Below are 144,179 nucleotides of genomic sequence, written 5' to 3' on the forward strand. Positions count from 1 at the left end.
AATGAGGAAATTGAGGCTAGAGGCAGTAAGTGGTTTGCCCAAGGTTTCCTAACTAGTAAGTGTTGGAGCCAGGCTCTGAATGCAGCCTCTCTGATTCCAACACCCAGGCTCTCAATCACCTCATTAGGAAATTACCACTATTATTTTTTTGATAATAAATGGGAGCTTTTATAATGAATTGCTCTTTGGCATCCAGTTTTCTTTTTTTTTTTTAATTTAAATTCAATTAGCCAACACATAGTACATTAGTTTCAGATGTAAAGTTCAATAATTCATCAGTTACCTATAACACCCAGTACTCATCACATCACCTGCCCTCTTTAATGTCCATCACCCAATTATCTCCCCTCCAGGAACCCTGTTTGTTTCCTATAGTTAAGAGTCTCTCATGGTGGGCGCCTGGGTGGCTCAGATGGTTAAACGTCTGCCTTCGGCTCAGGTCATGATCCCAGGGTCCTGGGATCGAGTCCCGCATCGGGCTCCCTGCTCAGCGGGGAGCCTGCTTCTCCCTCTGCCTCTCTCTCTCTCTCTCTGTCTCTCATGAATAAATAAATAAAATAAAATCTTTAAAAAAAAAAAAGTCTCTCATGGTTTTTCTCCCTCTCTGATGACTTCCCATTCAGTTTTCCCTCCCTTCCCCTAGGATCCTCTGTGCTGTTTCTTATATTCCACATATGGCATCCAGTTTTCATCAAGAAACACAGAATGGAAAAGAATCTGCAAAGAAAAAGGCCCAGCAGATGCCTCCTATATATACACAATACAAAACTGAGGAAGAGTCTGTCGTTGCAAAAGGAGTGCACATGATTGGGCAAATATCATTTATAACACATTGTGTTAGGACCATTTGTAGCTCATAGTTCTTATGAAGTGTCTTTCTCTTCACAAGTCAACACTACAAATACTCTTCCAAGCCCCAGTGTATGAAATCGAAGTCAAAACAGATGTCCAGATAAATATTTTAAAGGAGCCCAAGAAGGAAATCGACTAAGGTGACTACCCTAGGTCTTTATTGCTACGCGACTGAGGTTAGTTCCCCTGAGTCAGTCTCTCAATAATGATTTCTATAACTTTTTTTTTTTTTTCCTCCTGGCTCTGAGGTTCTTTCTCTTTTCCAGGAGTCTTCCCTGGGGTCAACTGGGGATCTCCACACATCTAAAATTAAGGGGCTGATGATGGGCATGTAAGAACCAGGAGAAAGACAACTTAGGGAAGAAAATGAAGTGAGAAAGAAATGCTAGGGTCGAAACGGACAAAAAAAGAAAAAAAAAAAAACCCAATCTGGTTCGGCAAGAATATGTATATGTAATCCAAGCCAACTGTTTCTTGCTTCTCCTCATCCACTCCAGGAACTGCGTCCCAGGATAACTAGGCAACGACGTTGCCGTGGTAACTTGTGAAGGTCAGAGGGCACCAACGCTTCTAGGGCGGGGGCAGCCCTTCGGAGCGCGGAGCTTGCCTGGTGGGAGCAGTGAGGGAGAGTCAGACTCTCGCGAGAGCTGCGTGCAGTTGCTGGCAAGCGTCCTCGCGTTTGCTCTCAGGGAGGGATTAGGCTGTCCGGGGGCGGGGCCCGGGAGCGCCTCCGATGGCGGCTAAGCAAGGGATCTCCGCCTCCGCTCTGCGGGTGCTGGAAGAAGCCTTGGGAATGGACTTGACGGCTGCTGGGGACACCGCAGAGGCGGTGGCCGCCGAGGGCGCTTACTACCTGGAGCGTATCCTTACGTGTAGCCGCGGCCTCCAGGCGCTCCCCTTGGTAACGGGTTTGGGGGCGAGGGCGCGGGCTTCCCATCTGGGGCGCCCTACGCGGTTTGTGGCCTCCCAGCCGGCAAGACGCCTGTTGGACCTCAAGGTGGCGTCTCCGTCGCCGTGTTCCCCTGATAGCTACCCGCTGAAAAGACTTTGCCTTTTAGGAGTGTTAGGCTGCTGTGTTCCTGTTGGAAGAACCTTTGGGAATCTCGTACTTAGTAACCACTCTGCAAACTTTGGGTGGAAGTTTTATGTTAAGGTGGTACAACAAATTGATTAAACCCTCCTTTCGCTTATAAGCTCCCAGCCTTCAGAATACCGTGGGAATCAATTCAGGAAAGTAGGAGACAGGGAAAGACCTCTCTGCCTTTGGGCTTCACCGAGCTGAACCTCAGAGTATTCAGCCTGTGATTCTGTAGATGCTTCAGTTGTCCAGTGCTTAAATGATTTGTTTTGTAAGCATCAACTTTCTAGGTAGTTCCATTTTTGGCTATTTAATAATTAACAAGTATTACATTTTTATTTTAAAGCCACTAAATGATGACCTGGTGAGCTGAAAGGCTCAGAGATGTTAGGAAGAAATCAGACAGTGATGAACAATTATCCATGGAAATATGAGAAAAATGGAATAGCAATATGTGAATAATTAGATTCACTATTTCTTGGTAGGGCTTTTGAGCTCACCCCCTCTAGGCATTTACACTTAATTGTACTGGAGAGATCGGAGAGTTCATGAGAAAAAGATACCTACTTTTTTCAGGCTGGTAGGAGAGAGACGATTATATGTTTTATTCTTAAAGATATCAAGGAAACTCTAAAATCTACCTTATTTTTTGTCCAACTATGAATTCCCCAGTTTTAAGTCAAGACTTCAGAGATCTAACAGTGATTCATTTTGTGGGCTTTGGCAAGCTTTCACCTGTCCTGACTCAGGCTCTGTACATATCAGTGCTTCAGGGAGCTTTGAAGAACTTAGTTGGAAAGATCAAAGAAAATATGTAGTATTTTATTCAATGCAAACATTTTTATAGGAATATAAGTTTGAGTAGTTCAAAATCAATTTAAATGAACTCTGTGGCTGCCTTAGTGTCTTAGATGAGGCTTTATACTCTTCATAGCTCTAAATAGCTGCCTTTTCCAGTAATATTCCTTTTTAAAATCAGATATGAGTCAACAGTTCTTTCAGAACTTACTTACATCAAGTATAAAGTTATCTAGTGTCCCTGGTAGTGAATAGTAACCACACATCTTATTTTTGTCTACATTAAGATGATTCCTGTAACATATAGATTAATTGTTAATATGAGACAAACACACTGAGTTAACTTTTTTGCAAGTTGTGGGACTTCAATATAGCACAGCTTTTAGGTTTACTTAATTTTCAGGGAGATTGCTGAGTCACAACTGCTGATACATAGCAGTTTGCACAAAACCTGTCTTACAAAGAATTTTCAAAATAATCACATTTGTAAATATAAGCAACTCTAACTTCTTAGGATTTTATTATCCAATTTCTGAATTATCTGACCCCTTTGCCTTTCTTCCATCTTTCTTTAGTTGGCTAATATTTTGAGTTTCAACCAAAGGGTAGTCAAGGGATAGCAAAACTACATATTTTGCCAATTTTCCTGCATTCAGTATTTAGGTAAGAGGTTTAGTCATGAGAGAGGCTTTAACTCTTAGTTAAAATGAAGTTTGAGGATTACTTTAGAATACCAATTATCCCTGTATCCCTGGGCTCTCTTAACATGCATAATTAAGAGTTGACTGTATAATGTTATTTGACATTGTTTCTTAAGGCAATTATGATAGTTGCTGAAGTGAGACTTTCTTGAGTTTAAAGTCTTTAGCTCTCAGGTAATTTAATTGAGCTATCGCAGTGGATAAATAAAAGTTATAATATGCACAAATGAATCAGAAATCTGATGTTCTCTACTTTGCACATATACTTAATCACTTCTAATCTACTGCGTTTGGTCTTGGGCTTCCCTTATTTATGACTGAACAGATGCTCTGTAGAACACTAGACAGCAAGATATCAATATTAAGTCTTTGAAAGAGGTTGACTCTTAATTCTGCAGGAAGTCACCCTTTTCTTTGCTGTTAAACATTTGAACATAAGGAACATGTACAGACTAATAGGACCCAAACCAGAAACAGCCAGGATCCACCATGAGGGGGATGGCTTCATTAGTAAAGGCCCATTATGAATTTAGAAAATGTGTTCAGGAAAAAGAATTCTTAACCCTGCAACATCCCTTCTTTGTAACCTACTATCTGTAAAGGTAGGAGTTATCTGTTTCTCTTCTGAAGCAGTTCAGGATACCTTTGCTTTTATGTTTTAAACTTCCAGGAGGCAAGATACAAACACACATGCAGGTAGTTCCTTTCTTAGCTATCTCCAGAGCCTTTAAGAAATATATTTACAGAGTATATGAGTTCTCTGGAGAACTCTTCATTAGAAAGATATTTGCAACATTGTAAAATATAAGACTAGGTTTTAACTATGTGTTTGTAAAGGGTCAAGTGTTTGTAAAGGTTGGTTGTCTTTTGTGAATGATTTCTGTATTAGAAATCAGTACTACTTGGGTAGGGTTTTCAGTTGCAGTAGGAACTACAGTTAATGTGTGGCTGTGGACATTTGGGAATGCTCAGTCTAACTGGGAGATGCAGGCTGGAATGAACTGTACTAAGAAAGCTAATTCTTAATTGATTTGGTTGCTATTTGTCGAAAGACTTGTTCAAGGAAGAATAATAGACTACATGGACTCTAGGAAAGTGGACCCCCCCAAAGTATTGTTTTTATTATATACCTCCTTTTACACTGATTCTCTGTTCACCTAACTAGATTTTGATTATTTTATCTTTCAAGGCATTCCAACATTAAGAATTTGGCTAATTAGATCATGGACATAAGTTTGCTGGCCAATGAAAAGGCCTCCTTTGGCCCCAACAGCAATTCCTGAGGGTTGAGTGAGTTTAAGCCAGTCCTTTGAAGCTAATCAACTCTGGATGCAGTCCCAAAGTCAATTGTTTATGAAAATGCAAAATTAAAGATTCCACTAGTCCCTTGAAATATGGTGATCATACTTAGATAGCCCATGTAATAAGATGCATGCTTGTTTTCTTAAAATGACATCCTAGATAATCTTTCATTGCAATAGTAGTGTTCACTAATCACTTTGTTTAATTAAAATTGAATTTTTGTCGGGCACCTGGGTGGCTCAGTCAGTTGAGCGTCTGCCTTTGGCTTGGGTCATGATCTTGGGGTCCTGGGATCGAGCCCCTCGTCGGGCTCTCCACTCAGTGGGGAGCCTGCTTCCCCCTCTCTCCCTGCCTCTCTGCCTGCTTGTGATCTCTCTCTCTGTCAAATAAATAAATAAAATCTTTAAAAAATTGAATTTTTGTCATTTAAAATTCTATTTATTATTTTTAACATTTAGTGATTTTTTCCCCCCATGTTATATTACTTCTCTGGAATGTTTATAGTATCACGTGAGAAGATATTTTTAAAAGCCTTAATAATCATTATGTACTCAGGTCATCTATTTCTTATTATCATTGGAAAAATGAATTTGCCCCTGGTGCTTAGTTGCAGCCTACATATATTCAAATAAAAGGATAGACAGTCTGAATGTAGAATCTAGACCAAAAAACATGTTACTAAACCCGGAGTGCTGAATTTTACCTGCATGAAAGAAAAAATTGTATTTTGTTGTGTGTCCTCTAGTCTAGGCAAACTTTAATGTGCATATGAATCAAAGAATATGGATGTTTAAAAGAAGACTCTAATTCAGTAAGTCCCAGTCAGGGCTGAGACTCTGCATTGCTAACAAGCTCCCAGGTGCTGCAGGTGCTGCTGGTCTAAGGAATATAGTTGAAATAACAAGACTGTAGGCAAGTTTCTTAACTACTAGCCTTTATATTTTCAGATAAGAGGTATAATATGTAGAGCTCATATCTTTGGATCTCCTGGCTTAGAAGTTGGAAGAACTCAAACCACCACCCACTATGAGAACAATGAGACTTGAAACTTGAAAAAACTTGAAAAAACCTTTGAAAAAAGGTTATTTTCCAGCTTCTGAGGCTGAAGATGGCAGTGGTGTCTGGGGCAGGAGTAGTCAATAAATTTCCACTCTTGCCGAGTCTGTTGAATTGATAGTAACTCTCTGGTATGTGGTGTTAATAAAAGTTCTGAAACCTCCTGAAGACTTAGTAGGAAAGACTGCAGAAAACAGATGATGGGGGAAGTGGAAGCAAGTGTGCCAGTTATTTGCCATCTCTGGTATATATTATTCAGTTAACTTCCATTATTGAAACTGGCATTCCTAAGAAAGGGAACCCTGACTGTGATGTTTGCTATTTACAGTACTTTTATTTCAATTTAGTAATTGTAAAATGTTGATTATGGAGGATCCAGGCTAGATTTTAGATCGCCTCTGTGTGTATCGGCTCTGAAGTGATGGCAAGATTAGAGAGCGATTTCTGTCTATAGTAGCTTTGGGAAATCATGTAAAATATAATTAGCTATATGTTTCACTCCAGTTCTTTATAAAGATGCTGCTGCTGGCAGTGATCACTACCTCCAGTGTAGCAGTGGAAGAGACCAGTGTGTGAGGAACTTTGTATGGTGCTCACATCTGAAAATTGCTCATAGCTTCCTGTCTCTGGTCCATTTGCAGAATCTTGTTTGTGACCCCGATGTATCAACTGTGACCTCAAGCTCGGCTCCGTTACGCCAGCTGAAATGCTTCTCTGAGGCTTCTTGCAGTTGTGTCTTCTGTGGTGCTGTGATAGATTTAGGGTTTCCTGGCAGTTTCAGTGTGGATGTATATTGGCCTATTTTCTGATAGGATCTACAAGGTCAGGAAATGGTACAAATTCTGCTAGTGCAGAAACTACCAATTAGTTCACCCATGGTGACCAAGTGCCAGGGAACGGATTCATTGTATGCAAAATCACAATCCTACTAAATTTCTTCCGGAGCAAGTGGAGATGTGGAGTGAGACCCTTGGTCTGAGTGTAGGCTCTGACTCAGGGATAAGGAAGCTGGCCTAGAAGCGGGTGCTGCTATGGGCTGTGGCTGCAGGTCAGGCAGAAAGGGGCATCACAGACTGTACCCTGGGCAAGGGCAGACTAGAAAACCAGGCACAATTTTAAATGTCAAGTTAACCTCAAACAGGCTGAAAGGCAGTAACTATATCTGAAGGGAATAGAAAGGATGGAAAAAATGAATTTTGGAAATGGAGTTCAACAATGTTCTTTGAAGGAATAGTAGGCAGATAATAAGAAGGGAGTTTTATAAGGGCTCAGAATCAGGTTGGCATTAGCAAACTGATTTTAAGCCAGAATTCTGGCTTATTCTGCAATGGAAAAAAATCACTTTGCCTGAGAACTGGGACCAGCTTAATTGTATGGACGTTTCCTGGAGAATAGGATCACCTAAGAGATTCGATTACACATGAGAAAGTTGTCCAGTAAAAGTAGAATGACAGTGCAAACAATGAATCATGGAACACTACATCAAAAACTAATGATGTAATGTATGGTCATTAACATAACATAATAAAAAAAAGTGAAAAAAAAAAAGAGAGTGAAGGGTTTTTATCATTCAAGCAATTCTTGGTCAATTGCTTATTCTTGTGCTGGCAACACTGCTTTAGAGCAGTGCTTTCCAACCTTTTTTACGCATGGTGTTCATCAGATCTTGCTTCACTCAGTCTTTCTGGCTGTCCCAAGGGCCAAGGGAATCAATATCTGTATACTCCACAGTGTTATCTTTATGAGAACTGAAGAGTGTAATTTCTCTCAGGCTTCAGAACCAGAAATTGGTGTACATCTGCTGAGAAACTCATCTGTTTTCATTGGATGGAGACTGAATTGGTATCTGATTACATTCCCCTCTTTACCCTGACTGCTGGGAAGCTTTGGGTCAAACCTGTGGCTTATGTTTGACAAAGTTCATGAGACTTTATGGCATGTACTGCAGCTTTACCTTTGTCGTATTTCTCTTCTTTTTCTTTCTCTTTTAATTTTCATATTTACTTATTTTTATATTTTGTACTATATGTGTATTTGTAAACTGCCGTACAGTCGTTTGGGGATTCACCTGTGCATTTGTCCATGTGTTGTTAGCCAGCTAAGCCAGATAGACGGATGCATGCAAACATACTTGCAACAGTCCATTTATTTCTTCAGTAACACTGCAGCATCACACTTCAAGTCAGTTGCTCCTGGGAAGATTTTCTGTACAAATCATTTTTGTGGATACTGAAAATACCAATCAAGGAAAATAGTGGTTCCTATTTTGGATGTTTGTCCTCTTCCTGACCTTTTGTCTCATTAATCTATTGCCCTTGGCTGATTTTATCTTTGGGTCTGTAGCCCTGTAGCTCTTTTATACCTCTCCCTCCTTTAGGGTCTTCAAATTGAGCTATGGAAATGATTTGATTTAGCTGTTGGTAATATAACACTTGAGAGTTTGGAAAATAAGTGAGGGTTCATTGCCTAGGATTTTGGTAGAATTGCACATTCTTTTTGTGTCACTGTAGAACAGTGTAGAAACTGTAGAAATATGATATTGTAGAAAATTCCTAATCTTTTTATTCCAGAAACTTGTCTTTGTCACTAACAGGTATATGATTTTTGGTAAATTTCTTAATGTCCCTCTTTCATTTTCTTTCTTTTTTTTTTAGATTTAGAAATGACTGTATCTGTGTTATTCAGTCTCACAGATTGTTGTGAGAATAAATATGATAGTGATCCATATGACAATACTTTTTAAGCTTTATAAAATGATATTTTTTCCTTCTTTTTGATTTTGGGGAAACAGAATATATTATTAGGGTTTGAAGCTGTTGCCTCAAGTATTTTCTGGGTAGCAGTGTGGCAAGTTTGATATTTGCAAAGCTTTGAGGACAAATCACTTTTTTCTTCTATATATTGCCATGTTTAACAACCTATGCTTTGATGTTTCTTCCTCACGTTAATCTTATCAGTTGGCTTATTTACAATTTTAAAGTCTATCCAAATGATTTTAGTATATTTACTTCTTGCAAAATTTATTATGGTATGAGCAGTGATGAAGGATGGCATTGCTTTTCTGGAGACTTAAAGACAAGTGATTTCTTACAAAATCAAGTTTTAGTAACTGTCATGCAGAAGAGGGCATTCCTTTCCGTAAAAAAAGAGACCAATTTCCTGTGGCTAAACCTCAGGAAATTTCATCTAATTAAGTGAAATGTATCAGAAAAATATATATTTAGAAAGGAGGAAGATTTAGAATGTATTTTATTAATCCATTCATCTTAATGCATGGGGGAACTGGGCCATGAGAGACTTAATGAGACTTCTCCATAGGTACTCATCTCTTTCTAGAAAAGGAAAATAATAACAAATACTTGCATAGCATTAACTATAAGCCAGGCACCATTCTAAATGATTTACTTACGTTAACTCTTCTAATACTCCTGAAACCCCTTAAGGTATTATGATAGCCAGCTTTCAAAATGATGCCCGGTGATCTCCACATCCTGGTCCTCATGCTCCGGTATAGTTCCCTGATGTATTGAAGAGGGTTGACTTACGTAACCAATAGGATAGTGAATAAATGATGATGTGTGACTTGGTCATAAAAGATATTGTGGCTTCCACTTTGTTTTCTTGTATTTCTTATTCTGGGGGTAGCTAGCCACTATATCTTGAGAATGCTTAAGAGGCTTATAGAGAAACCCACATGGGAAGGAATTGAAACCTTCAGCCAACAATGTTAGAGCCATCTTTGAAATGGATCCTGTTCCCTCAGTTGGGCCTTCAGAAGACTGCAGCCTTGGCTGCCATCTTGACTGAGGCCTCAAGAGAGACCCCAGATCAAAATACACAAGCCAAGTCGCTACTGAATTCTTGACCATGGATACCATGAGATAATGGATGCTTATTGTTAAGCCTTAAGTTTTGGGGAGTTGGTTATGCGACAGGAATAAAAAGTACAGATTTTGGTACCTGAAAAGTGGGATTCTAACATAAGAAATACTTTAAAGTATTGGAGTGGTTCTGGAACTGAATAAAGGACAGATGTTGGTGAAAGCTAAAATACCTTGAACAGACTATTAGTGGAAGCCTCATGGTCTTTAAGCAGACTGCTGGCAAGGAATTGAAGGAGAGTGAGGTGAGGCCAGTGCTATTGGAAAGTGTTCCATAGCAGTAAGTAAGTAATGTAGGTAGTTACTCAGTCCTGGTACCCAGTATGGGTAAGCTCAAAGTTATAGGATCAGCTGCAGGTATGCAACTTTTTATTTCTGGAGTAGTTTAATCTACCACAGTAGTTTTTAATTAGTTATTTAATTAGTTATTTTAATTAGCTGTTTAATTAGTTAAATTAGTTATTTTTTTGAGCTTAAATTAGTTTTCACCATATTTTGGGGAGATATACTCTTGTTTGACAGTGTCAGGTTCCTAAGGATTGGTCATAACTGAACTAGGCTTAAATGTCTCCTCAAGTGGATAAAGCAAACAGTGAAGACTTACAGCTTATGATGGAGCTGAGTAACAAGACTGCCTAACCTATCTTTTAGAGGTTTAGAACTGTGTGCAAGATAATTGGCAAATACTTCAAGTGTTTACATAGTTAAAGAAAACGAACATGGAATAACGAGAGGTTTAGGTATAGCGTCGTGAAACCTAACTTCTAGGGTTGATTCCCAACTATGTTACGTCCTAGCTGTGTGACCTTGTGCCTGTGAGTCCTGATCTACAAAATGGAGATGGTAATAGCTTGTAGGTAGGATGAAGATGAAATGAGTTGATTCATCATGTAAAGCCCTTAAGGACAGTGCCTGGCTTTTATTAAATACTTTGTAAGTAATATCAGTTCATACTACAAATTGCATAAGTTGTTATATAAGCTTTTAGTTAGCTCTTGGAAGAGGATTTCTCATAACCAGCAGCAAGATGAAAACTAGGCTGATCTCATCTTTGATTTTCATAACCATTACTGTATGTTAAAGTATTTAATTTCATACATTTTGAACTTGGCATAGTCACGTGTGTACATTAGGAAAAAAATGTAAACCTACCAGCCAACAAAATAATGTTATTGGTGTGTGTTGTGATTTCTTTCAAAATTAAATGCTATCTTGAAGTTTTCATTTGTAATTAAAGTAACTTGTAATTTTTGAAAGTCTTACAGCAGTGCTGTTAGAATTTTTTATTAGAGTCATTTCCATTGGTATTTTAATGCTTATTTCTTGGTAATTTATGAACTACTGAATTATGATTACTGTATAGTTTACATTTGCTTAAAAATTAGGCTTCCTTTCCCGAGAACAAAATTTAATTTTAAAATTGAAGTATATAATAAAAAAGTAGAGATTAAAGTAACTTTTATTATGAAAACATTGAAATATGTTTTTTGCTTATATTTAAATACTGGTGTGCTTTTGAAAAATTCATTGTACTTTAAATAAAGAAGTCAGAGTGCACTGGGCATGACTCAGGAGCTCTGGGAAATTAACTTAGTTTGAGATAGATTTAAAAAATTTACTGCCATAGTTTTCCTGTCCATCATTTTTCTTATCTCTTTCTAATTTATGTTATCTTATTATACCATGTACATTTTTGTAAGCCTTAGAATCGAATTGGAAATCATTAGATAGTAAATAGACATATGGGAAGGTAGTTTTTCATGGGTTTGGGTTATGTAGAACAATAATTTAAAATAATAATGAAAAATATTTTGTTTTAAAGTATCTATATTTGTAGGTTGTATGGGGAAGAGAAATTTTAAAAACAGTTTAAATTACATTTACCAACTTGGTAAGATAAATGGATCTGATACTGAATTTTAAACATCAAATCAATTTTAAATAAATCATTTTTTCCATATATCTTGAGATTGACACTTGACAAGATTTCAGAGGTCACCATAACTGAAGCATCTGAAGATGATTATGAATATGAAGAGGTAATTTTTTCATTTTAGGTATTTAGTCTGTAAATGCACTAGTCGTTCTTATGAAACATTCCTTTTATTTTATTTTTTGTTTTCCTTAAGAGATGCTAGTTTTTCAACTGAATTACCTAATATCAGCTATTTAAGAGTGAAATGTGAAAGTTCTATTTGAAAGTTTGGATTGGTTAAGGCATCTGGCTCTTTTGGTTTTCCTGTTAGTTGTGCTTCAAAGTTAGCTCCTTCTCCCTTGCTTTGTAGATCCTTACTATAGACTGTCATCTCTGTCCAGCAGGCATTCCCTAATATCCATTTTGCTCTTGGATGGGTTTCCTAGAGTCCCACTACTGGCTGCAACTCAGATCCCATGCTTCCTTTCAGCTTAACTATAATTCTGTGTAGTGTAGTTCCTGTCTTAAATCTTCCCTTTAATTCATTGTTCAGATGGGACCTATCATTACTTCCAAGACTTGGTGCATAGAGTCGCTCCTAGATGACAGACATAGTAAGTACAACTGTGGAAGCAAGCCAGGAAGTTTGTGGCCTGGGCAAGTAAAAGACAGAACAAACAGTAGATAAACTTTTTATTAGTAGTAGTAAAATAGAGATAATATGAATATGTGTCACATGAAATTACTGAAGGGTTCAGATAAAAGGCATAGAACTGATCAGCACATAAGAAGCAAATGCTAAGTGTTAACTATCATTAATGTCATAATTAGTCAGTTGCATTCTTCCAAGAGCCTAACATCTAGGCAGTGAGTTTTATTTTATTTATTTTTTTAATAAACTAGAGATTGGCAGTTGCTAGTATTTATGAAAAAGAAGTGGCCTTACATTTTTTCTCAGCAGAGTTGTTAGACTACCTTTGTCTTTATATGTAAAAGCGAATACCCATAAGCTGATCTCGAGTTTATCAGAGGTGACATTGAGTGATATTTACAAGGAAGTCAGAAAGCCTCCTGCTTGTTAGTGATTCATTTGTCACAGAACTTCAGAATGACATGGTGTCTTACATAAGGTGTAATTTTTGGTCCATTGTTTTGTGAGAAAAATTATTTCTGAAATGAAGTAAGGTGTTTTATATTCCTGCTTGCTCTTCCTGTCCTTTTTCTCTTTGATTTAGATATCAGATGACAATTTTAGCATTCCAGAAGGTGAAGAAGATCTAGCAAAAGCAATTCAGATGGTCCAGGAACAGGCTACAGATATTCAGATTTTGGTGAGAATTGAACACAACCTATTGTTTGTGTAGTTTGAACACAATCTATAGTTTAGCAGTGAGACTTAAGTTTTACATACTAAATGCTGTCCTGTCACTTGTTATGCCTTTTTCTCTTCTGTGTCTTTATCATTACACCTTCACTTTATTTATTTAAAAAATTTTTTTTTTATTTTATTATGTTATGTTAATCACCATACATCATTAGTTTTTGATGTAGTGTTCCATGATTCATTGTTGGCGTATAACACCCAGTGCTCCATTCAATACGTGCCCTCTTTAATACCCATCACCAGGCTAACCCATCCTCCCACCCCCCTCCCCTCTAGAACCCTCAGTTTGTTACCCCAAAGATACAAATGTAGTGATCCGAAGGGGTACGTGCCCCTTCACTTTAAGTAAGTAGTCATATTTATTCTTTTTTGGATTGTCATTTTCTACATCATGGTTACTCTTACATAACTTCACAACAAATGACACCTTCCTTCAGAACTCTGCCTATTTAATCTCACTGGATATTAAACCAAGGATTTTTAACACTAATGTACAGAATTTGTTATTGGATACAGATACTAAAATGTGTTTTGTAACACATTAAATAAAAAGAAAAAAAAAAGTACAGTCTCTCTGTCCTCCTTTTCCTCCTGTATTCCCAATTCCTTCAACTATCATCCATCTCATTCTAAATATCATATTCAAATTTATTGACCAAAAATGCCAAGGTAGCATTTATTATTGTGTAATGAATATTTACTTCCAGCCATATTATATCCTTATCAAGCAATTATATATAATCTTCTACCATAATTCAGACTTGAAGGCGGGGATGCTGTATTCTGCTACCCTGGCATCTTCCATGTTTGATATAGGGTCCTGCGCATAATCAACATTGTTATATAATCTTTTAAGATGACCTTAGGAGGGACGCCTGGGTGGCTCAGTCGGTTAAGCGACTGCCTTCGGCTCAGGTCGTGATCCCAGGGTCCTGGGATCGAGTCCCACATCGGGCTCCCTGCTCAGTGGGGAGCCTGCTTCTTCCTTTGCCTGCCTCTCTCTCTCTCTCTCCGCCCCACTCTCTGACAAATAAATAAATAAAAATCTTTAAAATTAAATGACCTTAGGGAAGCTATTCCAAATTATCCTGCTTGAGGGTTAAAATTTATTTTAAAACCCTAGTCATTTGTCAGGAAATTTCGGTAGCCTCCCAAATTTGCTTCATCTGATCATTGTTTTGAATGTTGTAGCAGCTACTAGTAATTAAGATCAGCATTAAATTATGTATAGCACTTTTGAAAAGAACTTTTTAGGGCAAAAGAGATTCTTTCCTTACTGCATTTCTATGTAACTATTACCAGGTATGTAACATTTACCTGGTCTGTAACCATTACCATGTTAAGAAGGGGAAGGAGGAAAGAAAGTCTGCTGTTGAGTTTCTATATATGAAAATAGATCTGTCTGTCTAAACGATCAGCAGTTAGATTGGTAAGTTCTTGCCAATGAGAAGAAAATGGATGCACTCTGGAAACAATGATGCTTTGATATTTTTAAGTGTCTACCCATTATTTGACTTATTTTATACATTGACTTATGGTAGTTTTATGGCTGTTCTAATTTCATATCTCACTTGCTGAAATATCTCCACTTTCCTAGTTCAGGGGTCTGCAAACTTGTTCTCTGGGGTCATATAGTAAATATTTTAGATTTTGAAGACCGTAAGATGTCTGTTTCAACTCACTTCTCTCATGTAGTATGAAAGTAGCCGTAGACAATATGTAAGCAAATGGGCATGGCTGTGTTGTAATAAACTTTATTTACACAGTTAGCTGACCCCTGATATAGCTGATAGACTTACTTCCATTATGAAATGGTAGATAAGCCACTCCATAGCATAGAAGAAAGCACATAATTCTTCTGTATCATAGTGTTTCTAAAGCTCAAGGCACCAAAATTCATTATATTTCTTTTTATAATGATAATAATTGAAAGAATTTAAAGGTCCATACTTTTTTTTTCTTTTTTTTCATGTGTTCTATGCTATTGAAAGGACAAGCTGACCTTATTGTTCTTTAGATAATCTATTCTTGTTCAATCTAATATTGTTCTTTAGATAATCTTTAGATAATCTTGCATCAGGATCTTTGAATTTGCTGATGCTATAACTGAAACATGATTCTTTCTGTAGATTTATGCTCAGATTCCACTTTATCAGTGAAATCTTCCTTCATTACCCTATATATATAGCAGCCCAGCTCCACACACATATCTGCCCTACATTTGGCTCTCTCTCCCTTCAATCCTCTGCTTTTTTTCTCCCAGGCACTTAGTACCATCTGCCATATTGTATATTTTTAATTTAGTTATTCATTTTCTTTCTCCATCTACTTGACTATTAGATATGAAGACTGAGTCTTATCTAGTGTATAAATTCATTACTGCTTTATCCCTAGTGATTAAAATAGTCCCTGGAACATAACACTCAACAAAAATAGATGAAAAAATGAACAAGTGAATGAATAAATGAACAGCTTATTTGTACCAGTAATCAAAGCTTAGTGATGATTTTATATTTTCAAAATAAATAATTGCACATTTAAATTTCAGGAACAGAAAACAGTCTTTCCTTCAAAGCAACCAACACCTGAAGTGATAGAAGACTTTCTCTGCAATTTCCTAATCAAAATGGGAATGACCAGAACTCTCGATTGCTTTCAGTCTGAATGGTAAACAATTATTTGGATAAATAGTTACCTAGGAATGCTAACATGTACACTTTTAACTGTCTTAAAGGACTTGAAGTTGCTCAGCTTATACAAAATGGATGAAATGGATGGAAGCCTTTCCCATCCCTATCACTGGAACTACCACACACACACACACACACTCTCTCTCTCTCACATAATTAAGATATCAATGTAAAAGAAGTTTTTGTTAAAAATTCTTCCTAAATATTCAAATTTGAGTGATTTTCAAAAGTCAAGAAAATGGAATATCTCGCAGGATTATATAATACAAAGCTGTTTTATGAAATGTTTTTCTAATATATTCTGCATAATTATTAAGGGTAATATTTCCTGCATTAAGACATCCTACCAAGATTACTACTTCATTTGTTTTACTTCTAGTGTAATGGCCTGCCTTTCCCTACTCACACAACTGATTGATTCTTTTTCTATAAATATTTCTTCATTTAGAAATAAGCAGAATTGGGGTGCCTGGGTGGCTCAGTGGTTAAGCGTCTGCCTTCAGCTCAGGTCATGATCCCAGGGTTCTGGGATCGAGCCCCGCATCGGGCTCCCTGCTCAGTGGGAAGCCTGCTTCTCCCTCTCCCACTCCCCCTGCTTGTGTTCCCTCTCTCGCTGTCTCTCTCTCTGTCAAATAAATAAATAAAATCTTAAAAAAAAAAAAAAAGAAATAAGCAGAATTATATTTTCAAATGATGCCTAAACACAGATTTTCTTGTTATAATTGAAAATTTTAATAACTTATTGGTTATGAAAATCAGCAGGCATGCTGTCTTTATTCCTTTACAATGGTAGTAATGTCACCAGGCATGTTTTCAGAGGCCCAACATTCTTTAATGAAATATTATTAAGTAATTGGATATAAAAATATGTTTGAGCCATTTTAAATTTAAGCCATTCCATATCATTGGGAAGGGAATACTATGATACAGAAAGATGTTTGTAGTGTTTTGGGACTAAATCCTAATTTTAAATATAAGGAGCAATTTGTAATTTCTACTAATCCGACTGTGATGTAATTTTTATTTGCTGCTTTTTTTGGTTCTCATCTACCGAGACCATGTACATAGAAGAAATCAGTTTTATTACTTTAAATTGCATATCTAAAGTTAATAAATTTAATGAAGAGAACCATTTTTCATTAATACAGTTTAGGAAAAAGAACAAGTTTGATGGTAGTAAAATAATAGTGTTCCTATTAAATTTGGAAATTGCGTGAATGATTTTTATAAAAATGTCCCAAGAAATAACTACAAATGTATTAGAAAATACATTTTTGTAAAAGTAGGTAGATGATTAATTTACATTACTAATGAAATGAAAAATTAATGTGGCTCAGTTCCTTTTTTCTCCTAAGTAGGTGTGTTAGGACTAGTACTCACATGTTTGTCCAGCCCAAAGTGTGAAATGATCATCCCATCGAGAAATCTGGAACCAAGTATACTCTTAACAATTAAGTGCTTGTTGTATCATGTTATCCTTTTAGATTTAGCAGTTTGAATTGAGATGAAATTTCAGGAAACTACAATGGTATTAGGACTTATGGAACCCCTATATAAGCATGCCACTTATTATATTACAATAATTTTAAAGTAAAATTCATCTATCTCTTTATTACATGGGTTTGGTAATACTGTGGTTCAAATAATTGTATCCTTATCCCTAGCTGCCAGCTTGTTATAAACTTACAAACTGTTTCTAATAAGATTACACAGTATTGAATATTTTTATTTCACATGAAACATTTTTTACTTTGATCCAAAAGCTTTGCTTATTCTGCATAGTAGGACAGTAGGAATATCAAATATATTTTTTATCATTTTTTATTATGGAGAAGAACATTTATAGTATTCATTGCTACGAATTCATTTAATCTTACAAAAGTTGACAAATAAGTTTTCCCCATTGTTAATTTATAAAACAAAAACCTCAAAGTAACCAAAAAACCTGGGCAGTAAAATTGGACTTGTTGTCTTTCAATCTTCAAACTGTAATTGCAGTAAATTCTTTAAATCTAAGGTCAGCAAACAAGTCTGGCCTGCCTCTGTTTTATAAATAAAATTTTGTTGGCACGTAGCTATAATCTTTCTTTTAGGTATTGTCTGTGCTGCTTTCATGCTATAACAGCAAAGTTAGTCAGTCACAGTGGAGACCATATAGCCCAGAAAGCTTTTTTTTTCAAATTCTAAACTATTTTCTGTCCATTTCCAAAAAAAAAAAAAAAAGAAAGAAAAAGATTTTGTGTGTGTGTGTGAATGTAGTAGGAATTTTTTCTATTAACTATAAAAAAGTCTGCACTGTGGGTTAACAGTAGCTAGTGGAATTTTGTCTTTGTTGGTGAAGCATTTTCCCTAACTGTCCCTGAAAACATGGAGGAAAAATTCTCATTTGATATTTGTTATTATCTAGGAGATTGTTTTTCTGTCTTTTATATCCTATGCCTTGGGTGCCATCAGGAAGGAAAAATAACCCTTACTCTTATGATGCTATTGATGTGTTTACTGAAATTCTCTCATGCTATTTGTCATTTGTGACAGTGGGCCCTAAACTCTTTTGGTATATAAACAAATATTATGAAAGCCTTTGTACTGTCTCCCTGAAATATGTGTATTTTCTGTTCCTATATAATTCTAAGTAGTTTATGGACCTTATGGTAAATATGAATACCATTAATGTAATTTTATTGGCAGTAATTTTATTGGCAGGTCTGTTGGTAGTAAATTTTATTTCCTGTTCCTAATAGTTATGTAACAATCTTTTTCCCATTTGAACACTTTTCAGTCTTATTCTAAGTGTGAGTGAATAAAGAGGAAGAAATAAAAAGGCCAGGATATTTCTTTAACACACACACACATGAAACAAAACCAAAAAATCTTATGTAGAAAATGCTGGTTTTACTGAGAAATGTATTAATGTATTTCTGGAGTTTGTAAATTGATTCCTAATTATCTAATAGTATTAGAATAGTTTTAGTGAGTTTGAAGTCATCTTTGATATTTTTACATAGATTACAGAAATTTTTCTTGATAAATTATTTTTGAATATCCTCAGATATATGTGATATAGTATGTGATATGTTGTATTATGCTTGATTTGTATTTATTTTACCACATATTAGTTTATTTACATAGCATTTAATTTAGAGAGGGACTACATATCACTTTTTTTCTTATCAAAATAATTTCTTTAGTGATTTTTTTCTTAAATAAAGCAAGTTGCTGAAAACCAATTTTATGGTCAGAAGAACTTTATGGTCTAATACTTTAATCAATCCTTACATCTTCTCTTCTGAGATAAGTATAAATCACGTTCTAAATATGAATATAATAGTGAATTTATGATTAAATGTTTATTTGTTTTATAAATTGTGGCAAATATTACTTAATATTGATTCTATTTTCTTAACTTTTTGGATATTTACAGAGCTTGTCTTGCTGTGTTTTTTTAAATATCAGATAAGATATATAACACACAACCATATGAATATTAACGTGTAATATATTAATAAAATTAAGATTTATAATATGAAAATGCTGATAATTAAACATTTTTAAAGAAATGTTTAGCTCATCTATAGCAAACTCTGTAGGGATTTCTTTGTTAATAACTTCTTTACTGAAATGTTTTTCTATGTTTGTATTATTTTTTATGTAGTTTTATTGCTATATATAATATATACATATCATTAAAATTATAATTATTTACAAATCTGTAAATGATTTTCTGATGTTCCTTCTTAATTCACTGAGAAAATGGAAGTTCTGTGACTCCTGCCTCCCTCTCTACTAACCTGCCACCTCTGTTCTCCGGCCTCCTGCTCCTCACGTGTCACAGAGCCTGAGCCATGCATGCGGTTATCTAAGGCCAACCCTCCGGTTGTCTACTGGAGCCCAGCTCCTCTTACCTACTCAAGGACATTGCTTCGGCAATTGTCCCCTCTCTCTCTTTTTCTGCACTCTAAGCTTTTTCTCTCTCTGCTGCATCATTCCCATAAGCATACAGATGTACAATATTTCATATATTTTAAAAAAAGGCAGAAGACAAAACACCCTGAATGCCACATCCTCTTTTAAGTTCATCTTAGGTTTCCTAGGCTCCACTTTATCATGTCACCTTGAAAGAGTATGTTGTCACTTCCTTATGTCCTACTCTTATACCTACTCTGATGGCATTATCATCTCCATGACTCTACTAAAAGTTTTTTCAGTGCTGCACATTGCCAAATTCAGCGACTGATCCTTAGTACTCCTGTTCATCCTGTATGCAGCATTTATCACTGTTGTTCATTTCTTCCTTTTCGGAACACTTTATTTACTTGGTTCTTGAGCCACAGTGCTCTCATATTCACTGATGACTTCACTATCCCCTCTCATTCTCAGTCTCTATTTGGTAGTATTTCCTTATCTTCCCAGTCTTGAAACAGTCTAGGAACTTCACTTCTCTCTTCACTTCACTTCCTAGATGGCCTTGTCCAGTCTTCCCCAATTTGAATTCCAAGTCCTGACCTTTTCCCTGATCTCTGGACATGTATACCCAGTATTCATCTTCACTTGATTACCTGGTAGATATATTGCATTGAACAAATCCTTAATTTCTCCAACCACCCAATTCCTACTGCATTCATTCCCATCTTTGTAAATGGCTGGCTGTTCTACCAGAAACCTTGGAGTCATCTTTGACCTCTTTTATTAACCAACTCTTGGCAGATGATTCGTAAGAAAATCTTCATTGGCTCCACCTTTACAGCAAGTCCAAAAGGTACCTATTTCTCATAATCTCTGCTGCTACCAACTTTGTTCATGCCACCATTCTCTCTCTTTTGGACTGCTGCAACAGCCTCCAAACTAGTCTCTTTGATTCTACTCTTGCTCCTCTAGAGTCAGTTTCTTCAAGTAGATGCCAGACTAATCTTTTTTTAAAGTTTCATTTCTTTTTTTTTTTTTTTAAAGGTTTTGTTTATTTATTTGACAGAGAGAGCACAAGCAGGCAGAGCGGCAAGCAGAGGGAGAGGGGGAAGCAGGCTCCCCACTGAGCAGGGAGCCCATGTGGGACTCGATCCTGGGACCCTGGGATTATGACCTGAGTCGCAGGCAGACGCTTAACCGACTGAGCCACCCAGGCGCCCCCCGCCCCCTTTTTTTTTTTTTTTAATTTTAGGTAATTAACATACAGTGTAATGTTGGTTTCTGGAGTAGAATTTAGAGATTCATCACTTACATACAACACCCAATGCTCATCGTAAGTGCCCTCCTTAATACCTGTCACCCATCTACCTATCCCTCCCACCTCCCTCCAACAGACTAATCCTTTTAAAGCAAATCTGACCAGTATCACTTGTTTCTCAAAGCCTTCCAATGGCTTCAGTCTGATTCAGGTAAAACCACATTCCTCTCTCCTGCTTCCTGCTGTCTTCCTGACCCATTTCGTACCACTCTCTCCCTTCCTCCAGCTCCAGATACTCCAGATATACAGGCTTTTTGCTTTTAATTGTACATGTCATGCACTTCCTTTTTTCAGGGTCTTTACATTTACTTTTCTGTCAACCAAGAATGCTCCTTTCCTTCATATCCCCATGACTTGGTTCCTTATTTCTTTCATTTCTCTGCTCAGATAGCACTTTGCCAGTCATACTTTCTGTGTTCAGCCTATATAAAATAGCACAAATGCCCCCATCACTCTCCACTTCGGTCTCCCCCTCTGATCCTGCTTTATTTTATTTCATAGAACATAATCACTCTTCACACTAGAATGGATGGGAACTTGGACTGTTTTGTTAATTTTACTGGTGTCTAGATTAGTGCCTGGAACATACGAGATGTTTGGTTATAGTTTATGTACCATGATGATATTAGTAACTAGCAATTATTTTTTTTTAATTTTAAATATATATTATTTATTTTGACATTTCAATTTACAAAAGTAATACCACAACTCATTTCTATAAATATCCCCTAGGACTTAACTTTTTGAATTGTACATAAATTAAACCAATTTAGTAGAAAGAAACAACATTAAGCCTTTTGTTTGATTTTATCCTAGGTATGAGTTAATACAGAAGGGAGTAACTGAACTTAGAGATACTGGGAATGTTCCAGATGTCTACACGCAGAATATTCTTTTAGAAAGTGAGAACAAAAATTTGAAGAAAGACTTGAAACACTACAAACAGGCAGCTGAGTATGTTACTTTTTAAATGACTTTTTTTTTTTCTTTTGGACTAAATAGAAGAGTTGAATGAAGCTAACTGTGGTTAATGTACCGGAGCTTTAATTCTGAATTGAATTATATTTAAATTCTATTTGGAAAGAATGTGAAAGGCTTCAGTAGCAAGTTAATTGAACAGATGATCAGAACTCTCACAATTGCAACCCACCAGGAAAAGTGGAATGCGGGGAGTTGTATAGGAGATGGTTAATTTGTTATGTAACACTCACTTTCTTATGGTTTTGATAATCTTTTCATGGTTTGTGGAAATCTTCCCCTATGAGGATAAGCTAATTTCTGAAATAATAATAAAATTATAGAAGACAGAGAGGAAGGAAGGAGCTAGTGTATTCCTAGTTAGAGGAATTTTGGTGTTTGAAAATTCCCCATAGGAAACTGTTATTTCATCATCTCCTAGCATGAATTTATGCATAGAAGAGAAACTTAACAGAAGCCTAATCTTTCTTTCTGAAATTAATGGAAGACGTAGTTTTTGGCGAACAAATTTAGATAAACACTGTTATTCTTGCATAGACAAATATGTGAATGTGTTGACTAGGGATGAGTCTACTCATCTAAGACAATGTTGGATGGAAAATCAATGCTTAGATATGGAGTAGAGAAAGTTCATGCTTTGTTTATTATTTTTTATTAAACATACTTAAAGAGCAGTTTTCTCTGTTAAAGAATCATATCAAAACAAAAAATTAGATAAGCAGAACTACCGTACAAGAACATAATATTTTTGAGGTCTTTGTAAAAACGTTTAATGTAAAAAAAAACAAGACTTTGTATTGCAAAGTGAAGGAAAATTTAAAAACTCCTACTTTTAAAAGGTGGTGGTAAATAAAAGATAATTTGTATGATCATTTATTCACTTATTACTCATAGAAATGTTTTTGCAAGTTATACAAGTTTCATATTATCTATGGGTGTACTGTTTGACATTTTACATTTTAGAAAAAAGTGTATGATGATCCATGGAATGATAAGTTACTAGACCCAGCATTCTCTCTATTCTCAGTTCATTTCTCAAAAGTGGTTTGCACTATTGGCCCTGATGCTCACTGTGATATTGTATAGACACCTAATGGATGCACTGGGAATTTGACACAGCAAATTTTTCAGAGTGCTGCCTGGCATACTGTTTCAGTTGCTGATCTTCTTTGAATTATTGCTTGAGTTTGCTAATTTTCTTTTGAATAGATAGAGCCTCTTTTTGCAATGAGTTTTGCCATAGTGACATTAAATAATCATTGTTGATTACTGGTTGTTTATTGAATATTATATTTAATAACTATAATCAAAACCATATAAACTATTACCTATGCAAATTATTATCCCATAATTAAAACAGATATCACTCAAATGAAATCTGATTCTTATTTGTGTTTACTAAGCTATCAGATTACTAAATGTATATAAAATTTGCTATATTTATTAAAATATAGTTTTAGTTTCAAAGGTTATGATTATTATCTCCTAAATATATCTTATTTGATGTAATTAAACTTTAACAGATTAGAAAAGGAAAATATTTGCTTTAATCTCCTAGACATGGAAAATTTGAAGGAAAGATGCTTGACCCTTAGTAGGTGCCTACTATTTATATCATTAAATGAATATTAAGCACATTGGGCTCTTATGACACCTTTTGGTGAAGCATGTCTCTAGAGCCTAAGTCTGTTGGTTACATTTTCGAAAATGAAGAATGAAGTTTTGTAAAATATTACCAAAACTACCTTTGTCATGCTATGTTTGCCCTACATTGTAATGTTTTATCACACAGGTTTTTCAATTTGACTTTGGAAGATATTTTTCCAATAGGGATTAGTAATAAACATGGGATTCCTTTTATAGAACTTACCATAAGGTTTTCCTTTCCAGGATTAAGACTGTTTCTTAAAGCAAGATAAGTGTAGATGTTAAATACTTTTCTAACAATAACCAATATTTGGTATGTAAAAAGAGTAAGGTTTACAGATATGTTATATATTGTCCTGATTATACTGGTAGCATTTAATGATGTATCTAGAAAAATCAGAGAAATCATATAGCTATAAGCTTAATATTTATCTAGAGAAGAGAATTGCCATGGAAAGAGTATTGAACTTTAGGTTCAAATACCTAGCTTCCAATATTCTGCTACTTATCAACTCAGTTTTCTTATTGTTAAACTGGGAGTAATTATACATACTATTATTAACTCCTAGGGAGTGATGTGATAATTAAATAAGACAATCCATATTAAAGAGCTGTGTAAATCACAAAGTGCTTTGAAAATGTCAGCTATTATTATCAATATCTCTAAAGCCTGTCATCCTTGGATTTTTTTTAATCATCACATCATTAATATTTTTGAAATTCAGCAATGATGAAGCATAAAGGAAGACATGAAAAGGGAAATATTTCACTCTAAATTTCATTTGAATTGCTATAATTTAAAAAAAATGGTCCTTTTCTCTTTTGTAAGCAATGCCTGTTTTAGAACAGAGGTTTTCCTTATCTTGCTACAAGTGTTGATTATCTTATCTAAAATATAGTTTCATGTATGATATATGTATGCATGTATGGTGATGGATGTTAACTATACTTATTGTGTTCGTTTTACACTGTGTATGAATGTTGAATCATTATGTACCTGAAACTGGTACAACATTATAAGTAAATTATACCTTGATAAAAAAAAAGTTTTAGAAATAAATGTTTGGAAAATTTCCTTATACATAGATGTCTTTAAGGGAAAAAATGTACTATTAAGAAGTGTTTATAGTTACTTTGAATGTAAAAGTATATACTAGATATTGGAGAGGAATAATATAGGTAGTAGTTTGATAATCTTTTTTTCTCTGAATAAACTGTGTTAATTAAAAAATGTTTATATACTATTAAATATACAGATTTTAAATGTACAGTTCAATCTGTTTTGATTAACTGTAATATATACCCATGTAGTCACTAAGCCAAATCACAATATATGGAACATTTCCATCACCCCAGAAAGTTTTCCTGTACCCGTTCCCTTAGGCAATTATTGTTCTGATTTCTATCACCATATATTGCTTTAACTCCGTCTTAAAGTTCTTTTGAAAGGAATCATACAATATGTACTCTTTTCTGTCTGCCTTCTTTCACTTAAGATTTTTGAGATTCATCCATAGTTTTGGTGTATCCATAGTTCATTTTTTTATTATTGAATAGTATTGCATTATGTGAATATATCAATTTGTCTATTCATATTTCTTTTGATGGAAATTCGGGTTGTGTCAAGTTTCTGCTTAATATATGATGCAATTATGACATTCGTGTGTAAGACTTTTTTTTTTTTTTTAAAGATTTTATTTATTTGAGAGAGAGGATGAGAGGAGAGAGAGAGCGCATGAGAGGGGGGAGGGTCAGAGGGAGAAGCAGACTCCCTGCAGAGCAGGGAGCCCGATGCGGGACTCGATCCCGGGACTCCAGGATCATGACCTGAGCCGAAGGCAGTCGCTTAACCAACTGAGCCACCCAGGCGCCCGTGTGTAAGACTTTTTATAGACATATAATTTCATTTCCCTTGGGTCATGGGGTAGTTCCATAAAAACTGCCAAACTGTTTTCCGGAATGGTTTCCAAGTGTGATATACAGTTACAGAACATAACTGTACTTTTATAATAAAATGCAGACCATTTGTCATTTTATTTATCTATTTTTTATTGTACATACATTAGAATACTCAATTTTACTTATTTTTTAATCTTTTTAATACTCAATTTTAAAATTAAGGTCATAGTAGATAAACATGTGAAAATCCATTTTTGGAAATTTTTGACCAATTATGCAATCAATTAAGTTCCCATAAAAATTTATTTCTGAATTACACATTTGTTTGTAATTTGGTTATTGTGACCACTTCAGACACGTTAAAGAATAGGCAAAACATCCAAATGCACTTACCAAATTACTACTATATACTTAAATGTATTTTGAAACTCAACATCCTGAATTTAATTCACTTTCTCATTTTCTTGACCTCTGCTTCAATAATTCTTATATTTAGAATTACTCCTGTTTTTGATATTCCCCAATGGTTTCCTAATGTTATTTTTTTATTAAGTTTTAATTTTAATTTCAGTATAGTTAACATACAGTGTTATATTAGTTTTGGGTGTATAATATTGTGATTCAACAGTTCTATAAACCATTACTCAGTGTTTGTCATGATAAGTGTGCTCTTAATCTTTTTCACCTATTTTACTCATCCATCCACCCCTCCCTTCTGATATGCTTTATTTTAAATGAGTTTCCTCAGTTAAAGTAATTATTATTTTTTTTCAACAATAACATTTTTTACTTGAAGCATACTTCAGAATACATGGTTCTAAGAATATGTGTGTGTGTGTGTGTATATATATATAAAACATTCCTCCAAGAAAAATAGAATGCACATTTTCTTCAAGTACACATGTAAAAAGAGTAACGAATAATACAAATTTAAGAAGACTGAAATAATGCCAGTATACTTTCCAACCACAGTGGTACAAAGCTAAAAATCAACAATAAAACAAAATCTACAATGTAAATAATAAATATTTAATATGTAAATATTAAACACACTACTGCACAAGCAATGGACCAAATAAGAAAACAAATGGCACATCAAAATATGTCTCAAAACAAAAGAAAAAGAAAACACAATATTCCAAAACCTGTGGGATTCAACAAAAGCAGATGTTAGAGTGAAATTTATGCTATAAATGCTTGTATTAAGAGAAAAAGTTCAAATTAACAACATTACACCACAAAGAACTAGAAAAAGATGATACTTAGCTGAAATTTAGTAGAGGAAGGAAATAACAAGGAAAAAATCAGAAATAAATAAAATAGAGTCCAGAATAAACAATAACATAACATTGAAAGTAATGACTAGTTTTTCCAAAAAAATAAACAAAATTGGCAATGCTTTAACATTAACTAAGAAAAAAAAAAAAAAGAGAAGACTCAAAAACCAAAATGAGAAATGGAAGAGAAAACCATACAACAGATAACCACAGAAATACATTGTGTGGTAACAGATTGCTATGAACAATTATATGCTAACAAATCAGATAACTTAGGAAAAAACCCAGATAATTTCTAAAAATGCAAGAACTATCATGACTGAATCATGAATCTTGGATCCAAGAAATAGGAAATCTTAGACCAATAACAAGAATGAAAATTAAATTAGGAATCAAAAATCTCCCAGCACAGGGGCACCTGGGTGGCTCAGTCGGTTAGGCGGCTGCCTTCGGCTCAGGTCATGATCCCAGGGTCCTGGGATCGAGCCCTGCATCGGGCTCCCTGCTTGGCGGAGAGCCTGCTTCTCCCTCTCCCTCTGTCTGCCGTTCTTCCTACTTGTGCTCTCTCTCTATCTCTGTTAAATAAATAAATAAAAATCTTTAATAAAAAAAAAAAAAATCTCCCAGCACAGAAAAGTCCAAGACCCCATGGTTTCATTGGTGAATTCTACCAAACATTAAAAAAAAAAATGACAATCTTTATCAAAATCTTAATAATAATGGAATAGAGGCCAGTACTATCCTGATACTATCCTGATACCAAAGCAAGATAAAAATAAAAAAGTCTAGTTTGTCCAATATAAATATTGCTACTCCAGCTTTCTTTTGACATCCATTTGCACGATAAATGTTTCTCCACCCCCTCACTTTCAATCTGCAGGGGTCTTTAGGTACAAGAACATAGGGAAAAGTATTTATTTTCTCAAATGAGCTTTAATTCATGGCTCTGGATTGCTACCTGACTAACTTTTTAAATAATTTTTTATTTGAGTATAGTTGACACACACTGTTGTATTATTTTCATGTGTGCAACATAGTGATTCAACTTCTCTTATGCTGTGCTCACCACAAATGTGGCTATCATCTGTCACCATGCATCACTATTACAGTATCATTGACTGTATTCCCTATGTTGTGCCTTTTATTCCTATGACTTACTCATTCCATAACTGGAAGTCTGTATCTCCCACTTTCACCCGTTTTGTCCATCCACCCCACCGCCCTTACCTCTGGCACCCATCAATTTGTTCTCTGTATTTATAGGTCTAATTCTGATTCTTGTTTCTTTATTACTTTGTTTTGTGTTTTAGATTCCACAGATGAGTGACATCCTATGGTGTTTGTCTTTCTCTGAGCAATTTATTTCACTTGGCAGAATACCCTTTAGGTCCATCCATGCTGTTCCAGCTCATCCTTTCTTATGGCTGTGTAATATTCCTGTGTGTGTGTGTGTGTGTGTGTGTGTGACATCTTCCTTATCCATTCATCTGTTGATGGACACTTAGGTTGCTTCCATATCTTGGCTATTGTAAATAATGCTGCAGTAAACTAGGGGTGTGTTTATCTTTTTGAATTAGTGTTTTCATTTTCTTTGGGTAAATACTCAGTAGTGGAATTAGTGGATCATGTGGTATTTCAATTTTTTATTTTTTTGAGATTCCTCCATACTGTTTTCCACAGTGGCTGTACCAATTTACATTTCTCCCAATAGTGTATGAGGGTTGCTTTTTTCCTACATCCTTGCCAACACTTGTTATTTCTTTTGTTTTTCATACTAGCATTCTGACAGGTGTAAGATGATATCTCATTGTGATTTTGATTTGCATTTACCCGATGAATAGTGATGTAGAGCATCTTTTCACATGTCCATTCATATGTCTTCTTGGAAAAAAGTCTATTCAGGTTCTCTGCTCATTTTTAAATTGGTGTTGAGTTGTATAAGTTCTTCATATATTTTGGATATTAACCCCCTATTGGATATATCATTTGCAAATATCTTCTCCAATTCTGTAGATTGCCTTTTTGTTTTGTTGATGATTTCCTTCACTGTGCAAAAGCTTTTTATTTTGATGTAGTGTTAATAGTTTTTTTTTTTTTTTTAAGATTTTATTTATTTGAGAGAGAGAGAGTGAGCATGAGCAGGGGAAGAGGGGCAGAGAGAGAGGGAGAGGGAGAAGCAGGCTCCCTGCTTCAAATTAACACATTACACCACAAAGAACTAGAAAAAGATGATACTTAGCTGAAATTTAGTAGAGGAAGGAAATAACAAGGAAAAAATCAGAAATAAATAAAATAGATGCAGGGCTCCATCTCAGGACCACGAGATCATGACCTGAGTCGAAGGCAGATGCTTAACCGGCTGAACCACCCAGGCACCCCTCAATAGTTTATTTTGATATAGTCCCAATTGTCATTTTAAATGGAGAGATCTAGAATTTAAGCAACCTGCTACACATTTACAGAATTGTTGGTTGAATGAAGACTAGAAGGCATCGCTTGGGGTTATCATATCTTTTACAGTTAAGACATTATTTCATAAACCTTGTTTTATTGGGTAGTTGACATGCCACAATATTCACCTCAGTCTGAGGTCCACAAAGGCTACTATGAGTTTCATTAATTAAGAACTTGTTTGCTTGGGCACCTGGGTGGCTCAGATGGTTAAGCGTCTGCCTTTGGCTCAGGTCATGATCCCAGAGTCCTGGGATCGAGTCCTGCATCGGGCTCCCTCCCTCTGCTTCTCTCTCTCTCTCTATGTCTCTCATGAAAAAAAAAATCTTAAAAAAAAAAAAGAACTTGTTTGCTTGATCTTGTTTTGTATCTTGACCTAGTGCTTTATGTCTTCTTGTAATGTAGACATTGAAAATATTCTCATTTGGATGGTTTACTCCTAAAAGCCTCATTGTACTTGTACGTTAACATCCTGCAGTCTGGCGTCCACCCCACCTATTCCACTCAATTGTGCATCCTATTCCACTCAATTATGCATCTTATTTCATTCCTTTTTTCCTTCAGCTTCTGTGACAGCATGCTGTTCTACCTCTTCTAACTCATTGACAGCTTTTTTTTTTCTTACCTCTGCACTGTTAACACTCTCTAAGGCTGTGCTGTCCAATAAGATAGCCACTAACTACATGTGGATGTTGACAGATATAACGTGTGATGGCAAACTCTAGGAAGAAAAGTAACATGGTAAAGGAGACAGAGATAAATGGGGTGCAGTTTTATATAGGGTGGTGAGGGAAGTCCTGTCTGATATCTGAGGAAACTGAGGGAGGCCATGTATAAACTTGGGAAAAGGGAATTCCAGGCAGAGGTAAAAGGAAGTAGCAGAGCCTGTGGTGGGCACAGCTTGGCTTGTTAGGGGGCTAGTAAGGAGACCATAGTGACTGGAACCAGGGGATAAATGATAGAGCCCTTTGTTAGAACTTTGCTTTTTTTTCCTCTGAGTGGGATGTGAGGCTAATGGATAATTTTGAAGAAAAGCCTAGTGTGAGCTTGTTTTTGTTGGAAAATAGACTGGATGGAGGGACATGATGGAAATATGGAATACATTATATCCTGCTTAACATTCTTGTAGGTTGACTTATCTGGTTACAGCATAATGATGAAGTCAAACAAACTTTTTATGGAACAGTCAGGTTCTTGAAAGGTCAATATCTGCTGTTATCAAACTCAGCATTACTAACCCCAGTCAAACTTTAATTTAGAACAGATATTGATATCAGGTATTATGGAGAGAGTAACACAAATACATGATACTCTACCCTTTACTAGATATAATAATATAATTATCACTCAGTTTCCTCATATGTAAGTGGGATGGTATTATCTGTCCTTGAGGGGAATCATTTTAAAGTGTTTAGCACAATGTCTGTCACATGGTGAGTGCTCAATAAAGATTAAACCAGTATTCTGTATTATAGCACCCTGTTTTCCTTTCATAACATTCACTAGTTTATGGTTATATAAGTTTATATTTTGTTTCCTTATTAATATTCTCTATACTCCTGTGAACCTGATGAAGGCAACAATTGTGCTTGACTTACCTATCATAGGATAATGAACATAATACCTGGTATACAATATATATTAAGTAGGTAGAATAGCATCATCATCATTATCTTTGTCAACCTTATTATTAGCAATAGCAGCAACACTGAATAAACATCAAAAGTAGTATTTTTTCCAGAAGACATATACATAGCAATTTATTATTTACATATATTAACCTAATTCTGAAAAAGTATCAAGGATTTAGAGGTGATCACATGGGCCTATCAGTTTTAACATCTTTCTGCCATTCTTAATTCATCTCTACCCCACCCATACCCTACTCTACATACACTTAGTATAATGCATTATTTTTTATACTCTTTTTTTGAGTTATAATTTACATAAATTGAGATGTCCGAGTCTTAGCTACATAATTTTGACAAACAGATAAAGTCTTGTCACTTCCATACCCTTCTTAATGTAGAACATTTCTGTCTATCCAGAAATTTCCATGTCCCTTCTTAGGTATCCCTGCCCCTGCAATCAGTGTTCTGATATATCAGTGTTCTGATATTTGATCAGTTTACCTGTTTAAGAACTTCATAAATGGAATCACAGAATGTATGTTTCTTTGTGTTTGACATTTTACATTTCAGCATAAACTCTGTAAAATATATCTGTGATTTTTGAATTTATCAGTAATTTGTTCCTCTTTATTGCTATGTAGTATTCTGTTGTATAGTGTATGTCACATTTTGTTTATTATTTTTCTATTGGATTATTTTCAACTGTGGTACCTAATGAATAATACTGCTATGAAGATTTGTATACAAGTCTTCTTGTGGGAATGTGCCTTCTTTCTTTTGGTTAAAAACTTAGGGGTGGAATTACTGGACCAAAGGGTAAGTGTGTATTTATAAGAAATTGACAGTCCATTTTCCAACATTTTGTTGGGTCATTTTACATTCTCAGTATCAGTCTATGAGAGTTCTAGTTGTTCTACATTGTAACCAACATTGAGTATTGTTAGTGGTTTTCATTTTAGCCATTTTAGTAATTGTATAGTAGCAGCTTGTTGTGGCTTTGATATGTATTTTCTAATACCTAATGATATTGAACATGTGTGTGTGTGTGTGTGTCTGTGTGTGTGTACTTATTGACTGTTCATCTCTCTTACTTTCTGTGTAAGTCCTGCCCATTTTTGGTTAGATTGTTTGTCTGATTGTTGAGTTGTAAGAGTTCTTTACGTATTATGGATATAAATCTTTTGTCAGAACATTGTGAATATTTTCTCCCAGTTATGGCTTCACTCTTAAGTTTCTTTATGGTGTCTTTGGGTGAGCAGAAGTATTAAATTTTGATGAAGTCTAATTTATTTTTTTTAATAGTATTGCTTTTGATATTTTGTCTGAGATACTATTGCCTACTCCCAGGTCTCAGAGATATTAGTCTGTGTTCTCTTCGAAAACCTTTAAAGATTAAGAATTTTTATTTCAGCCTATAACTATCTTTCATTTTTGTATATAGTGTAAGGTAGGAGCTAAAGATTAGTTTTCTTCTCTAAAGGAATATCCAATTGTTCTAGCACCATTCTTAAAAAAAATTTCATCCATCATTGAATTTCTTTGGAATTTTTATTGAAAATCATTTGACTCTATAATTGTGGGTCTGTTTCTAGACTCTTATTTTGTTCCATTAATCTGTTTGTCTTTATTCTAGTACCACACTCTTGATTACTGTAGCTTTAGGTAATTTCTTGAAGTCAGGTAGCGTTAGTCCTATAGCTTTGTTGTTCTTTAAAGATAGTTTGGCTATTCTGGGTCCTTTGTATTTCCATATAAATTTTAGAGTCACTTTGTCAATTTCTATAGAAAGGTGGGGGGATTGAGATTGAATTGAATTTATAACATGATTTGGGAAGAATATGTGTGTGTGTGTGTGTACACCTGTGTTTACATATACATAAATATTTTTAAGGATTGATGTATTCATAAATTTTAGTCTTCTATTCTATGGCATATCCCTCCATTTATTTAGATTATCCTTAATTTAATACTGTATATTTATGAAGGAGTTTGAAATTTATGCCTTTGCATCTAATTATCTAATGTATATATTTTGTTGTTATTTTGTGAGCTCCATATAATGGGCGTATCTTGTGCTCAACATAACCCCAGGGCCTACCTCTGACAAGTAGGAGGGGCTTAAGTGAATGTGTGCTATTAACATTTTGGCTTTTTGTTAAGCTTTTAATATTTTTTTAGAGTAATTAATTGATAATTTTGCCCCTTTTATACCATTCCTTTGGAGTAGGCATCATTTTCCCTTCATAATGGAATTTTTAACAACTTTCCATAAAGTTAAGTCTTGCCTCATTTAGAGTATTGCTGTCCTTAGCTGGGCTTCTACATTAAAGAAATATAATGCAGACCAGAAAAGTTTTATTGAGTGTACTGAAGGTTTGACAGAAAATAAAAACTGACTGGGTTTGCTAATTAGAAGATTAAAATGTACCATTTTAAAAATAATGAAATACTCTTTTTAAATCTTCTGCCAGAAAATATGGACATAAAGAAACTAAAATTAAAAAGCAATTAATATTGAGGAAAAATTAGGTGCTTTACTAAGCAGCCCTAAACTTCACTTACAAAATTCACTTCTATAGAAGGTCAAAGAGTATCCAGCTTTTCCAGAGACCCATTTAATTTAATGACTTTCAGAAACAAACACTGTGGAAATAAAGATAATAATGAGGCCTATAAAATTTTATGGTTTAGTGTTTAGGTAATTGCTTGTTAAATTAAGAAGGTATTTTTTTCTGGACATGGGTATACCCCTTTCTTTTTTGGTTAAGTATATAATGAAAGTTTTCCTCGAATATGATTGAACCCATTTTGGCTATCCAACAATTATTCCAGTATTAATATTAGTGAGTTAAATGAATTCATTTATAACCAGTTGAAAACAATGAAATAATTGGTTATTATGTAATACTATTACCAGAAGTTACTTTGATTTTTGTTTGTGCATGAGAAAAATACATGACAAAGATGGCCTACTTTGGTGCAAATAAACAAGAAAATGTTTGTATGCTTCCTTTTACCAAATTATAACGAAATAACCCAATAAATCTATAATTCAGTGGTCACTTAAAATAGTTAAAACTTTACAGTTAACAAAATTATTTTACTGGGGGCATTCATTTAAAAATAATTTTTAAGAGCACACTATTAAATCAGATTCATAATTTGAAACATGGAGTTTTTGGGACAGTGCTTTTATAATATGATAAAAATATGAGTATTCTAATATTTCATACTTTAATTGTAGATTTTGGTATGTTGGTTTCCTGAAGTGGGGAAATTAGTCATTCTGCCATCTCATTAAGAAAAAGCAGTAAGAAATATGTTCTTTATGATAAATCTAAATAGAATGCTTCATTGAATAACTTTTACTTCATTGTACTTAAATAGAATTTCTGGTGTCTTAGTAGAAGATTTGTTTTTAAATCACAAAGGTGCTGTATTAATCAGAAAATATTGTATAGTTTAAAATATTAATTGCTTATAAGAATATTATAAATTTTATTTTTTAGTGCAATTTTTATTTTCTTTTTATTAAGCAGATGGACAGCAGGAAGATCATAACAGAAGCATCACCATGAAATGAATCTAAATTGTTTTACTGAGTAGACTTCATTTGTGCAAATAGAAAGCAAGTCCCTGAAAACCAATTTAATGGTCAGAAAACTTTAAGGTCTAATACTTCAATCAATTCCTATGCTGTCTTTCCTGGGATAAGTACAAATAGGCCTATAAATGTATATTTAAAAAGGGAGCTGATGCAATGCTGCACATTTGTAGTTCTGCTTAAGAAACTTTTTATTTTTCTAAGTTTTTTTTAACCTATTATGGGTTTACATTTCAGATAAGAGAAATAAAACATTAGCTCATTTATATAACTCATCAAACTGTTGAAAGTAAGACAGCTTTAGTAGACTCAAAACAGATGTTCATAGGGGCACCTGGGTGGCTCAGTTGGTTAAGCAACTGCCTTCGGCTCAGGTCATGATCCTGGAGTCCCGGGATCAAGTCCCGCATCAGGCTCCCTGCTCAGCAGGGAGTCTGCTTCTCCCTCTTCCCTACCCCCCTCTCATGTGCTCTCTCTCATTCTCTCTCTCTCAAATAAATAAAATCTTTAAAAAAAAATAGATGTTCATAAAAGTTTAAATCTTTTATAAAGTTTTACAGTGTTACTAATAAGCATGTATCCTGATATTTTTTGTCCATTAGAGGATATTTATCTACTGGCATGCCCCCTATTTTAGGTAAATAAATCAAGCTGTTAGAGAAATTGAATATATCTGTTCTGCTGTACTAATTAGTAATAGTGATGTGATGATAACAGTAACATTGAGTATTTTTATGTACAAGAAGATATGTAAACCACTTTACAAATGAATGAGAATTCCTGTGGTATTCTTGTGTTTTCACAACAAAATATCAACTCAGCCTTTTATCTTTTTAAATCACTCTACTTAAACTCTGTCCTCCCTCTTCACTCACTGTTCATTAGGCAAATGGTGGCAGAGGGATTCCCTCACTTTTCATCCATCTTCATTCACAGTGAGGGTTAAAACATGGACAGAATACATTGTTCATCTCCTAATTGACATATTCCTCAGTCAGCCATTTCTTGTTCCTTCAAAGTTGTTGGCATGGAAATGAAGTTGAGGGTTAGATGGTGGGAGTAGCCTGTGACGCCTGTGACACATTGTTTATTTACTTGTGATAAAAACTACAACATTGGCAGTAAAATAAAGGACATGTTCAGAAAAAGGTCATGTTAAAAAATGGGAGAGGTTTGAGGATATGAGGAGAAGGGAAGAAAGAAACTTGGAAGAATGGATGAGACACTTTCACCATATGCCACATGGGACTTGATCTTGCAGAAGTCTCACTGATCATAATATGCCCCGTCAGGGGCCTGAAAACCTAACCTCATCCTGCTTCTTTGGCAGCATTCCAGTCTCTGCTCCTCAGGGATTGCTTTGACGTAGCTCTTCATGCAGAAATATATATTTTTTGCACTTATTTTATGTGAATCTGTATTTTGAAATCCTGTGATACCTCTGATTTATTCCATTGTGACCTCTTATGAGATGTAAGCACCTGAATTCAGTGCACCCATTTTTCAGAACATGGGAATGTCAATGCAGTAGCACTTTGTCAGTTAACTAAGACTGTTACATAGCTACTTTTTCATTATAATTATATTTTACATTATTATATTGAAACTAACATATATTGAAACTAACATAATTCCTATTAATTTTTTACTGACTAGGCTTAGAAAGAATACCCTTGTTTGCTTTCTATCAGGGGTTTGCAGAAGGTATATCCAGTTGAAGAATGCTTCTGTGTTACAACACTGATAACTAAAGAAACTTTCTCGTCAAGTTACCAATTATTCTACTAATATGGTCTACAGGTGGTACATATTTTTCATATGCATTACCAGAATAAAATCTGGGTTTCCCAGAACATATATGCTTTCTTTTTCACAATTATCAGAACTAAGTAACCCAATACATTGTCTTTTAACCATATATTCAAGCAGATTCAGAATTAAATTTTGTAAGTCTTTTCCTTTATTTGTAATTATTTTGAATTATCCTGTTTTAAATAGGCATTTCAATTTTGTAAACAAATTCATTATGAAAGTAGATGGATTATACATTATTTTGGCAACATATGTTTAATTTCCTTTTACTTAAATGGAGTGTGAATGAATATTTTTGAGCTATAGGTGGTGTCCCATTCATTTCCCAACGCCATATGCACTGCGTTGCTTAAAATCCTTCAATGTGAATTATAATGGAATCTTTGTTTTTTAAAATTATCTTTAGAATTGTTCAATACTGGATTTGAACTGATTACATTTTTTCAGAAAGGAATAAGGAATAATTTTTAAAATGTTTTTATTTAAATTCCAGTCAGCTAACATACAGTGTAATATTAGTTTTCAAGTATACAATGTAATGATTCAGCACTTCCATACAACATACAGCGCTCATCACGACAAACACGCTCCTTAATTCCCATCACCTATTTAACCCATCCCCTCACCCACCTCCTGTCTGGTAACCATCTGTTTGATTTCTATAGTTAAGAGTCTCTCTTCTTTTTTTCCCCTTTGCTTCTTTGTTTTATTTCTTAGATTCAACATATGAGTGAAATCATATGTATTTTGTCTTTGTCTGACTATTTCACCTAGCATAATATTCTCTAGCTCCATCCATGTTGTTGCAAATGGCAAGATTTCATTTTTTTTTAGGGCTGAGTAATACTCCATCACATGTATATACACCACATCGTCTATATCCATTCATCAATAAATGGATGTTTGGGCTGTTTCTATAATTTGACTATTGTAGATAATGCTGCTATAAACATCACGGCACGTGTATCCCTTTAAATTCGTGTTTTTGTATTCTTTGGGTAGATACCTAATAGTGCAATTGATGGATTGTAGGGTAGTTCTGTTTTTAACTTTTTGAGGAACCTCCATATTGTTTTACAGAGTGGCTTCATCATTTTACATTCCCACCATCAGTACAAGAGGGTTCCCCTTTCTCCATATCCTTGCCAACACCTGTTGTTTCTTATGTTGTTGATTTTAGCCATTCTGACAGGTGTGAGGTGATATCTCATTGTAGTTTTGATTCACATTGCCCTGATGATCAGTGATGTTGAGAATCTTTTCATGTGTCTGTTGGCCATCTGTGTGTCTTCTTTGAAAAAATGTCTATTCATGTCTTCTGCCCAAATTTTAACTGGATTATTTGTTCCTTAGGTGTTGAGTTGTATAAGTTCTCTATATATTTTGGATACTAACCATTTATCAGATATGTCATTTGCAAATATCTTCTCCCATTCTGTATGTAGGTTGCCTTTTAGTTTTGTTGATTGTTTCCTTCGCTGTGCAGAAGCTTTTTATTATGATGAAGTCCCAATAGTTTATTTTTGCTTTTGTTTCCCTTGCCTCAGGAGACATATCTAGAAAAATGTTGCTATGGCTGATGTCAAAGAGGTTACTGCCTGTGTTCTCCTCTAGGATTTTTATGGTTTCAGGTCTCACATTTAACTCTTTCATCCATTTTGAGTTTATTTTTGTGTATGGTGTAAGAAAGTGGTCCAATTTCATTCTTTAGCACATTGCTGTCCACTTTTCCCAACACCGTTTGTTAAAGAGACAGTCTCTTTCCCATTAAATATTCTTTCCTGCTTTGTGGAAGATTAATTGACCATATAGTTATGGGTTCATTTCTGAGTTTTCTATTCTCTTTCATTGATCTATGTGTCTGTTTTCATGCCAGTACCATAGTTTGGATTACAACAGCTTTGTAATTATAAGAAGTCCAGAATTGTGATACCTATAGCTTTGCTTTTCTTTTTCAAGGTTGCTTTGGCTATTTGTTGTCTTTTGTGGTTCCATATAGGTTTTAGGATTGTTTGTTCTAGCTCTGTGACAAATGCTATTGGTATTTTGATGGGGATTGCATTTGATGTGTAGATTGCTTTAGGTAGACATTTTAACAATATTTGTTCTTCCAATCCATGAATGCATGGAATGTCTTCCCATTTCTTTGTGTCATCTTCAATTTCTTTCATCAGTGTTTCATGGTTTTCATCTTTCACCTCTTTGGTTAGGTTTATTCCTAGGTATCTTAGGTTTTAGTGCAATTGTAAATGAGATTGATTCCTTAATTTTTTTTTCTTCTGCTTCATTATTGGTGTATAGAAATGTATGTTGATTTTGTATCCTGTGACCTTACTGAATTCATCTTTTGGTTCTAGCAGTTTTTTGTTGGAGTCTTTGGGGTTTTTTGTCTAGAATATCATGTCATCTGCAAATGGTGAAAGTTTGACTTCTTTCCTGCTGATTTAGATGCATTTTATTTCTTTTTGTTTTCTGATTGCTGAGGCCAGGACTTCCAATACTATGTTGAATAAAAGTGGTGAGAGTGGACACCCTGTCTTGTTCCTGACCATATAGAAAAAGCTCTCAGTTTTTCCCCAATTTGGTTGATATTAGCTGTGGATTTTTCATATATGACCTTTATTATGTTGAGGTATGTTCCCTTTAAACCTACTTTGTTAAGGTTTTTTATCATGAATGGATGTTGTACTTTGTCAAATGCTTTTTTGGAATTAGCAGTGATTTTTTAAATTATTATTTTCAGCAAAGCTAGAGAAGATCTGCTGAAAACGCAAAAAGAACGTGATTTTCACCGAATGCACCATAAACGAATAGTCCAGGAAAAAAACAAATTAATTAATGACCTCAAAGGGTAAGTTGCTAATATTTGTTGACGTATTTATTAAAGGGTTATTTAATTAATATTAAGTAACTTGGCTATGGCATAAGGTTTGAGGTAAAATAATAATTCAACATTTACTGAGTCTTTACTGTATACTATGCTATGTGTTTGAAATACAAAGATAAGTAAGTTTAGGCCCTTGCTGTCAAGGTTCCCAGAGACTACTAGGATGTGTGATAGGGGAGGAGTTAAACTGAAATATTCTGCATGATGCTATGCCAACCAAGGGTGGTCACCCTAACCTTTAGACTGGGGTATGAGAGGGTTCAGGGACCTATCTCTAGGAATTCTGAAGTATAAGTTAACAGAGGGAGAGGGAGCAGGGTGCTCTGGACAGACATTACATACTGTGCAAAGGCACCAAATCATGAAGGAATATGGCATATTCACCGTATTGTATGCATAGAGAATAAAGTGCAAAAGCTGCTTGACAAGGGTAAGGTGGAGGGGGGGCATATGCTGAATGACCTTGAATTTATGCAAAGGTTTTTAGAAATTATTTTAAAAATATTCAGTTTTATTTTCCCTCCTCCCTTCCCTCTCCTACTTCCAAATTAAACAAAGAAACTCCCCCAAAAAATAAAACAAAAAAGAAGAAAATAATTTATAATCCTTAACGAAAATTTTCCTTTATTTGCTCTAGGGCAGTGCTATCCAATAGAACTTGCTGTGATGTTATAAATATTCTGTATGTGTACTGTCTAATACAATAGCTACTAAGTCACATGTGCTGTTAAGCACTGGCCATGTGACTAGCGCAACTAAGGGATTCGACTTCTAATTTTGTTTGTTTGTTTATTTATTTAAAATTTTATTTATTTTACAGAAAAAGAGAGAGAGCACAAGTAGGAGGAATGGCAGGCAGAGGGAGAGGGAGAAGCAGGCTCCCTGCTGAGCAGAGAGCCCAACATGGGGCTCGATCCCAAGACCCTGGGATCATGACCTGAGCAGAAGGCAAACACTTAACCAACTGTGCCACCCAGGCGCCCCATTTCTAATTTTATTTAATTTTAATTAAGTTTAAATTTAAATAGCCACATTTAGCTATAGCTACTGTATGGGACAACACAGTTTAGGGATGGTAATGACAGTTTCTGTTTTTTGTAGGTGGTTATGGTTATTGTGGCTATTGTGATTTCTAAATCATAGGCTGTCCCATGAAGCTTCAGAATCAATGTACTTAAACTTAATAAATTGTAGAAACTAGAGTTTTCCTTACTTTTCTTAAGTGTCTGTAGGAATAAAGCACCATTTTAAGAGGAAGATTGCATTAACTTAAAAAAAGGGCCTTGAGAATGTTTGTTCTTTGACTTTAACCAACTCTTTTGGTCTAATATTCTGGTTTGAATTTTTTGGTTCATAAAATTGGTCTTAGTCCGGAGAAATTCAGAAAAAGTGTTCAAAATGATTTGTTCCCTTTTTAACTTAAACAGTAACTGAGAAGTAGAACAGTATAATGGAAGGAGCTTGGATTTTGGTGTCAAGTAAACATTGGAAGCCTGGCTTCACCACTTACCTTTAGATGTCCATTGTGTTTTGTCTCTTACCCTTAACAGTGTTGATAATATATTTTGGATTAATATATATAAATACTTGATACTGTACATGGAACATAATAAATGGTAATTTTTTTGCATATATCATAACATTGAAAGTATATGTTGAATATATACTACTTTATCTAGATTTCCCTTTTGCATTTTTATACAGGTCTTTTCAGAACTGTATATTGTATTTTGTTTTAAAAGTACATTCTTTAAATTTGGGAATTATTCTACACTCAGGACAATATAGGAGCCTGTGGTTCCTATTGGTCATGTAGAAGTCCTTTAAAGGTAGCTAAGCTTTTTCTTGTCCAAAGATAAATAATTGTTGTGCCTTCATTAGGGTGAGCCACCCGTTTATCCAGAGGAAAAGCCCAAAGGTATTTTAATAGTTTGTATGTGTATGCACACACACATACAATAAGTGAGTTTGAATCACAGCTCATTCTTTCACAGGTTTGACTCTTCCCACTATCTGTGCTAATTCAAACAGGTTTCAGTACTTCAGTTACTTGGGTACATAACAGTTTAAGAGCACCTTTGTATCTAGTTGTGGCAGCTGAAATATGATTGTTCACTGTTGCTGCTTGGATATTCTACTCTTTGGTAAATTGTTTGAGTTTTTTAAATTGTTTTTTTCTTGAGTCTCTAGCCCATGTTTAAAAATATATCATACTTGTTAAATTTCCTAGTATGTTTAAAGAGAATACTATTGTAATTCATTTCATATAAAAATTCAGCATTTTCAGATTATACTTTTTGTAATCTTCAGGGGCCCTGATGAAGAAATCCACATTACACTGTAATATAATTAACATTTGTGTATTCAGTTAGCCTTTATTTCCACATTTAATCATTAAGAATAATGTCTCCATTTAACCATTGGGATGAATCACTGGTGTGTGTTTTCTAAGGACCTAAGACAAAATTTCAATGATATCCCCAGAGTCACAAAAAAACTAGAGATGAAGTTAATCACCAGTGAACACCTTGTCTGATAGTTGTACTATTGCATAATAAATCAACTGTAAGGAAGAGTGTTTTCCATGCCAGGCTAAATTAGAGTCTAAGTTCTCTATGTTAATATTTTACCCAAATATTTCAGTTATATATCTATATTCCTTTCACTGTAAATCACAAAACGTCAGTCTTAATTTTTTTCTGTAAATTGTTTAACTAAGTAGATAATTAGTTGATTTTACCTATCAGCTTTATAGGAGTTCTCATTTAACATGAGTTTCTTATGAGTTTACTTATTTTCAGAATTATCAATATCAAAAGTTAGAACTTATAAGCAGATGAATTATGAGCTACCTATGGAACTTACAAAACAGACACACTCTTTCAGACTGACTAAACAGAAGGTTTTTGTTTGTTTCAAGTTTTTATTTAAATTCTAGTTAGTTAACATATAGTGTAATATTGGTTTCAGGAGTAGAATTTAGTGATTCATCACTTACATATAACACCCAGCGCTCATCACGACACGCGTCCTCCTTAATATCCATCATCCATTTAGCCCAACCCCCTCCCACCTCCCCTCCAGCAAATGTCAGTTTGTTCTCTATAGGTAAGAGTCTCTTATGGTTTGCCTCCATCTCTCTCTCTTTTTTTTTTTCCCTTCCCCTATGTTCATCTGTTTTGTTTCTTAAATTCCACATATGAGCGAACTCCTATGGCATTTTTCCTTCTCTGACTTATTTTGCTTAGCATAATACACTCCAGCTCCATCCATGTTGTTGCAAATGGCAAGATTTCATTCTTTTTGATGGGTGGGTAATATTCCTGTGTGTGTGTGTGTGTGTGTGTGTGTGTGTGTGTGTGTATACACATCTTCTTTATCCATTCATCAGTTGATGGTCATTTGGGCTCTTTCCATAATTTGGCTATTGTTGATAGTGCTGCTATAAACATCAGGGTGCATGTGCCCCTTAGAATCAGTATTTTTGTATCCTTTAGGTAAATACTAGTAGTGTAATTGCTAGGTCATAGGGTAGTTCTATCTTTAACTTTTTGAGGAACCTCCATACTGTTTTCCAGAGTGGCTGCACCAGTTTGCATTCCGACCAACAGTGTAAGAGGATTCATGTTTCTCTGCATCCTTGCCAACAGAAGGGTTTTTTGAATGTTGTTTCCTTGTTATATTCTAGGGATATTCTACATGATGCTAATTCTTGGGATAAAGGATTATCAACTCATATCCCATGAATGAGTTAGATGCTAAAGTTAGTAATACAGGAAAAATTGTTCCATCAATAATAACAATCCTTGCATTTGTCTACAAATTACAGCACACATTGTTTTGTGTATATAACTCTGTAGCTGAATATGTGTTTATAAATATATAATATTCATGGAAGTGTATAGTATACAGCAAAGTGTATATATAGCACATTAAGTGGAATGGGGGATAGAACTGTACATACTACTTACATTTTTATTTTATTACTCTCTCATGCTTTGCTGAATATGGTTGAATTTTAATACATATTATATATATATATTAAATGTATATGTAACTTAACTTTAGTGCTTATTGCTTTCAGCAATGAGGTATAATAATACATTATGTTAAGATAAATATGACTTACAAATCAATGACTTTTATAAATACTTTCATGAAAATATTGTGCAAAACAAGGACTCCTTTTATTTTTTTAAAGATTTTATTCATTTATTTGAGAGAGAGCACACAAGTGGGGGCGGGGGCGAAGGAAAAGGACAAGCAGACTCCCTGCTCAGCATAGAGCCTGACTTGGAGCTCCATCCCAGGATGCCAAGATCATGATCTGAGTGGAAGTCAGACTGAACCACCCACGTGCTCTTTTATTTTTTTAATAGAAAAACATTTAAAATTATTTTGGGGCTCTTCTGCTTGCATCCATGTCAGAGTAACTGGAATAGAACTAGCTTTCCAACTGGCAACAGATGAGCTCTTCAACTGTAATGAACTACAAAGCTGAATAAAATTTTTGGCAGCTGTTTTTTTTTAGATGTTGGAAAATTGGCAGAGTAGCACTGTGATACCTAAGAGAAGGGAACCATTCAAAGCGAGCAGCATGATCACCTCAGATTTTGGTCCAGAAGTACTTATTCTGACAATAGTGTGGCAAAGTAGAACACAGTCAGAACACAGTAATCTTGATTAACTGATGAGGCAGGGCTGCCGAGGGATCTGGAATTTGCAGGACTGGATACACAAAAGGTGGGAGGTGCATGAAGGAAATTTAAGAAATATTTGTAGTAGTTCCCTTTAATCTTTGACCAAAGACTAAGTTTTGGAATAGTGAGAGAATGATGCCTACAAAGAACAGCTGCTGGGAAACTATGAGTTAAATGGAGATTCCAGAGTTTGCAGATGTAGGAATTCTGACCAGCTACAGTGGAGGAACCTGACTAAAAACTCTGAGCATTCAGTTAAGACCCTGATAAGCCTGGGTGGCTCAGTCTGTTAAGGGTCTGCCTTCAGCTCAGGTCATGATTCCAGAGTCCCGGGATCCAGCCTCCCACGTCAGGCTCCCTGCTCAGTGGGGAGTCTGCTTCTCCCTCTGTCCCACCCCGTTCGTGCTCTCTCTCTCACTCTCTCTCTCAAATAAATAAATAAAATCTTTAAAAAAGACCCTTGATAAACCATGTCATAGGAGCAGAGCTATTCTAGCCCTAGAGAAGGAACTACTTTAAACTTGCCTTAATAAAAGATTAAAAGTAAGCTTTGAAAAGCTCAAATTTCCCATCAGTAAATTAACTGTCTGCCAGAACAAAACTCTTTAAAGGAAGAGAACAAAGTTCAGATAAATATATGTCCAACATATGATAAAATATATAACATATATAGAAGCAGGAAAATGTGTCCCATACATATCCAGGAAAAAATAGAAACAGACCCAGAAATGACAGAAATAACAGAAATAACAGAATTAGTAGATGAAGACTTTAAAACAGCTCTTATGAAATATTTAGAATTTTAAAGAAAATAATGAATATAGTGAGTGGACAGTTGGGAAATAGCAGAAGTGAAATGGGAACTATAAACAAAGAACCAAATGGAAGTTCTCAAAATGGAAAACATATTTGCAACAAAAAATTCACTAAGAAAGGAAGCTGAAAAGAGTTAACAGAGCTTCAGAGAAAAAAAGACTAAATAAACAGAATTGTGAGGCAATTTCAAGTAGTCTATCCTATGTCAGAAGAAGACACTGGAGTGACTTTCTCAACTTTGATAGCTTACTCCAGCTGCTTCATATATCAGTTAAAATTATTTATTCAAGGAATCTGGGAGTGTTCACTGGGTGGGTACATGGACCAAATAAGCCCACTTTGAGCCAGACCTTAGCCATGATGCTACTTATTCTCTGGCCTCTGTAAATCCCCTTTCTAACATAGGGGCTGTGATGTCACTCTGGGTTTGTGGATATTAATAATAACTTCTTAAAATATCCTTTCCCAGTACATCGTCACACAAGTAAATAGCTATAGGTAATTTTGTGGAAGAACTGGGACTGTCATCACAGTGTTATAATTGCTGTGGTGTTATGGAGTTCCTTTTCTACTCTTTGTCACTAGGGCAGCTCAAGGCTTTTTCACTTTTCTGAGTGTTAGCTATCACTTTTTCCAGGTTTCTGAGAGTCATCTCAGCAGTGACTTTGTTACATCCACTGGAGTACTTGTTTCAGTACTTGTAAAATCCAGTGTCTTAAGCAAATTATTGTTTATCCAGTCTTAGGTTATAGCCCTTTTAGCATCTCAAAATCCAGTCTCTGGGGTGCTTTTTTGGTTCTTGTTAATATATGATTAATTCTTACAGCAGTTTGGATGTATATAGTCTCTTTTCTCCCTTACCAAACCATTAGCTTGGCAGTTAGGAGAGGAGGAAGTAGGGCCAACTTCAGGAAGGCATCATTTACGTTTTGGGGAAGATACCTCTACCGCAGTTTGCAGCACAGCTGAAGTGTTAGCTCTCTCTAGGGAAGGAGAGCCACCTCTGCATGCCCACTGGGCCTAAGGAGAAGGGATACAGAAACAACATCCTCAGTGTCATCCTGAGAATTAGAGAAAAAGAGGCCATTTCAATAAGATAAAAAAGAGTCAATTTATCAGGAAGTCATAATATGCATGACTCTAATGTAAGAGCTTCAAAATATATGAAGCAAAATCTGATAAAACATAAAAATAGATATTTCCACAGTTACAATTGGAGATTTTAACATTCCTCTTTTAGCAATTATTAGAAAAAAAGGCAAGAAGTCTCTTAAGTCTATAAAATAAGGCATCAATTAATTGAATGTAATTGACATTTTTTGAATTCCACTTAGGACTTTTCATGTGCACAAAATAGATCATATGCTCAGCCATAAAACAAGTCTCTATACATTTCAGAGAATTGATGTCATACAAAATATGTTCTCTGACCACAACCAAATTAAATTAAGTCAATGACAAAAAGCTCTCTGGAAAATTCCCAAATATTTGGAAATTAAGTAACATCGTTCTAAATAGTCCATGAGTCAGAGAAGGAAGTGAGAAAGTATTTCGATCTGAATGGCTGAAGATGAAGCATATTAAAAACAGTGGGATGCAGCTAAAGCAGTGCTTAAGGTAAAACTGATAGTTTTATTTTATTTATTTTTTTAAATTGATAGTTTTAAATGCTTAGAGAAGAAAATTTTATACTAATAATCTAATCTTGTGCCTTAGATGCTAAAAAAAAAATGCAGAGAAAGAAAAAGAAATGAAATAATAAAAAGATCAGAAACAAATAAACTAGCAAAGGGATAAACAAAAATAAACAAATACATAAAAATAAACAAAATCATGTTGGTTGTTTGAAAATATAATAAAACTGATAAAGTTGATAATAAAATTGAAAAGACTACATAGACTAATCACCAAATGTTGGTCAGAGAGGTAGAGTAACCAAGGCTGTCATATATTGCTGTTGGAAGTAGAAGTTAAAACCCAGCAATTCAACTCCTAGGTATTTTTTCTAAGAGAAAGAGAACCAAAAAATATCTTATATGACTTCGTGTACGAATGTTCATAGCAACCTTAATTCATAATGGCCCCAAGCTAAAATCAGTTCTTCATCAGCAGAATATTGAATAAACACATGGTAGAATATACATACAAAGGAATACAACTCACAATAAAAAGAAATGAATTACTGATACGCACAGCAGCCTAGAAGAATCTAAAACTATGCTGAGTGAAAGAAGTCAGTTTCTGGCCTCATGGAATGAATTTGGAAGTTTTCCTTCCTTTTTTATTTTTTGTAATAGTTTGAGAAGAATAGGTATTAACTTTTCTTTAAATGTTTGGTGGAATTCGCCTATGAAGCCATCTGGTCCTGGGCTTTTGTTTTTTGGGAGTTTTTTGATTACTGATTCAATTTCTTTGCTGGTTATCAGTATATTCAAATTTTCTATTTCTGGGGTGCCTGGGTGGCTCAGTCATTAAGTGTCTGCCTTCAGCTCAGGTCATGATCCCAGGGTCCTGGGATCGAGCCCCGCTTCGGGCTCCCTGCTCAGCGGGGAGCCTGCTTCTCCCTCTCCCACTCCCCCTGCTTGTGTTCCCTCTCTCGCTGTTAAATAAATAAATAAAAAATCTTAAAAAAAATTTTTTTTTTCTATTTGTTCATGATTCAGTTTTCATAGTTTATATGTTTCTAGGAATTTATCTGTTTCTTCCAGGTTATCCAATTTGTTGGCATATATTTTTTCATAATCTCTTATAATTGTTTGTATTCTGTGATGTTGGTTGTTAGTTACATAAGAGAACATATTCTATGATTCCAAATATTGAAGTTCTAGAATCTCCTGAGGCATTAGAAATGCTCTATATTTTGATAACAATGTGGACTACCTGGGCATGCATATTTCTTAAAACTCTAAACTGTAACATTTAAACTCTGTATATTTTACAACAGGTAAACTACACTTAAGTAAAAAAGGTAAAAAAAGGAATTTTGAGGGCATTTTCAAACAAAACAGTTTCTTAAAGGTGCTTACATCATATGTTGAGTTAAATTATTCCTCCTATGAGATAATGAAATATTTTTATACTTAATTTTCCTAATATAAGTTAATTAGACTTGTTTTCAAGACCATCCTTTAGTTTATTTTGATGTTTAATCTTCCATTGTTTGCAGTCCTTGTCTTTTTGACAATTGTTTCTCAATTGATTAAAGAAACTGCAAGTTTTTCTCTCAATGAATAGCAATCTTCTGAGTACATGCTTGAATATAGCAAAACTGTTGGTAGGAAATAGAAAACTAGTTAACTCAAAAGAAATCTGACTTCCTCGTTCCTACCATGTTTAGAGAAGTAGCATACCAAGTAATATTTCTGGCAATTCTTGGCTTGTTATGTTAACCTTTATATGGTTATTCATTTTTTATTTGACTGCAAAAAATGAGAGGAAGAAAAAGGTTTAGATGTTAGATGGAAATCACTGATTTAACTCAATTACCCTTTAAGATGCCCTTTATTTTTCATAGGTTAAAGTTACATTATGCATCGTATGAACCGACAATCAGGGTGTTACATGAGAAGCACCAGGCTTTACTGAAGCAGAAAATGCTGACCTCTCTGGAAAGAGATAGAGCAGTTGGGCAGGTAAAGAGGCCATCAAAGCCACCTCAAAATGATTTTTAACCATTTATTTTTTAATAATATAAGTAGAAATATTGGTTTTATTTCTGAGATAAATTTAAAAAGGTTTTCAACAATTATGTTGTAAAAGAGATTCATTTGGAAATATTGATAAAAATTATTTTGTTCATTTTAAACCTATAAAGATTATTATTAAGCTAAACATTTAATTAAAACATAAATTTATAGGAGATATAAAGTATAGTTAGAGGAAAAAACTCAGCCATTGTAGTCAAATGTGGGTTTATTTATTTATTTTTATTTATTTATTTATTTTTAAAGATTTTATTTATTTACTTGTCAGAGAGAAAGAGAGAGCACAAGCAGGGGGAGCAGCAGGCAGAGGGAGAAGCAGGCTCCCCGCTGAGCAGGGAGCCCGATGCCAACTCAATCCCAGAACCCTGGGATCTGACCTGATCCGAAGGCAGATGCTTAACCGACTGAGCCACCCAGGTGTCCCCAAACTTGGGTTTAAATGCTAACTTTGACACCTATAAACATGGACCTTAAACACTTTGAACTCAGATTTCTCATATATAAAGTATAGCCACAATGACCTGCCTTTTTTTAATATTGTTGTGAAACTTATATGAGGTAATGAAAAAAAACTCCCTGGAATTTACCTCCAAATGAATATTTGACACCCCTACTTTTGGATTTAATTTCATTCATTCTACTGTTAACACCCTTTTCCATTCTTCCTGGGGGTTTTTGCAGAGGCATAGGAACTTCTAGTATAGAATTCAAGAAAGGTAAAACAAAATGTTTATGGACCACTTAAAAAATATGTAAGTTTATTAGAAAATATAAAAGTGCAGCCATGCTTAACATTCTTTTATTGTTTTCTATAGATTTTCATTTTTGGCCGAACTTTCAGAAACTACAATAGCTTGCGTGATGGTTATATTCTTCCTTGAATAATTTTATTGTTAAGACATGCTTTAATCAAGTTGTATTTTGTCTGTTTTTGAGTGTAATTCTTAGCTTCTAAAATGCAAAACATTACTTGTGTCTCCATGCTTCTTTGTGTTTGAATTTTAATTTTGTATTCTTGAATGTCTGAATTGTATTATTGGTAATACTGCATAAAATGAGTTTAATAATAATTTACATTTTTATGGCATTATATGTCAAACCTTCAGAATTTCATCTCCTTGCTCCTTTTCATCTAACCTCTCTCCCTAGCATCCCAACAAAAGGCACAACTCTTGGAGTACTTCAAGCTATATTTAGTTTGCTTCTACTTCTTATCCTGCCACAGGCCGTACTTAGACTTTTGCTTACTTACTTACTCTCTTTATTCCCTGGTCTCATGCCTATCTTACTATTATCCTTCTCCAGGGAGGAATCCATCTGTGATATGACCATATATTCGCAAAAGATCACGTATACTTTGACACCTCTGACAGACCACTCAGACTAAGTTTCACTGTTCAAGGATACTAGAGTCTTCCAGGAATCCATGCTGGCAAGGGCTACTTCCCTTTCAATTGTTGAGTTCTATATCTGCAACCTGTCCTACACTTATCTTATGTGTAATTAGGGCTAAGTTATCTTCCTGAAAAGGCCATCAATTCCCTATCTTTTTTTAAAATTAAATTTAATTTAATTATGTTATGTTAGTCACCATTCAGTACATCATTAGTTTTTGATATAGGGTTCCATGATTCATTTTTTTCATATAACACCCAGTGCTCCATGCAATACATGCCCTCATTAATACCCATCACTGGGTTAACACATCCCCCCACCCCCTCCCCTCTAAAACCCTCAGTTTGTTTCTCAGAGTTCACAGTCTCTCATGGTTCATCTCCCGCTCCGATTCCACCCCCCTTCATTTTTCTCTTCCTTCTCCTAATGTCCTCCATGCATTTCTTATGTTCCACAAATAAGTGAAAACATATGATAATTGACTTTCTCTGCTTGACTTATTTCACTTAGCATAATCTCCTCCAGTGCCATCCATGTTGATGTAAAAGTTGGGTATTCATCCTTTCTGATGGCTGAGTAGTATTCCATTGTAATATGGACCACATCTTCTTTATCCATTCATCTGTTGAAGGGTATCTCAGCTCTTTCCAGAGTTTGGCTATTGCGGACATTGCTGCTATGAACATTGGGGTGCATATGGCCCTTCTTTTCACTACATCTGTGTCTTTGGGGTAAATACCTAGGAGTGCAATTGCTGGGTCATAGGGTGCCTCTATTTTTTTTTTGAGGCATCTCCTCACTGTTTTCCAAAGTGGCTGTACCAACTTGCATTCCCACCAACAGTGTAAGAGGGTTCCCCTTTCTCCACGACCTCTCTAACATTCGTTGTTTCTTGCCTTGTTAATTTTTGCCATTCTAACTGGTGTAAGGTTGCATCTCAATGTGGTTTTGATTTGGATTTCCCTGATGGCTAATGATGATGAACATTTTTTCATGTGTCTGTCAGCCATTTGTATGTCTTCTTTTGAGAAGTGTCTGTTCATGTCTTCTGCCCATTTTTTGACTTATTTGTTTTTTGGGTGTTGAGTTTTAGAAGTTCTTTATATATCTAGGAATTACAGATCACTCATGAAAGAAATTGAAGAAGACACAAAAAGATGGAAAAATATTCCATGCTCATGGATCGGAAGAATAAACATTGTTAAAATGTCTGTGCTGCCCAGAGCAATCTATACCTTCAACGCAATCCTAATCAAAATTCCAATGACATTTTTTAATGCTGGAACAAATAATCCTAAAATTTGTATGGAATCAGAAAAGACCCTGAATCACCAAGGAAATGTTGAAAAAGAAAAACAAAGCTGGGGGCATCATGTTGCCTGATTTCAAGCTATATTACAAAGCTGTGATCACCAAGAGAGCATGGTACTGGCACAAAAACAGACATATAGACCAATGGAACAGAATAGAGAACCCAGATATGGACCCTCAACTCTGTGGTCAAATAATCTTGGACAAAGCAGGAAAAAATATACAATGGAAAAAGACAGTGTCTTCAATAAATGGTGCTGGGAAAATTGGACAGCTATATACAGAAGAATGAAACTCGACCATTCTCTAACACCATACACAAAGATAAACTCAAAATGGATGATAGAGCTCAACGTGAGACAGGAATCATCAAAATCCTAGAGGAGAACGTAGGCAGTAACCTCTTTGACATCGGCTACAGCAACTTCTTTCAAGATACATCTCCAAAGGCAAGTGAAACAAAAGGGAAAATGAACTTTTGGGACTTCATTGAGATAAAAAGCTTCTGCACAGCAAAGGAAACAGTCAACAAAACAAAGAGGCAACCCACAGAATGGGAGAAGATATTTGCAAATGACACTACAGATAAAGAGCTGGTATCCAAGATCTATAAAGAACTTCTCAAACTCCACACCCAAAAAACAAATAATCAAGTCAAAAAGTGGGCAGAAGAGATGAACAGACACTTCTCTGAAGAAGACATACAAATGGCTAACAGACACATGAAAAAATGTTCATCATCATTAGCCATCAGGGAAATCCAAATCAAAACCACGCTGAGATACCACCTTATACCAGTTAGAATGGCAAAAATGGACAGGGAAAGAAACAACAAATGTTGGAGAGGTTGTGGAGAAAGGGGATCCCTCTTACACTGTTGGTGGGAATGCAAGTTGGTACAGCCACTTTGGAAAACACTGTGTAGGTGCCTCAAAAATTTAAAAATAGAGCTACCCTATGACCCAGCAATTGCACTCCTGGGTATTTACCGCAAAGACACAGATGTAGTGAAAAGAAGGGCCATATGCACCCCAATATTCATAGCAGCAATGTCTGCAATAGCCAACTTGTGGAAAGAGCCGAGATGCCCTTCAACAGATGAATGGATAAAGAAGATGTGGTCCATATTACAATGGAATATTACTCAGCCATCAGAAAGGATGAATACCCAACTTTTACATCAACATGGATGGGACTGGAGGAGGTTATGCTAAGTGAAATAAGCAGAGAAAGTCAATTATCATATGCTTTCACTTATTTGTGGAACATAAGGAATAGCATGGAGGACACTAGGAGAAGGAAGGGAAAAATGGGAGGGGGGAACTGGAAGGAGAGATGAACCATGAGAGACTGTGGACTCTGAGAAACAAACAGGGTTTTAGAGGGGAGGGGGGAGGGGGGATTGGTTAGCCCGGTGATGGGTATTAAGGAGGGCATGTACTGCATGGAGCACTGGGTGTTATACGAAAACAACGGATCGTGGATCACCACATCAAAAACGAATGATGTATTGTATGGTGACTAACATAACATAATAAAATTTTAAAAAAAAAGGAATTACCAAGTAAAAAAAAAAATAAAAAAATTTTTTAAAAGTGAAGCTATATTAAAATATATGCAAAGTTCCTCTATGATCTAACATGGAAGATACATCAACTTTTATGCTTATTTTTTGATTATATCTTTATATTCAGTGTCTGCTTTATTTCAGTGATGCTCTGAGAAGTCACTTCTTTTTTTTTTTAATTTATTTATTTTAGAGAAGTGGGGGAGGGACAAAGGGAAAGGGAGAGAGAGAATCTCAAGCACACTCCCCACTGAGCACAGGCTCTACACGGGGCTCGATCTCATGACCCTGAGACCACGACCTGAGCCAGGGGCTCAACCGGCTGAGCCACCCAGGCACCCCTCTGGGAAGTCACTTCTAACCAAAACTTTTGGGGTATGATCTTGGAGCAGTAGGAAGTATCTTATCATTTTTATCTGTATTCCTAATTATCACTTCTTTAAAAACCTTATCTTGAATATTTAGCTCACTATCTTTCTCTTTAAACATACAGATCTCTCTAATGTCTTGCAAGAAGAAAGGTTAGGATTTAGAATTTTTTTATGATACTCAGTTTGTATATAAAAGGGAAAGTATACTGTGAGATGACAAAAATCTAAAAGACATATGCATTTTCAAATTCTTTTGGTAGCTAATGGTATAGCAACTTTCAAATTTATTTAAATCTTATAGAAAAACCTATAATTTGTTTTGTTTTACAAAATCACTGAAAATGTTCAAAATTCTGAATTACAGCCCTATGATTGAAAAGATATAAAATTTGTTAGTGTGTGTGTGTGTGTGTGTGTGTGTGTGTGTATGTATATATAAAATAAGTTACATTTTATCTTTTTTTGGATCATGGTCTCTAATTCAGGAGGTATTCTAAAAAATAAATGTATATATTTTCTAATCTGCCTGCTGAGAGAATCTAGAAGTAATGACACTCCAATAGCAAATGAGTATACCCAGAGCATAGATACCTGTTTCTAATACCATTCTCCAATAAAAAGAAGTTAGGGCTCCTTGGAGAAGTGGCTGATTATAGGCTGGGCAGGAAATACAAAATGAACCTGGAACATTTGTCCCATCTTGTTGCACTAGAATGTTAGGAGATACTCAGTAAAAGAAAGAGAGAGAGAGAGAAAAGGTAAGGGGGAAGGGACTGAACAAAACATTAGGGTATGTCAAGGGACAAAGGAACTGTCGAGGGCACTTCCTAAATGGACCAACAACCAAATTTGGTTTGGCTGTTGAGACTGGTGGTGCTATACACACAGCAAGAAGGTATGCAAACACTTACATTATATAATTGAGCTCTGTGGGGAGAGCAGCCCATGCCTTACATGCAGGTCAGAAATGTCTTGAGAGAACTAAGGAAGGAGACTGGTTTGGGGTTTTTGTTGTGTTTAGGGTTTGGGAGCACGATGAGAGTCCCTGTGTGGGAGGAGGGCCCTATATGGTTTGAATCTCCCACCAGTGGCAAAGGAGGGAGCATCCAGTCTTTCATAGCCTCTTGCTCAGGTGTGGGGCCCTAAGGGAAGCAGGAAGTAAGGCTTAAAAACTGTTAGCAGCTAAACATCAACAAATGGAGTCATACTGATTACAGGAATCATCCTGAAACAGCTCTGTATTAATAAATACTGTATTAATAATACAGTATGGGATTATAACCCAAAGTATAAAATAAATGTGTTCATAATGATATAAATAAGTGGATGAGTATGTAAATGGAGGAAAATAAAAATATTTCTCTCAAAGAAGAATCTCAAATGACATATGTAGATAATCTTTCCTTCAGAAGGTGGAGCTTAACACTCCAGTTATTCATTGTTGGCTATACTAAATGATTTGCTTCCACAAGTACAGTGGAAATGGGGGAAAGGGTAATTTTACAGTAGAGAAACCTGGCAAATACTACTTCAGGAAGGTGATCAGGGTTATCATCAATCTTTAATCATGTTGATAAATACCCTTGATGAGCTATTAATGACACTTCTACTCTGTGGTCTTCCTCCTCAAAACCATAACTCTCACATTTAGGTCTTTTATCCATTTTGAGTCTATTTTTGTGTATGGTGTAAGAAAATGGTCCAGTTTCATTCTTCTGCATGTGGCTGTCCAATTTTCCCAACACCGTTTGTTGAAGAGACTGTCTTTTTTTCCATTGGATATTCTTTCCTGCTTTGTCGAAGATTAGTTGACTGTAGAGTTGAGGGTCCATTTCTGGGTTCTCTATTCTGTTCCATTGATAAGTGTCTGTTTTTGTGTCAGTACCATACTGTCTTGATGATTACAGCTTTGTAATAGAGCCTCAAGTGTGGAATTGTGATGCCACCAGTTTTAGTTTTCTTTTTCAACATTCCTTTGGCTATTGGGGGTCTTTATCATATGATTTCACTCATATGTAGAATTTAAGAAACAAAACAGGAGCATAGGGGACAGGAGGGAAAAATAAAACAAGACAAAATCAGAGAGGGAAACAAACCATAAGAGACCCTTAATCATAGGAAACAAGCTGAGGGTTGCTGGAGGGGAGAGGGGTGTGGGGATGGGATAACTGGGTGATAGGCATTAAGGAGGGCACATGATGTAATGAGCACTGGGTGTTACATACAAGTGGTGAATCACTGAACTCTACCTCTGAAACTAATAATACACTATATGTTAATTAATTGAATTTAAATAAAATAATCAGAATAATAAAAAGAAGACATGATGACTAAATGTAAGGTATCCTGGATGGGATCTTGGAACAGAAAAAGGATATTAGAAAAATCTTGGGGAGTCTGGGTGGCTCAATCAGCTAAGCATCTGACTTTTTTTTTAAAGATTTTATTTATTTGACAGAGAGAGACGCAGCGAGAGAGGGAACACAAACAGGGGGAGTGGGAGAGGGAGAAGCAGGCTTCCCGCAGAGCAGGGAGCCCAATGTGGGACTCGATCCCAGGACCCCGGGATCAGGACCTGAGCCGAAGGCAGATGCCTAACCAACTGAGCCACCCAGGCGCCCCAGCATCTGACTCTTGATTTCGGCTCAGGTCATGATCTCAGGGTGATGAGATAGAGCCCCACATCGGGCTCCATGCTCAGCACCAAGTCTGCTTGTCCTCCTTCCCCCCCTCACTTGTACTCTCTCTCTCAAATAAATAAATAAATAAATAAATAAAATCTTAAAAAAAAAGAAAAACCTTAATGAAATTAGAATGCAATATGGACTTTGTTAATAATAATGTATCAATATTGTCTCATTACTCGTGTCAAACGCACTATGGTAATGCATGATGTTAGCAGTGGGAATAAGGTGGTGGTACACAAGAACTCTGTATTACATTGCAACTTTTATGTAGACCTTACACTATTCTAAATAAGCGCATTTAAAATTTTTATAATCTATTTTGGCATCCAAGAATAGATATACATTTTTTACTTTTTTTTCCAGTCAGGCATTTCATGAGCACTAATCTATAGGTTACAATTTATTATCTGCTATTTTCTATTAATAAAGGAATGTTACTACTCAGTGATAGAAGGAAAGATGTGTATATCCATATATAATTAAACAGATGGTTTTTTGTGTTGGTATAATCACATACAATGAGGGATGAGAGAACTCTTTAAGGTTGAATTTTTAATTCAAGTCTATTTTTCAGGAAATATAGGTAAATGATATGCCACCAAACTAACAAATGTTCTTAATTATAAAACATGTTTAATAAAACAAGGAGTGTCCATGGGTGGAAAATGAGCTAAGAGTTTCAGGAAAAACAACAGTCTCTTCATATTTTACTTCCCAACTAATACTTCCTCATCTTTTATAAACAGAAAGATGAATTAAGTTGTTGTGAAGTAATTTCAACAGAGGAGAAACTTCTCTCAAAGTAGAATACTGAATAATTATCATTCAAAGTGTGCAATAAGTATTCTTGATTCAGGAAATGATGCTGTGGAATAAATGTTTCAGATGCTTATTTATAATGGATACCTAATAATTCCCCATGGAATTGAATTTAAACTTAAAATTATGTTTTTCTTTTGTTACAATTCATGTTTAAAATTTTTTTAATATATAGGAATTAATTCAAGAGGTTAATGTTTTTATATCTTGCAGTTGATATTTAAACATTGCATTTTATTCAATCCTTTTTGGGTCATTTTGTATATAACCCCATATCTTTTGATTTTATTTTTTAGATTTCTGGGCTTCAAGCAACACTGAAGCATATGGAAATAGGGCATAATTATCATGCTTCTGAAATTAGAGGTAAAAGTAAAATGTGATTAAACTAATTTAATATTGGCTGGTGAGTTTTAAATTTTATCAGAGCTCCAAATGCTAGAGATACTTAAAAGTGAATAAATGATATGATAACTATTTTATAAATTAAAATGCTAATGAAAAGATCAAGAGGGAGTATAGATACAGTACTGTATAGATTAATTTTAGAGAAAAATATGAGTAAACTATGATGGGAGGACTTCTGTTTCTGGCCATGATGGAGTATCTGGTACCAGACTAACCTTCTTTCAGTAAAAAACTCTTAAAACTAACTATGTGTAAGGCAGCTACTTTTAGGCATTGGAAAATAGCACAAGTCACAGAAGGTAAGTGATAGAAGGAAAATTTTAAAGTTGAGATCCACCATCACCATGGCTTTTTGTGCCTGTGGAAATTTCCAAACCAAATTCCATGGAAATGGAGGTCAAGAAGAGCTTGCCAGTCCTGATGAACTGAAAGGGCAAAGATCATAGTTGACAGCTGTCAAAGCAACTAGAATCTGTAGGAAATTGCACTAGATAAAAGGGTGCTGCAATGAGCAGTGGTTCAGTTTGTGAGGGCGTTTACTATGAGTCCTTAGTTGATAGCCAGGCTGTACACATAGACTACCAGAGACTTACCAGAAAGAGAAGACTTTATAGGGCTCAGAGAGGAACAAGGATTCTAGAAGTCAAACAGAGATGGGAGACGTTGCCATGCCTGGAATGGAGAGACCTCATTAACATCTTGGTAACACCTACTAACATTTAATATAATCATATTAACATAACACTTGTACTGCCCTATAAAACCAAAAAACAAAGCTTACATAGAATTTCTAGGGAAGACAGAATTTGGAGTTTGAATCTTGCCAAGTTACAGAGCCTTGGGAAAAATTTAGAGCTTTGCGTGGATCCACCTTAATAAAGCATAAAATTAAACCTAGAATTTCAAGGTGATCATCAAAAAATTAAACTGCCTGCTAGAATAAAAATCACTACCCTTTAAAGGAAGGCAGTTGGCCAGAGTCTTTATAATCTATTATCTATACTGCATAGTATGTAATTAAAATTTTCTGTACATGTTATAGAAACAGGAAAAGTTGATCCACAATCAAGACAAAACTCAATAAATGGAAACCTACACTGAGATGGCCCAGGTGTTGGATTTCGCAGATAAAAATGCTAAAGCAGCTATTTTGAATATGATCAAGGACTTAAAGAAAAATATGACATTAATTGAGGAGATAGGGAATCTTAGCAGATACATAGAAACAAAAAAAAGGAAATTGAAATTCTAGTACTGAGAAATATGGTAGCTTAAATGAAAATTTTATAGTTCACAACAGATTGGAGATGACAGGCATGTCAGTGAATTTAAGAGACATTAATTAAAACCTAGTCTGAAGAAGAGATAAAAGGGAAAGATCTGTGATGTTTTGAAGTGGCTTTTGGTCAAAAGGAATAAATTTCAACCCAACATGAAGAAATAGATTCTTTTAATTGCAGAATCCCAATTACCTGAATAAAATTAATTCCTTAAATTCTGTACTGAATAATTTTATGATCTTGATAAACATGCATTCTGGTGTTAGGTATGGGACTTGCAGTACCTTTTCCCAAGCTTCTGGTTTTAGCCTTTGGCTGTGTCATGTCAGACTCTCATCTCTCTGACTGCCTGATCAACTTGGAACCGTACTTAGCCAGGAACTCTAATTTGAAGAGAAGTTGATTTGTTGGTTAACTGGCTGTCTCTTATAAATACTGTCATCCTTCATAATATGAATTAAGTCCCCCTCCTTTTGCTCATTTTAGTTTAATTTTTAAAAACTTTTTCTACCTGTCATCCATATAAAAGTCTACCCATTTATTTTGGGCAAAGGTTGGTATGGCAGTAGAGATTCTTAAAATTAAATATTATTCACTCTGTACCTAGGGAACAATGAATTGATCATCATTTACTCTGAACTTTGGGAAAAAGACAAATTAATTGTTATTCAATCCAAATTTAGGGATAAGACAAAAATTGAACTGATTTAGAGTAATCAAGTTATTTTAAATATACCATATTTTTTGATTATAAAAGTGATATGCCTATTTTAGAAATTTTAAAACTGACAAACTTTATTTTTAAAATTATCCATAGTTGTACTACCCAGAGAGAATATTATTAATACTACAGTACTGAACTTTTTCACCTGAAAATGGTTTTTAATTCTACATTTATTCTTATATGATATGTAGAATAATAGAAAAATTCCTAGGAGAAACTATGAACGAGTGAATTATTATTGATTAGATATTTGAAGAGACAATTCTCTATTATTTTTCTTTGTTGTTATGAAACATAATATATATCAAATATTTACAAGAAACTATACAGAAAGCACATTAATATTATATATTATGAGATAAGAGCAGTTTTTGTACAAATTACTTAATTTCAAAAAAGTTTATGAATATGCTGATTTTGATATGTTTGTGTTGGTTATTAACTTATATTACTTTGCTTTCCTATAAGGTTGTAATTTGAATGCAATAATGCCTATTTCCAAAGCAGGTTATAAAGATACATATAATTGTATTTTAATATATCTTATAACTTATGATAAGAAATTATGAATTCAGGATGAACAGCTAGAAATTGGAAATGTTAGATGAAGTGAAAAACAACTATAAAAGCTGACTTCAGAGGTTCATAGAGGAAAAAGGTGTCATTTGGAGTAAAGCAAAATATTCCATAAGGTTCTTAGCTTAATAAATTGCTGCTTTTTAAGTTGGATATTTTGTTGCTGCTCAGAATTGCATTATGGTACCAATTTCATATGACTATATGGAATATATGGCCCAGATTAGAAAGTAAAATTAAAGTAAAAATACAGTAAATTTAAAGTAAAGCCTCTTCCTTTTACCTCGATTTGCCTTTTTCTGAATTACAATTAGATATGTGCTTGATCTCCTTATTTTAGCTTACGTGTGTCCTAATCGCTTAGATGTTTTCTGTTTAGCTCTCTGGGCCAGATTGTGGATAATTTCTTCAAAACCTTTTTTTCAGTTAAATAATTCTCTTTTCAGTTGGGTTTAATCAAGTGACTGGCACAATGTAGGTCCTTATGTATTTATTTTGTTAAATGAATATATTCATGCATTTTTATTTATTTATTTGATATATACAAAATAGGGATATTTATTGGAGATCTGAAAATAAGGTTTGGAAGAATTGACACTAATGATATTGAGTCTTCAAATCCATGGGCACAAAATATATTTCCATTTATTTGGATCTGCTTTGACTTGCTTTATTAGTTTTTTATAGTTTTTCACTTACAGATCCTGTACATATTTCTTGGATGTATATGTAAATATTTAATTTATTTTAATGTTATTATAAGTTTATTGTCTTTTAAATTTCAGTATCTAATATTCATCACTGGCATATAAGAAAACAACTGACTATAGTTTATTGATCTTATATTTGTGATTTCACAATACTTACTGTAAGTTTCAGGAGATAGTTCCTGATTATTTTGTGTTTTCTATACAATCATGTCACCTATGAATAAAGGCAGTTATTATTTATTCTTTTCTAATCTGTATGTCTATTTCTTTTTCTTGTCTTATTGTACTAGGTAGAACTTCCAATACACCGTTGAATAAGAGTGGTGAAAGGGAAAATTGTTGTCTTTTTCTTGATGCATTTTTTTTTTTTCCTAGGCAAAGAACTTTATTAACCTTGTTTCAAACTTTATTCCCAGGCTTCTTCAGCTTAATTAGCTGCAAAGAATGAATTGTGTATAAGCAAAAACTGAAAAGAGCTGCAGTGTCCAAGGGGCTTGGGCTTAAAAATATTAGAGATCTAGATTTTATCAGATCCACGAACAAAATTTTAAAAAGCAGTCATAATATAAAATAGCAGCTCCCAGTAACTTCTTCAAGTTTTATGTTCTTCAGAAGTTGACTCAATTCAGTTTTCTTCATTCTTGGAATCTTCATCCAAATTCTCCACAAGATCTGGAACTTCATCATCATCCTCCTCTCCGGTAGCAAGTGGTGCTTTTCCATCCACAGATTGTTTGGGCAGAGCTTCAGCCAGTCTTCTTAAACTAGTCAGACTGTCTGCACCAAGTTGGTTTAAGATACTGGGTAGCATTTCTGTCAGCTGCTTTGTCTCAGCATGGCCTGGAATGGTGAAAGTGTTCACTGCCAGTGATGCCTGAACTTTGGGGTTGTTAAAGTGGATCACTGTTCCTTGGTTTGTGAACATATTCACTTCTTCAATACCAGAGATATTGTTTACCCCTAACTTCTTTAAGGAGAACTGAAGTTTTTTATCATCTGCTGTAGCCATTCTATGAACCACCTTCTTCTTTCGGCAAGCAGTTCCTTTCCCACCAATGCGCACTTGTGCTTGCAGTTTGGCGAGTTTCTCCTGGTTCATGATAGTTTCTTTCATCTTGTTGGAGCGGAAATGGGACCGCGCGGGGGAATAGGGTTGGCGCTCAGGGGGTCTCGGGCGGACCAGCTGAGATTAGGTGCACACACCTCTTGATGCATTTTTAAAATCTTTTTTATTTTTTATTTTATTAATTATTTTCTTTTTTTTCTTTTTTTATTATGTTCAGTTAGCCAACATATAAGTACATCATTAGCTTTTGATGTAGTGTTCAGCAATTCATCAGCTGCACATAACACCCAGTGCTAATGCCCATCACCCAGTTGCCCCATCGCCCCACCCTCCTCCCTATCTGCAACCCTCAGTTTGTTTCCCCAGAGTCAAGAGTCTCATGGTTTGTCTCCCTCTCTGATTTCTTCCCACTCAGTTTTCCCACCCCTCCCCTATTCTGTATTCGTTCATTTTTGATGTTTAATGAGGGCCTGAACATACTCAGTTAACATTGATTGAATGAATGTGTGCATACATAAAGGGATTGTTGAAGGATGAAATATAGCACTGGGGGTACAATAAACAAAATTTCTATAAGTGAAGATGTGTTTGTTTGATGTTTACTTCATTTATCTTAAGAAATTATACTTTTCTTAAGATGTTGATTGTGCCCGAGTAAAATCTGGGAAATTGCACAGCACTAATCAGTAATATAGGCCTGTCATTAATAAGCATTGGGTGTGATAAACATAAAGATGCTATGATAGAGACATGGAATTTGCTAGGGTATTACTAAACATTAAGAAGCACTATGTGGAATTTGAGAATTATATGCACTTAACCATGAATGTGATAGACTTTTAGGTCTGAGCCTCTTCTTTTTTTTTTTTTTTCTTTTAAGATTTTATTTATTCATTTGAGACACAGAGATACAGAGAGAGAGAAGCATGAGCAGGGGGAGAGGCAGAGGGAGAGGGAGAAGTAGTCTCCCCGCCGAGCCAGGAGCCCAATGCGGGGCTCGATTTCAGGACCCTGGGATCATGACCTGAGCCGAAGGCAGATGCTTAAACATCTGAGCCACCCAGGCGCCCCTATGTCTGAGCCTCTTATTCTGCAAATCTTTGTGCAAGTGAAAGTGATGTTTATCTGATGGAGAGTGGAAATCATGTTTGTACTTGCTACACCGAGAAATAATTGAGAAGTGTTATTTCTCTGCTAATTCCACATGTATTCTGCAATGTTTCTTCTCATGTTTTGGTTACGAGTGTTGAATATTTTCCTAAACATGATTAAGTGTGAACTTTTGTAATTTCATTTTGTTGTGGAAAAACTACATATACTTATAAACCAAAGCCTTTTTGGTTTTTGACTTTGTTATCCTTAACATTTTGTTTGTTTGCTTCTTCATTTTTATTTTATTCTCTTATGAAGTGATGCTTAGTCATGTTTTGCATGCTACGTGAGATATGCTCATGTTCTTAGAATTACCTGCTGGAATCCTGGGTTTCTCTACTGCTTTCTATTACTTCCCTATAGATATTTACTATATATATTCTCCTCATATATAAAGGGGAACAAAAGGTAGTTACTTGACAGAGTTATCGACAGGATTTTGTGAAATTATAAATGCAAATTGTTTAGACCAGTGGCTGTTAGGTAGTAAAAAGTCAATGAGGCATGAATGCTCATTATTATTATTTTAAATTATTATCATTTTTTTTTTAAAGATTTTATTTATTCATTCGACAGAGAGACACAGAGAGAGAGGGAACACAAGCAGGGAAGCGGGAGAGGGAGAAGCAGGCTTCCCACAGAGCAGGGAGCCCAATGCGGGGCTCGATCCCAGGACCCTGGGACCATGACCTGAGCCGAAGGCAGACGCTTAACGACTGAGCCACCCAGGCGCCCCTAAATTATTATCATTATCAGGATGTCACTGTTGGTTGTTAAAAAGGAGAATATAATAAAAGAGAACTGGAAGTGAAAATTTTTCCTTAATGTCAGGGAGCTGTAATTGTTGCCTTTCCCCCACACTTTGACTTCCCAGATGCTGTGGGGCTCTAACTTTTAGCACCATTCAGGGAGGATAGGCAGTCTGGATACCCAAGTGTTTGAAGTCTTTTAAGTACTTTCATGTAGAACTGTGTTATTCAATATTCTGTTTTTATGTTATTGTCAATGTTATTTTGGAGATTTTCTCCTTTTTCTGAAACTGGTACTGAATAGGAAAAGTCAGAAAGAATCTAAATGCCAGCTATGTGCTTCCTTGCCTTTATTACCTCAGAATTCTTTGAGAACCTGGACTCATCCAGATATTTTTTGTGTTTATCTTTTCTCTATTATAAATCTAGTGTTATATTTAGAACATTTAGTTATTTTATTTAAGAGTTAATGATTATAACTTTATTAGTTATTTGCAGTTAGTTTCCTCTTTAGAAATAAAGGGGGAAATTATGTATACTTAAGTAGGTATATGTATATGGAAGGATGTGTAAAAGAAAGAGACTTTCCCTGTCACTTTTGTTTTTCCCTCAGGTGGTTTTAGTAGGACTGTTCTTTATGTCCAGGAGAGTTTGGAGACTAATGTTACAACTACATTGGAGTATTACCCAATGTTTTCCTTTCTGTTTTTTTCAACATCGAGAAGCATAAAGAATAATATTTTATTAATACAATATTCTTTTAAAAATCTGTTATTTATTATCCAGTTCCACTTGGGAAATTTTGTCATTGCTACCATTCTCTCCTTGACCCTTTTCAACTTTACTTGTATACACATTAAGCCTCATGACAGGAATTGGATATAATGTAATTGGAGATTGGCTCCTATGATCTCTAACTGGCTCATCATGCCATTTCACTTGTCATGACCTTGCAGTCATGACACTCCGAATTTTGGGGAAATGAATTTGACAGCTCACTTTAAACATTTTGGTGGTATTTTAATATTATTAGTTTAATACTTTAAAAAATACATGTATCATTATGACTTTGGCTTTCGTATGTTTGGTTAAAATTATATTTATTGTGGAGAAACGGAATAGATACTAAGAATAAATTGTGTTATCTTGTAGTTGTTCCTAATTCTGAAAAGGAAAATGCACCAGAAGGTCCTACTCAGAAAGGTCTTCGTGAAGCCAGGGAAAAAAACAAATGTAAAACAAAGATAAAAGCTAATACAAAGGTATGACTTTTTGTTCTTGTTTCCATTAATTCATACTTAACTCAGATCTTCAGATCCGTGAACTCATATGGTATCATTATTTTACTGGAAGAGGAATTTAGAGGTTATATATTCCAAGGCCCTTGGTTTATAGATAAAAATGGAGGTCCTCAAATGTTACTAATATGTGAGGGACATATGCTTATTGGTGGCAGAGACAACTCAGTGAATCAGCCTGCCACCTACCTCAACTTAATCACAGGCATGTGTGCTCACCTACTCAGTTTTCTGCTTAGTCTATCCAAAAGAAGTAACTCCTACGTCATCCCTTATTTCTTTTTTCATAGTATAACTTTAAACTTTTCTTAGTTTTCTTTAAAAGTAGAATGGGAAGAATTATGGCCCATTTAAGAATCTCCTTATATCTGAGTACCTTTGCTTTGCAATCAGGCTGATAGTTAAACACTTCTGTAATGATGAAAGAAAAATGGTATTTAAATGTGTGGTCAGAGATCAAAAATGAGGAAGAAAGAAAAGCACGTAAAACCTGTAAGGGGTTTAATTTCTTGTTATGATAATTGCATGAAAGTCTAGCTGAGGTAATGAGTTTTCGTACAAAGTACATAGTTTTGAGTTCTAAAATATCTGATATTTATTTACAAATTAAAATACTTACAATTATAATATTTTTAGTAGTAGTAATTCTATAAGAACAATAGATTTTTATGAATTAAAATAATGCAATAAGCCTTTTATTTAGCTAATAATATCAATAAAGTTTTTTCTTCAAAGGTATGCCTTGGAATCCAGTATCATATAATATTGAATAAACTACAGACTAAATAATTTTAGATTATACTTAGGCTTTGGTAATTACTTTGTAATATTCAGATTAGTATTTTACTGTTCCTCTATTATCACTATTAATTTAGGATTTAAGGTGTTTGGGGTAGATCTTTTCTTATCAGTGCCTCCAGCTTCCCTGTGCCAACAACCTCCCATCAGGATGGACCTTCCCTTTTTGCCACCATAAAGCTTTCCCACTCCTCTACCTACCTGCCTTTGAGTCTCTGCTGAATGCAAGCAGTGGTAGTGGATGACTCTCTTGCTCTCAACAAGTAATTCTTGTTCTCATTTGGGAACAGAGGAGCATATAAAGCACCCCAAATAAAAAAAAAATCAGAGTTAAGGATTTTCAGTGTGTTGGTGGTGATTGTCATCAGGAACATTTTCATCTTCTAATGGCATAGGCATTCCCTTTAAGGTACTAAGTCATACTTAGGAATGATTTGTTGATTCATTCACTAAGTGTTTATGGCTTGTAAGACTTCACATTAGTAATGCAAAGTTGGCTTTTTGTGTAACAAAAGGCTACTAAAATATAGGACAAACACATTAAATATTTATGCATAGTATATTCTATTTCAGTGCATTAAAATATTTAACATAATACCTACAACATGATAGAAAAATTTGGGCCTTACAAAAGTGCTGAAGTGCAGCATGAAGTGGATTCCTCCCCCCTTCACCAAGTAATCATTTTTACTAATATTTCTCTTTTAATTTTTTTCCCTACAAGTTTATACACTTTGACCAACATCTCCCCAGTGTCCCCACCCTCCAGCTCCTAGTAACCACCATTCTACTCTTTGCGTCTATGAGTTTTTGCTTTTTTAGATTCACACATATAAATGATATCATACCGTATTTATTTTTTGCAGACTTGTTTCATTTAGCATAATGTTCTCAATGCCCATCTATGTTGTCACAAATGGCAGAATGTCCTTCTCTCTCATAGCGGAATGCTAATCCATTGTGTGTGTGTGTGTATACACACATCATATCTTGTTTATTCATTCATCCATTGACAGATGGTTAGGTTGTTTCTATAACTTGGCTATTATGAATATAGGGAGTGCAGATATCTTTTGGAGATCCTATTTTCATTTCCTTTTGATATATGTTCAGAAGTGGAATTGCTGGATCATATAGTAGTGCTATTTTTATTTTTTTTGAGGAACTCCCATACTATTTTCCATAGTGGTTATACCAATTTACATCCCCATCAACAGTGCACACAGGTTACCTTTTCTTCACATCCTTACCCACAATTGTTATCTATTGTCATTGCAGTCTCTTATGATCCTATGTATTTCTGTGCTCAGGTGTAATATCTCCTCTTTCATTTCTGATTTTTTGAGTTTTCACTCTTTTTGTCTTAGTCTAGCTAAGGGTTTGCCAATTTTATTTACCTTTTCAGAAAAGCCAGTGTTAATTTTGATCTTTTTCATTGTTTTTATGGTCTCTATTTCATTTATATCTTCACTGATCCTGTTACTTTCTTCCTTCTGCTAATTTTGGGCTTAATTTTTCCTCTTTTTCTAGTTCTTTGAGGTATAAAGTTAGCTTGATAATTTGAGATCATTCTTTTTTCTTAATAAATGCATTTGTCACTATAAACTTCTCACTAAGAACTGCTTTTACAGCATCCCACAGATTTTGGTGTGTTGTGTTTCCATTTTCATTTGTTTCAAGAATTTTTTATTTCACTTTTCAAAAAGGATTTTATTTATTTGAGAGAGAGAGCACACATGAGTGGGGGGGGAGGGGCAGAGGGAGAGGGAGAAGCAGACTCCCCATTGAGCAGAGAGCCCAACATGGGGCTGGATCCCAGGACCCTGAGATTATGACCTGAGCTGAAGGCAGACGCTTAATTGAATGAGCCACCCAGATGCCCCTATTTTACTTTTGATTTCTTCTTCAACCTGTTGGTTTTTCAGGAGTGTGTTTAGTTTCCACATGATTGTAAATTTTCCAGCTTTCCTCTTGTTGATTTCTAGTTTCATACCATTATGGTCAGAAAAGATACTTGGTATGATTCCAGTCTTTTTAAATTTGCTGACTTGTCTTGTGTCCTATCATATGATCTATCACGGAGAACGTTCTTTGTGCATTTGAGAAGAATACACATTCACTTTGTGTATGTTAGGTATATTTGGTCTAAAGTATGATTCAAGTCTGATGTTTCCTTATTGATTTTTCATCTGGATGATCTATCCATTGCAGAAAGTGAGATATTGAAGTCGCTTACTTTATTGTGGTCTACTTGTCCCTTCAAATCTGTTGATTTTTGCCTGATTAGAGTTCTTTATCTGGTGAACTGACCCATACCTTCAATCTCAAAGGGTCTGAGTATTTAGTAACCCTACTATCTTGAATTGTTGTAGTTTTCCATTGACATCTACTAGTTAACATGGAAGTAATAATATGTGCCTCAGATTGTTTGCTGAGTTCCAGAAGGTCCTCTCCATATCCACCATTTAAGCAGCAATCCTGTCAAAGAGTGTCAAACTATCACAGAGATACCTGAATCACTAGATGGCAGACTTAACTTTTAATTTAATGGTGTCTTCTTTATGTGCCACACTAGAAGCATTCTTCCCTTTTGAATTAAGCCATCCAATAGCAGAGTCCAAAGTTTCTGGGCAGGAAGCAACAGCTTTGCTGGTTGGTTATTAGATGTAATAATGAGAGGGGCTATTTCCATTTCTGTGAACTCTTGATTTCCACGGACTATGTAAGAACAACTTTGCATGTTGTTTTTAGACTAACACTGTAACTGAGTTTTTAGTAAACTGGAACTTAATAATTCCACTCTTCTATTTGGCCAGCTGTTTCTGGGGCATGGTCCACCAATTCGATGGATGTTAGCCTATAAATATACATCCTTTACTGTAAAATGCATACTTTGGTCATAAGCATGTATTGTGTGATATTCCATGACAACGAGTAAGGAAATTTGTAAGCTCATGGATTGTAGTGCATTCAAAACAGTGAAGATAAATATCCAATCTGTAATTATGGATTAGACTTTCTCAATTTTACAATAATCTACACTGAGTTTCTAAGACCCATCAATTTTCAGCTAAGATCAAACAGGCAAGTTTAAAAGGGATGTGATGAGTCTCTATCCTCTATATCTTTAAAATGTTTCTTGTGGCACTAATTTCTATAATTACCACAGGATTATGCTTTGCTTTTGGTTTACTCTCTTGGTAGGGTTCAGAAGGTCTAGGGCTTCCACTTGATCCTTCCTACTATAGTAATATTTATTTTATAAATCAGGGAGCCAATAAGTAGATTTTACTAATTGACTAATATGTTTAGTCCAGGTATACAATTAGAAACTGGGGAAATAACCAGGGGATGGGTCCATAAACCCACTGGTCTTACTGTGAAACAGACATGGGGCAAAACATCATTTATTACGAGGCTATCATTAGCCCCTAGTTTAACTGTTGGATGTGTTTTTGTGTTCCCAGGAAAGGGTATCCTTTCAAAGCTAATGTCTAATTATCTTTGAAAGATAGAAATAAAATAAAAGAGTTTCCCTTATAAATGCCTGCTGTCCCTTTGGGGAAGGCTTGAAAGAAGATTTATAGTCAAATTTTGGTTTTCTTGAATGAATCCTGCATGATATAATGAATATATATTTTGTTCAGTGTAAACAAATCACTAACCACTCTAAAATGGAAGAGGGGCAGGGGAGGGGCAAAATGGGTGAAGAGGAGTGGGAGATAAAGGCTTCCAGTTACAGAATGAGTAAGTCATGGGAATAAAAGGTATAGCATAGGGAATACAGTTAATGGTAATAGTATTGTATGGTAATAGATACTAGTTACACTTGTGGGGAGCCTAGAATAACACAGTTGTTGAATCACTATGTTGTGTGTCAAATATACTCAAATAAAAATAATTGAAAAATTTTAAAAATATAAAATTTTAAAAATCAAAATGGAGGGGCACCTGGGTGACTCAGTGGGTTCAACATCCGACTCTTGATTTAGGCTTAGGTTGTGATCTCAGTGTCCTGGGATCAAGCCCCACATCAGGCTTCCCACTTAACAGGGAATCTGCTCAAGGATTCTCTCTCTCTCTCCCTCTCTCTCAAATAAATAAATAAATCTTTAAAAAAATCAAAATGGAAGAGGTCCAAGGTAATAAGTCTACTGTCAGATAACTGGCTGGTTCCTCATGGTAAGGTGCCATAACAAGGTTCCATGTTGACTTCTGCTGTTGGCAAGCTGGACATTCAGCATTGAGTGGTAGCAGGATCAACTTTGCTTAGGGGAAGTCCTATGTATAGTTTCTAAGCCTATGTATAGTTTTCTGTACTTGATATGATAGCTTCTTGGGCCAAAGCAGCTGAGGGTCCAAGGAAAAAGGACAATATTCACAGGTTAGGGCATATTTTCCACATAATTATTGAAAATCTTATCTGTAGGGGATGTCTTTTAATGAGTATACCCATTGGACACAAATACTCTCATACTTTTCTAATTTTTTTTTAAGATTTTATTTATTTATTTGACAGAGAGAGAGAGCGAGAGGGAACACAAGCAGGGGGAGTGGGAGAGGGAGAAGAAGGCTTCCTGCTGAGCAGGGAGCCCAATGCAGGACTCGATCCCAGGACCCTGGGATCATGACCTGAGCCGAAGGCAGATGCTTAATGACTGAACCATCCAGGCACCCCTACTTTTCCAATTTTTTAAAAAAAGATTTTATTTATTTATTTGACAGAGAGATAAAAAGCACAAGTAGGCAGAGGGAGAGGGAGAAGCAGGCTTTCCGCTGAGCAGGGAGCCGGACGTGGGACTCGATCCCGGGACCCCAGGATCATGACCTGAGCCGAAGGCAGCTGCTTAACCGACTGAGCCACCCAGGCGCCCCAACTTTTCCAATTTTAAGAGGTCCAGCCACTAACCATTTCTCTAGATCTTATTGCAAGTCTTCCAATCTTATTCTTTCTGTAAATCCCTAACCAGTCAGCCAAACTGATAGCCACTATTTATAAGTAAGTATAGATCCATTCCCCATACCCCATTTCTCCTTCCAGATAATGACCAGATGACCAGATATACTGCCCAAATTTCTGTTCATTGGAAGGTTTTCCATTCACCATTGTCTTTCAGAGCCTCCCTTGGCAGAACTATATTCAGTGACTGTCCACTGGTACCTGGGATGGCATGTTGTGAAAGCCCATCTAGAAACCAGGCCATTTTTTTTCTTTCTCTTGTTACCTGTTCATGATGAACTTCCCACAAGGCCATAGGTATAGTAGGACATGTGGCATTAAAATAGGAATAGAAGTTTGGAATTCTAAGCTACTTGCTCATGCAATTTACTTGTGCTTTTCTGATATGCTCAAGCACAATTTCAATTATAATTATTCCTTTTTAAGATTAATTGCTTTTTGCATGTCCAGAATCATGGCTTTAAGGACAGATAGCATTCCTAGTTCATAAATAATACACGTCATATAGTCGCTTTGTATTATAAGTCCTCATTCTCTACAAGAGCTCAGGAGCATACTCGGAGCTGACTCCTAAAAGGAGAATATATAGGAATAGTTATCAAAGGAGATGGACATGGCTATTCTCTGAAGTCTAGAGGTTATTACTGGAGCTTATTATCAGCTATAAATCCTTATTTCCCACAGATAGTTTGAACACTGTTGGATCTATTGGGCTGTAAGACCCAAGAGGCAAATCTGATGTCTTATAACATGCTCTGGACCTATTGCAAAACTTTTCTTGATCCAAATATCATTTAAACTATGTTCTTTCTTCATGATGGAGGATACAACATGTAGCAACGTTTTATTTAGAATTATTATCTCAACATGCTCTAGACATCAGGATTTTCTTAGTGTTTATTTCTTCTCTGGCACAATGTATCTTTTTAAGACATCTGGGATACTTACTTTCTGCTTACCAGACCCATTTAGGGTGATTTCAGTAATATAGTGGAATGTAAAGATGATTAGGATTAATATTTTGATAGAAAGCAAAGTTTACGTGAGCCTGAGGCAGAGGAGTTGAGTTGTACCGCTGTTTCTGCCATGTAAGGGCAACTTTTTTTTTTTTTTTATCTTTACTGATCTTTTGATCTTTTCTGACCCTACTTTCTTTTCTGATAGGACAAAAAAGAACCCATCTTCAGATCAATGGGGACATGCTGTGTGCCTGAGGACATATTAATCTGCTCTTGCAAAGATACCACATAAAGCAGAACAGCTGCAATTGAGATTTAGGCTACAGTTTGGTTGAGTTTGCAGTAGTAGTCCAATGTCATCTTCTAGGATATCTGTTTCTGTTTTGTTTATTTAAGTTTAACTAGGAATAGCATCTGATTGTTTTTGTTGTGATAAGATATACAAAATGTAAAATTTACCATTTTAACTGTATGGTTTAGTGGAATTAAGTACATTCATGTTGTTGTGCAACCATCACACCATTTACCTCCCGAACTTTTTCATCTTCACAAACTGAAACTTTGTACCCATTGAACACTAATTCCTCATTGTCTTTTCCTCCTAGTCTCTGGAAATACCACCCTTCTACTTTCTGTTTCTATGAATTTGACTAATCTAGGTACCTAATATCCATGATCTCTGTTTTTATAGGGGCTAGACTAGAGAATTAAATGGGAATATGATGATAACTGCTACATCTACATCTTTCAGCTAATCTCTGATAACACCCCCTCCCAGTTTGCAGTATTATTTTTGGTTATTTTGACCAGAGAAAGAAGCAATTTCAGAGGATTTTACTTGGTGTTTTCCACTATCGTACCTCTTATTCCTCAGGTCAAGAACTAATGTGAGAGTTCATCAAACTGTCAAGTATGTCCTTTTCAATTACTTATTTGGAGACTAGGGAAATGACCACAAGATGGGTTCATGAATCCCATCTGTCTGTGAGCCAGACCTAGACCAATACTCTGTTTATTATCTGGTCGCTATATTCCTCAACTCTTCTCATGAGGGGCATCATAACACCACAAGTCCCTGAGTATCAATACCATGCTAGAACCTATGTCAGTGGTCTCAAAATGTTTGGGTATTCCTTCTTCCCTAGTGTATAGTTACCTGAGTAAATCATTATATATACTTGCCATGGTGTTGTGTTGCAGGATACTTCTTCCTGGAGACCTGGCCACTTCTTCAGTCAGTAGGTTCAGTGTCTGAAAAACTGGCTAAGGTCTGGAAACCAGGCAAGAGATTGTGACTTTTTATGGAGTGGCTGCCCTTAGCATCCTAATAATTCATTGTTGATTTCATCTGGTTATACAGATTGGAATTACCCTTGTTGGCTTCCCATCTTCCTGGCCTTTGAGGTATTACGTTGTATTAACTATCTCCCTAGCTCTCTGTGGATTAGGCTCTCCTGACAGCTACTCCGCACTTTTTCATAATTGTGCCTACCGTGCTTTTGACCTATGAGTGCTCCCACCTGGCCTCTCTTCATCAGGCTCCTATCATCCCCGTTGCTTTAAAGGAGCCTCATTCTCTAATAATATCTACCATCATTCTAGAGGAGAGCCACAACTGAGCTTCTCAGTGATGTTACTGCCCCTCTTACAGTTACAATCCTTAATGCTCTTATAATTGGTGTATCTTCTGGTCATTCTGTGGCTATCTCGTGGGCTTTTCAGCCTTGCATGGTATATCCAGTCTTGCATGCTCACTTCTCTCTTTTGATCCTTCTTGCATTATTTGTCATGCATGGTAGTTTTGGCATGTCTACTTCATTTAGTTAGGCCGTCATTTTTTTCAAGGTCTGTAAGAGCTATCCTAGCATCGTAGTAACATGGGGGTCTTTGCCAGGATACTAATCCATAGGAGAATGCTTTACTATTAATAAACCCTCCCTTGTACAACTTTATGTTCTACCTCCCTTGTTTCAAAGCCTCAGGGTCCAGACCTGCCATATTCTCTTGACACCCACAGGTACATATTGGCTAGTTCCTGTAGTTCCTTTGGGTGTAGTTCTTTTTCTCTTTTAACGGAGGCAATACAACCCTGGCTAGATTTTATTGTGACTTAAATGGATTTCAGTCAGTTAGCCAGAGAGGAAGTGGGGAATATATTGTAAGAGGAGCATGAGTTGTCTTGCAAGGCAGAGGATAAAATTGCCTTTGATCAAGGAAGGCATACTAGCCTTTAACAGGGAGGAACAGGTTATTTTTGCAGGTCCAGAGAGCTCAGGGAAATCTGAAGACTCAAGATTTTCTAGTCTCAGATTTCTCCATAGTAGTATCTGCTATTTGTTTTTCCTCATGCTTTTCAACAAAATTATGCTGTTGCCATCAAAATAAAACTTCAAAAAAGAAAATTATTTCACAAGTACTCTAGATGGCTCAAATTAAATTGGGTTGTATTCTGAAACTCTTTCTTGGAACTCAGAATAAATTAATTTTCTCCATAAAATCTGTGTTATAATTAGAGTCCTATTTAGGTTATTATGCTTCTACTTGAAACAGATTTATATGTTTCTGCTGGAAACCCTGTTTCAAAGTATTATAAAGATATTATGAAAAAAGTAGATATTCTCCAGATGGATAGGAACAGAGGATATGTTCAAAGTTAAGAGAAATTCTTATTGTATTTTGCAAAATAGTCATATTATCTTCATATTTAAAGAAATTTAAAAATTTTATTGAAGGAGTAATTTGAAAACCTTTGCTAAAATTATTTAGATTATTTACCCTGGCAACATCTGGTTTAGCAACAATTATTTAGAGCTTATTATAAGAAAAATCTTTAGATAAAATTTAAGTGTTTCCATTAAAATAGCTTTTAATTGCAGTTAACATTTTGTTACCTTATTTTTTAATCATTTGATTTTATAAGTTTATTAATAATACAAGTTATATAAAAATAGCTTTTCACAACTTAGCTTATACTACCAATATAGCTATTAAACTACTTTCTCATAAGATATGGGTGAGTTTTCATATTTTCCTATTTGTCTTCTTTTGTGTCTTCAGAAATGAGATATATATATCTTTTGTTAAGGGAGCAAAAAGATATTTTTTAGCCTTAATTTAGTACTTTCATAACTAACCTTGCATAAGTTAACTACTGTAATCCTTTTTCCTTCAGCATGGCCTCTATTAACATAGTGTAGTATGTACTTTGGCAGAAATGTTTTAGATTATGAATTATTTTGAAGCCTAATCTGTATCTGAAATTTAGGTCTACCACTATATTACTTGTACAAACCTGGGCAAATTACTTAACTTCTGTGCTTCCATCTCTGTAAACTGGGAAGAATTCTATCAGCATCAAAGGGTTTTTGTCATGATGCAATAAAATAATATGTGTAATATACCTAGCACAGTACCTATTATAGAATTGATACTTATTAAAAATATAGTGTCTTAGTAGAAAAGATTATTTACCAAAGATAAATAATAAGTAATTGTTAATACTATTTTATTCTTTTATGTTAAATATGATATTGGTAGCACTGAATAGAAGTCTGTCAAAGATTTCTAAATTCATTCCTTTTAAGCATTTTTCTCACTTTGTTATATAATGACTTGAATAATTTTGCAGTGGCTTTCTATAATTGTCAGGTGGTTTCCCTAATTCAGATTATATACAGAGATATGGAAATTAGAGCATGATGATGGCTAATTCTGATGTTCTATTGTTTGCCTATTTCCTGTTACATATTTGAAAGTGCTGGTATAGCCATAAAGATTGTACACAACTCTCAACTTCTTTAGGGGCTATTCTATATTTTGATTCACTTAATTAAAAAATGATCTTAATTCATACCTTTTTCACGACATCCATCAATGATTATATAAAATAGATTATAGTTTATTAAATATAATGATAAAATGTGAAAAGGAGAGAAAGGGTTCCTTTAGCTCTGATATGACAGTGTGTGTCATCTTGTGTTATGCCACCCTGGGCATGCTAATGGTGCACTTCAAGAGCAGTTAGACGCAATTACATGCAGATACTTTGTATTAATTAGGGTGAGTCTAGTTGCATTTTGTATAGTATTCCTGAATATTGCTATACAGTAGTCATTATTTTTTGCCTAAGCATCATTTTGACTCCAGCATTAATCAAGGATCTGGTTGACATTTTGCTAGTAATTGTGAATCTTACATTCGGATGTTAAATCAGTGTATTTATCAGACATAAAGTTGCTAAAAAAGGAAATCAGTTTTGCATTTTCTTTAGAGTTTAAAAATGTGGAAGGTATTAAAAAGTCTATAACCGGGGCGCCTGGGTGGCTCAGATGGTTGGGCGTCTGCCTTCGGCTCAGGTCACGATCCCAGGGTCCCGGGATCGAGTCCCGCATTGGGCTCCCTGCTAGGCGGGGATCCTGCTTCTCCCTCTGCCGTTGCCTCTCTCTATCTCTCTCTCTGACTCTCATGAATAAATAAAACAAACAAACAAAAAAATTTTTTAAAAAAGTCTATAACCATGTGCAAATAGGAATTTTAATGCCTATAATTTGATAATGTTGAATGTCTTCAACAGTTGAAATAATTCATTAAAAATCCCTGAGGAAATATATTAATCAAAATATTTATTCATAATACCATGCCATGTTAAATACATAAGGATTAAGATAACTTGTTTATAATTCTGAGTAGAAAATCAAATAAATAGAAATGCTTACATTATTACACTAAATATGTTCTGTTTACATAAAAAGAAATAAATGTGAATCAGAATAAAAACAATTAAGAAATACTAATTATTCTCAGGTTTTAAACATACTATTTATTTTGAATTATGCATAAACATGGATCATTTAGAAAATACAAAAATGAGATTACAATGAAAACATGCTCAGGATTTTACATTTTGAAAACTTCAGTCAATATCCATATTATCTATATTTAAAAGTAACACTTTATGAAAAATTGTGAATTTGTGGATTAAGTATACCACAATTTTTAAGTAATATTTAATTTAAATATATTATATTTGCTTATAAATATGTATTATTATATATTTATATATAATATATGTAACTACATATTAAAATATATATAAATAACATAAATGTAAGGTACACACTATGTATTAGTCTTCTGCAACTTGGTGTTTCATGTGGCATTTGTTTCTAAGATTCTTCCATGTTGCCCTATGTAGCTGTATTTCATTCCACAATATTTACTTTTCTGTCCTGTTACTAACACATATTCAATTTGTTTCCAAAGCCTTGCTCTAATAAACAATGCTTCCATGAATATTCTTGTATATCTCCAAATGCACGCATGTAAAATTTTCTGTAGGATACTAATATAGGAGTGGAATTGCTGTGTTATTGGGGATGAGGATTTTACTGTATAGTATCATATTCTTTTCCCAATTAGTTGAACAAGTTAACAAACCCACACACACAGTTTCTATTACTCTTTCCTTTCCAGCACTTGGTATTGCCAATGTTCTTAATTTTTGTCAATCTAAATAGTAAAATATGTTACCTATTGGGTCTTAATTTTTCTGATTAATAGTTAAATTGAACATGTTCTCTTTTATTTATGGGTTATTCATATGTTAGCTTCTGTGAAATGTCATTTCCTAACTTTTGACTTTTTCAATTAGGTTATTGGTCTTTTTAAGTATATTTGCAATATTTCTTAGATAATAATTCCTTGATCAGTCATACGAATGCAGGTATCTTGTCCCAGATGATGACTTATATTTATTTCTTCATAGTGTCTTTTAATGAATAGTTCTTCATTTTGTCATGCTTTATATCTTATATATATACAATTTTATTTAAGAAAACATAAAAAGTTCTTTATTTTAATGTAGTCAAATTTATTAATACTTTCTTTTATGGAAGACTTATTGACAGTGCTTAAGAGATCCTTTCCTATCCCAAGGTCAAAATGCTGTGCTTGTATATTTTCTTTTATTTGCATATTATTTATTTTTCCCTTTACCAAATATTTCAGTGCATATTCCTAAACACATAGACCCTCTATTTCATTAACACAATATAATTATTTAAATAAAGAAATCAATATTTAGGGGTGCCTGGGTGATGCAGTCGGTTAAGCATTGGACTCTTGGTTTTGGCTCAGGTTGTGATCTCATGGTTGTGATATAGAGCCCTGCTTCGGGTTCAGGCTCCAAACTCAGCATGGAGTCTGCTTGAGATTCTATTTCCCTGTCCCTCTGCCCCTCCCACTCATGTTCTCTCTCTAAAATAAATAAATCTATAAAAAATCAAAATTTAAACAATACTATTAATCTACAGAATTTATTTAAATTTTACTGTGTTTCACTAATACCTCTAATTTTTTTAGACTAACCTTTTTATTTTGAGATAATTGTAGAATCTTGTGTACTTGTAAGAAATAATAAAGAGATCTTGTGCACTCTTTGTTTTCTTCCAGTGGTAACATCTTGAAAAACCAAAATACAATATCACAATCTGGATATTGACATTGATACAATCAAAATATGGGACAATTCTGCCACCACAAGGTTTCCTGGTGTTGCCCTTTTATAATCATACTTGTTTCCCTCCACCTTACTCCCTCTAATTCCCAACCCTAGACAACCACTAATCTGTTCTCCTTCTTTATACTTTTGTCATTTCAAGGTTGTTATTTAAATGTAATCATATGGCATTTAACTTTTGGGGGTTGACTTTTACACTCAGCATAATTCCCTTGAGATTCATCCAAGCTGTTGTATAGATCAACGATTTTTCCTTTCTTTATTGCTGAGTAGTTGCTAATTCTTTTAAAAATATTTGGCAGAATTCTCTAATGAAACCATCTGGGGGCGCCTGGGTGGCTCAGTCAGTTAAGCCTCCCACTCTTGATTTTGGCTCAGGTTCTGGATCTCAGGGTGGTGAGATGGAGCCCTGCATTGGGCTCTGAGCTCAGTGTAGAGCCTGTTTGTCCCTTTAAAAAAAGGAACCATCTAGTCTTGATTTCTTTTATTTATAAATTCAATTTCTTTAATAGTTTTAGGATCTTAGATTATTTCATTTTAATTGAATTTTGGTAGTTTGTGTTTTTCGAGGAATTGGTCCTTTCTAAATTGCTAAATTTATACTCTGCATAAAGTTCTTTATAGTATTCCCTTATTATACTTTTAATGACTACAGGATCTGTAGTGATATTCTCTGTTCCATTCTTGATATTGGTTATTTCTGTCTTCTCCTTTTTTATTTTTGTCAATCTTGGTAGATAGAATTTTATCAATTTTACTAACTTCTTAAAAAAACTAACTTTTTATTTCATGATTTTCTGAATTATTTTCCTATATTCAATTTTGTTGATTTCCGCTATCATCTTTATTATTTCCTTTATTCTTCTTCTACCTTTGAGTTTCTTAATGCTCTTCTTTTTCTGCTTTCTTGAGGTAGAAACTTAGATTAGTGATTCAAGACATTTCTTCTTCTGTAATGTAAGCATATAGTGCTATAAATTTCCCTCTCAGCCTGTCTTAGCTGCCTCTCACATATTTTGATATGTTGCACTTTCATTTTTATTCCATTCTATATATATATTTTTATGAGACTTTTTTCATGTGTTATTTATTTTTTTTACAGGTTAAATATTTTGTTTTTTATTTTATTATGTTAATCACCGTACATTACATCATTAGTTTTTGATGTAGTGCTCCATGATTCATTGTTTGCATATAACACCCAGTGCTCCATTCAGTACGTGCCCTCCTTAATACCCATCACCAGGCTAACCCATCCCCCCACCCCCCTCCCCTCTAGAATCCTCAGTTTTTTTTTTTTATTTCATTTGAGACTTCCTCTTAAACCCATGGATTATTTAGAAGTGTGTTGTATAATTTCTATGCGTTTAAGAGATTTTCCTTTTGTCTTTTTGCTATTGATTTCTGGTTTGATTTGATCATGATCAGACAACACATTACCTTTTTTTTGCTAGGTTAGGATTTGGACCTGTATCATCATCTTTTCTCTGGGTGGGAGGTAATAAAATATCCTGCTGCTATACTGTTTCTCCAGTCCTGGCATCTCTAACCAGTTTATCTTCTTATTTCTACTCTTCAGAGTTCCACTTTGGTTGTCTTGGATTATTTCAGGGTTTATAGTTGTACTTTGCAGGGAAAAATAGAAGGAGAGGTGAATCTATACTGTCTAGTTTGGACTGGACATCTCTTCATAAAATTTTGCTTCCTAATTTAAAATATTTAATTACCTTGAAATCGGTTTTTTCAAAATGTGGAATGAAGTAGGAATCTAATTTTTTTTGGTTTCATTAAGATAATTGTTTGTCCTAGCACAATTTATCATATGTTATGTTTCCCCCCAGTGCTCTGCAGTATCAGCTCTGTCATTTAACTAGTTTCCGTGGGTTTCTAGATATATGTGGCTTTGTTTTCTGTTATGTTTCATTGTTTACTCCTGTGGAAGTACCATACTTTTTAATTATTGTACTTTTTAATAAGTTTAAATATATCTTAGAGCAGTTTTCTCAACCTCATTTATGTTCTTCAGAAGCATTTTAGTTATTCTATAATTCTCTGTGCATTTTAAAATAGATTTGTCAAATTTCTAAAAAAATTTCGAGGGACTTTTGTTGAAATAACTTAGGTTTTATAGATCAATGTAATGATAATTAGCATCTTTATGGTACTGAGGGTTTTGATGCATGAATGAACATGGTTTATCTCCCCATATATTTAGATTTTCTTTAATATCTTTCAATAACATTTTTATACTTTCTTCAGATCTTATACATATTTTTGTTAAATGTAATTCCAAGTGCCTTATAATTTTTTGCTATTATAAATGATATTTACAAGTAGTTAAAATAAATAACCTGTCCCTTTGTCGGCTTTGAGACCTCCTTCAACAGAAATCAAGAAGGAGCCTCTGAGCTCAGTGCAAGATCAACACTCTGTCCGACTCCACGCCTCCTCTATCAGCAGGAGTGGAGATGGAACTCTCAAACTTGGAGTAAGAACACACCTCTGCAGGACACCATTGGCAGGAGACAACAGAGTGCCCAAGTATACAGAATAAGACTGCCCATCTACGGGACATGCTTCTGTCAGCAGGAGCCAAATGGGAGATTCTGAACAACACATGTTCCTGGCCTGCTCATCCTTAATCCTGTCTTTCTTCAACACTCATACCTTGTATCTGTGTTCTTTTTAGTGTTTATAAGGAGTTCAGGACTCCCAGTTCATCTGCTCCAGGATTATAATTTTCCCTAAATTTCCTTATATCACTTTTTCTGACCCAATCTCTCCTTATTTCTCCTGACTCCTGAAACTTTTTCTCTGTACTGTTTGCAACTCAAGATTACTGGTCAGCAAAATCCTCTGTATTTTTAACTTCTACTGTGAATGTTACCTTCCCCTTCTGTGATAATGGAAATCTAGAGTTTCCCTAGTTACAGTTTCTCCTGCAGCCAGTGGGTACTAGTAAATATTTAACAATCAACTCTTTGGAAGAAGAAACAAACAAACAAAACGCTTGATTTGTTGTTTTTTCCAGTTTCTGTGCTATAAATACATCAAAGTCATTCATCTTCCATCATAATTTGCCAAATATGGAGTTGGAAATTGATGTCCACAGTCAGCAATTATAAGCCAGTGTGAGCTAGGGGCGCCTGGGTGGGCAGTTGGTTAAGTGTCTGACTCTTGGTTTGGGCTCAGGTCATGATCTCAGGTCCTGGAATTGAGCCCCACATTGGGCTCCACGCTCAGCAGGAGTGTGCTTGGGATTCTCTTTCTCCCTCTCCCTCTGCCCCTCCCGCTCATGTTCTCTCTCTCTCTCTCTCTGTCTCAAATGAATAAATAAATCTTTAAAAAAAATAAGCCAGTATGAGCCAACTCCAGCTCACCCTACCCTGTAGCATTCTTAAGGGTAACTGTTTTCTCTCCACTCAACCATAACATTGGATGTGGAGTTGAGGTAAATGTCCCCTGTGCTTCTCACTTCTGCTTTCAAGTCTCCTCTTTCCTTCATCAATACAATCTGCCTTGATTCTCGTATCATCAGATTATCCTACTCACTATAACTTTTAATACCGGCACTTCTCAGGTCATTTTTTTTTTTTTTTTGGTAAATTAAAAAAAAAATCCCTATGACATTGTCACTTTCTTAAAAATGATTTCTGCTATAATTTTTCATGATTTATAATTCTTGATGACTCTGGACTTCCAGTTCCTTGATAGCCTCTGCTTTAGTGATCCTATTCCATTCTCAGTCATTCACTTTCTGGTTATTTCCTAGGCCTTGCTATTGGAGATAGGTGCCATAATTTTTCATTTCTTTTGCTGTTCGAACCTCATCTCCCTAACTCCTGCATGTTAAGGTGTTCCAGAGCTTAGTTCTAGGGTCTCTTCTGTTTGCTGTCACCACTCCGTAGGTGATCTCATCCAATCTCATGGTTTTATATTACCTATATGTTAACAGCTCCTTAATTCACATCTTATACTGATATCTCTTTCTGAACTCTAGTTTTGTATATCCAACTGCATATTTGACACGTGCAGTTAAGATATCAATTCTCTACTGAAGTTTTGTCTTCTGGAGTTTTCTCCATCTTAATTAGTGGAAACTCCATTCCTCTAATTACTTAGCCAGAAAACTCTGGAGTTATCCTTGAGTCATTTCTCTCTCACATTTGACATCAGATATGAAAAGAAATTATTTTGAGTCTATTTTTTAAGATGTTATTTATTTGACAGAGAGAGATAGCGAGAGCAGGAACACAAGCAGGGGGAGTTGGAGAGGGAGAAGCAGGCTTTCTGCTGAGCAAGGAGCTCAATGTGGGGCTCGATCCCAGGACCCTGGGATCATAACCTGAGCTGAAGGCAGATGCTTAATGACTGAGCCACCCAGGCGCCCCTATTTTGGGTCTATCTTTGAAAAATATCCACACTTCCATCTTTCCTTGCTACTAACACTATAATGCTCTCTGTTCTTTAGTTTTTGTTTTCATCATCTCTAGTTTGGATTATTGTAATAGTGTTTTAACTGGCTTTCTGCTTTGTCTTTGTTTTCCTTTGAACATAGCAGCCAGAGTGATTCTCTTAAAACGTTAAGTCTGTCATAACATTTCTCTGCTTAATATTTTCTAGTGGCATTCTATCATAAGTGAAATTGTTATGGCCTCTGATGCTTTACATGATGTGGCCTTGTTTTAACTCTCTAACCTCATTTCCTGCTATTCTTCCATCTTTGACTCAACTGTGGCCATACTAGCCACTTACCTGTTTGTAGAACACTCTACACATGGCCTTGCCTTTATGATTTTTACTTGAGGTTTCCTCTGCCTGTGTTCTTCCCTCAGACATCCAAATGGCTCATCCCCTCATTTCCTTTAACTCTTTAATAAAATATCTCCTTATAAAGAGAGTTCTATAGCCACCCAATCTACATTTCACCAATCTAAATTTTAATGCTGCCCCTCATTCCCTAATCCTTTCTCAGTCTCTTTCCTGCCTTTTTTCCCCCTCCATACATGTCTTACATATTTTTCTCTTACGTATCTGTGTTTTCCTTTCTCATTCTCTTTCCTGCTTTTTCCCCCCTCCATACATGTCTTACGTATCTTTCTCTTACATATCTGTGTTTTACTTATTATTAACTTGTTTATTGTACCTCTTCTCATCTAGAACGTAAGCTCCATAAAAGCAGGGATATTTATGTTTTATTTACTGATATATTCCCAGTGCCAAAAGCATGACTGGCAAATAGTAAGTATCCATAAATATTTGTATTTGAATGAATGTATAAATGAAAAAAAAAATGTTACTTGCTGTTAGACATGCTGTAGACAGGAAAGTGATTACTCTAAGTTGAACTTAAATACAGTGACATTGCTAAAGTTTCCCTTTCAAAAGTTTGTCTCCGTTTTTTTTTTTATTGTTTAAAATGATATCATCTATGAATAATGATGGTTGTGATTTTCCTTTTCCAAACCTGCAAAATTTTATGTATATTTATCTTTGTGCATGGTCTAAGACCTCTAGAAAGATGTTGAATAAAAGTAGTTGGAGTAGGCATTCTTTTTCTGTTCTTGATTTTAAAGGGAATGAATCTGATGTTTCAACATGAGCAAATAATATTAATTATAAGCCTTTGGTAGATATTCTTTATCAGGCTAAAAAAGTTAACCTTTACTTCCATGTTTGCTAAGTTTGTTTATTTGTGCTTTATCATGAGTTAGTGTTAATTTTGGTAAAAATAAATGAATGGTAATTTTTTTTATCATGTTCATGTGTTAAAATTTATTTTATTATGAATGAATATTGAATTTTCTGCTTTTGAGATGATTTTCTCCATTAATATTTTAATGTGATAAGTAACATAGAATTTCTAATGTAAGCATTCTCTTTCACTCTTGGGATAAAAGTGACCTTATTCATTATACGTTATCTGATTCATATATCATTGGATCTAATTCACTGTTTTTTTAAGGATGCTTACTTCTATTTTATGAATAAAATTGGCCTTTAATTTCTCCTTTTAGTCACTGTCTACTTATAACTTTAGTGTAATTGTATGAGGTGGGGACTATTTCCTATTTATTTATTCATATATTTTAATTTAAATTCTAGTTAACATGCAGTGTAACATTAGTTTCAGGTGTAGAATTTAGTGATCCAACACTTGCATACAACATCTGGTGCTCATCACAAGTGTACTCCTTACGCCCCATCATTTATTTCACTCATCTCCGCACCAGCCTCCCCTCTGGTAAAACCATCTGTTTGTTCTTTATTAGTTAAGAGTCTGTTTCTTGGTTTTCCTCTCTTTTTCCCAGTGTGATCATTTGTTTCCTAAATTCCACATATGAGTGAAATCATTTGTCTTTCTCTGACTGACTTATTTTGCTTAGCATAATACTTTCTACCTCCATCCATGTCATTGCAACTGGCAAGGTTTCATTCTTTTTTATGGCTGAGTAATACTATATATATATATATATATATACACACACACATATATATACATTTTTCTTTATCCATTCATCAGTTGATGGGTATTTGAGCTCTTTCCATAATTTGGCTGTTGTTGATAACACTGCTATAAACATCAGAGTGCATGTATCTCTTTGAATTAGTATTTTTGTGTTCATTGGGTAAATACTTAGTAGTGTGATTGCTGGATCGTAGGGTAGTCCTATTTTTAACTTTTTGAGGAACCTCCATACTGTTTTCCAGAGTGACTACACCAGTTTGCATTCCTACCAACAGTATAAGAGCATTCCCCTTTCTACACATCCTCGCCAACACCTGTTATTTCTTATGTTATGAATTTTAGCCATTCTGACTGGTGTGAGGTTATATCTTGTAGTTTTGATTTGTATTTCCCTGATGAGGAGGGATGTTGAACATAGCTTCATGTGTTTGTTGGCCATCTGTATGTCTTTAGAAAAATGTCTATTCATGGCTTCTCCCCATTTTTATTTATTTTTTAAAAATATTTTATTTATTTGGGGGGGAGAGGGAGAGAGAACATGAATGGGGGAGGGGTAGAGGGAGAAGGAGAAGCAGGCTTCCCGCTGAGCAGGGAGCCCAATGAGGGGCTCAATCCCAAGACCCCAGGATCATGCCTGAGCTGAAGGCAGATGCTTAACTGATTGAGCCACCCAGTGCCCCTTCTCCCCATTTTTAATTGGATTATTCAGTTTTTGGATATTGCCTTTTATAACTTCTTTATATATTTTGGATACTAATCATTTATTAGATACATCATTTGCAAATATCTTCTCCCATTCTGTAGGTTTCCTTTTACTTTTGTTGATTGTTTCCTTTGTTGTGCAGAAGCTTTTTATTTTGATGAAGTCCCAATAGTGTATTTTTGCTTTTGTTTCCCTTACCTCAGGAGACATATCTAGAAGGAAGTTGCTATGGCCGATATCAAAGAGGTTACTGCCTGTGTTCTCCTCTAGGATTTTTATGGTTTCAGGTCTCACAGTAGTTTTTCATCCATCTCAGATTTATTTTTGTGTATGGTGTAGGATGTGGTCCAGTTTCATTCTTTTGCATGTTGCTGTCCAATTATCTTAACACCAGTTGTTGAAGAGACTGTATTTTTCCATTGGATATTCTTTCCTACTTTGTTGAAGTTTAGTTGACCATAGTTTTGGGTTCCTTTCTGGGTTTTCTATTCTGTTCTATAGATCTGTGTGTCTGTTTTTGTGCCAGTACCATACTGTTTTGATCACTACAGCTTTATAATATAACTTGAAGTCCAGGAATTGTGAAGCCTCCAGCTTTGCTCTTCTTTTTCAAGGTTGCTTTGGCTATTTGGGGTCTTTTGTGATTCCATACAAATTTTAGGATTGTTTGTTCTAGCTTTGTGAAAAATGTTGTTGGTATTTTGATAAGGATTTCATTAAATGTATAGATTGCTTTGGGTAGTATAGACATTTTAACAATATTTGTCCATCCAATCCATGAGCATAGAATGTTTTCCCATTTTTTTGTGTCTTCTTTAATTTCTTACATCAATGTTTTATAGTTTTTAGAGTACAGGTCTTTCACCTCTTTGGTTAGGTTTATTCCTAGGTATCTTATGATTTAATGCAATTGTAAATGGGATTGATTCCTTGATTTCTCTTTCTGATGCTTCATTATTGGTGTATAGAATTGCAAATGATTTCTTATGTTGGTTTTGTGTTCTGTGTCTTTCCTGAATTTGGTTATCAGTTCTATCAGTTTTTTGGTGGAGTCTTTGGGGTTTTCTATATAGAGTATCATGTCATCTGCAAATAGTGAAAGTTTGACTTCTTTCTTGCCAATTTGTATACTTTTTATTTATTTCTTTGGTTTGATTTCTGTGGCTAAGACTTCCAGTGCTATGTTAAATAATGATGGTGAGAGTGGACATCCCTGTCTTGTTCCTGACCATAGAGGAAAAGTTCTCAGTTTTTCCTCATTGAGGATGATATTAGCTGTGGTTTTTTCATATATGGCCTCCGTTATGTTGAGGTATGCTCCCTCTAATTGTACTTTGTTGAGGTTGTGTTTTTGTTGTTTTTTTTTTTTATCGTGAATGGATATTGTACTTGGTCAAATGCCTTCTCTGCATCTATTGAAAGGATCATATGGCTCTTATCCTTTCTTTTATTAATGTGGTTTGTTGCGTGGATTGATTTGCAAATATTGAACAACCCTTGCATCCCTGGAATAAATTCCACTCGTTTGTGGAGAATGATTCTTTTAATGTATTGTTGGATATGGTTTGCTACTGTTTTTTTTTTTTTTTTGGAAGATTTTATTTATTTATTTGACAGAGAGAGACAGCGAGAGAGGGAACACAAGCAGGGGAAGTGGGAGAGGGAGAAGCAGGTTTCCTGCTGAGCAGGGAGCCCAGTGCAAGGCTAGATCCCAGGACCCTGGGATCATGATCAGAGCCGAAGGCAAATGCTTAATGACTGAGCCACCCAGGTTTGCTCCTATTTTATTGAGACTTTCTGTATCCATGTTCATCAGGAATATGGGCCTGTAGTTCTCTTTTTTAGTGGAGCCTTTATCTGGTTTTGGTATCAGGTAATGCTGGCCTCATAGAATGAATTTGGAAGTTTTCCATCCTTTTCTATTTTTTTGGAATAATTTGAGAAGAATAGGTATTAACTCTTTTAAGTGTTTGGTAGAATTCTACTTTGAAGCCATCTGGCTCTGAACTTTTGTTTGTTCAGAAATTTTTGATTACTGTTTCAATTTCTTTGTTGGTTATCAGTCTGTTCAAATTTTCTATTTCTTCCTGTTTCAGTTTTCGTAGTTTTATATATTTCTAGGAATGTATCCATTCTTCCAGGTTATCCAATTTGTTAGCATATAGTTTTTCTTAATTTTCTCTTATAATTTTTTGTATTCCTATGGTGTTGGTTGATATTTCTCCTCTCTTATTTGTAATTTTATTTATCTGGGTCTTTTCTCTTTTATTTATGATAAATGTGGCTAGGGGTTGATCAATTTCATTAATTTTTTCAAAGAACCAGCACCTGGTTTCATCGATCTGTTCTATTGGTTTTGTTTGCTTGTTTCCATATCATTTATTTCTGCCCTAATCTTTATTTTTTCCCTTCTTCTGCTGCCATTAGGCTTTGTTTGTTGTTCTTTTTCTAGCTTCTTTAGGTGTAAGGTTAGGTCGTTTGTTTAAGATTTTTCTTGCTTCTTTTTTTTTTTTTAAGATTTTATTTATTTATTTGACAGAGAGAGACACAGTGAGAGAGGGAACACAAGCAGGGGGAGTGGGAGAGAGAGAAGCAGGCTTCCCGCGGAGCAGGGAGCCCGATGCGGGGCTCGATCCCAGGACCCTGGGATCATGACCTGAGCCGAAGGCAGATGCTTAACGACTGAGCCACCCAGGTGCCCCTTTCTTGCTTCTTAAGGTAGGCTTAAGGTATTGCTATGTAGTTCCCTCTTAGGACTGCTTTTGCTGCATCCAAAGGTTTTGGACCATTGTGTTTTCATTTTTCATTTCTTTCCATGTATTTTTTAATTTCCTCTTTGATTTCCTAGTTGACCTATTCATTGTTTAGTAGTATGTTGTTTAACCTCCATGTGTTTGTGGTCTTTCCAATTTTTTTCTTGTGGTTGACTTCATGTTTTATGGCATTGTGGTCAGAAAATATGCCTGATATGATCTCAATCTTTTGGAGATAGAAATCTGTATTTTTATTTTAAATCAACTTTAATAATCAATACTATATTTATTTCCTCCTGGTATTTTTATGCATATATTTATACACATATATAAAGTATATATTTAAGTAAATGAAATTAGAGTAACATTTTATATAGTTTTTTCCAGTAAAAATCCTAATATATTTGACACATTTTATATACAGTCTTGTACATTCATTTTTTTACATAGCATAAGCATTTCTCATGTCTATATATTCTTCGGAAAACTAGATTTGATGTCTTTATAATGCTTCATTATTTGTATATTTCATAACATATCTATCTCCTAGTATCTACTCATTTTGGTTCTTAACATTGTTTTGATTTCAAATAATCCCATGAAGCCATCTTTGTAAATAAAACTCTGTTCATATCTCTGATTATTTCCTTGGGACAAGCTTAAAGAATTGACATTATTGGGTCAAAGATTATAAATAAGTATTTGTTCTAGGATTTGTTTTGAAAGTGAAACATAAAGAAATTCTCTCTAAAAAGCCTCTTTAAAAAAATAAAAACTTATTTTACTGTACTTTGTATATGTATTTTATTGTACATATTTTTTCTTTACCTCAAATTTTTCTTTTTCTAGTAATACTTTGTCTTGTGGTCTGTTTTCTATTACATAGCTACTTCTTTCTTTGATTAGTATTTACTAGGTACATCTTTTCATTCCTTTATTTTCAACATTTTTGTGTTATGTTTAGTTGTTGTCGCTAGTGAAAAATAACATATAGATGATAATCTCTTTTATTTATCTGGTAATTTTGCTCATTTACATTTATTTGTTTTACACCTTTTGTGATTATTGATATATCACCTACCATCTTTTTTTGTGTGTTACATTCATCTTTTCATACTTTTATTTCTCATTCCTTGCTTTAAAATCCATTGATTTTTTACCATGTATTTTTCCTTTTTTTTTTTTTTTTGGTGTTGACCCTTAAAAGTTTAACATGCATATGTAATACAATCTAAAATTAATTACTTGAATAATGCAAAGATCTTCAAACTCTTTAACTCTGAATGAAACAGTCCCAATTTACATATATTTTTGGTCTGGCATTTAGTTCTGTTTTTTTTTAACATAACAAAATAGACAATATTCTTGTTATTTTATAAAGGCAATTTCTAAAGATAATGCTTATGTAGATATATTTACAAATTTATTTCATTTTTCTGACTGCTTTTAAGGTTTCATCTTTGTCTTTTTTGTCCAGTAGTTTGTTCATAATAGGTATACTATTATTTGATTTTCCCATGGAATATGTTATGATTCCTGTATTTGGGTAGCATGTCTTTTGTCATATCTTAAATATTCTACTCATTATTGCAGTTAAATATTGCCTTTCCTGCATTTATAAAAAAATTTGTTCTATCCAGTGCTGCAATTAGATATAGGTTATGCTGTCTCATTCTGTCCTCCATATTTCTTAACCTCTTCAAATTTTCTATTTCCTTATCTCCCTGTGCTGCATTCTCAGAAATTTCTTCATTCTTCTAGCTTTCTCTCTATATATGTTGAATTTCTTTTAAAATCTGTCCTTGTGTTTTTATATGTTTTAGTTTTATACTTCTGAAGGCTACATTTGGTTTTTTAAAGACTATTCTTGATAATTATTGCTAGTTCCTTGTTGCTTGCACTTGTGTGTATACTTTTTTTTTCTTTAAATGTTACTAAGATTCTGCTTCTCTGTCTTATGTTGGTCCTCAAGCTTAGTCTCAGGATTGCAGTTCTGGTTTTGGCATTTGTCATCATAGCAACCCATCTTTTACATATGTTTGCTGCTAATAGCTTATATATATATATATATATATATATATATATATATATATATATATATATATATATAAAAGCTGTTTTTCCTGATTTTTGCCTTACCTCATGTTGAGTGCAACAATGTAATAAAATTATGTTTTACTTAGGTTTTAGTTGTGTTTTAATGGAAAAAATTTTCCCAAAGTATGTAATCATATATTGCTGCAATCAAAAGTCCAGTATTTAATTTTAGTAATTATGATTCTTTTTTTTGATAGGTCTTTTGAGAGAATATAAGTAAATGGTAATCTATTTTTGATCTGTGAAGTAAAATCATAACAAATTTAAATGCTTTATATTTTGTATTCCATGGATAATCTCATCTTTTCATTAGAGTTGTCCTAGAAAGGATGAGAGGAGAAAAAAAGATGAGTTTGGGAAGTACATCTACTTAGTTTAGGGTCTGTAAGTGTTTAAGTAATGTCAAAAAGGAGCTTTAAATTTGGCTAACAAGAGGCATAATGTGAAATAAAATTATAGGTAATCAAAAGGCAGCTTGCCTTATGTTCAGCTTCTTTCAACTAATGGCAAAAGAATAGTGGATTAGTCTATCGGGTATATAGTATTAGTATATTTTGTGTATTAGCATATAGTAGATTATAGATACCATTTTCTCAACATTTTTCAGTAATTTTCTATTTCCAATTTTTTTAAACTTTTTCTCATGAATCAGATAGTGGAGGCTTAGTAGTAGAAGAATAGGTTTATAAACTGCATGCAGTTATTTATTATTTCATCTCTCATTGGAGGTTTATTCAATACATGCATGTGGGAGTTAGTGGGTAGGAATGGGGAAGAATGGAAGAATCTTGGTTTTGAGGATTTCGCATGTTAGATCAAATGGTTTTTATACTCAGGAAGAAAAATAATTTTATTTTCTTGATTCTAAACTGCCGGCTTTGGCATGTAAGTTCATATGTACTACGTGAAAGGTAATGGAGTATCAAAATATTTTATTTAAGCATATATTAATGTTTATCACTTACATTTAGGTAACTTATGAGTTAATTTTATGAACTAAAATAATTCAAAGCATTGGATTTTAGTTTTTAGCATATAAATTATCTTAATTTAATTATTTATCTTAATAATTTAATTAATAAATTATATCATAATAAAATATTAGATAAATAAAACACCAAATTTAATATTTAGGTAACATCTACTTATCAGATAGAAAATTAAGTTATAAATTAGCATATTCACTAAGAAAATTTGGCATTTATTTAATGGCTATAAGACAATTTTTTAATATTAAATACCTTTTAAGACTTTTTTTGGCAAAATTTTAGGTTCACAGAAAAATTGAAAGAAAGGTACACAGCTTTCCCATATATTTCCTGTCGCAACACATGTGTAGCCTCTCCCATTATCCATCATCCTCAATGTGAGTGGTATGTTTGTTAAAACCAGTGAACCTACATTGACACATCATAATTGGCCAAGTCCATAGTTAACGTTATGGTTTATACTCTTGGTGTTGTATATTATATAGGTTTGACAAATGTATAATGACATGTATCTATCATCATAGTATCATACATAGTATTTTTACTGCCATAAAAAATTCTTTGTGCTCCACCTATTTATCCCTCCCTCCCCCAACCCCTGGCCATCACTGGCCTTTTTACTGTCTCTATAGTTTTTCCTTTTCCAGAATGTCATGTAGTTGCAATCATACAGTATGTAGCCTTTTTTAATTGGCTTCTTTCACTTAATAATATCCATTTAAGGTTCCTTCATGTCTTTCCATAGCTTGATAGCTCATTTATTCCTAGTGCTGAATAATATTCCATTTTCTGTATATATTACAGTTTATTTATCCATTCACCCATGGAGGGACATCTTGGTTACTTCCAAATTTTGGCAATTATTAATAAAGTTGTTATAAACATTCATGTGCAGGTTTTGTGTGACATAAGTTTTCACTTCCTTTGGGTAAATATCAAGGTCATGACTGTTGGATTGCATGGTAAGAGTGTATTTATTTTTCTAAGAAACTGCTAAAATATTTTCCAAAATGGCTATACCATTTTGCATTTCTACCAGCATAGAATAAGAGTTCCTGTTGCTCCACCAGCATTTGGTGATGTCAGTGTTCTGGATTTTGGCCATTCTAAGTAGTGCATAGTGGTATCTCATTGTTTTAATTTGCTTTTTCCTGATGACATATGGAATATGTTTTCATATGCTTATTTGCCATCTGTATATGTTATTTTGTGAGGGATCTGTTAATGTCATAGGTTTATTTAATTGGGTTGTTTTCTTATTGTTGAGTTTTAAGAGTTCTTTGTATATTTTGGAGAACAGTTTTTTTTTTATCAGATGTGTGTTTTGCAAATATTTTTCCTCAGTCTGTGGCTTATCTTCTTATTCTCTTCACATTGTCTTTTGCAGAGCAGAAGTTTTTAATTTTAATGAAATCAAGTCTTTTTTTCATGGATCATACCTTTGTTGTGTCTGAAAAAGCATGGCCATACCCAAGATCATCTAGGTTTTTTCTTTTGTTATCTTTTAGGAGTTTTATAGTCTTGCATTTTACATTTAGGTCTACTATGAACCATTTTGAATTAATTTGTGTGAAGGGTACAGTGTCTATGTATAGATTCTTTTTTTGTTTTGTTTTGTTTTTTGCACATGGATGTCCAGTTGTCTTAGCACCATTTGTTGAAAAGATTGTCGTTACTCCATGGTATTGCCTTTGCTCCTTTGTCAAAGATGAGTTGGCTGCATTTATGTGTGTATATTGATCTATTTGTTTCTTTTGTGAATACCATACTATTTTGATTATTGTAGCTTTATAGTAAGTGTTGAAGTTAGGTAGTATCAGTCTTCCAACTTTGTTGTTTTTCTTCAATGTTGTGTTTGCTATTCTGGGTCTTTTGCTTCTCTGTATTAATTTTGGAATTAGTTTTTCAATAACTACAAAATACCTTGCCTGAGTTTTGAATGGTGTTGCATTAAAGCTAAAGATCAATTATAAAAAAAAAAGTTGTTATAATTTCTTCCTTAAGTGTTTGGAAGAGTTTACCAGTGGAACCCATCTGATTGTGCTGCTTTCTGTTTTGGAATATTATTAATTATTGATTTGATTTATTTAATACATATAGGCCTATTCAAACTGATGTTTTTGTGTCAGTTTGGCAGATTATGTCTTTCAAGGAATTGTTTTATTTCATCTAGGTTTTCTATTTGTTGAGCATAGAGTTGTTTGTATTAATTTTTATTACCTTTTTAATGTCCATGGGATATGTAATGATGTCCTGTTTCATTTCATTTAGTAATTGTGTCCTCTCTTGTTTTCTTCTTAGCTTATTAAAGACTTATCATCATTATTCATCTTTTAAAAGAACCAATTTTTGGTTTTGTTGATTTTCTCTATTGATTTCCTTTTTTTTTTTTTTTTTTAATTTCAGTGCTCTAATTCTTACTTCTTCTGCTTATGTGGGATTTAGTTTGCTCTTTTTTTTTTCTAGTTTTCTGAGGAAGTTTAGGTGATTCATTTTAATTCTTTTTCTTTTTAATATATGCATTTAATGCTATTATTTCTTTCTAAGCATTCCTTTCACTACATCCTACAAACTTCGATAAGGTATTTTCAAATTTCATTTAGTTTAAAATATTTTAAAAATCCTCTTGATATTTCTTCTTTGACTCATGCATTATGTAGAAGTGTGTTGTTTAATCTCCATATATTTTGGGATTTTTTCAGATTACTAATTTGTTTTGAAGACATACTCTGTGCTGGTTGACTTTGGCATAGCAGTGAATAAATCAAACACAGTTCCTGCCTGTATTTGGCATATATTCTAAGCCTTAGAATCTAGCAATTGAGAGGGAAATAATTACAAAGCAATTATTGAAATTTCTTGGATGAAGAAATTAGAGTAATGTTAAAGGAGCACAGAGAAGCATACAAGTCACCTACATTTGAGGGATCCCGGAAGGTTTTCTGCATTAAGTGACAACTAGGCTGAGGCCTGGGGGATTAATAGAGCAAGCTAGGTAAAGAAGAGGAGAAATTCTGGTAGCATGTGCAAAGACCTAGAGGTCAGCCCCAAACTTTTCAGTGTAGCCAGGAAAGCATGCAAAGAGCATGCAATGTCCACAGCTGACCTTGGCCAGGCCGTGGAGGCCTTTTGAAGCCATGCTGAACAGTTAGCACTTTATCCCAAGATAACCCCTCAGACTCCCACTGAAGAGGCTGTGCTTAGGAACTTTGTATCTGAAAAAATCACTTTTTAGCTCACAAAAATTGAGTTAAAGTGGAGCAAATCTGGAAGCAGTGATGCCAGATCAGGGATAAATGCAGTTTCTAGGTAAGAGATGGGTATAGTTCGGCTAAAAAAAGTAACAGTGTAGGTAGAGGAGTTGACAGATTTGATACTTAGGAGGCAAACTGTGGGTCTTCTTGGTTGGATTACTTATGTAGTTGGTGTGTGAGAACAAGAGAGGAAATTCCAAATATTTTGGCTTAGGTAGCAGAATTAACAGTGTTCTCATTCACTGGAAAAGAAGAGCAGGAGGAGGGGAGGATTTTGGAAGAAAGAGTATTAGTTGGTTTGTGACATGATGAAATTTGGGTGTCTGTGAAACATCTGAGTAAAGCTACCTAGTTGACTGTTATATACATGGGACTGGAGATCAGGGTAATAGAGAAACCTCAGAATCTTTGTGGTATGATGAAATAAAGGGCCTCCATTGCTATGAGAGAGGAGGGCCTATGGGTTGGGGGACTCGTTCCAATTATGGCAGAAAACTAAAGGCAGTGCTTTGTGAAGTTGTTGAGGACATAGAGTTTGTTAACCACAAAATAGGAATGACCAGAAGATGCAGTGAGAAGGTTGATCAAACATGAAAGAGGATGATGAGGTGAAGAGAAGGAGAATAGAAGGCCAGAAGGGGCACACATCTCAAGTGGCCACATGGATGAGCAGAACATCATACGTAGTGAGTTTGCTGTCTTGAAGTTGTCCGAAAACATCGGTACCAGAAGCCCCTTACTTAATGGGGAAGCAGGGTGGTAGTGAGGGGAAGGGAAGTGGGAGAGACTTTAAGTCCTTTCAGGATTCTGAATAAGTTATATTTCCAAAGGCCTAGTCTGAAGTAGAGGGGGAGACTTGGAATATAGCCTAATTTTGTCACATACCCATGAATTGTCTGTGAGCCATATACTTCTGTTTACACAGATTCTCAGAATACATTAAGGGCCAGATCTTTGTGTGATGAGGCTCTGAAGTAGTCATTATTATCATTTGAGCAAATAGTTAATTCTTTATTTAGGTGGCAATATGTGTGTTAAAAATACACAATTATTGGGGAACCTGGGTGGCTCAGTCAGTTAGGTGACTGCCTTCAGCTCAGGTCATGTTCTCAGGGTCCTGGAATTGAGCCCCACATTGGGCTCCCTGCTCAGCAGGGAGTCTGCTTCTCCTTCTCCCTCTGCCATGCCCCCCAGCTTGTGCTCTCTGTCTCTCTCTCTCTGTCAAATAAATAAAATCTTTAAAAAGATACACAATTATTGCACAGTTAAGCATATGCATTGCTTATTTTGGTTTTGCAAAAATGGGACCATATATATCATGCCTAATTTGGAAACACCTTTTTCACTTAATGTGTTTTCATGTGAGTAAAGGTATACTTGGTTCTTATTTAAATCAAAGATCTTTCTTTCCAATGTAGTGGTTTTTTTTTTTTCTTTTTAACAAAGAGTGAACTTTGAAATTCATTGTTCAATTGTTAAATGGCTAGGAATTGGTAAAAAGACATGATGTAGAGCAGTAAAATTTATTATTATTTAAATAAATTTGATAGTATTATTTTAATTTTGATTTTCAGTGCTTCATCTGTTTTAGAAGAATTGGTAAATCAGACATGATATCAAATTAAAATTTGATTTCTTGGATTTCTTATAGTGCATGTATCTATTTTAAATTATTAAAATAATTTGAAGGAAATTATTCATTTGAGTGTTAATTATAATTATTACATTATATTATGAAACACAAGTTCAAATAATACTTTTTGTGGTTATATTGACACAGAGGGAAATGCCACAGTAATCTATAAATTGTGCATTATGTTTTGTTTCTCTGAAATTAGATTATTTGGTAATTCAGAGCTGTCCTGTGGACTATTACTGAGCATAGATAAGAAGGAATAAGTAATATTTTAATAGTTTGTAGTATGTGCCCAGGACTGAATTACATGCTTAGCATATATTATCTCATTTTAATTTTTCAAATAATTTCTATTTTAGAAATAAGCTCCTCTGTAAAGAATATAAAACTTAGTTGGGAATATACCCTTACATACCAGTAGTCCCCACAAGTATGTGATTATTTTATCTAACTATATTATATAATATGTATATTAAGTATGTATATTTAGTTGGCTTCATAGGCATATTATTTTATGTATAAACATAACATACAAATTATAAAATATTTTATAGTTTTGCACATTATGCATACACTGTTAAACATGCATATACATATGTATGCCACACACACACACACACACACACACACACACACACACACTACTGTATCAAGAGCATCCTCTGCTTTTGCAGGAACTGACACCCCTGAAGGATGATCCCAACTCATTTTAGGAGATTTTCAGGATGTGGTCTGAGGGGTTTTTAGGAAGAGGTCCAATGTATTTTTCCAACTTCCTTTGTGCTTCTGTTTTTCAAGTTTGCTGTTATGCGGGGCATTTGGGTTTTCTGCTGTTAAATATTTTTGAGTGTTTTACTTACTCATGGGTTAAAAAAAAGAAAAAAAGGAATTGTACAGAAGAGCTTATAAATACCCTATACTCCTTTTAGCTACCTCAAATTTTGCCTTTGAGAGACATTTATCTTTAAATATCTGTATTTGTGCTTCTTTTTGTCGTTAACTCTCATTTCTTACTAATATTCCCATATTTTATTTTTTGATTTACCAACTTCGGATGTTATCTATTGACTTCCTGATATGTTGGTTGAAAATTTAGGTCATTTACTATTTTAACCTTCTTGTTCCTCTCTTGATATAGTTATATCACTATCTAGTTTTCCTTGTAAATGGAATAAAATACTTAGAGTAGCTGATATACTTTAACCTTTATGTTTAGATTCATGAAATGGAGTATCTCGTGTATTTCCTTTGTAAGATCACACTATTACAGCTCCTCTCCATTCTTTTACCTCTCATTCTCCCTTCCATTTCCTAAAATCTGTCAGCAGTGATTTTATATTTTTTTAAGATTGGTAACATTTGCATTCTAATCTGCAACCAGTTTTTAAATCTTTTGTGCTCTGTCTCTAGGTTGTTTATAAAAATTGAACACTAGTGAACTCCACTTACATTGCCATCATGATGTAAATATTTTTTTTTTTTAATAGAGTCATACAGTGTTTTGTGAATACGTATTTTTTTTTTCTTTATTTCAAAGCTTTGGGGCTACTCAAAATAGAATGTCCACACATAGGGTCCTGTTTTCACACCCCAGTGAATACTCCAAATTGAGCCAGGTATTAGTTTTCTTTTTAGAAAAAAAGAAGCATTAGCATGCTGTTTGTTTGTTTGTTTTTGGCATAGATTTTCCACTTAAATCTGTAATTACCTTTCTAGTTTCCTGTAGAAAGAAGAAATGTATACTTATTTTCTGTACTTCTAATATTTATTATGTCTGTTGCCTGGAGTACATTACATTTTTTTTTTGAAGACCCCTGATTTTCTGTTCTAATGACAATTGGTCTTTTATATTTGGACGCTGACTTTCCAATGCAATTTTCATTTTTTTTTAAAGTTGCTTTTTGCCTTTGTATTTCCTCTTGTTCTGTTCCTTTATTATGTCCTAAAGTTTTTCTTAACTCTCAATCATGTCATATTATTTATTTAGTGAAATCTGTTCTCCCTACACTCTGGTTTCAGCATTTTCCTGGAGATCTTTCTTCCAGCCCTGTCAAGAGTGGTTACTCATGGTTACTCTCTAGGTCTGCAGCCCAGATGTCATCCTGATATTTCCATTTGCCGCTTTCTTGGGTGGATATTTTGTTTCCTTTTTACTGGGGTTCATTTTCATTTTGCTAATGTACTTTCTTACGTAACTTCTTTTTTTTTTAAGATTTTATTTACTTATTTGACAGAGAGATAGAGAGAGAGCACAAGTAGGCAGAGTGGCAGGCAGAGGGAGAGGGAGAAGCCGGCTCTCCACTGAGCAGGGAGCCGGACATGGGGCTTGATCCCAGGACCCCAGGATCATGACCTGAGCCGAAGGTAGCCGCTTAACCAGCTGAGCACTCAGGTGCCCCTCTTACATAACTTCTTAAGAAAATATGCAATTTTTACTAATCTAAATTTTGACCAAAGATGAAATTCCAGATTGAAAAAATTTTGGCTGAGAACTTCGAAGGAATTGATCTGCTGTGTTCTAGCATTCAATGATGCTAATAGTGAGTCTGAAACCAATCTAATTCTCTTTCCTTTTATGATTCTTGGTTTTCTGAAATTTCACTATAATAAGTCTAGATGCTAGTTTTTTTTTTCCTTTTTAAGTCAAGTTACCACTCACTAGGCAATTTGATTTTGTAGATTCTTGTGTCTGAGAAATATATTTTACATTTTTATCTGTTCTCTTTTGCTGGAACTCTTAGTTGTTTGTTAGTCTTCCTATATTAATCCTCTGTTTCACTTATACTTTTTCTTATACTCCATAACTTCATTTCTACTGAAAATTTTTATTTTGAGAATGAGACATTTGATTTCAGTTAGTTCTTTCTTGTTTTGTAATTTTTTCCATGGCCTTTTATTCTTGCTTAGTTGATCTTAATGAATGCGATATATTCTTCAAGGTAATTAGATTTTATTAATAATATCTTTAGATCCTGGCACTACTCTTTTATCTGAAATCTTGCTATTATTTTTTAAAATATGTTTTGCCTTCTGTAATGGTGCAAGATTCTCTTCTTAAATGGCTTCTGATCATTGATTGTATGTTTGCTTTTAAGAATGATTTAATATAAAACCTGAGTGGGATCTCTTGGTGGATTAGTTGGGTTTGAACTGTGGCAAGGCTTGGTATAGGATGCGTGGGTGAACAGCTGATCATTGCTGTATGGCTTTTAAATGCCAGAATTTAGGGGGCTTTGCTTTGAGTACCAACATCTATATTAATCATACTAATTATTGGTTGACTTAGTTCTTACTTCCCCAGCATTTTGATTAGTTCTTTAGAAAAGAACATTTTTTCCCCTCAAGATCTTAATTATCTGGCTCCTGATTATTCTATGCTACGGGGATAGTATGGTAGGGAGAGGGATAGTGATGAGAGATGGGAATAAAGGGAAGTTAACTGTTATGTGTAGATCAGTGAGTCCTATATTTTTAGCCCCTTTTCCCACTGCTGGTCTAAAGCTTGCTTGCTTTTTCCTAGTCCCAGTCTCTCTGTGGATGTACAGATCAAGTTAGGTTCTCTGAACGGTACCCCCTCCATGAAAATTCTATGCTGCAGTTCCCTTTCCTTCCTTTCTCAGTCTTTTTCAATCACTCTCTCTTTTCTCAGTCTCTAATTTTGTTTTCTTTATCTCTGTGGAATTATACCTCTTAATTTTCCTTTATATTAAGTATTTTAACTATTGCCCTTCCCACTTGCCTCCTCATTCTACCACCATTTTTCTCCTTAATATGCTCTTACAAAATATTATTTTAGTAGCCCTAATTGAGCTCAAATAAAAATAAGGAGTGACAAGGAAGATATTTATAGAAAGGATTATATTCTGAACTTTATAATATTTGTATGGCCCTTGTGACATGATGGGCCTTCAAGAAATAATGAGGTCCAATAACATTTAAAAGGCACATATTTTTTGAAAATGAGTATTGTTTTTCCCTTTAAAATAATTGTGCATTAAAAACCTTCACTACTATTTTTTTTAAAAGAACCATTTACACTACAAATATGCTAATTGCTGTTGCTTATTGTTATATAGACTACATTGTGGTTTGGTATATTAGGTTATAGGTCTTGAACTGAAAGCGTGATTGAATATCACAATGAAGATAATTTAATAACATATGAGATCCCTTTAACAAGTCATGCTAAGGACACATTTTATTTCAACTATTGCAGTAACTTGGTCTCTATGTGGGACTTTTCACATTCAAAAGGATGGATTAGGGCAACTAATTATATGTAGTTTTCTTCCTGCTCCTAAACCAGATTAACAAATGACAAACTGCATTTATAGTAACTCCTAAGGATAATATTGCTTTCTCAGCTGACACAGGATAAAGTTAAATTATACTTTTTTATCAAACATTAAACAATAGTAAAAGCGATGTACATTAGTTAAAATTTTCACTTATACTGTGTCTTAGTTACATTATTGCCTAGCATGTGACATATCTCCCACTGACATTTGTAATGCATGTCAAAATGGCAGTGATGTTTATTGCCTTCTTTTGGAACTTACTCTTCATGGAAAAATAAACCCTAGATAAATGATGCATTTGATCTGATGATGAAGAATAAGAGCAGTTATATGTATTCTTTGGAATAATCTATCACAAGACACTGTCAGATAATCCTTAGAGAGTGTGCTCATATTTTATATGCTGTATTTTTCTTCAGAGACAGATATTACCCATTTTTGAGATGACAAAAAGAGAGCAGAAGAAAATGGTTTGCTATGTGAAGCAAAAACAAGTGGATTATTACTCACAAATAGTGTTATTGTAAACTGGAAGACATATATACACACTTTTATTTTAAAAGACAAAGGCCAAGAAGGGATTTTAGAACTTACACAGCAATGAAGGATGTGAATATAGGAATAATATGAGTTGCTTTAATACTCTTGAAAGAATTAAATAAGTTTCCCAAAGTTATTTTGTGCAACTATATATTGGATTATTCTGTGTTACATAAGGCTCATATAGTTCTTTTAATAAACTAATACCCTTATAGAGCTTCTGGAAGCATTAAATATTTGCTATAGAATGGCTCCTGGGTTAATTTTAGTGATTTTTGGTTCATTTTTAAAAATTATTTTTGAGCGGCGCCTGGGTGGTTCAGTTGGTTAAGCATCTGACTCTTGATTTTGGCTCAGGTCATGATTTCATGGTCGTGAGATCAAGCCCTGCATTGGGCTCCATGCTGAATGTAGAGCCTGCAAAAATTTCTTCTCTCCCTTTTCCTCTGCCCCTCCCCCACTTGTGTGGGTTCTTGCAAGCACGCTCTCTCTCTCAATAAAATAAAATAAATTTTTGAACATTTAATCATGCTTTTCCATAGGCACTTAGGGGAAAAAAAAAGGAAGCAATATCCCTAAGCATACACGTTCACATACACAGAGAACCAGCTGGCCATTTATTTGGAACGTGGATAGGAATACCTGAAATTGTACCAGATACCACAGAGCCACTTCCTTCTATGACTGCCTCCATACACCCAAGTATGCCATTTCTAATTTCTGACCCAACATAGAAGATTCCTGTAGGTTGTGCATTTTACTCCTTGGCTGACATGGAGTTAATGTTTCCTCTAGATCAAAGATTAGCCCTCTGGGTACCATCTTTCTCATCTTGGTACAAGCCTGAGGGCTAGTATTTGATCTCAGAGTCTTAGCAGAGGTGGAGATAACATCACCAACAGCAGTCTCAGTCTACCGTGACAGCTCACACTTTCTAAGTACTTCTCCTCCCTGCCCCAGCTCTTATCTATCACAGTAAGGCTATCTTCTTACTAGTACTTCTCTCTCCAGGCTGTTGCCTCAAATGAGAGGTGTGTCTTTTAGTGACTTATTTCCTCATGAGACTCAGGCATGGTTTGGTTACTATTGGTTTAGTGTCTTTACCTCATTTGGGGAGATAGATTAAATAACCTCTGGGTTTGGTTGCCCAGAACAAAATTGTCCTATTTTGTGCTACATTTTGAGCTAATACATTCTTGCTACCTAAAACTTGAACATTTCTCTGGTCTTGGCTTCTATTTTTTCTCCAAGGATAAAAATGAATATACAGAAGGAAATTCCCATACACTGACCAAACATTGCTTTACTTTCTTTATGTTCAACTCCCAGTATTAGACATAAACAAATAAATATTAAAATATTTCAATAAAAGACCAGGTTACCTTAAAATTAATGACATAGTATAGCTGGGTCTTGAAGATCAAAGACTCTGGAGAGAGAGATAATGCTTGTACTCAGATACTAGATTGCTCACAGCTAGTAGTTGTGTGATCTGGTTCAATTAAGTAAATCCTTTGTGCCTTCCTGTCTTCATCTCTAAAAAGGGCCTACCAATTGTACCTACCACATATTGTGGTTGTGAAGTTTAAACTGTTTAGAACAATTTCTGTCTCCATTGTTAGCTATTATCAATAGAATTGCAATGCCAATATGACACTATTAAATATAGACACTAAATAAGTTATTTAATTTTGGTTTTCTCAATAGTCCCGGAAGAGGAGATGTTATTTCCGTTTTGTAGATAAGGATACTAAAGCCTAGCAAAGCTAAGCTCAAATTCCAAGACTCTGCCACCAAAACCTTTACTTTCTCCTCCATTACGGTTTTCCCTCATTTGCTTTATTATAATGAGAATCCTTAGTGAAGGCTAGTATTATCAAAGACACCTCATTTTTACAGAGCATTGGAGCTGTGTACATTTTCTGTATTTAGAATTGGCCTTAAAGGTTATTAAACTTTAAGATCTGATGGAGGAACTTGAAGGGTACGTCCCATGGAAAACTTAATTTCCCTATATACCTACTCTAGAGACAGTGAGAAAAGGAGATGGATCAAGGGATTATTTTAGGGGAAAGTAAGTCTAGTCAGGATGCTACAGTGAGTGCTTTGAGCCTTGAAGGGGCAGCATGAGAAAAGAGTTTGGGAGAAAGAAATGAAGGGTGGGAAGAAAATGGGAAAGAAAGTTCTCAAACACACTTTAGGTGCTTCATAAGATGGTTTAGGCCAAATCATTATTATCAGCAGGGACAGGAGAAGATGAAATGACTTTTAAAAATGAAACGGTTTTTGTATAAGAATTATCATTTTACCCATTAGAGACCCAACAATTTCAATCTACATTTAATCATAATCATTTTAAAACCTGACTTTATGAGTTAATATGACAAGATGGACACAATTGTTCTTTGCATTAGCAATCATATTGAAATACATTATTAAAACACTCTCAATTAATAAAATGAGCAGTCTTTTCTTTATAGCTAATTTATTGAGGGAGTTATCTTTTTTAGATATTAGAGCTTATTTTAAAGTATACTTCTTTATTTAATAACCCATCTTTAACTTTGAACATGTTAATTTCCTGACACCTAAATGACTTTAATGATGTGAAAAATGCATGGTACATTTATGTCCCGGTCTGAGCTGGCTGGTGTTCTGTTTACACAGGTGGGGACCCACTCCAGAGATGCCACACTCCTCACAGTTTTTTGAAGATATCCTTACAGAATTTGACCTTTGAGAATCTGGGATTTCAGGGGTCTTGTTCAGGGTTTGTCTTCCTCCTAGGCTCTGGGCTTAGGAAAGAAACCTCTGGCAGGCTGAGAATCTGGCCTCTGAGTTTTATTGATTTCTTTCCCATGGACCTGGGGGGACATTTATAGTTTGGAGAGTCTTTGAAAACAAGCAGGAATTGTGGCCTTCAATGTCAGGGATGTGTCTAGTGTTTTTGTCAGAAATAAGGGATACACTCAAGGCAGGAGGAGAATGTATGGTTGATGTATAACCTTGTTGCGGCAAAAGCTCTGTTATCTCCACTTTTACTGTAATACCAACATTCTGTATACTATTCTATTAACATTTTATATGATTTCTCAATATATTAATTTCTCAGTACATTAATAAGATTTTAAAGATCTATAATCTTATTTTATATGCTGATATGGTACTTTAATGTGTTAAAAATGGTGGTATCCATTCATCAGTGGAAAGGAACAGGGCTCTCTGGAGAAACGATGCTAGGGCTGGAGCAGGGAACATATATAATGAGCCTGTAGTATACTGTAGTGTCAGAAAGCAAAGGACAAAAACACGTGGGCATATCAAGGGGACATAGGACGTGGAAGTTAACCTGAAGGAGTTACCAATGACCAAAGCTGTAATAGTTTGAACAAATAACATGGTACTCTAACTCCAAGAATAATAAATAAACATGAGTTAATACTAATATCAATAAACTTAAACAGATGACTAACTAAATAAACATATAAATAAGGGAGAAGGGGCAACTGTTTATTATAGAATTCCAAAATAATGTAAGTACATCTTTCTATGTCAGTCACTGTCATTTCACAGAATTCTTCTTAGTAATTGCCTAGCATGTCACTATTTGGGTGTAGTATAATTTATTTAGAACATGCATCTTTGATATTTAAGCTTTCTTCTCTATTTCCTTAATATTGTAATTAATGGCCAATCAAATCCTTGCACATATATCTTTAGTCAATTATTGATTTCTGTATCATGGCTTTGTGGTTGTAAGCAGCATGAACAGTCAACTTAGTGAAAAAAATAACTCTTGGAAGGAAATTAGTAAATCATACAAATGAAAGTTTGAAGGACTAGGTATTGGAAAGAAGAGAAGCCACAGTATTTTATTCTTGGGATGACTAAGTTCTGTTGTTTCTCAGTTTTTAGGTCAACTGGCTCAGTGATAACTTTCTACAGAGAAGGTATCTTGGCAGCTTAGCTTAGGTCAGTCCTTGAAAGGCAAAGTGTCTTGGATGACTTCTTTCAAGACTGCTTGCTAATATAGTAATAATTCTTTCAAGCACAACATGACTCTTGAAACTAGAAGGGGAAATGGAGTTGAATGGCAAATATGAAAGCCTTTGCTACATTATCATAGCATAACCTCCCCTAATTGGAATTTCTGTGTCCAGCAGTATATTCATGTAAAGTATGCATATTCTGCAATATTTACCTTAGAAGATAAACCAGCTATACTTCCTCTAAAAATGAGGAAGTGCTCATTTTTCCATATTATCATCAATATATGTTTATCATATTTGCCAGTAGGACAAAAGAAGAATATTTGCTCTTATTATTTAATTAGCATTTCTTTATTAGTGAATTAAACATTTTATTATGTTTATTGACCATGTGCAGATCTTATTTAATGAAATATCTGCACGTGTCCTTTATTTTCCTACCTATGTAACTTATAAATATTAGTTATTCAGTAAGGACACTAACTTCCTGTCTTCCATGTACATTGCAAATAATTTTGTTGACAGTTTTCTACTATTCTTTTAAATTGGTTTATGTAATACTCACGAAGGAAGCTTTTAATATTTTGTTAAATTCACCTGTCATTTTACTGGATTTTTTCTTGACGTTTTCATAAAAATTATTCTTTATCCAAATATTATAATAATCACCAAAATTTTCTTCTAGCACTTTTATTATAGTTTTATATTTTACAATTGTATCTTTAGTTTATCTGGAATTTATTTTGGCATATCTGGCGTGATGTTAAAATCCAGCTCCCTTTTTTCTTATGGATAGTAATTGGCTCATTTTTCTCCAGTCTATACAGATTTAGAAGTCTACAATTTATGTAGACAAAAGTGCTCTTAAATTTGTATTATGCATTAGCACTGCTGACTAGTTTCTATAATGATGATGGATATGATGTATCCATATTTTTACTTCTCTTTCTAGAAGGCAGATATTATAACCTTCTCTTGTACTACCATTATCTCTATAAATTGTCTCTGTAAGGTAATTTTTAAAAGGTTAAAACTGGTGTTCTAACATATATACATATATGTATGTATATATGGGATATATGTATCTCCTACTTTAAAAAGCCACACTCATTAAGATATTTTCTTTGATACTTTGCTCCTTGAATGAATAGCCAAAATTTCTTTTTTTTTTCTAGTATGAATGGAGTTAGATTAAATTTCAAATAATTCATATTGGATTTGTTTCCCCAAAGCAATGAAAGTAAGCACAATGATGCTACTCTCCAGGGATAATTGCTATATTAAATTGTAGGGATCTATTCCATGGTGTCTCAACTCTTGTTTCAAAACTGAGTATCTTGTCTGCTTTATAATGATTGTTTATGAAAGATTGTTCTGGCAAATGGCTATCATTAAAATATCCAGTGCAAATTTAATTGCCTTTGCTGAATATAAAATTGATCTAAGAAATAGTGCATCTTATTTTCTAGATAGTGATTTTGAGGGAAATAGTACTGAATGGAAAATAAAAGCCCATGTCTCTTATTATGTAGTTAAATCAAACAAATAATTAAAAGCTGATATAGAAAAGCAATGAGTTAAAATGTAGTTAGTGATAAATGATTGATTAATTTAGTTATTTGGGCATTGTTCATCCATATGGAGCTCAATATAATTTAATACTTATTAAATCTAAAAAGGCTGAAAATGGTATCACATTGTACCAATTGTTCAGGACTGAAAACAAATCTGAGCTCATTTGACTACATCAAATTATTTTAATGTGTTCCATCAAATAACAAGGTAATACAATATGTATTTAGGGACAGAGTTGGCAGTCTTTAAGATGTGTGTCCAGGCTCTCTTTATAATTCTAGTACTACTTGCAAGCTCTGGAATCTTGGACAAGTAATTTAACACTGGTCTTTGGAACCAGTTCATCTTTCTCTTAGTTACCCTCTTTCACTTTTATGAAAGACAGATATGCCTTTTATTCCCTATATCCTTTATGTCTTTTAATTCCTATGTGCTGATGAACTTAGATTTCTGAGAACTAACCTAAGTCATTCTCAAATTTCTGGTCAGTCAGATGTAGCTGAAAGTACATTGTCTTTCAGTCATAAGCCCTGAGTTTTAGTCCAAACTGTTTATCAGCTGTTTAAATTACCTAATCCACATTTTGCTGCACCTTTTCATCAATGATGTTTAGGATGTGAGGAGGACTAAATTGGGCAATTGATAACAATGTTAAGAGTTTTCATACTTGAGCTAGTGAAAAGAAACGTCTGTGTCTAGTGGAGGCATTGAGTAGGAAGGGAAATGACACAAAAGATCAGTGTTGCTTTCTTCTGAAAACAGATTTATTTGAGCCCCGTATGTCAAGCAATGAACATATTGGGCATTTAGAAAAATGTGTAGTATTGTAGACTTCTGGTACTGTGTCATTAAATCTATATAATTCAACACAAATAAAATTGTATTATTAGATTGTTTTATTCTTATCATGCCATTAAACTTAATGTCTTATTCAATCGATGAGTTATTTGAGGGCCAGAAGTACTAGTTGTATTGTACTATATGTTGAATTTTCTCATGTTACCCACAACCAGCAAATCTTTATCTGAAATGACATTCCTTTCCTAATACCATTTAATTCCTTTTTAAATACCATTAAATTCCTGTTCTTTTATGGGAATATTTGCATTAATCATCACTAGTGGTACCCTTAGACTAAATCTTTTACATTTCTTGATTTGAAGTCTTTTCATCCTCAGTAGAGCACGTAATACTATGCAAAAATGGAAACACTCTTAGTCTTTAAGCATTTTGATGAAAAGTAGGTTTAGAGTTACATTGCCCATGCCTGTTTCTTACTAATTCTGGGAGTTTGAGCAAATTAATTTCTCTGACCTTCAATTTATCATCTATAAAATCAGGATTATAATACCCTTTTAAATAACTTTTATTAGATTTAAAGAGTAAAGTGTCTGCATAGCATTTAGTCAGGTGCTCAGCACATGGCAAGCCTTTATATTGTTATTATAAATAAGAATCTATACTTTTAAATTGTTTCTTAATATTTTATACCTTCATTTTGTAAGTCTTGTGTTCTTTCTTTTTTTTCCCAAAGATTTTATTTATTTATTTGGGAGAGGAGAGAGAGAGTGCACAAGCCAGGATAGGCAGAGGCAGAGGGAGAGGGAGAAGCTGGGGAGCTCCATGTGGGGCTTGATCCCAGGACCCTGGGATCATAACCTGAGCTGAAGGCAGATGCTTAACTGACTGAGCCACCTAGGCGCCCCTGTAAGTCTTGTATTCTTTCTTAAACCCAATTTATTCTACCACAGATCCTTCAAAAATAAGGGTAACTTCAGGGATGCCTGGGTGGCTCAGTTCGTTAAGCGTCTGCCTTCAGCTCAGGTCATGATCCCAGGGTCCTGGGATCAAATCCTGTGTTGGGCTCCTTGCTCAGTGGTGAGCCTGCTTCTTCCTCTGCCTGCCATTCCCCCTACTCACGCTCTCCCTCTCTGACAAATAAATAAGTAAAATCTTTAAAAAAGAAAAAAATAAGGGTGACTTCAATGCTTCCATAAATATTTCAGTCTTACAGGTCCTTGACTTGTTCTACTTCAATGAGCTTTATTTTTGTACCCCAATCCCACAGTCATTCCCTAATATTTTTTTACATATTCAGAGAAATTTAAGTGATTGAGTTAGGCAAATGCTTGATAAATCTTGATTTATTGTACCTTGGTATCAACAGGCTCTCCTATTCTTTTATCTTATTCCTTGTGCTGTCTTTCTTGCTAGCTTTGTGGCTATGCAGAATGTTAATATACCTTTCATTAGTTAATACAGTATTAAGTTTGGGCCTCTCAGTCACTGTCAGTTCACATTCTTTTGGTTGCTAGTGACAGAAACCCATCTCAAACTAGCTTGAGTAAAAAGTCATCTCAAGTAGCTTAGTTTTACCTAACAGATGGGAAACGATTGATTAATGTAACTGAGAAGCCCATATGCCAGTTCTAGATTTAGGGAGGGTTGAATCTGAAAGATTCAAGCAGTGCTATGATGTTTTTTTCTGTCTTCAACTCTGTCTCTCTGTCTCTATTTGCCTTTCAAGCTACCTCAATCTTTTGGCTATTTGACCCAATTAGGTTTTCTTTTTTTTTTTTTTCCAGATATGTGCTAGTAAGAAGTTCTGGCCCTACCATTGCTTACTAAACCTTGCACCAAATTCCCACTGGCCTTCTTCAGGTTCTCTTAAGTATCATTTCCTTCCTTGTGACTAGGCCTTTGCATATATCCTTACCCAACTTAAAATCACCTGCCTTTGAAAGATGGGATATTGTATCAACTAGACCAGTAGAAGTTATTCACCAAATAATTATTTTTTTCTATTATTATTTATATAACATGAAAAAATACAGCACAGAAGCTTCCAGGTTGGTGAACCAGAGTGCATCTTCACGCCAGGCCTCAAATTCCACAGGGACCTCCTGCTTTCGGGATCTTGCTTTATATGTCTTCATCTGCCAGTTCATTCATGTCCTTTAATACCCTCTTTAATAAACTAGCAATCTAGTAAGCAAAAAATACATACACCATATAAAATATTAGAATTTGAGTTTTCCTCTGGAGAGAGCTTTTTGAATTAACTTTTAAGGCTCTAATTAATTCCTTCTGTTTCCTTTGGATATCAACACAAGCATCATTTCCTCAAGGAAGTTTTTCACTGACCATTCACTCTAGGCCAGAGTCTTTTGTTATTCTCTACCTTAAAGAACCTAGAGCTTTGTTTCTCAGTTTATAATTCTACGTTTATTAGTATAATTCTTGATTAATGTCTATTTCCCTCATTCTAAGCTCTGAGAGAGTAGAGAGTCTCTATCTTTTTGTTCATTGCTTTCTCTTCAACTTATTATAGTTTCTGGCTCCCAATAAGTGATTTTTGAATGTATGAATATAAAGAGCTATTATGTGAAAGAGCTGGGATTTAAAATCAGATCTGACTCTAAAATCACTATTCTGCAGTGACAGTATATTTTTAGTATATTATAATAACAAATTACCATAATGAATGTCTAGTACTTGTCCTGGACATACTCAATATCAATATGTTAATTTTTACCTTTTTTAGTTTAATCAGATTGTTTTTATAATTTGTAATATTAATGAAAAGGAAATTTGGTGAGGGAGATGGTAGGTTCATGTACAGAATTTTGAAGGATGAAAACCTTACTGGTAGACCCAGTGGACATCTGCCTGTTGGGGCTGGCTTTGGGAGGCCAGAGGGCAGAACAAGGCCCCCGGCTGTGCTACTTGAGGGACTCAGGTACCAGGCAGTGAGTGTGGCCCTGCTGGCTCACCTTGTTCTTCTCTTGGCCCAGCTTCAAAGTGGAGTGGGCAAAGTGGTTCCAGTGGAAGAGTATAAGCATATCAGGGGAAACATATAGGCAGATTTTATGTTGTTTGTACTTGTATCCAAAAACATCTCAGAAGGAAGCAGAAATGATTCTATATTAATAAGAGTTGATTTCTGACAGAATTTGAAATCTGTTCTCATTCTCTCTCCATCTATTCCTCTTTCCCTCTTTCCTATTCCTATCCCTCTATTCCTACTCCCTCTTACCTTTCCTGTCTCTACTGTGACTACTAATACTTTAGTGCAAAAGTAATATACACAGCCGGGAATCCCCACTGCACCTTTGCCTAGCGGCATGTGGGAAATGCATAACCACAGTCCTCCAGTGAGATTGAGGTGATAGCCATATTACCTGCAGCATTTTCTCTGTTCATTGTGTAGATTATAATAGTTTTATGGGATAGAAAATACAGAAGTGTTTTGTTGTAATAATTTCAATGCTTTGTTTTTGATGTTAACAAAATGTTGATCTATTATTTTAAGATAACAGTAAATATTCCATTCCAAAATTCTAACACTTAAACATTTTAAATATTATTTATTTCCTTTGATTCTTAATGTATATACTTATCTTTTAGTCTGTAGAGTAATATCAAGATTATATTTTCTCTATATTTGTCTTGCAAGTTATAACTTTGCTTTCTATACACTTAAATATAATTAATAGTATTGAAGTTGACCCTGTATTTGTATTCTAGATATGTTATCTTCAGAATTTCTTTGGAAATATGACCTTAATATCTTAGGTTTGACTTACTTCTTCATCTCTATATATACTTAGTCAAAATTTTCTCAGAATTAAAAATATTTTGTTGTCAACTGGATAATTATATTGCTTAGGAATGACTTTCTGAGCAGCTTGAGCTTGCCTATTAGACACATTCTGGCTGGGCCCCAAGATCTGTTGCTGCCACCATATAAGACAATTTTTCTCATAAGGCTGACTACAAGCTGAGCATCTCTTTCATAATTACTATATAATGTACACCCAAACCTAAAACTGGAGTGGTCAGCTTCTGCATGCCCTGGGGTTTAAATCATACATCTTATTACCTTGTTTGTTTATTGCCTGATTAGAATGGATGAAATTTTATAATCCAAATACAAGTTGCTTCATTAGATTACATTCAGTTAATCAGTTATGGTTTCATTCTATTCTGAAACTAACATATTCTTCCTGTATGTTAGATACACACCTCTCTTAGAGGTCCAAATTTTATTTTGTCTTTTTCCAATGGTTTTGTCTGATTCTGTGTTGTAAACTTCCGAAGTCATTCTAAAGACCTTGAAAACATCTAGAAGTAGTTCTAATTTAGTGGAAAAAATCACTTCAGTGTTTTATTTTTTGAAATCTAGATTTCAAAACTACCAATTTAGCAAATGCCAGATAATAAAATTTGTCCAAAATTTGAACCCATTTTTCTTATCCTAGTAACTAGAGAGATCCTTGACATTCTCTTATCATTAATTAAATTTCTTAAAGAATTTGATAAAACTTTTTATTGTAATCCAAAGTTTTACCCGAGGAAAAACAAAGAAAAATGCATATGTACTTTGTTTGCATAAGGTATTTTATAAATGTTATATTATTACTCATAATAATATTGTTATAAAGATTTTTCATGTCTCCTGTTGCTAGTAGTGTGATTAGAAGAGTTTAAATTCTCTAATTATGTACTTTCTTAATCATGCTCTTCTTGCATTTCAAGTGTTCCCAAAAGTCTTTACCTTATACTCCATCTGTGATCTATAACCTGGAAGAACTCAAATAATCAATGGTATACACTTTAATCCCACGCTCTACTAAGGGAGACTTATTGAGTGTGTGTGGCTGGGGAAAGACTATCAATGGCCAGGAAGTAGACTTAGTAGAAGGAGGGAGCATATGCATTTGTATGAGTCTGGAAGGGAATGGGGATTCCTGAACTGAAATCAGGAATGGGCTGAAGCCAAATGATTATTATAGAAGTGTATAAACCTTTGTTCATAAACCACAGTGTCTGAAAGAGCATGTGGGTCCAGTAGCAGAGAAGAAAAAGCAAAACATCTTAGTATTAATGGATTAAGATTGTTCTCAGAAAATTGTGATTTTTTTTAAATCCTTCCCTTCAAATTAAGTCATACTGATTAAGTCTTAAATGGGCAACAGGGTGTCCTTCTTCTGTCTCTGTCCCAACCTGCAACACAGATACATATGCCCTGGCCAAGATCCTTGTTAGAAGGGCCATGGTAGATCATCATTGCTATCAGTATGGGTGAGCTTAAGTCTTTTAGATTCTTCAGAATTGAAATATCTATACTCACATGCATACACTCACAAAATTTCTTCTCACTAATATTGTGTATGTAATTCTCAGCAAATTTTCCATGCATTATTTTGCAAAGTCTCTGTTTTTTGACATTTTAACAAACACCCCCATATAAAAACAGAAAACTACTTTGTGCTTCAGAAACTAAGGGAGAAATTTTGTGGAAAAAGAAAGGTGGCTGTATATGCAGAGGAACAAGTTTGAAGAAAAGGATCAAACTGAAAGAAGCAGGAAAGAATCAGCTAAAATGATTCCATGGCTCAGGAAGAGGGGAAAGTAAATTTCCAGAATTAGGAGACTGAGCAAATCCAAGTGTTTATGACACTACTTATCTACAATTTTAGTAATCTCTATCCTGGACTTCCCCCCCCCCTTTTTTTTGTAAACATACTTTTTTAAAAAAAAGGTTTTATTTAAATTCTGGTTAGTTATCATAGAGTGTAATATTAGTTTGAGGTGTATGATACAATAGAGTGATTCAGCACCTCCATACATCACCTGGGGCTCGTTACAAGTACGCTCCTTAATTCCCATCACCTATTTAACACATACCTCCCCCAACTTCCCCTTTGGTAACCATCAGTTTGTTCTTTATAGTTGAGAGTCTGTTTCGTCATTTGCCTCTCTATTTTTTTCCCCTTTGCTCATTCGTTTTGTTTCATAAGTTCCACATATGAGTGAAATCATAGAGTATTTGTCTTTCTCTAACTGACTTATTTTACTTAGCATAATATTCTGTAGCTCCATCCATGTCATTGCAAATGGCAAGATTTCATTCTTTGTTAAGGCTGTGTAATATTCCATTGTGTGTGTGTGTGTGTGTGTGTGTGTGTGTGTGTGTGTGTATATATATATATATGTATATATACCACCTCTTCTTTGTCTATTTATCAGTTAATAGACACGGGCTGTTTCCATTTGGCTATTGTAGATAATGCTGCTATAAACATCTGGGTGCATGTATCCATTTGAATTAATATTTTTGTATTCTTTAGGTAAATACCTAGGAGTGTGATTGCTGGATTGTAGGGTAGTTCTATTTTCAACTTTTTGAGGAACCTCCATGCTATTTTCCAGGGTGACTACACCAGTTTGCATTCCCACCACCAGTGCAAAAGGGTTCTCCCTTCTCTGCATTCTTGCCAGTACCTGTTGTTCTTACGTTGATTTTAGCCATTCTGACAGGTGTGAGGTGATATCTCATTGTAGTTTTGATTCATGTTTCCCTCATGATCAGTGATGATAATCTTTTCATGTGTCAGTTGGCCATCTGTGTTTTCTTTAGAAAAATGTCTATTCATGTCTTCTGCCCATTTTTTAAAAAGATATTATTTATTTATTTATTTGTCAGACACAGGGGTAGAGAGAGAGAGAGAGCGTGAGCACACAAGCAGGCAGAGCATCAGACATGGGGAGAAGCAGGCTTCCTGCTGAGCAAGGAGCTCAATGCAGGACTCAGTCCCAGGACCCTGGGATCATGACCTGAGCCAAAGGCAAACACTTAACCAACTGAGCCACCCACGCATCCCTGCCCATTTTTTAACGGGACTATTTGTTGATTGGGTGAGTTGAGTAAGTTCTTTATATATTTTGGATAACCATTGATCAGATATGTCATTTGCAAATATCTTCTCCCATTCTGTAGGTTGCCTTTTACTTTTGTTGATTGTTTCCTTTGCTATGGCCTATATCAAAGAGGTTACTGCCTGTGTTCTCTAGGATTTTTATGGTTTCAGGTCTCACATTTAGGTCTTTCATTCATTTCAAATTTATTTTTGTGTATGGTGTAGGATGTGGTCCAGTTTCATTCTCTTGCATGTTGCTGTCCAATTATCCCAACACCAATTGTTGAAGAGACTGTTTTTTTTCCCATTGGATATTCTTTCCTGCTTTGTTGAAGATTAGTTGACCATAGAGTTTTGGGTTCCTTTCTGGGTTTTCTATTCTGTTCTATAGATCTATGTGTCTGTTTTTGTGCCAGTACCATACTGTTCTGTTCACTACAGCTTTATAATATAACTTGAAGTCCAGGAATTGTGATGCCTCCAGCTTTGCTTTTCTTTTTCAAGGTTGCTTTGGCTATTTGGTGTCTTTTGTGGTTCCATACAAATTTTAGGATTGTTTTTTTCTAGCTCTGTGAAAAATGTTGGTATTTTGATGGGAATTGTATTGAATGTATAGATTGCTCTAGGTAGTATAGACATTTTAATAATATTTGTTCTTCCAATCCATGAGCATGGAATGGTTTTTCCATTTCTTTGTGTCTTTTTCAATTTCTTTCATCAGTGTTTTATAGTTTTTAGAGTACAGGTCTTTCACCTCTTTGGTTAGGTTTATTCCTAGGTATCTTATTGGTTTTGTGCAATTGTAAATGGTATTGTTTTCTTAATTTCTCTTTCTGTTCTTCATTTATTGTTGTATAGGAATGCAACAGATTTCTGTATGTTGATTTTGTATTCTGTGACTTTACTGAATTTGGTTATCAGTTCTAGCAGTTTTTTGGTGGAGTCTTTGGGGTTTTCTGTATAGAGTATCATGTTATCTGCAAATAGTGAAAATTCGACTTCTTCCTTACCAATCTGAATGCCTTTTATTTCTTTTTGTTGTCTGATTGCTATGGATAGGACTTTAGCAAAGAAATTAAATCTGTAATAAAAATACTCCCAAAAAACAAGAAGTCTGATGGCTTCACAGGCCAGTTGTACCAAACATTTAAAGAAGAGTTAATACCTATTCTTCTCAAACCGTTCCAAAAAGTAGAAAAGGAAGGAAAACTTACAAATTCATTCTAAAAGGCCAGCATCACCCTGATACCAAAACCAGATAAAGACTCCACTAAAAAAGAGAACCATAGACCAATGTTCCTGATGAACATGTATGCAAAGATTCTCAATAAAATTCTAGCAAACCAAATCCAACAATACATTACACAGTCATTTACCATGATCAAGTGGGATTTATTCCTGTGTTCAAGAGTGGTTCAATATATCAGTATGATATGCCACATTAATAAAAGAAAGGATAAGAACCATATGATCCTTTCAATAGATGCAGAAAAAAACATTTAACCAAATACAACATCCATTCATGATATAAAACCCTCAATAAAGTAGGAACATATCTCAACCTAATAGAGACTATATATGAAAAACTCACAGCTAATATCAGCCTTAATGGGGAAGAGCTCAGAGCTTTTCCTCTATGGTTAGGAACAAGACAGGGAGGTTCACTCTCACCACATCACTGTTATTTAACATATTACTGTAAACATACTTTTAAATTTAAGTATAATACACATTCAGAACAATAGAACACAAAGTTGTAGCTAATTTCTCATGGCCCCTCCTAATTTCCATCTCCTTTCTTCTCCCTGACACTAACAGCTATCCTGCCATCAAACACTGTAGTCATGCTTGCCTGTGTTTGAAATGTGTATAAATACATGTAGTATGTATGCCTTTGTGTTTGGCTTGTCTTACTCAAAAATATATTTGTGAGATTCCTTCATGTTGTATGTAACTGTAGTACGTGTATTTCTATCGCAGCTTAGTATTTTATTATATGAACATACTAGAATTTGTTTTTCTGTTCCTCTGTTGGTAGACTTCTTAAGTTATTTTGTCTTTGGGTCTATTAAACAGAACGTTGCTATGAGCATTTTTAAATATGTCATTTGGTTCTATGTCTCTTTGTGTCTCCTATAGTTTTGCTTCATAAAGGTAGTTGCTATGTTAATTTGAATTGTGGCTTTTAGCATTAAAAAGTTCCTTTCTTTGTTACATTTAATGCTTTTCACTGAAATTTTACTTTGATATCAGGATCATTGTTCCTACTTTCTTACTTTTTAATTTACCTGTTATACTTCTGTTCTTCTCTTTGAGTTTCCTCAATCACTTTGTATTAGATGTGGTAATTGCATATTGTGTCAATGTTGCATCTTGATTTGTGATCCAGATTGAAAAAAAAATTTTAATGTAAGAGTTATGCCCATTTTTATATATTGAAATGGGTGATGTGTTTGATCTCAACTTTGTCATGATATGCTATAATCTTGCTATTCTTTCTTTAAGAGATGTGTATTTTTCTCTTTCAAAAAATATTTTTGTCTTTTTTTTTGCAGTTTGTAATTTTGCCCTTTGAACTTAAAAGTTTTTAAATCAACTTATTCCCATTTTCACATTTAACTTATTATCTTTTTCTTTTATTCTTTAACTACACCCTTTAGTTTTCCCTACTTCCTATTCCCATTGTTCCCAAAATATGCTCTGGGGCACCACAGTAAACTCACAGGGACTCTGCCCTATATTTTCAATTTTTAAGGAAACTTAGTGACATTTCTTGGATTCTGCACAAACTGCTGGCATGAGATAGTTCATCCTTAGATGATGGCTATAATGGCTTCAATGATGTCATATCTTTGCAAAAGTACGCTCAGAGAAAAAGCAAGTACTGCCTGAAAATCAGGGTGCAACTGGAATTGAGGGTGGTAGGGTCCAACCTGATCGATCCAAGGTTTGAGAAGTGGTGTTCTCCCAACGGGCCCACAATGCAATTAGTAAGTCATAGTTGTTACTTAAGAATGAAAAGTTTTTTTTTCTTTTAGTCTCTGTAATTTTTTTTTTCAAATGTACTATTATTTTGTTCAGACATAAATACTAAGTTGTTTGGACCTAACTTCTTAGTAAACAAACTATAATGTGTTTCTTTTGGTCTAGAGCTGCCTGAAAAAGTTCTTGAGGCACTGAAGGAGCCACAAACTGAGAAACTTTGGGAACCTCTGTCCCATTCAGCAATCAGTGTGCTTATTCCATTATCTTCTTTCTTTCTGTTCCTGTTCTCCATTTTTTGGTTGCTTCATTTCTACTTTGTCATTACATATTCTATTTATACATCAGTCATTCATTCTTATCCCACCTTTATTTTAGTCTTGTATATATTAAAATACCACCTTCCCTCATTTTGCTGAAGAATTTCCAGTCATCTGTTGGTTGACTGAAGCTCTACTAGATTCTTGAAAGGCATATGGGTACAGAATTCCTTAAATTCCCCTGTATTTAAAATTGTTTTTCTACAGCCTTGATATTTGAAAGATGGTTTAGTTGCATTTTAAATTTTTGGTTCCTACTTACTGTTATTGAACTTTTTTCTTTTTTAAGTTGCTGCACCATTGATATCTTACTTTTTCTTTTATTTTTTTAAAGGGTAATGCCAGTATACTTTTTTTTTTCTTTTCTAAGTTATTTGATATTTTTGCCTGGGGACCTTGAAGTTTTTGTTTTGTTTTTGTGTGTGCGTGTGTGTGTGTGTGTGTGTGTGTGTTATTTGTTTTTGTTTTTGTTTTTTTGAGGTCTAATAGTTTTACTAAGATATGTGTCAGAGTTGATATATATTCTGGGTTAATATTTCTCAATTCTCATTGGTCTCCTTTCAATATGTAGGTTTGAGCTTTTTTAAAATTTATGGAAAATTGTTTTGGATTTTAGTCTTAAGTATTATTTCTGTTCCATTGTTTCATTTTACTTCTCTAGAGATGTAGTTATGCAAATGTGATTCCTTCTTTACCTGTCTTCCATTTCACCCACATTGTTTGAAATTTTGAACTACTTTCTTTCCCTCATTTTCATCCCCTTGGTTGTTTCTCTACCTTTCTTCAATGTTTCTTAATAAATATCATTTTGAATCTGTGTTCTCCTAGGTATCTTGTAATTTATTTCTTATATCTGAGGTAATTTTGTCCTTCTGTTTCTTCCTTGAGTTCAGTCAACTCTTTATATTTCTTTTTTTTTCATTTGTTTTTAACTTTCAAATTTCCAATTTAAGATGCTTTTCCCTCAAATGCTCCTTTGGGTATATTTAGTTCAGTTTTAAGTTGTGTCATGCAATTTTCTTTTGCTTCATGTTTGGTTTTATTTTCCGGGGGTGGGGATTTTCATCAGTTCAGATGTGACCAATCTTTTTTATTTTCCTGATTTTTTGGTAATAATCCTGTATGTATTAATTTTTTTCCCTCTCTTCATTTTTGTTGATTTGAGGTTGTTTCCAAGATTTCTAACTTCTAATTCCACTAATGCCCTTTTCTATCTATACATCAAATCTGGTTTCTTTAGTGGATTTTTTTTTTTTTTCAGATTGTGGGCGGGGTTATGTGTCCTATATTTCGGTTCTCTTTGTGTTGTAGGATCCTAAATTTTTTGACTTGCATTTTTATCTTTTCATTGTTAATCTGCCAAAGGCCACATCTCCCTCTCTTTTTGGCTTTCTCTTCCCAGAAACTTTGCCTTTTGAAAACCACCACTTAATGTTGCATGTTTTTCTGATTCTGTCCCCTGAGTCCCAATCCTTTACCAGAAACAGTTTTACTCTTTTATCATGAAGGATGGACTCTATCTGAAGATGATTCTGCCTTATTAGCACCCCTCTTTCCTTGCCGTTTTTCTCAGCTTGCCCTTGCTTTCTAGGAACGTTTACAACACGGGAGAAGCCTAAGAACTAGCTTGCTGGAATTTGGCTTTTTGTCTTAATGACCTAAAGTTATTTGTAATTTTGCGAAGATTGTGCTGAAGGTTTGATTTTTGTGGTTTCTTGTTCTTTGTGCTCTTCTGTATTGTTTTGGAGGAGATATTGTGAGATACTCTCTTGGGTATAATAGGTCTTTAAGTATTTGAGATTTGTATTTTGAGAAAATGTGCAGAAATCTTAGAATTATTATATCTACCCAATGAATTAAATTTATTAATACCATGAGTGTCTCTTTTTACTTGTCTTAGACTTTTGTATGAAAGTCTGCTTATAGTATCTTAGCCAGGCCCAATTTATTTTTGGTTTGCATGGTATATATTTTTTCTTTCTTTTCCACCATTTTTGTTTCCATATATTTTAGTTTCATATCTTAAGCAGCATATACTGTACCTGAATTTTGCTTTGACTTTTGGTCTGACAGACTATTTTGAATAGAGCATTTACTCTATTGACATTGAATGAATTAGATGATATATGGGGATACATTTTATTATCTGATTATTTTCTTTTTATTTGAGCCTCATGTTTATATTCCTTCCTTTTTTCTTTACGGCCTTTTTTTCTGACTTATTATTATTATTCCATTTTCTTTCTGTATAATAGCTTGATAATTTAGTGGGTATGTTAGAAATCACTACCTGAATCCTTTGTTCATCAGATTTTAATACAAATTAATACTCTAGCTTTTACCATGATCTTAGAATTTTATTTATTCCTCTTACATTTTTACTATTTTACTGTTGTCATATATCTTCATTTGTATATATTTTAAACTCTGTAAGACTTCATTATTATTAATACAGCCTATTTTCTTTTAGATATGGTTGAATATTTGTCTATGTCATTTCTCATTATTATTTCATATATCCTTGAATTTCCATCTGAGATCATTTTCCTCCTAACTGAAAGTTTACAAAATTTCCTTATAGACCAACTCATGAAAAATTTTCTCATTTAATTTTGTCTGAAAATGCCTTTATTTTATCTCCAGTTTTGAAAGATAATTTTACTCCATAGCAAATATTTTCTTTTTTCCTCAAGTTTTTATTTCAATTCCATCTAGTTAACATACAGTACAATATTAGTTTCAGATGTAGAATTTAGTGATTCATCACTTACATACATCACCTGGTGCTCATCACAGCACCCTCTTTAATACCCATCACCTGTTTAACCCATCCTTCCCTCCCCTGCGCCCCTCACCTCCCTTCCAGTAGCCATCAGTTTGTTCTCTGTAGTTAAGAGTCTGTTTTTTGGTTTGCCTCTCTTCCCAACCCGCATGTTCATTTGTTTTGTTTCTTAAATTCCACATATGAGTGAAATCATATATTATTTGTCTTTTTCTGGCTGACTTATTTTGCTTTTAGCATTATACTCTCTCGCTCCACCCACATTGTTGCAAATGGTAAGATTTCATTCTTTTTTATGGCTGAGTAATACTCCATTGTATATATGTACCACATCTTCTTTATCCATTCATCAGTTGATGGACATTTGGACTCTTTCCATAATTTGGCTATTACTGATAATGCTGCTATAAACATTGGGTACACGTAACCATTTGAATTAGTATTTTTGTATCCTTTGGGTAAATACCTAGTAGCCACTCTGGAAAACAGTATGGAGTTCCTCAAAAAGTTAAAAATAGAACCACCCTATGATCAAGCAATTGCACTACTAGGTATTTACCAAATGAATAGTAAATGTTTTCTTTTAGCACTTTTCAGATACTGTTCCATCATCTTCTGGCTCTCCTTGTTCTGTCAAGAAGTTGACTATGATTCTTCCTATATCTCTTTTCAGTACAATATATCTATATTTCCCTCTGGCTTCTTTAAAGATTTTCTCTTTATCTTTGATTTTCAGCACTTATATTATGATATACCTACATATGGTTTTCTTGATATTGCTTATCAGTTTGGAAAATTCTCACCCATTATTTCTTCAAATATTGCTTCCTTACCATTTTCTCTCTATTCCTATGGGATGCCATTTTACATTTTTATAGATATTTTTCCTTTTATTTTTTTATTTTTTTTCTGTATATTTAACCTCTTCCTATGTTAGCTAGGTGGTTTCCTTTGGATCAGTTTCCCAGTTCACAAATTAACACCTACGACTGATTTTCTCCATCATCTGTATTCCCTGTGGATGAGTTCCTAATGTCCAGCATTTCTTTGGGGTTTTGGTCACATTGCCTTGAGTTTTATATGCCTGTTTTTATTTGACTTGTTTTTGTTTTTTGAGCATCAGACAATATTTCTTTAAAAAACAGAAGTTTGATTTGAGGCACAGGAGTGATATTATCTTTTTCCAAAGAGTATTTATGCTTACATCTTACAGGCAGCTGTACTGAAAACACTATTAATTGCATTATTACCTTATTCCAATTAGTAATTGAAATGATTCTAAGTTTAGCTTTAGTCTTTGGAATGTCAAGTCTATTTTTAATTTCCTCTCATTCCTCAGAGTTTTTACCAGAACCCATACTTGGGGCCCTCAGCTACATTGGTCCTTTTTGTCTCAGTCTTTTAGCCTCCTTTATCAAAATTATCTGAAGCCAAAGCTTCAGGAGGAAACAAACTCCAAATGCCAGGCTAACCTCCATGTGTGTCTCTCTTCTCTTAGATCTTGACTCCATCATTCTTCACTACATGGTTAATTCTCTGATGCTTTCAAATACATTTTCTAAAAATCATATTTTTATTATATTAAGTTGTTTTCAACAGGAGGCTTGTTCCACATAACCTCGTTCATTACTGAAACTCTCTTCTGCTTTGAGGAGAAATATTTATAAGCTTAAATTTTTATGTTTATATACAGAATATACCACCTATTGAATAATTTAAAATGGAATATTTTGTTGAAAAATGTGATATAATTTCTTAGATCATATTTTTGCCCAGAAATTTCAGTGCCTCCAGTGTCTGTAAAAGCTAAATTATTTTATCTTTTCTTCCTGTTTCTTCATGGTCTTCTGCCATTGTCTTTCCAGCCTTTCCATTCTTACCTACTTACACCTTCCATTTATGTTTTCCCCTACCTTTGGGTTTCTCATTCCTGTACTCTGTCTCTAAAAATACCTGCAGAACTAGGTTTTGATTTTCTAGGAGCACAAATTCTATTTTAGATTCATGCATGTTGTTTGCTACCATCTTTTTTTCTTTTCTTTTTTTTATTAACATATAATGTATTATTTGTTTCAGGGGTAAAGGTCTGTGATTCATCAGCCTTACACAATTCACAGCGCTCACCATAGTACATACCCTTCCCAGTGTGCATCACCCAGCCACCCCATCCCTCCCACCCCCTCCGCTCCAGAAACCCTCAGTTTGTTTCCTGAGATTAAGAGTCTCTTATGGTTTGTCTCCCTCTCTGGTTTCGTCTTATTTCATTTTTCCCTCCCTTCCCCTATGATCCTCTGTCTTGTTTCTCAAATTTCTCATATCAGCGAGATCATATGATAATTGGCTTTCTCTGATCGACTTATTTCGCTTAGCATAATACCCTCTAGTTCTATCCACGTCATTGCAAATGGCAAGATTTCATTTTTTGATGGCTGCATAATATTCTGTTGTGTGTGTGTGTGTGTGTGTGTGTGTGTGTGTGTGTGTGTTTATCACATCTTCTTTATCCATTCATCTGTTGATGGACATCTAGGCTCTTTCCATAGTTTGGTTATTGTGGACATTGCTGCTATAAACATCGGGGTGCACATGCCCCTTCGGATCACTACATTTGTATCTTTGGGATAAATACCTAGTAGTGTAATTGCTGGGTCATAGGGTAGCTCTATTTTCAACTTTTTGGGGAATCTCCATACTGTTTTCCAGAGTGGCTCTACCAGTTTGCATTCCCACCAATAGTGTAGGAGGGTTCCCCTTTCTCTGCATCCTTGCCAACATCTGTCATTTCCTGACTTGTTAATTTTAGCCATTCTGACTGGTGTGAGGTGATATCTCATTAAGGTTTTGATTTGGATTTCCCTGATGCCGAGTGATGTTGAGCACTTTTTCATGTGTCTGTTGGCCATTTGATGTCTTCTTTGCAGAAATGTCTGTTCATGTCTTCTGCCCATTTCTTGATTGGATTATTTGTCTTTTGGGTGTTGAGCTTGATAAGTTCTTTATAGATTTTGGATACTAGCCCTTTATCTGATATGTCATTGCAAATATCTTCTCCCATTCTGTCGGTTGTCTTTTGATTTTGTTAACTGTTTCCTTTATTGTGCAAAAGCTTTTTATCTTGATGAAGTCCCAATAGTTCATTTTTGCCCTTGCTTCCCTTGCCTTTGGTGATGTTTCTAGGAAGAAGTTGCTGCGGCTGAGCTCGAAGAGGTTGCTGCCTATGTTCTCCTCAAGGATTTTGATGGATTCCTGTCTCACATTTAGGTCTTTCATCCATTTTGAGTCTATTTTTGTGTGTGCTTGTAAGGAAATGGTTCAGTTTCATTCTTCTGCCTGTGGTTGTCCAATTTTCCCAACACCATTTGTTGAAGAGACTGTCTTTTATCTGTTGGACATTCTTTCCTGCTTTGTCAAAGATTAGTTGACCATACCAAATTATTCAAATACCATTTTCTAGCTACAAGACTGTAATTCCCTTGAGCTTGAAATTAATAAGTCTGTATCCCTAAAACAAGCCTAGTTATCATGTCAGGATAGATCCATATCTGGAACCCTGTTCCTTCCTAGTTGTCTCACTATGCTGAAAATCATCTGGCTGTAGATAAGTGTGCTTCACACCCTTGTGTGTGCCTGCGCATGTTGCAGGGATACTCAAACAGGAATGAAATAACCTTTGGCAAAGTGATTAAGCTCATTTTGACCAGAAGACAAATGTTTGATATCATTAAAACACAAATTATCTTGAATTATTGCTACCTAATCTTTGACTTTGTTCTGAATGCATAGTAAATTTGGCATATGTTTGTATAGCTAGAAGTCAAAAGATAGAAGTTACATCAGAATCTCTGAAAGGTATCACTAAAATATAAATATATAATGGCTTTAAAAATCATATTAACATGGTGTTACTGTTCGTCACTGTAAATCAGCAGATGCCTTTTTTAGAGTCACTAAATCTTTAACACTCATTATCATGCCAGGTGCAAAAATGAATGATGTCTGCAGCTAGTCTCATACAGGATTTACCACCTGGTGACTGAATTAGGGAAATAAAATTCCTAGGTAAGTCCATGCATAACAATATAAAGTTATTTTAATATCATTTCTACCTTCAAGAAATATATTGGCTCTGTTCAATGAATGAGATATGAACAATACATCGACTTTTGAGAAGGCCACTTGTTCACTAAATAGACATTTATAGAGTGCCTGTTATGTGTAAGTTTCTATGTGAGAGAGACAAAAGTGAATCATGTGCCATACTTGTCTTCTAATAACCACATAGTTGAATGGAGGGACTGTGCAATGACACAATAGCAATATTGTCTAATAAGTACATTTCTACATTGATAACAGATACAGCACAAAGAAACGTGTAAGGTGACGTGGCTGTATATTTAGGGAAGCAGTGGAAGGTGAAGTTAGGGAGGCAGGCTGGGGTTATCCCCATGGATGACCTTGTATCAAAGGAGTTGAAACTTTACCCTGTGGACAGTAGGGAGTCATTTGATGGTAATACATAGAGGAATGATATATGATTTTATATGCCTTTTAGTAATGCCATTTTGTGTGGGGGTTTCCTTAAGCTGAGAGACATGTGAGAGGCTGCAGCAGTCTCTTATGGACAGTGATGGAGACTTACACTATGAAAGGAACAAGAAAATACAGAAGAAGGAATGAATTTTTTAAAATGTGGTTCAACAAATGTTAAAATGATGCCAAATTTCAGGCTTGCAAGTGAAAAATATTGCCATTAATCATGATCATGAATTCAAAAGTAAAACTGATTTAAGTGAAAGAAGAAAAAATGTTTAGCACTAGACAGATGGAACAGATGTTCCATCTGTGGAACATCTAGGTAGAGTTAGTTGAAGCTAGCAAACACATTATGGTAAACCTCAGGACTGGACAAAAATGCTTCAGGATTAGGTGTGGAATGAGAAAAGAGAAGGGCAGTATGAGCTTTGGAGGAACTCAGTGTTTAAAGGGCAGGTCTACATATGTAGCCTTCTGCTGACTAAACCAAATTCAGTGACAGTGCCTGGAGAGGCCAGAGAAACTGATGGCTGACATTGGATCATCTGTCATAAATGAGGCTTTGGTAAATGTTGAAAAAATATTCAAAACTTTAGATTCTGTTTGTTGCTTAAAGTGTTGATAGTGAGATCTATAACAAATGAGTAAGAGGCAAAGGCATTCTGTGGTGCAGATTTTAATAGATCGACTTGTTATCCTACCCCATGCTATCCAACGCCACTTCTAAAGAATGGATAGACTTTGAGGATGGCATATGGAATTCCTACAGTCAAAGGCAGAATTTTGCATCAAACAATACATCCAACTGTGCAGCTAGTATGTGGAATTAATTTCAGCTGGACAGATTATATTCAGCCATTTATAATTGACACCCATAGCCATAAAACAGCCTCAGCACAATTCCTAGAAATTGATTGGCATCCCATTCTAGGCCTTTCTTAGAAGGTGGATACAAAATAAAACCCGGATTGTATGTGGGGGAGATAACTTGTTAGGTGGGGTTATGTATCAGGAGTCTTATAAAGATTAAAGAAAACCAAATGAGTACACCTAATTAATTCATTTGGATTATCTTCTTGATGCCTGGCTTTTGAATGTCTGATCATGCTCTACATAATCACAACTGCAACCTTATTTAAAATTCAATGATAAGAAGGATCACTGAAACATATATTAACAAAAAGAAGGTAAATATTATAGAAGATCATGTTAATTGTAAGTACCTTGAGTGACTTAGAGTGGAAGTTAGTTATTTTACTGTGGAGCCTCGTAATGTTATAAGTCACCAAAGCACAAGCAGATTATCCTTGTAGAAATCCAGGGACAGTGAAAAAGACAGCTAACATAATATCATTTTAGGCACAGGCTTGCATTTGTATCTGGACATGTAAAACAAACTGATGCCTATCAGTTGAGTCAGAAGTATTAGACATGCCTCCTTAGCTGCTAACGCAAATAACTTTAGCTTGCTACAACAAAATTTTGCATTGCCTTTGAGGAATGGAAGCAGATAAAACTAGTGAGGGAGATGTCAATAATTATCCATACTTTCTATCCACAAAACGAATTGGGAAACTCTTGACATTTATCCAGAGTAATGCCATCAGTCCAATAGGTGAAAATATGATTTAGTCATCCATTGAAAACAGAGCCACCATTTTCAGAAGTTGCTCCACTTATTGACATTTGCATAAAGCATCATCTAGCACTGCTTCAGTGTCTGGCACTGTCAGAAATGGTCACTGGTATCATCATTATGATGCACCTTTCTTAACCTTCATGTGCTTTGTGCTACCTGTCTCTCCATTTCCTTCACCCTCCCTTTGAATGTTTTTGAGTTTGCAACACTTTTATGTGATTATATAGTGTTAAAATTTATAATTTATTGTCTAGGAATATTTTACATGTAATATATTATTGACGCTTTTTAGGTATTTGCATTATTGCATAACAAGCTTTATCAAAATGAAAAATTAGATGACAATATTTTTTTATTAAATTATAATGATTAATTTAACAACATTAAAGTCAGGATAAGATAGCTAAGCTAAGTGTTGCAATTTCAATTACAAAAATGCATGCTTATTCTTCATTTTGGAAGCCCGCCAACTAGAGAATATATTAGGCAGTGAATGAAACTAGACAAGTCATCCAATTCAGCAATTTCTAGCTGGTCAGATATATCTTCAGGCAAATTTAACCTTTATAAGACTTATTCTTGGTCTCTGCTTCACAGAGATTACACAATTGCTTATTTTAAATGAAAATTATAGTGAAAGGTATATAATCTAAAAGTCATTGAAATTTCCATGTCTATCAATTTTAGTTTACATGAGGCTAAGTGAGGGGAATTAATAAGGGCTTAGAAATTCTTCATTCATTTTAAAATAAAACTGTTAGTGGAGAATTGCCTTACTTTACAAACCTAAATAGATTATGTTCTTTACTGGCAAATGTCCAATTCATTAATTTTTGTCATCTTTCAATTAACTGCTTATTTTTTTGTGTCAAAAAATTTTATTATAACTATTTTCTTACAATAGTAAACTGACCTGTTTTAAAACTGTTGGGAAAATAAAAAGCTATATTTTAATAGCTACACACAAGCAATAACTAGATATTATGAATGACCCCATGACCTCCTTGAATCCTGCTTGGATTTTGATTAAAATCATTTTTTAGCCTCTTGGGGACTATGGGAGTTACCAGGATGGCTTCCAGAGAAATAGAAGGATAAGAACCCAGCGGCGTTTGAAAATGCAGAAATGAATACAAAATAAAATAAAAAGCATAAAGACTTAGTTACTGTTAATATTCTGACACACTTTCTTCTAGTCCCACTTTATTTGTATTGATATATCATGCATATACTCTCTAAATTACATAGATACTTTTCTATGTTTATAAATACTCTTTGCGAATACAGTTATTAATAACTACATAGTATCCTATCACCTGGATGCATGGCATTCTGTAGTTCATTTTTATTACAAGTTGGTGTTCTAAGTGCTTCATAATAATAAATAATGGTTCATAGGTATCTTCATGTATTTATCTTAGCACACTGGTTTGAATATTTTCTTAGAATATATTTTTAGAAAGAGACTTACTGATAAAAGGTATTTGGTCATTTTTAAATTATATTTGATATATGTGGCTAAATTTCTTGAAAGTTTATATCAATTTATATTACTACTTGCAGTGTATGAGAGTAACTGCACCAATGCAATAATCTTATTTAAAAAATATAGTTTGCCAATTTGCAAATGAATAACACCTCATTTGTTATTTTAATTAGTATTTAATTATTAGTGAGACTGAATCTTCTCAGATGTTTACTGATGACTTTTTGGGTGAATTGTATATCCATAATTTCTGTACATTTCTCTTCAAAAGAGTTTAGTTTTTATGATTGATTTTAAAATCTCTTTATATGTAATTATATTGCTTTTACACACCAACGTTTTTCTTGCGTTTTTTTCTTTTGTTTTAGAAGTTTAAAAAACTATTTAATCAAATAAAACTGTGTTCTATTTCGCAATTTTTTCCTTAATGTTATGCTTAGAAAGGGCTTCCACATTCCCAAATCATATAAATATTTAGTTGTATGTCCTTTCTGTGGATTTTATGATTTCTTTTTTTTTTTTTTAACACTGAAATCTAGTTCATCTGGAATTAATTTGGAAGCAGGATAAGATGCAGTGTTCTATATTTTCTTCTTAAATAGTTAAACTAGTTTTCACAACAACTTCTATTGCATAATTCATATTGAGTCTTTTCTGGACACTTGGTCATCAAAAATGTAGACTTACACTCAAAGGAAGCCAACAACAGGGGATCTCACCAGAGACAATGACCTGCATTGAAAACTATTACACTCCTGGGTAGAAGGTCCTAATACAGAGCCTTACTGGCATAGTTAAGATAATGTTCTTAATAGTGTTCTTAATTGATTTAGTTGTGGTATTTTGGGGCCTATATGCAGATTAGAAACATCAGAAAAAGGGGATTAAGAAAAGGGCAGGAATTAGCATAATTATTATAGTTAGAAGACAGAAAAACTAAAAAGTAGGCAAAGGTGTATTACTCAGTGGTAGTGTTCATAATGATTACCATGTTATTAAGAAGAAAAGATGTCATGATTTTTACACTGTTCTAATTTGATATGGATCAAAGTAAAGAAGGACTGAGTGATAGCTTTAACATACATTAAAACTACTTTGCTTGATATAGTCATGTAGAGTAGAAACTTCAGGGGTGCCTGGGTGGCTCAGTTGGTTAGGCGTCTGTCTTTGGCTCAGGTCGTGATCCTGGGGTCCTGGGATCGAGCCTTGCACTGGGCTCCCTGCTCAGGGGGGAGTCTGCTTCTCCTTCTCCCTCTGCTGCCCCCCCGCCCCGCTTGTGCTCTCTCTCTCTGTCAAATGAATTTAAAAAAAGAATTATTTTAAAAAAAAGAAAAAGAAACGTTAAAGGATAATTAGAAACTTAGGATATTAGATAAAAAATGCTTAAGTACATGTGAAAACAGCATTTTGCAAGTATTAGCCTTCTCCCTACAATCTAAGACCACATAATACAAACAAATATAAAGGTCAAGAAATTGAACAAATCTCTGAGTAAGGAGGGTTTTCCCTGACTCACTTCCATTTTCATACTTAGACTGTGAATGTCAATTAGCTCAATGTAGTCTTGCTGATAATGTCAGCTGTCAGTCATTACTAGATGATGAAGTGTGAAGTTTGTCACCAGGCATGGACTACGTGAGTGATAAATGAAATAATGAGGGCACAGAAGCCTGAACAAAACTTCTCTATTTCCAGTAAATGCCTCTCCACATGGGGATTTAAAACAAGAAGAGAAAAAAAATACATTAAAATCTGTTTTAATGTGCTGTTTATTTAATGCAGTGTCTATCTTAAAATATTCATCTTTTACCTTTATATTTTTTTTATTATGTTATGTTAATCACCATACATTACATCATTAGTTTTTGATGTAGTGTTCCATGATTCATTGTTTGAGTATAACACCCAGTGCTCCATTCGGTAAGTGCCCTCTTTAATACCCATCACCAGGCTAACCCATCCCTCCACCACCGTCCCCTCTAGAACCCTCAGTTTATTTCTCAGAGTCCATAGTCTCTCATGGTTCGTCTTCCCCTCTGATTTTCCCCTCTTCATTTTTCCCTTCCTACTATCTTCTTTTTTTTTTTTAACATATAATGTATTATTTGTTTCAAAGGTACAGGTCTGTGATTCAGCAGTCTTACACAATTCACAGCGCTCACCATAGCACACACCATCCCCAATGTCATTCACCCAGCCACCCCATCCCTCCCACCCCCAGCCACTCCAGCACACCTCAGTTTGTTTCCTGAGATTAAGAATTCCTCATATCAGTGAGATCATATGATACATGTCTTTCTCTGATTGACTTATTTCGCTCAGCATAATACCCTCCAGTTCCATCCGTGTCATTGCAAACGGCAAGATTTCATTCATTTTGATGGCTGCATAATATCCCATTGTATATATATACCACATCTTCTTTATCCATTCATCTGTTGATGGACATCTTGGCTCTTTCCATACTTTGGCTATTGTGGACATTGCTGCTATAAACATCGGGGTGCACATACCCCTTCAGATCACTACATTTGTATCTTTGGGGTAAATACCCAGTAGTGCAATTGCTGTGTCGTAGGGTAGCTCTATTTTCAAGTTTTTGAGGAACTTCCATACTGTTTTCCAGAGTGGCTGCACCAGCTTGCATTCCCACCAACAGTGTAGGAGGGTTCCCCTTTCTCCGCATCCTTGCCAACATCTGTCGTTTCCTGACTTGTTAATTTTAGCCATTCTGACTGGTGTGAGGTGGTATCTCATTGAGGTTTTGATTTGGATTTCCCTGATGCTGAGTGATGTTGAGCATTTTTTCATGTGTCTTTTGGCCATTTGGATGTATTCTTTGCAGAAATGTCTGCCCATTTCTCGATTGGATTATTTGTTCTTTGGGTGTTGAGTTTGATAAGTTCTTTATAGATTTTGGATACTAGCCCTTTATCTGATATGTCATTTGCAAATATCTTCTCCCATTCTGTCCGTTGTCTTTTGGTTTTGTTGACTGTTTCTTTTGCTGTGCAAAAGCTTTTTATCTCGATGAAGTCCCAATAGTTCATTTTTGTCCTTGCTTCCCTTGCCTTTGGCAATGTTTCTAGGAAGAAGTTGCTGTGGCTGAGGTCAAAGAGATTGCTGCCTGTGTTCTCCTTTAGGATTTTGATGGACTCCTGTCTCACATTTAGGTCTTTCAACCATTTTGAGTCTACTTTTGTGTGTGGTGTAAGGAAATGGTTCCGTTTCATTCTTCTGCATGTGGCTGTCCAATTTTCCCAACACCATTTGTTGAAGAGACTGTCTTTTTTCCATTGGACATTCTTTCCTGTTTTATCGAAGATTGGTTGTCCACAGAGTTGAGGGTCCATTTCTGGGCTCTCTATTCTGTTCCATTCATCATTGTGTCTGTTTTTGTGCCAGTATCATACTGTCTTGATGATTACGGCTTTGTAATAGAGCTTGAAGTCCGCAATTGTGATGCCACCAGCTTTGCTTTTCTTTTTCAACATTCCTCTGGCTATTCGGGGTCTTTTCTGGTTCCGTACAAATTTTGGGATTATTTGTTCCATTTCTTTAAAAAAAGTGGTTGGTATTTTGATAGGGATTGCATTAAATGTGTAGATTGCTCTAGGTAGCATTGACATCTTCACAATATTTGTTCTTCCAATCCATGAGCATGCAACCTTTTTCCATTTCTTTGTGTCTTCCTTAATTTCTTTCATGAGTATTTTATAGTTTTCTGAGTACATATTCTTTGCCTCTTTGGTTAGATTTATTCCTAGGTATCTTATGGTTTTGGGTGCAATTGTAAATGGGATTGACTCCTTAATTTCTCTTTCTTCTGTCTTGTTGTTGGTGTATAGCAATGCCACTGATTTCTGTGCATTAATTTTATATCCTGCCACTTTACTGAATTCCTATATGAGTTCTAGCAGTTTTGGGTGGAGACTTTTGGGTTTTCCACATAAAGCATCATATCATCTGCAAAGAGTGAGAGTTTGACTTCTTCTTTGCTGATTTGGATGCCTTTTATTTCTTTTTGTTGTCTGATTGCTGTGGCTAGGACTTCTAGTACTATGTTGAATAGCAGTGGTGGTAGTGGACATCCCTGCCACATTCCTGACCTTAGGGGAAAAGCTCTCAGTTTTTCCCCATTGAGAATGATATTCGCTGTGGGTTTTTCATAGATGGCTTTTATGATATTGAGGTATGTACCCTCTATGCCTATACTCTGAAGAGTTTTGATCAAGAAAGGATGCTGTACTTTGTCAAATGCTTTTTCTGCATCTATTGAGAGGATCCTATGGTTCTTGTTCTTTCTTTTATTAATGTATTGTATCACGTTGATTGAGTTGTGGATGTTGAACCAACCGTGCAGCCCAGGAATAAATCCCACTTGGTTGTGGTGAATAATCCTTTTAATGTACTGTTGGATCCTCTTGGCTAGTATTTTGGTGAGAATTTTTGCATCCATGTTCATCAAGGATATTGGTCTGTAATTCTCCTTTTTGATGGGGTCTTTGTCTGGTTTGGGAATCAAGGTAATGGTGGCCTCATAAAACGAGTTTGGAAGTTTTCCTTCCATTTATGTTTTTTGGAACAGTTTCAGAAGAATTAATTCTTCTTTAAATGTCTGGTAGAATTCCCCTGGGAAGCCATCTGGCCCTGGGCTCTTGTTTGTTGGAGATTTTTGATGACTGCTTCAATTTCCTTAGTGGTTATAGGTCTGTTCAGGTTTTCTATTTCTTCCTGGTTCAGTTTTGGTAGTTTATACATCTTTAAGAATGCCTCCATTTCTTCCAGATTATCTAATTTGCTGGCATATAGTTGCTCATAATATGTTCTTATAACTGTTTGTATTTCTTTGTTGTTGGTTGTGCTCTCTCCTCTTTCATTCATGATTTTGTTTATTTGGGTCCTTTCTCTTTTCTTTTTGATAAGTCTGGCCAGGGGTTTATCAATCTTGTTAATTCTTTCAAAGAACCAGCTCCTAGTTTCGTTGATCTGTCCTACTGTTCTTTTGGTTTCTATTTCATTGATTTCTGCTCTGCTCTTTATTATTTCTCTTCTCCTGCTGCGTTTAGGCTTTATTTACTGTTCTTTCTCCAGCTCCTTTAGGTGTAGGGTTAGGTTGTGTATTTGAGACCTTTCTTGTTTCTTGAGAGAGGCTTGTATTGCTATATACTTTCCTTTTAGGACTGCCTTTGCTGCATCCGAAAGATTTTGGACAGTTGTGTTTTCATTTTCATTTGTTTCCATGAATTTTTGTAATTCTTCTTTAATTTCCTGGTTGACCCATTCATTCTTTAGTAGGATGCTCTTTAGCCTCCATGTATTTGAGTTCTTTCCGACTTCCCTCTTGTGATTGAGTTCTAGTTTCAAAGCATTGTGGTCTGAAAATATGCAGGGAATGATCCCAATCCTTTGGTAGCAGTGGAGACCTGATTTGTGACCTAGGATGTGATCTATTCTGGAGAATGTTCCATGGGCACTAGAGAAGAATGTGTATTCTGTTGCTTTGGGATGGAATGTTCTGAATATATCTGTGAAGTCCATTTGGTCCAGTGTGTCATTTAAAGTCTTTATTTCCTTGTTGATCTTTTCTTAGATGATCTGTCCATTTCAGTGAGGGGAGGGGGGTGTTAAAGTCCCTTACTATTATTGTATTGTTATCGATGTGTTTCTTTGCTCTTGTTATTAATTGGCTTATATAATTGGCTGCGCCCATGTTAGGGGCATAGATATTTACAATTGTTAGATCTTCTTGTTGGATAGACCCTTTAAGTATGATATGGTGTCCTTCCTCATCTCTTAGTATAGTCTTTGGTTTAAAATGTAATTTGTCTGATATAAGGATTGCCACCCCAGCTTTTTTTGGTGTCCATTAGCATGGTAAATGGTTTTCCACCCCCTCACTTTCAATCTGGAGGTGTCTTTGGGTCTAAAATGAGTCTCTTGCAGATAGCATATCGATGGGTCATGTTTTTTTATCCAATCTGATAGCCTGTGTCTTTTGATTGGGGCATTTAGCCCATTTACATACAGGGTAACTATTGAAAGATATGAATTTAGTGCCATTGTATTGCCTGTAAGATGACTGTTACTGTATATTGTCTGTGTTCCTTTCTGGTCTATTTTACTTTAAGGCTCTCTCTTTGCTTAGAGGACCCCTTTTAATATTTCTTGTAGGGCTGGTTTCGTGTTTGCAAATTCCTTTAGTTTTTGTTTGTCCTGGAAGTTTTTTATCTGTCCTTCTTTTTTCAGTGACAGCCTAGCTGGATATAGTATTCTTGGCTGCATATTTTTCTCATTTAGTGCTCTGAATATATCCTGCCAGTCCTTTCTGGCCTGCCAGGTCTCTGTGGATCGGTCTGTTGCCAGTCTAATGTTTCTACCATTGTAGATTACATATCTCTTCTCCCGAGCTGCTGTCAGGATTTTCTCTTTGTCTCTGAGACTCGTAAGTTTTACTATTAGATGTCGGGGTGTTGACCTATTTTTATTGATTTTGAGGGGGGTTCTCTGTGCCTCCTGGATTTTGATGCCTGTTTCCTTCCCCAAATTAGGGAAGTTCTCTGCTATAATTTGCTCCAATATACCTTCTGCCCCTCTCTCTCTTTCTTCTTCTTCTGGGATCCCAATTATTCTAATGTTGTTTCATCTTATGGTATCACTTATCTCTCGAATTCTGCCCTCATGATCCAGTAGTTGTTTATCTCTGTTTTTTCTCAGCTTCTTTATTTTCCATCATTTGGTCTCCTATATCACTGATTCTCTCTTCTGCCTCATTTATTCTAGTAGTTAGAGCCTCCATTTTTTATTGCATCTCATTAATAGCCTTTTTGATGCTGACTTGGTTAGATTTTAGTTCTTTTATTTCTCCAGAAAGGGTTTCTCTAATATCTTCTATGCTTTTTTCAAGACCAGCTAGTATCTTTATAATCATCATTCTGAACTCTAATTCTGACATCTTACTAATGTCCATATTGATTAGGTCCCTGGCAGTCAGTACTGCCTCTTGTTCTTTTTTTTGAGGTGATTTTTTCCATCTTGTCATTTTTGTCCAGAGGACAACAGATGAATGAGAGAACAAAATGCTAACAGGGTAACAATGACCCCAGAAAAATATACACTAAACAAATCAGAAGAGACCTGAAACCAGGGAAAAAGAAAGGGAAAGAAAGAAAAAAGAAAAAGAAAAGGAAAATAAAAAGATTTAAAAAAAAAAGAATATGATCAAATATGATCAGGCTGGTGAATAGATCTACCACATGCTAGATTTTGGGCATATTTTCATCTGTTAGAAGAAACTGCCTCCCAATATTTTAAAGAAAGAAAAGCTTATATATGTACAAAAATAAGGGTAAATACGATGAAGGGATGGAATATGACTGTGAAGATGAAATTTATAAAAGGAATTGATAAGAAGTTGGCTGAAAAAAGAAAGAAGAGAAATTTCAAAAAAAAAAAAGGGGAGAATGTGATCAAGCATGAGACTAGAACAAAGCCATACACTAGAGATTTAGGGTATATTTTGTTCTGTTAGAAGAAACTGTATCCCAAAATTTTAAAGAGAGAACAACTTATATATATACCAAAAATAAGGTTAACTACTATGAAGGGATAGAATATGACTCTAAAAATGAAAAATAAAAAAGATTTTTTAAAAAGGGATTGATAAGATGTTGGTTGAAAAAGGGAAAAAGAAAAAATTTTAAAAAAAAGGAAATTAAAAAAATTAACTTTGAAAGACTAAAGAATCAGGGGGAAAAAAGCCATAAATTCTATGTGCTGTATTCCCCTAGTGCTGGCATTCTGCCATTCTCATTGATCGGTAAACTTGGTCTTGGCTGGTTGTTCTCGCTGATCTTCTGGGGTCCAGGCCTGTTGCCATGGTTCCCAAATGTCTTTGCTGGAGGCGGAATTGCCCCACCCTTGCCGGTTGGGCTAAGTAATCTGCTCGGGTTTGTTCTCGGGAGTTTTGTTCCCTGCAAGCTTTCCATACAGCTCTGGAGGACGAGAGTGAAAATGGTGGCCTCCCAATCTCCGCCCCAGAGGAGCCGAGAACTCGGGGCCCCGCTCCTCAGTGAGCTCCCAGAGAAAAGCAGTCAGTCACTCCCATCTCCACAGTCTCTGGCCGAACTCCGTGCTCACCCGGCCTGTGACCGAGTTTCTATCTCTGGCACCCGACCCTGTGTGGAGTCTCCAAACCCAGCAGATCCCTGTGGTGCACTCCCGTGCCGCTCCTCCCAGGGGAGGAAGGTGAGTCTCCCTGGATCTGCCAGTTGTTGGGTCCCTGCTGGAGGAGCAGTGGCCCGACTGTGCCGCGGATCAGGGTTTATGACAACCCCGAGCTGAGGGCCCGCGCCTGGGCTCCATCTCTGCAGCCGGCTTCCCTGCTCCGATCCCTGGGAGCTCTGCGGCACTCAGGCACCCCTGGTCTGTGACCCCGAGGGTCCTGAGACCACACTGTTCCAGCGAGGGTTCCACCCCCCGCTTAGCCACTGGGGCGACGTCCCTCAGCGGAGCTGACTTCTAAAAGTTCCAATTTGGTGTGAACGGCTCTATCACTTGCCGGTAGTGGCTGACAGAGGCCCCCTCCCTCGCCATTTATCTTCTGGAATATCGCCTCGGATTCCCTTCTCCGCACGTCCTACCTTCCAGAAAGTGGTCGCTTTTCTGTTCAGAGGGTTGCTGCTATTCTTTTCTTCGATCTCCTCTTGAGTTCTTATGTGTTCAGACTGGTTTGATTCCTATCTGGCTGAATTCCTGGGACCAGAGGAAATTTAGGTCGCCTACTCCTCCACCATCTTGCTACCTTTAAATAATGTAAATGGCTGATGATTAATCATAATCATTTCCCAACCATATTGGTCAATGTAAACAGCATTAGCTGCTGCAAGAGATAAGATGCAAATCCAAAGCCCTTTCACAGCAAAGGTTCATTCTTAACTTGTGGATGGTGTGACTGTGTGGCTTTCCTCCATTCAGTGACACAGGGATGTGGACAGCCATCCGTCATCTACACCATCTGTCATCTACATGGCCCTCCAAAGTCATTGTGGCAGGAGAAGAAAAATGGTGAACTATGTCAGGATGTTTAAAGGCTAGGACTGGAGGTGGCTTACATCATTCCTGCTCATATCCTGTTTCAAAACTCAGTCGCTTTACCTCAGTTTAATTGCAAGGGAGGCAGGGAAATGCAGAGGAGCTTTCAGTAGTCTCTGCTACACCTACTAAAATTGGTTTATTTAAATAGTCATTTGAATCTAGGTATATCCAGGTAAGTGATGGTTTGAAAATACTTGGTACAGGGACACTTGGGTGTCCCAGTCAGTTGAGCATCAGGCTCTTGACTTCAGCTCAGGTCATGATCTCAGTGTTCTGGGATCAAGCCCTGCTTGGGCTCCTCACTTGGTGGGGAGTCTGGATGTCCCTCTTCCTCCCCCTCTGCTGCTCCTTTTCTCTCTCGCTCTCTCTCAAATAATAAATAAAATCTTTAAAAAAAGGAAAATATTAGGTACAAATTAAAGAGTGTTTCATACGTGTAGGTCTAGTTTCCTTATATATATTACTTTATTTGAAAATTTAAGAAAAAAGCAATACATGCTTAAACAGTAAAGAAAGATATAATATTAAAAGTAAATGATTCTCTTCCCTTTGTTCTGATATCCATTTACCATATCCATTCATGACCACTGTTAGGTTTCTCTCTCTCTCTCAAAATGTTTTATACAGGGGCGCCTGGGTGGCTCAGTCGTTGAGCGTCTGCCTTCGGCTCAGGTCGTGATCCCAGGGTCCTGGGATCGAGCCCCACATCGGGCTCCCTGCACCGCGGGGAAGCCTGCTTCTCCCTCTCCTACTCCCCCTGCTTGTGTTCCCTCTCTCGCTATGTCTCTCTCTGTCAAATAAATAAATAAAATCTTTAAAAAAAAAATGTTTTATACATACATTAGTGCTTATCTATGTAGATCCTTTTTATTTTATAAAAATGGGATGATTTTATTTATATGCTATTGTGTACATTTCTTTTTAAGTTAATAATCTATCAAAGAGCTAATTCTCTATAAATACATATAAATTTAGAGTGATAATCAAAATATTTAACAACCATTATAACATGGGCACTGACCAATCAGAATGGATGCTGGATGTGGAATGGGAGAAAGGTCCTGGAGGCTCAGGTGTGCTAGCAATTACTTTAATTAGGGCATGATGGTGAATAAGTTGGGGGCAAGGGTTAGTACCTGAAGAAGGGGCTAGGGGTGGTGGAGGGAGAGGAACATGGAGGATATGCTCAGAGTTTCAATTGTTTGCAAGTAGTATGAATATCTTTCAGTATTTTAAGTATCAGCAAAGCCATACTGGTGTACTAGGGTTGTATCAGTCCATGGAATCTATCAATATAATGACAATATCTGCAATTAGTAATCTTAACTGCATATCTACTTCGTTCCAATAGATTTATTGCTTATTTTTTCACCTTAATATCTTCTGCATATTTATACTCTAGCTTTTCTCAATGATGTAATTTTTCATTTATGCTGCTCCTTCGTGAGACTCTGAGTCCTTCAATGGAAGGAGTGTATTCCACTTTTGTTTTTGGTCTGTTAACTAACATAGTACCTGATACAGAATAAACATTCAAATGTTGAGTCAGTAATTTTGAACTTCAGGTTCAAAACTGGTCTGGGTAATTCCCTTGAATGTTAGATCAATGGAAAGCAAAGAACAAGATAGAGAAGCAGACATGAGTTGAATGGCATAGATACAGGGCCTGAAAGACACCTGGATACCTAAGAGACTCCTGTGGAGGGAGGCCCAGTGGATAGTTTGGCTTCCTAATCAGGATAGATTCAGGGAATGCCTAACTGATACATCACTGAAATAGCAAGAGAGTTACCCAACTGGTTTTTCATCCTTTGAATATATAGGCAGGGAGACTATATTTGATTCCTACTGGCTGGCCAGTGAAGCAAGATTTCCTTTTATTATTGATCCTGGAACAAACAGAGATAATCAACAGTTAACTAGATATGGGACTGGGATTCTGACAGGTGGGATCATACTAAAATCTGCCTTAATCAATATCCTAGGAGAATATTAAACCTGAAAGTTGAGTTGGATAAAATATTTTATAATAAATAAATAGAGAATAATATAATTCATAATGAATTTATTAACTGGCTGAAATTAACATGTGCCACTAATTGCAGCGATAATAAAAATATCTGCAGAAATAGCTAATGATTATTAAAGATTTATTAGGTGCCAAGAATGTGATTACTGCTTTATAGAGATTATCTCACTTAATCCCCACAGCAGCCTATTAATCAGGTGTGATTTTGGTTGTATTTTACAGATAGAAAAATGCATCCTAAAAAGTTTGTTAAATAGCTTGTCTAAATTCACATGCTAGTATGTGGTGGAACTCAATCCCTAGGGAAAGCCAGGATTTTTTTTTTTTTCAATCCTGACTTTTATTTCACATGGGGAACTTTAAAATAAATACCAACATCAGAGCCTTACCCTGGGAAATTATTACTTAATTGGTCTGGGGTGGGATCCAGTGATACTGGTATTTTCTAAAAAGCTGCCTGATGATTTCAATGGGTAGGCAGAGTAAAGAACTACTGACCTATCAAAGCGTATTATTGAAAGTTTAGCTTTGCCCTCCAGTTGTACCTTGTCAATACAGAGAAATGATAATGGTATGTAGCTTGAACAAATAGTTTTAAAATTTATTTTACTCCCTCTGTTCTCTATGCACAGTCCTTATTTATGTATCCCACATTTGCCTCACTGATCCTGCCTGCCCATTTATTTGCTTTTGTTTCCTGGAACATTTCAGTATACATGCTGGGCGATGCAAAGGATCTTACATTTTGCCTCTGCAAGTGCATTTATGTTTAGATAGGATTGCTGTTTCTAGGCCTTCACTGCTCTTAAAAATCTTCCTTTAAATAGTTGTTCAGGTATTATTATGTTTTCCTGTATTTTCAGCGATACCAAAGAGGCTGTAGCTGATTTGGTTTTATTAAGCTTGGTTGATTAGATTTTATTAAATGTCTCATTGTTTTAGTTTTATATAATGATTGGTTTAATAATGCTTGTAAAAATTGCTGTGGATAATAAGTTTATGGTTCTAGATTTTTCCATGTAGTCAAAAAATTATATAAGACTGGATTCTGATTCACCTTGCTACATTTTCTGGCATAATAGTTTACCCTCCCTCCATTTCCAACCCAAGAAACATTATTAAAGTGAATTTTCATCACAATGATAGTAAAATGGATAAAAGGCATAAACATACATTTCAGAAAAGATGAAGTAAAAAAAGAAAAAAAGAAACACAAAAACTAAACCTAATCAATCAATTTAAGAAATGTCAATATTGTAGTTTTTATATGAATTAGCAACAATTTTCCCTAAGACTTTTTACCTTATAGATATAATTTACATATATTTATATTATTTTTATCGTCCATGGTGTCCTCATGCTAGAATGCAATCTCCACAAGGAAGGGCATTTTGTCTATTTTGTTCAAAGACATAAGAGCTAAAACCCGTGCCTGTCATGCAGTAGACACTCAATGATAAGTATTAGTCAAAGAAATAGTTCACTGAATGTATTATTTTATTTCAGTTATTTTTTTTTGTTTCAAGTTTTTATTTAAATTCTAGTTAGTTAACATATAGTATAATATTGGTTTCAGGAGCAGAATTTAGTGATTCATCACTTACATACAGCACCCAGTGCTTATTATAACACGTGCCCTCCTTAATACCCATCACCCATTTAGCCCATCCCTGAATGTATTATTTTAAATGTAAGTGTGTGTCTGTATGTATGGATAGCATTAACAAAGTTGTGGTGAATTGCACACAGTATTATGACAGGCAGTATATAAATTCCTATAACATTTCTGAAGAGCAATCTGTGAAGAGGAATCATGTTTTTTGTTAAGTATTTTATTCAAATTATACTTTTAGAATTGTGCTTTAAGAATATAATCAGTGAAGGGCAGATTTATAGACAGAAAAGTCTGTTCATAGCATTGATAATCATAAGGAAAACAAAGATAACTGAATGTTAAATAAAATATGGCATTTATTCTTTCAAAATAGACTAAATAGAGTGAAAATACAGCGGTACAATGTTAAACGAAAAATGGAGGGTGGATAATAGAATATGGTCTCAATTTTATGAGGGACATATTATTACATCAAAGAGCTAATAGTAATTATATCTCTGTGGTGAAAATAAGATTTTTTAAATTTTTTTTCTTTGTAGTATATGGAATGCATGATATTTCTATATGAATATGTGTTACTTTGTTAATCAGAAAAATACTTCATTCATAAAAATTGGTTTTATCATTTTCTGACTCTAATATAACCTCCACAGGGGCAAGACTTTTTATCTGCTTTGTTCATTGGTGGATTCCCCATGCCTAGAATAATGTTTGAGATAAAGTAGCACTTATAAATATTTTTTGAATGAATGAGTACACAAATGATATACCTCCCTCTCTAAAGGCAATTCCAAAGCATTAAGAATAAGTTGATTGATTACTTCCTTCTTTTGTAGAGTTGAGCAATTAATCCATCCATTATTAAGCATTAATTAAGTGCCTGTTTATAGCATATTTTCCTTCCACTGCTACTTTCTCATGGACTAAAAATGATCTTTGATCTCCAGTTACAATTGCTTGGCAGATGTGGATTCTACTGTATGTGAGATTTAAAATAATTATGACAAATATTTTACCTTTAGTAAGTGCCTTTAAATTAGCCCTGTGTTTTCAGGTTTAAGAAGAAAACTATAATTAATTCAATAACTTATGTTATTATTCTGTTTTCCAGTGACAGTGTTTTTGGTTCACCATTTATAGAAGACAAAAGGGGTATAAGAATAATCACAGATTTTGCTGACATTACTGTTGGGGATGGAAACTTATTGAAAAAGGACAATTGACCAATAATATAAGACAATACCATATTGTACTTCATTGTAATTTAATAGGGGATGTTTTTAAATGATTTTTCCATGTTGCATGCAGTTTAGACTTATGCAAATAGATATGTGCCTTATTTAACATTTTATCTTTTTTGCATGCTTTCTCAAAACTAGAATAGGAAATGAAGGACTTAAGGTAACTCCTGAGGGAATATAATAGTAATATTTATGTTGTAATTTAATATTAAATAAGATGGTATCAATGTGTAGTGTACAGTGATATGGCTATTTTACACATAGCTCTTGCTTTTTCTTTTTCCTCTAGGATTCAGAATTTCCCACAGATATGCAACCAAATCCAAACCTGTATTTATGTAAAGAAAATATTGGTCCAGCAAAATTTGACTACAAGCTGAATAACATTTTTAGACTTCATGAGCTTCCAGTGAGCTGGTAGGATTCTTGATGTTTTATTAATGCCTTTGGGATTTTATTGTCATGTCTAAATTGTGTTGCTCTTATAGCCATTCATGGTCAAAGTGGTTTGCTCTTAGCCTGTTTCCAAATTGCTACTCATAACAGCAAAAGAATCTGCTTATAGCTGCTGCAAGAATCTTAAAACTAATTGGTTTAGGCACTTGGTGGCAGTGCAGACTAAGTGCATTATGGTGTGTATTTATTGTAGAGGTTGTAGTGTAGGCTTGAAGCACAGATCATCGTTTCTAGAGAGGTTTGTAGGATTTCTTTTAAAGTTGGGATCTCAGCAACTATGCATTTCATTTGATTATTTTACTTACAGTTTTACCAATTAATGTTTTTTCCTCATTAACAAATCATTTATTTTGTTTTTGAAGACTATAGTTTTGTGAACCATAATCACATCAGTTTAAAGACAAATCTTATTACTTGGTATTTATTAAAATGCATTATTTTATGAGTCTGCATATTTATATATATATGGGAAACTTATTTTAAGTCTTATAAAATTTTTACTCATATTCAGTTTTCAAGAAAAATATTAATGTGGATAATCTGTATATATATATTCTATCATTTAGTTCTGTGGTATATTAAAATTTTAGGAGTAGCTTTTATATATGATCATGGATATATCATTTTAATTATGGTTTAGGTAAGTAATATTATTTTCTTACATTTGTTCATATATTCCCAAGTTTATGTCATCAATCTTCAAGAAATTTTAGATTTGTAAAAAATATGTGGCAAACATAATGTAATTGCTCCTATTGTATTTAATGAGGACAAATGTCTCAGAATAAAATGTTAACCAACTCTAATAACTTACATACAGTGACCTGTGGTGAGTATTTTTTTTTTTTTCTTTTGCAAACTTTTCTCTGCTCCCAATGACTGGATGTGTTATTTATTTTCTAAATCCTATGTGTTTGATTATTTCCATGTAGCAAGAATATTTATTGTCTGTGGTATCTTACAAGTACAGCAGATAGGATCTTATCTGCCCTGATCAAAACCAGTAAGTTAATGAATTGAAAGGGTCTGTTAGTAAAGGAAGCCATAAAAATGACACATTCATACCTTAAGTATTCTACTTGGACTTAAAACAATGCATTTACATTCCCATGCCAGTCTTTTGATGTAAGGTCATGGCTTTTTCTTTGATTAAGTGACTATTGATTGGAATTCTACACCGTATTTCTTGCATAAGCTATACAAATAATGTATCGCTTACAGTTTCAATTTTGTGATTTCCTTAATCTGGAACAAGAACTTGAGACACCCGGAAGAAGATCCTCTCACCTTTCCGTAGCATTAATTTAATTTTCATTGACAGCAGCTCTCCTTATCACACTCATATTTCATCACCTTGATTAATCTTTAATTACATTACAATAGCAAGCCCAACTGGCTTATAAGGAGGGTTAGTAACAAACTCCTTGGAACTCTGTGTAATCATGGACCTTAGCTGGTGGGCGTAGCCTGTGCTGGTCTACGGGGGCATGGTCTGAGAGCTCTGAGCAATCAAGGTGCAGTGAGCACAACTAGTGTGTTTTACAGAGAAAATAACAAATGCTGGTCAATCCAACAATTAAGTTGAGGTTAAGGGAAAAACTTCTATTAAATGAAAATGAAGAGAAGATAAGGAGGGAAATATTTAACTTTTAGTAAAAGACAAAATCTGGATTTCAGCTTCATTTCCAGCCTTTGGAAAGACAGCTGCCCTGGTAACTACTACTACTACTACTACTACCAGGGAATAATTTCTCTGTCACAATTTTCACTAGTTAGCCCATTAGGAGAGAAGACTAACATTATAAGTTAGGCAGTAAAAAAAAAAAAAAATCAATCACTAGTAGAAAGAATAATCACTAATCTTCTAGAGTAACATACTTCAAAGGAGGAATAAGCTATGACTTTGGGACAACACATTTACCTGAGCCTTTTCTTGCCTGTCTTCTTCATTGCCAGTTTGTGTCAGTTGCTACTTCCTTATACCACTGTTTCTTCATTGTCACATGCTTGCTTCTCTCCCCACTATTTCATTCTACTTCTTTCTCTATACTGTCATTCTATGCTACCAACCATTAACTAGCCATAATATAAAATTCAGTTATAAATTTTCAGTGTTGCTCAAATAATTTTGTATTCTCTGTTAATTTTAAAACCAAATCACTCACTCCCGGACCCCACATACACACACAGAAGGGTTTGGTACTTTATGGTTCTGTAATAAAATGTTTATTGACTTCTTGATATGTTTCTTTAAGGAATAAAGAAAAGGCTTTTGTTTTATAAGTAACTATTTTTGTTTGTCAGTTACCATCAACAGAAATTAAGTTCTTCCTCTGTGGTGTATAGATTTCTTAATCAAAATA

General features: G+C 34.8%; 1 protein-coding gene and 1 pseudogene across 3 annotated transcripts; one reads left to right on the top strand and one right to left on the bottom strand.

Moving 5' to 3' along the window:
• The first annotated feature begins 1,563 nt into the window (after nt 1–1,563).
• SPAG16 (sperm associated antigen 16) lies at nt 1,564–83,639 on the top strand. Of its 3 annotated transcripts, XM_078071288.1 has the most exons (10): nt 1,564–1,712; nt 11,661–11,707; nt 12,819–12,914; nt 15,516–15,634; nt 21,695–21,832; nt 38,921–39,028; nt 48,095–48,212; nt 56,731–56,800; nt 64,252–64,361; nt 80,005–83,639. In XM_078071288.1, the coding sequence occupies exons 1-10, from the start codon at nt 1,586–1,588 to the stop codon at nt 80,239–80,241; spliced, it is 1,170 nt and encodes a 389-aa protein (XP_077927414.1). In that variant the 5' UTR covers nt 1,564–1,585; the 3' UTR covers nt 80,242–83,639. The 3 variants fall into 3 exon arrangements, with proteins under 3 accessions (XP_077927414.1, XP_077927415.1, XP_077927416.1); XM_078071289.1 differs by lacking the exons at nt 48,095–48,212; nt 80,005–83,639 and having other exon boundaries at nt 64,252–64,343; XM_078071290.1 differs by lacking the exons at nt 38,921–39,028; nt 48,095–48,212; nt 56,731–56,800; nt 64,252–64,361; nt 80,005–83,639 and having other exon boundaries at nt 21,695–23,179.
• LOC118552396 (transcription factor BTF3 pseudogene) lies at nt 60,512–61,349 on the bottom strand (annotated as a pseudogene).
• Nucleotides 83,640–144,179: the final 60,540 nt, after the last annotated feature.

This window comes from Halichoerus grypus, chromosome 4 (assembly GCF_964656455.1).
Source record: "Halichoerus grypus chromosome 4, mHalGry1.hap1.1, whole genome shotgun sequence".
NCBI lineage: Eukaryota > Metazoa > Chordata > Mammalia > Carnivora > Phocidae > Halichoerus > Halichoerus grypus.

Coding starts and splice junctions, on each gene's coding strand:
- SPAG16 (XM_078071288.1), top strand. CDS start 1,586: ATGGCGGCTAAGCAAGGGATCTCCGCCTCCGCTCTGCGGGTGCTGGAA. Junction 12,915..15,515: donor CTACAGATATTCAGATTTTG/GTGAGAATTGAA, acceptor TTTAAATTTCAG/GAACAGAAAACAGTCTTTCC. Junction 64,362..80,004: donor AGATAAAAGCTAATACAAAG/GTATGACTTTTT, acceptor GTCGGCTTTGAG/ACCTCCTTCAACAGAAATCA.